Source organism: Balaenoptera ricei, chromosome 12, assembly GCF_028023285.1.
Source record: "Balaenoptera ricei isolate mBalRic1 chromosome 12, mBalRic1.hap2, whole genome shotgun sequence".
Classification (NCBI taxonomy): Eukaryota; Metazoa; Chordata; class Mammalia; order Artiodactyla; family Balaenopteridae; genus Balaenoptera; species Balaenoptera ricei.
In genome coordinates this window covers 13720083-13864261 of record NC_082650.1, presented here as the reverse complement: position 1 = coordinate 13864261, position 144179 = coordinate 13720083, and the positions used below count along the sequence as shown (strand labels likewise).

The following is a 144179-nucleotide window of genomic DNA, read 5'->3' as shown; positions in this document are numbered from 1 at the left end:
GAACATCCTTTAGATATATTTTTGCATAAATATAGCCCTATCAACCTTTGTTGCCCGCCTGCTATTATTTTCTTCTTAATAAAAGATTCCTTCGCAGCAACAGGCACATTGAAAATACCCCCCACCTCAGGTTGTGTAGCAGCTTGGGATGGTCATTGGACCCAGTACTGGGCATCTGGATATAAGCAGACTTGTGCTAGGTAGGATGGCCAGATAAAAGCAACCCAAATCAGGATGTCACATGCCTTTTATCCCTCACCTTTCTCCTTTCTTTCTGCCTGGAATACTGGTGTGATGCCTAGGGATGCGTCAGCTCACTTGCAAACCTGATGGAGGAGGTCACACCATAATAAAAGTGAAGCCCAATCCTTGATGGATGTCCTTGAACTAGCTCTTGACAGGGTATCCCCATACACCTCTTACCTGAGAAACATCAACCTTTTCTAATTTAATTTTGCTAAAAATTCCCCTACATAACTGTTTTTATTATTCTCCTTGAATGAGAGCTCAATAGAATACAAATATTTTTATAGAGTTTACCATTTAAAAATGTGTTCACTTACTACTCAATTATAAGACAAAGAACTCAAATAAAATATGGTCAAAAGATTTGAATAGATGAAAGAAAGAAGGAAGGAAGGAAGGAAGGAAGGAAGGAAGAAAGAAAGAAAGAAAGAAAGAAAGAAAGAAAGAAAGAAAGAAAGAAAGAAAAATGAGACATATGAATGGCTAGTAACCACATAAGAAGATGGAAGATATTCAATCTCATTAGGAAAATAGAAAATAAAATCACAATGAAATATATAAAAATCACTAATAAATTATCATCTATTAGCATGGCTATAATTAAAAAGACAAACAATAACATGTGTTGGCAAAGATGTGGAGAACTGGAACCCTCTTGCATTATTGATAGGAACTGAAATGGCATAGCCACTCTGTGAAACACTTTGGCAGTTTCTTATAAAGTTAACATAAATTACCCTCTGACCCAGCAATTCCAATCCTAAGAATCTCGCATTATCCATAACATCCCCAAAGTGGAAATTATCCAAATGTCCATCAGCTGGTGCATGAATAAACAAAATATATGCATCCATGAAATGAAGCAACGCAGCAACAAAAGGAAGAGAGGCACTGATACATGTCACAATACGGATGAACCCCTTGAACTGTATGCTAAGTGAAAGAAGCCAGATGCAATAGTTTATATAATGTATAAGTATGTTTATAGGAAATGTCTAGAAAAGGCAAATGTATAGAGACAAGATAAGTTGGTGGTTGCCGAGAGCTGGTGGTAGGAACTGGGATTAACTGCAAAAGGGCACGAGTGGACTTTTGGGGGTGGTGGAAATGTTTTAAAACTAGATTGTGGCGATGATCATACAACTATAAATGTACTACAATCATTAATCTATACAGTACACTTAACCTTAGGTGACTTTTAAGGCATATAAATTATACCTCAATAAATCTGTTTTTTAAAACATATCCCAATATTTTCACTAAAAGTTTATTATTTCAGTTAAATTTATTTGTTGTTATTGTTAAAACGATAAAGCCTACCGGTCTAGATAAAATAGGCTTAACACACTTTGAAAATTTGTCTTAAGCATAAAAAAACTATACGTGCAAAAGAAAAATCTCATATTGCAAAAGTGAATGATGCAGAATAGAATGAAAGAAAGAGCCCCCCAAATGTATATGGGACAAAACGTAAAAGAAGACTTCAGTTTAGGTGACTACCTTCTGGAAATCTGTAAAGATATTTTGAAACGTTCCCAAATGGACAGATGGGCTAAAACCTAGGTCCCAAAACAGAGCCATTTATTTAATTCTTTATTCTTTATTTAATTATTTAATCATTTTTCTTTATTTCCTTATTTAATTATTTAGCTGTGCATCAGGCAGTGTTCACCAATTTCCAACATTTGTACCCTATTAATTCACTGCTTTATGAGACATTAAAAATCTCCACTGTGCAAATGAGAAAACCGAGTCTCAGAGAGGCTCAGCCACTTCCCCAGAAGCTAGTAACCACAAAGCAGAGCCTCATGGCAAATCCAGCATAATTCCAGAGCCCAAACCCAAACTGTTAACCTTTACAGTGTACTATTTCATTCAGTCACCATGACAATCCTGGAATTCCAGTGCCCAGAAAAGCAAAAAGCCCTTAGAAAGTAACCTATATATATTTGTCAAATGGATTTGTCTTCATACATATGAAGGTAATTATACTGTGTTCTTACAATCTTGTAGGAATAGGCTAAAACCATTAACCGTAATTTTTTTTAAAAAGATATATGGTTCTTCCATTCTCAGTTATTAACACTAATGGGAGTATTTTATAGTGTGGGTCCTCCAGAAGTCATTCTGTTTTGTTGTTTTTAGCTAAAGCAACGTTCCAAAATTTAGGTCCTGACTAACTGGTACTCACTTATTTATTTAAATTTATTTATTTCTGGCTGCGTTGAGTCTTCGTGGCGGTGCCCGGGCTTCTCCTTGTGATGGTTTCTCTTGTTGCGCAGCACGGGCTCTAGGCACGTGGGCTTCAGTAGTTGTGGCATATGGGCTCAATAGTTGTGGCTTGTGGGCTTAGTTGCTCCACAGTATGTGGGATCTTCCCTGACCAGGGCTCGAACCCTTGTCCCCTGCATTGGCAGGCAGATTCTTAACTACCGCGCCACCAGGGAAGTCCCCTGTTGCTGGTTTCTTATTACCAAGGAATTGGTCTCTGGTTGTCAACTTTATTTTTCATGGCATAGAGAATTTCCCTAGAGGATCGTTAATATCTTAACTCCAACTGGGTTACTTCTGAACATGGCTGGTTATAACTCAAAATGAAGCCAGACTATGGAGTACAGAACCAACATAGGTGTAACCACAAGTCAAAATGTCAGGTGTCAAGGAACTCACATAGCATATGCTGTGTGTCTGACCCAGTTTATTGTTGTTGTTTGTTTGAGTTTTTCTGTTTTTGTTAGGGGATAAGAGGAAACTTTGATTAAAGCTCTTAAATTGTGAGCTAGTTCTGGATGACAAAAGAATATGGCAAAACAGGAGTAAATGTTCAGAAATGAGCTGGAAATATCTGCTTGGGGTATGTTGTAGAGGATGTTGAATGGCATGGTAGAGAATTCTGACTTATTTCTACATGTGTAATAAAGATATAAGTCAGAAGTTATTGTGTAAAACATAGTAATAATTATTGTTTATTTTTACATAGAGAAGTATTTTACTCCAGAGAACATGGAATCAAATTATTTAGAAAAATGAAATCTCAGAATTAATATTGAAGACATAACAATAAACACAGAGTTTTGATTTTCAAAAGATTTATCTATTACAAAATTAATTCGCCAACTTATTTCTACATACATATTCCACAGCCACACTGTTTTCCTCTATCCAGAGTTCATGGATAAAGTTTGGGTACCTACCACACGCATAGCTTAAGTTGTCATATGCAATGGAACATCTCAGAATTTCATTTTTATTGGACTTTTTGTGCAGAATTCACATGGAGTTGCATAAAAAATTCTGCCTCTGTGCATTTTCAATGTATTATTCTTGTCAGTTGAAGAATGTTTTTATTCTCCAGGTTTAGGTATGAATTCATTTTTCCAGAGTTCATTTATCTTGATTTCTCTATCTAGTCTCATCTAAGTAGAGTTCTCTGCATTGCCCTAACGATTGTAGGATATCATTCTCCAAGTGTATGAAGTGTGAGTCATTCTACTGCTAAGCTTTCTTCGGCTTTCTGGTAAATTCCCAGGCACACTTAGCACACCAATTAATTGTTCTGTGTTCCAATATCTTTTGTAATTTATGAAGACTGAACCAACTTTAGCATACTATTAAAATAATGACCATTACAAAATCATGATTGTAGTTATGATTTCTAATATCTATGACTATTATAGTCACATTGGCCTTTACCAGAACTCTGGCTCATTGCTAAGAGTTTCTTCCATCTGCCAAGAGCTTACTAATACATTAATATATTAACAAACTTAAAACAACTTATTAAGCACTTACTTTCTGCCAAGCCTTTGGCTAGAGCAAAGAGAATTCAAAAACAAATAAGATACAAACATTTACCTCAGAAAGGATAAAATATAGTAAGACAAAAGGTCTTTTCTTAAATAATTATGTGAGCTAAACAGAAATCACCATTTGATTTTTTTTCTTCTTTGCTATACACTTAGGAAATTATTCATTGTTTATTTTCCATGGAGAAATACTGTAAGAAAACAGAGGCCATTGTCTGAATTCATTAGTCTTGTTGATCTAGTAACATATATATAAAATAGAGTGAATTACAACTAGAATTTAGAATTTTAGAATTTCAAAATGACTTTTACATGAATTATCTCATTTGTTCTTTACAAACCCTATAAGTTAAAAAAAAAAAAGCAAACCCACAGGTCTTTTCCTACCTACTTTACTAGTGAGACAAAAGTACTCACAGGGGCCAATGTTACTTGTTTGAAGATATGCAAGTATAAGCCCCCAAGTCCTTTTATTTCTGATTGAGGTTTTTGTTCCAAGAGATTATATAGGAGTTGGTAGTTACACGTGACAGACCTTTAATAAATATATATTGAATGAATAATATACTTTTGATACTTAATGCCACGTGTGATTCAAATCCAATATGCTAACATGAGATCTGCCTAGTTGAAAGGTTTTTCATCCATGACTCATAAAAGTAAGTCAAATCAGGTGCAATAGTGTCAGGGTTTCAGTGGAAAAATCTTTAAATTGTACTGTAAATCCAGATTAAATTAATGTCTCATTAGAAAATCATATTAGATTCATCTCACAATAACAAAAATACATAAATATTTATGGAAAGTGCTCATAAAAGATATCATACAACAGAATCTTGCCATACCATTGTTTCTTCTTTTTCCTTTGTAGTTTATAATGAGAGGAACTTTCATATCATAATGCTAGGTTTTAGAAAATTGGAAATATATTTCCAGTATTTATACACTGTCCACAATGTATCAAATATCATCTGGCTCTATAGTCAATCTCCTAGGATTTTTATTTAGCATAGCTTCTGCATCTGTTAATTCCCAGTCGGTGACTCAGAATTCTTTCTCCTTCTACCAAATATCAATTACCAAGTCCTGTTTATTTCCCAGTCCTGTCAGCTCTTCTGTTAAACTGAAGAATCTGAGAAGCTGCGGAAGGAATTACAATTATTGCCTTAGAGGAACTGTGTTAAGATTAATGAAATTATAGACTATGAAGTACTTTAAACTTTCACAAGAAAGGTGCTACAATAAATTTAGTCTTATTCATCCCACTAAAGTGGCATCATTTTACACTTTGTCAGAAATTAGAATGTGGTATAAAATCTTCCCATGAAATCCAGCCAATTGCCCCTAAAAGAATGAGTGTCACATTCATTTCTTATGACTGGGACATATCCATATACTGAGTTTTAACAACTGAGAATCTTCACTTGGTCACAAAATGTAATAGCCTGTGTCATAATAGGGACTTTATAAGTATATGTGATGGATGGAGTATTATGTATTCAAAAACACTGTGCCCACGGCTAAGGTTGGTTATTGGGCAATGACCCATAATGCTCATCTCTACAACCAGGGGAAGTGTAAAGAACTGCAGTATGTAGATAAAGATCTAGATGACCACTTCTTCTGTCAGTCAACCCTGGACATTTAAGGGACACTCCTTGAGTATTGGAGAGTTCTAAATCTTCTTTTTTGGCAGAGAAACGTTTGTAGAGAATTTTCAAAAGTCTAATGATTCACTTCTATCTCTCAAAACACCCAAGACCCTCAGTTTATCCTTGTTTCTAGGCCTTGTAATCCCTAAAATGACCATCCACTTATAAAGTGGTAGTTTTCTCCATTTATTTAGAAAGAAAAATTCTCTGGGATAATTTACCAAAAGCTTCACATCCTCAAAAGGGCAACCTATTAATGACATATTTGGCAAAAACCAATTAATGCAAGAAAGGTGCATAATTTCAAATAAGCACATTACATCGATAATATAATAGTTTAAATGATGGGTCTCAAAAGATCACTTGAGTACACCAAAGGAGGACCAGTGAGACAGTCCCAAACCATATTAACTCTTCTGAGAACTGCTTTCTCTGTATCTCTGTCTAGAGATTGTCCTGCTCCAAACACCAATGCAAGGTAAAGAGTATCTTTAAAACAGGCTGATGTGATGAGATGCATGCTTTTACATTACTGCATTTGGTTGCCCCCAAAGTCTGCAACAAACCTAGGAGTTTCTACCATCACATCCTTTTTTCTCAATGTGAATTTCACATGAAACTTCCATCCAAACCCACTGGACATAGTTTAATTCATTTTCTCTCAAGATTCTTACTTCACCTTCAATTTTATTATTACCATCTCTTTCCCACTAGCATTTCTTTCCACTGCTCAGACTCCACTCTACATTCAAATGTTTAAATTCCATTTATTACATTAGTCTCAAAGAGGATTTCTCTGCTGGCTAGCATGTTTATAGTGGGTACTTTAGTCATTCCTTCTTCTATAGAGTCATAGTGCTTTGAACCTATATTTTTTTAGCTCTTAGGTTTCCATACTTTGATTATTTATTTACATATGTTTTCTTATTAGACTATGAGTTCCTTGGGTGCAGGAACTGGGTCTTAAATGTACCATGAAGCTGTGAATCAACATTTCTTTCTATATTTAAAAGTCCTTTGAGACAAAAGGTACTCAGTGCTAATCGGACAGTTTCTACCATAAGACTCTACTGCAGGGAAGAAAAGTATATCCAATTTGGATTCAGTTTATCATTGATATTGTTAGAAAGCTCTTGTATTATGAAACAACTGTTTGATGGCTTAATTATAGATATTTCACTTTCTATAATATAACTTTTCTAGGCTTTCCTCAAGATTTTCTAACAAAATTTCCATATCTGAAATAATGTCTTCCTTTATATATCTCCATTTAAATTTTTTCTTTGTACATTAATACAAAACACTTAATAGCTGGCCACAGTTACAAACTCAGAGTCTGTTAGAATTTTAATAATATTTTTGTTGTGATCGTCAGACTATTCTGCTTTTAGGTGACTAATTTCGTTTACTCTTTTTTGACTTTTCACAGTTGCAAGGAAAGTTCTTATCAAATTCATTATGTATCTGAAAATGCCTCTAATATTACCCAGTTTATTATTTAAAATATTTTTTTTACAACAAATAACTTTACATTTTGCTCTGCTACAGCAAATTGTGATTGTCATTCATGTGAAATTTGTGACGTATCTGCTTCCAGTTTCTGTTTCTTTCTCTGTCCCTGTCTCACTGTCTCTCTCTCTCTAGCTGTTCCAGACATAGGGCTAGCTTCTGCAACTCTTGATTTTACATCAGTAGCATGTCTTTATTTTAAATTTAAAAATATGTCTATACTTATTTTCTAACTAGAAAAATAATTTAATTATATTATAATTAAAATGTTAATAAGTATTCCCATTATATTACCAATTAAATAGATATCACTGTAACTTGTGCTGTCTGAATTAAAACCTCAAATAAACACATTACAATGTTATATCAACGCATAGAAAACATCACTGGAATGGAGTCAGTCTATTGCTCCTGACTGGATGGATGATGTGTTTATTTGTAATACTAGGAGAAATGCTTACCTCTTTCCTACACACACTTCCATGCAATAATATCTATGTGATGCAACAAGGAAAGTAAAATGTAATCCTACCAAAACAACACAGTTGTATTTAACAGAAAAACCCTTTACCCTCCTTCAGATTTTAAACTTAAAAGCAAATTAGTTAAAATTAAATAAAATGTAAAACTCAGTTCCTCTGTCACACTGGCCACATTTTCAAGTGTTCAATAGCCTCAGGTGGCAAGTGGCTCCCCAACTGAACAGTGCAGATCTAGATGGTACATTTCCCAAGACTGTGGATCAATTTAATATTACTATTGCCCGCAGTTCCCAGTGTATAAACAATTATGGATTAAATTTGATATCCTAATATCATATATGATATTGCCATATATGATTGCCGAATGCTATATATGATTAAGGATGAGGTAAATGCATGTTTACAAATGCTACAAGTCCATAAAGAAAACTTCACAAAAGAATTGAGACTTTACCTGGCATTAAATATTTAAAGGTAGAAGTGAACAGAGAAAGGGCATTCTAAGCAGCTGAGTAACAAGCCAAAACAAAGCACAGATGGGAGATTGTGCAGTGAAAGAATGAATGTAAGAAAAATCCAGAGAGTTAGACTGAAGTCAGAAGCAGAAAGTCTTCAGGGCCCAGAGTGGACTTTACCCAAGAAGTAATGTGGAGCCTCTGAAAACTGTAAACAGTAAAGTTATTATGAAAGACGTATTTTAAGAAGATTCATCTGGCAATGGAGTGGACAGTGTATGGATGAAGACAAATTAGAAGCGTATCACTGTAATTAAATTCTGGAGATAAGGATCTGAATTATGGCAGTTGGTAAAATCTACATGGAGCAGAATTTGGCAATAACTTACTCTTTTATTCTTCATACATTCTTGAATAGACCGTGCAATTACAAAGGAATTGGTAAGTATATGAACTAAGCAAAAATGATTGAGATAGGAGAACCAGTATCTAAATATATGCATCCTAGAAAGTAAACATTACCATTAACTACTAAAGAAGAATATGTAATTCTGCCAACCATTCAGTCTACAACATGTTTTATTCTTAATAATACCACATGAGACTAAACAAATAAAATATGGCAACTAATTTTCCTAATTAATGTATCTGATTTAAAAATTTTTAACTATACTTTCCTCTCTTCTATAACTATTTCCATAAATATTTAAAGATTCAAATGAAAGGATTGCATTCAATTAAAAAGTGAATTCAATTTAAAATATTGAAAAAATACAGACATGTAAGTTATTTTAAATCTGGTGAAATAAAATATTATATAGTATTATAAATGGAGAAACATAAAGCAATATACATATGTGTAAAAAAATAGTATATAATACATGTGTAAAAATTCTCTATGTATGGACTAATAGATAGGAAGCTGCACCCAAATGCCAACACCCTTTGTGTTTAAATATGTTGGAACCAGAAGGATTTTTTTTCATCTTTTTCTTTTTTTCCAAAATGTCTATAATGACAGTGGTTATATTTTGTAACCAAATGTAAATACATGCATTTAAAAAGAAAGTTCTAAATAATTTTTCTAAGTTCACATTGCTCCTGATTCATCTGGGATCAGTTTAAATCAACTTGTCTGCTAAATGCCGATTGTCTCACAGATCTAAGTGCTTAACATGGAATTCAAAAATTGAAGAACAAGGTTCTAATATATCAACTGAGGTTTTAAATGCCATTTATTTGTATTTAGATAATTAATTGGCAAATGAGACTAGCACAGAAAAGAATACACTGAATTACTTAGATGAAACAATAACATACATAAAAATTGTCAAAAGAATAACACAGGAAACTGGTTTCATTAAACCCATGCTTTATACGTTGAATGAAACACCACTTGTTCTGATGGTAATGAATGTTGTATTTACATCTCAATAGTTTGAAGTACAAATATCCAATGCATTGTACAGTTTTGAAGGACTCATTCATATTCTTTAAAGTACTTCCTTCGTAAGAGGTAAATTATGTAATAGTAGAACACATTTGTGTTTGCTACAAAAATTCAATGCAACAATTTAATAATCTTCAAAAGATATTTGTCTACTCGAGTGAATTAACTAAGCACCCAATGGAAATTGCTTTAGTTCTCCACAGCGATTCACCCATGTGGTGTGTTCTCTGTGCAGATTTCACAAATGCTTCTGGGAGATGCAGACTGCACTCTTGATGCACTGAATGAAGACTCTGTTTTACTGAGGGAAATTTACAGATGAAGACTCCATAAAAGTAATAAGCAAAGGAAAATAAAATACTGAAGTGCTTTGATTATATGCCTCTTTTAGTCACAGTTGTATATTTTCCTTGGGGAATAACTCTTGAAAGAATGTGAGGGCCAAATTGAAATTTAAAAGTATATGACTAAAAAACACACAAGCAAAGTCAAAAGGCAGATGACAGACTTCAAGAATTAATTAGTAATGTATGTTATAATAAAGGTCTATATCCCTAATACATAAATAACCCTTAAAATATGAGTAAAAGCATAAAAACAATGCAACGTTAATCGAAATCTTAGCAGGAATTTTTAATGGAAAATATCAATATGATTTTATATATATATATATTTCTTTCCTGTGAAAGTCCAGGAAATAGCCAAAACTGTCCTGAAAAAAAATAAAGTTGGAAAACTTGCACTGTCATAAATCAATATTTATAATAAATTAACAATATTAAAACAGGATAGTATTGGTGAAAAGCTATAGACTAATGGAACAAAATAGTCTAGAAAGAGACCCGCACATATACGAACACTTGATTTTTGTCAAAAGTGGAGTTACAAAACAATAGGGAAAGGATGGTGTTTTTCAATAAATAGTGCTGGTTTAAATGTAAATTGAATAAGAAAGAACCTTGACCTCTAGATCATAATTTACATAAAAATCAATTCCATATGTAAAAGAGAAAATAATAAATCTTCTGAAAAATATTATAAAATAATATATATATGATCCTGGGGTTTGCAGACATTTCTTAATTAAAACACAAAAACCATAAAATAAGAGATGGATAAATTAAGATTTATTAAAATTAAGTATTTCTGTTCACCAAGTGATAACATTAAGGAAGTGAAAAATTAATCTGTAGTCTGGGAATAGATATCTGCAATTCATATATTAACAAAGGACTGATTTATATATATAAGAACACTTATAAGTCAATAAGAAAGAAGTAGAAAATTCTATAGGACAATAAAATAGCTGGATGGACCAAAAATAAAAATAAAAAAAGGGAAATGTGCTCACACTTATTTGTGAGGAGGTAAATGAAAATTAAAATCAATTTAGAGTGGCTAAAACTATCAATAAAATGACTGATAATAGCAATTGTAAAATGCTGGAACCCTCATACCTGGCTGGTGGGAGTATAAATTTGTACAACTACTTTAAAAAAGTGCTTACTCCTATCTACCAAATCTGAATATATGCAGGAGTATATATCCTATGACCCAGCAAATCTACAGTCCACTCCTAGATAAATAACCACTAGAAATGCATATACACATTAAAAGATATGGACAAGAATGTTTGCACAGCCCCAAACTGAAAAAAAGACCAAATATCTATAAGCAGTAGAATGGATAAATAAATTGTAGTATGTTCATTCAATAGGAAACTATACAACAATGACAATGGAAAGAACTGTTGGTATTGAGACAACATAATGAATCTTACAATCCTAATATTGTTCAAAAGAAGCCAGGTACAAAAACAATACATACTGCATGGTTCCATTTATTAAAGCCCAAAATAAGCAAAAGTAATTATGGTATTAGAGGTCATGAGAGTCATCACTCCTGGGCTGGTAAGAAGCTGTAATTGGTATACGACAAAGAGACTTTTGAAATGCTGGAAATTTTAATTCCTGATCTAGGTGTTCATCGTGTGAGCTTATTCACTTTATAGTAAAGTCGTAAATCTATTATAACTTGTACATTTTTCTGATTGTCTCATGTCAATAAAATTTACTTTTAAAAGCAATTACTGTTCATTATTAACCACCTTCTTCAGTGCCCACATCCACACACTTTCTTTTCTTCATATATCTAATTCCAAAAATGGCACATCTAATCTCATTCAAATACCTACGCCCAACTGAAAATGCATCATCCTCTTCTCAAAGAAAGACACCAAAATCATGTCCAGTTTCTGAATTGTGCTCTGAGTTTAAGATCTCTGTGGGCTGTGAATTCCTCTTGGTGGGTTTCAAATTGGCTCCTCATGGTCCAGAAAATGATAAATGGTCCAGCGAAATGATGAATGTGATCATCCCAACAAGCTCACAATACACAGGAAAGGATAAACAATATCATTATCACCAAAAGACCTTCCGTTTGAAAAATAGAGGAGAAGGACCATGGAGAGGTGAAATGACTTCCTGCTCTGTATTAGAATGAAGTCCTAAGGGGACAGCCTGATCTTGAGGACCTTCCTGCCACACCTCAAGGAAGCAGGAGGAAGACTCCCTTTCTGGAAATACATTGCTTTGGCACCTCTCTTCCTGTTGGCATATTTTGAAGGGATGATGATTACCTTTGCTTAGGAGCATTTATGGTTCTCTTTTCAGACGCTGGCACTTTCTGGCAATAAACTCCCTTAAAATTCTAATTCACTGCTAAACCTTTATTCATCCCACAAATATTTACTATAAGTGTACTGTTTTCCACGCATGATTCTAGATGCTTGGGGTACATCAGGGTGCACAACAAACACAAATCCTTAGCCTCAAGGAAGTTGTGTTCTAGTGGGAATAGGCTGACAACAGAGAACACAATAATTAGTAAATATGTACTTCAGAAGGTATTTATTGCTGGTAATAAAGAAGTTGAGCATGGTCTGCTAGGGAAAGGAGGACCAGGACCAGAGGACAGAGAAATAGTGGGAGGAGGGATGGCAAAATTTTAATATTCATATGGTCAGGGGAGGCCACTTTGCAAAAGTATGATTTGAGCAAAGACGTGAGGGAGAGAGTCAGCCAAGCAGATACCTAAGGCAAGAGAATTCAAAGGGGTGGAAAACAAAGAAAATTCCCTCAGGGGTAGCTTGCCTGACAAGTCTAAGGAATATAAACTGAAAGGTTTTTTTTGTTTTTGTTTCTAATTCTCATTCAATGGACTATTAAAATTATTCCTTCTTTTCTGAATTTCAGACTTTACTTTGCAATTGTTTAGTATATGTCTTATTTTATGTCTCACATCCAACCCAGGTTTACTTCTGAAAACATCTGGTCTTCTATTACAATTGGAAAAGGATCTTTTTTTTTTTTTTTTTTGGACCATGTATTCTATTACATATAGCACAGTAGCTAACAAAATGGATTTTGGTGTCAAAAAGACCTGGCTTTGAATCTTGGCTCTCCCGTGTGCTAACTAGGTATCTTCTAGCCATTTACTTAATCCCTTTTAACCTTAGTTTTTCTATAGAATAGGAATTGTAATAGGATCTTACTTATAATCACGTTGTATTAAATGAAATAATCATGTAAAGATTTTAGCACATTATTTGTCACATAGGAAAGATTCAAAAAGGTTAACTATTAAGTATTACTATTATTAATCAAAAGAATTGCCTTTGGGAAGATGAAAATAATTGTTAAAAGGCCATAAATATTTTAAATATAGACTTCTTTATAATTCATAACTTCTGATGAGTTATTAAATTCCACAAGTAATTTTAGTGTCACTTATTTATAGTTTTAGATGTAAGAAAGAGAAATCCAGAGACATACTGGGCCATTCAGGAAACCAATTGTTGAGTCAAAAATATATATAAATACACTCGATATGAAGTATCATTAAAATGTACCTCTGTGTTTTAACTATAACAATAGTCAATAAATCTATCAAAAGTTTATAAGTAACATATGCCGGGCAATGAGCTTTATTTTACAAAAGGTCTGGATTAAGGATCCAACTTCTGTTCAATAACAAGAGCACTGTTGCACATTCTGCTGACAATGAAATATTATGCAATTAGCATAAAGGCTATTTGAGTGGAGGGAATGGTGAGCTGCATAATGAGAAGCTAATTACAGGGAGAGATCCTGGCTGCAGATATTTGTAGAATATTTCTTTTCTGACAAAATGCAGAATATTTCTGTGACATTTATGGGAATCAGCTGATTTCTAGGATGAACTGGGGCAGCAAAAGATTGTTATCCTAAATCAAGAGGAAGTACTCCCTATCCCCATTATTTCATACTTACATTTCATGTTCCTTCTTAATCAACCAAAATGTAAACGATTTTGCCACCTGTGTGTCCAAGTAGAGCTGAGAAGGATTGATATGAAGTTATTTTCCACCTGAAAGAGTAGGTAATTTGTGGACTCTTGATGAACTGTTTTCTGACTCTTAAAGTTTGTAATGAACAATTTCTTGCCCATGAGATGAAAAGGTAGAATCAGAAACTGAGTAACACAGCTTGTATTTTCTCCCCTGTATTCAATGACTCAATCTCTGCTCAGTGAGTAAAATATCTCAAAAGGTATGGCTACAACCATACTTCCTCCCCTGTCCTGACTCTACCCTGTCCAGCTCCCAAGAAGGTCACAGAGTCTAACCAAGAAAGTTAGACTAGAATAGACAGATCTTGAATACCAAAAAGAATAGGGAGCCCTCTGAAATGTTTATGTTACTTTTAGTAAGTCTAGATCCCAGTCAAGTAGGTTTAGAAGCTGATTGTGATGTGTAGGATTATAGCTGATTATTATACATTCCAAGCCAAAACTCAAGTGCCAAAGTCTAACACATAGTTTGGCAACAGACAGAAGACATGAAGTTCAGCCTGCCCCAGAATAACTCATGAAAAATATAAGTCTAAAATGTATTGTAATAACCATAATATAAATTCACTTTTATGCAGTACTTTACAGTATGCAAAGTGCCTTCACATATATGATTACTTTCCCCACTACCTTGTGAGTTATCTCAAGAGCAAGAGATTTTAATTCATTCATGCTGTAACCTTTAGGCCTCCCAAGTTCCATGGATGCCCTCTGGCAAGTTCCTGCGGTACCAACTGTAGACAGGAAGCCCCCTTCTTCCTAAGTGTGGGTCCCAGCTCTACAAAGCTCTCCAATTGACTTCTAAATTTAATAATCCCAGTCTTTTCTTTTTTATCCCAGCCATGGGGGTGAACCTACTTCCTGCAGTTACTGTCTCTGTGAATCCCTGGTCCTACTTATTTGAATTTTCAGTTCTCTAATACCTGATTGACAATTCTGCATATCAAATCCTATTGAATTAACTGGTGTGGTTTCTCTTTCTTGACTGAATCCTGGCTAATAGAGGAAAGAGGATTCAAAAAATGTCCAGAAGACAGGAATAGTGCATTGGCTGAGTTCATCACTTTGAAAGTTTACCTGTGCCCTTTACATACAGATCTTTGTACACAAATGATTTTTTTAAATTTTTTATTCTTTAAATATACTTTTCCATTGGGGTCTTGCTGTAAAGTTGCATCAACTCCCATATCCCACTCCTCCAACTAGTGAATGCATTAGGGCTTCTAATAATGATAATTAGGAATTTTCTGACATTGGCTGATTTTCTTGTAAATAGATGCCTTTGACTTCAATTTTTACTCCCTCGTTTTGTGAGTGACACTGCAGAGCTGATAGAAGAAAGAGAAATAAGTGAAGGAACTAAGACAAACATTTCCTTTAATGTATTTCCTTGATGAAAAGGAAAAGAAATACTTAAAATTGAGAGCCCAAGCCTGGTCATCAACGGCTCTGTGGGAGAAATGGTCAGGTGGATTGGTTTTCCACTTTTTAGGGTTTTATTAAGCACTCTGAAAAACTTAGGTCTCTTTGTGTTGAAATGGAACAATCGCATCCAATGTTGAGGCAGCTCTTTAAATAAAGTGTTTCAAACATTCTGAAAAAAAGGTTTCTAAGGAGTCAATTTCTGAAGCTAGCTGATTTAGTTTGTTTTGACCTAAAAACAAGCAACCACTATAGAGACTGAGATACCACAGCACACAGTTTTTAAGAACCCCGTTTTGTTGCTAAGTCAAATAATTCCCAACTGTTATCCATCAACAATCTCCTAGTCAAACCCATGACCAAATAGAAAGGCCTAGCATTGTCATTTTTATAGTCCTTCTTGCAATATTCCTTCCTTTACTATTACAACCAACTACTCTTTTTAGAAAGATTTTCCTTTTTACTGACATTTTAAAATAAAATCTTGAAATACCTTCAAATCACTACTTTCCTAAAAGAGAACAGACCTCTGGAAAACTTCTTCAAACCTCCAGGTCCAAGTCGAGCGCCATCTTTCTCTCGTTCAGTAAGTACTTATGATCACCCACTATGTGCCAGGCCCCGTGTCACTGTGCTAAACACTGGAAATAGAAAGACAACCTAGATCCAGAGCCTGCCCTCAAAGAGCTGTTTCTTAAGATGAATAAACGTCTATAACACAAGATTGGATATGATAACTAGCAAAAGAAGGAAACAGATGGAGAGCAATGAAAGTTCAGAAAAGGGCAAGATTAATCTCAATTGCAGAGGGTCAGAAATGGAAGAGATGAGATTTGGATTTGATTCAATGCTGATGAATTTCATCACACAGCTGGGTAGGTGGCATGTGAACTGTTAGCAGGACGGATTAGAACTAAATGAATTAAAACTTGAATAAGATATACCCACAAAATAGGAACCAAACTTAGGGACATGAACTTAGCTATAGCTTCTCATACTTACAGTATGGTCCAGCAGTAAGTCCATCAGAATTACCTGGGTGCTTCTAAAAATCAAGACGCCTAAGACCAATTCCCAACACTTCTGATTTATTAACTCGGGTGAGTGAGTGCAAAAATCTACTTAAACGATACTGCAAATGATCCATATGTATCATAAATTTGACAGTCTTGATCCAGGGTCCTGATGGTAGGTAACAGGTGGTAGTGCGGAGAAGCAGCTGGAGTTAGGGACATCAAATATGAGAAAATCAGATGTTCTGAAAGGCAGGTGGACAAACAGAGCACAGCACAGGGTCAGGAAACCCGGGAGCAGACGAGGTCCAGAGAGGCCTGCCGCAAGGAAGGCATTCTGTCCCCTCTATTTGGGATTTAATTCCTTTTTCTTTCTTTCTTTCTTTCTTTTTTTCTTTTTTTGTTGTCACATGGGATCCTAGCTCCCGGACCAGGGATTGAACCTGCACCTCCTGCAGTGGAAGCCCAGAGTCCTAACCACTGGACTGCCAGGGAAGTCCCTCTATCTGGGATTTAGAGCTAAGGACTCTGTTCTAGGTGAAAATATAGGGAGAAAGCCAATTGGAAAGAGCAAAGTAAAGCCCACAGTTTTAAAGTGTTCTAGGTAGTGTATCAAAAAAGGACTTGGGCACTGGACAGCACACCCAGGATTTAGTTACTAGAAATGGGGGACAAGATAAGAAAGGCAGAACCCTAGTTACCCAGAAGCCCATTTTCTTAAGTACGTTTTTTTGTTTTTGTATGAACTTCATTGTATTTTATGTTTTTTAAAAAAATTTATTTATTTATTCATTTTTTAATTTTTGGCTGTGTTGGGTCTTCGTTTCTGCGCAAGGGCTCTCTCCAGTTGCGGTGAGTGGGGGCCCCTCTTCATCGTGGTGCGCAGGCCTCTCACTATCGCGGCCTCTCTTGTTGCGGAGCACAGGCTCCAGATGCGCAGGCTCAGTAGTTGTGGCTCACGGGCCCAGTTGGTCTGCGGCATGTGGGATCCTCCCAGACCAGGGCTTGAACCTATGTCCCCTGCATCGGCAGGCAGACTCTCAACCACTGCACCACCAGGGAAGCCTGTTAAGTAAGTTTTTAGTTCTGGTTCATTATCAGAATTCCCTAAGGAGTTTTATAATAACATATATCCCTAAGCCCTACCTTGGATCTACAAAATCAGAATCTCTGAGTGTGGAGCCCAGAAATATAAATTTTTATAAAAGTTTTTCTAGGTAATTCTGATATTATTCAGGTTTGAGGAGCACTGAACAAGGACTCCTCGTCCTTCTCTTCTCTGACCACGAGCACCATAACAACCCTTGCCAACCAAAGGTCATGACTGAGCCTGTCACTGAGATCCAGGGGTAGATGCTGAGAAGAAAAAGGCCTGTGGACTGCCTGGCTGACACAATGACTCGCGGTCAGTAGATTTCCAGCACAGAAAGTCATCAAAGTTTGCTGTTGTTTTTTGTTTTATAACAGTATTTAAAATAGTTCTCTGGCATAAAGATACTTAAAATGGTAAACATTTCTTTGGCCTGTTCTCTTGCTCCATCTCAATAAATGAAGATCACATTCAGTTACTGCTGAGCCTTCTCCATGTTTGAGATTTTTTTTCATGGAGTGACAATTGACAAAGAGCGGTGTTGAATGATGTTAACTTAAACCAAACAGCGTTGGCAGCATTAAAATATTTGCTTGTTCCATAGCTCCACGTCACATTATGCTATATTAAAAACAAAATTTGCTTTTAATTTCAGTTTTAATTTTGTCTCTATCTGAAACACAAATGGCATTGATAAATCACACAGAAGCAAAGTTCGAGCTAGAAAGGCAGTAACCAAGCTCAGCTTCATAGCTAATGAAACCTCTCTTAATAAGAAAAGAGCAGTAGAATCACAAGACAATGTTTCAAAAATCAGGAAATTTATGCTAAATAGAGTCCAACTCCATGGGGCACAACACAGCTGAAATTGAGCCAGGCCACCTGATTCCTTCTTCCTTTGGTAAAGACCATGTCATATGAACCAGCTGCCATGGATATGGTTCAGAAATCTGTCCCTAAAAACAACTCTGGGCCATCTGTGCTTGTAGTTTTATTAATAGAATGTTCTCTAAATCATAAACCTTCATCCAGTAACTCACATCAAGACCTTCTCCAACATGAGATTTGAAGAACAGAACTCATTGGCCTTCTTGTGTTCCACTGGGAAGGCACCTGATTTGAAGGGAAGGGGTGTCAGGGGTGTGGTGGGAACCAAATAACATTGTGAACTCCTTAAGAACAGGAGTGTATCTTTTCACTTTCATTTTGCTAGAGTCAGGCACTGTGCTGACAAAAAAAATTGTATGTTGAATTGTATTGAAGCAACTTGTAAGTGCCAAGCACAGTGCAAGAAGTTTTACAAGGTTATCTCATGATGGAAAGAAAGGTTTTTATGATCCTAAAGAAAGACGAGGAAACTTAGGCTCATTGGTTTAGTAATTTACCCAAGCTGACACAGATAGTGAGTGGCAGATCCAAGATTTAGACACAGAGCGACTTGATTCCACACCTCTCTTTGGCAAATTTCATCATTTCACACCTTTTTTCTTTTTTTTGTTTTTTTTCATTCTGGTTTAGAACTTCAGCTTTGATTGTGATTTGTTTTTCTTGAGCAAACTTCTGATACAAGTTCTCTATGGCTCATGAGAGACAGGTGAATGACTAATGAAATGAGGCTGAAGTAGGAGGGAGATTTTTAGAAAATTTGTATTTAGGAGATAGAAAGACTTAAACTTGTAGAAACAACAACAGAGGATTTGAGACACAAGATAGAGTCAAACGAGGCAGGAAATATATGTTTGATAAACTTCAGAGAAATGGCAGAATACACTAAAGAAGAGAAATAAAAAGAATGCTTAATATATTTAGTTTTTTTTTTTTTTAAAAGAAAACCTTTGCTAAAGCCATCATTTTCTCTTAAGACCATGCAGTTAGTGGATGTCAGAAACATTACAAAGATACCTAAAGACATTGATGCGAAAGATAATAGCATCCTCACACTTAATGTGCTGGTGAGGAAAGAAATGTAAGTACATCAAGGCTGACCCTGTCCATATGTCCTTATCGTATTTGTCCACTGCAGCTCTGCTCTTAAGAACAGCATCAAATAAGAGACATGATTAATGAAGATGACAAAGATAATTTGAAGCACAATCTGAACACAAGTATATGGCATATGACACACACACACACACTCACACACACACAATACTGCCAAGAACAGAAAAGAGGAAGTTACTAAAATATGTTAAATTTTTTTGATATAGAAGTTGGAATACAAGTCAAGTGAACAAATTATCTAAGAAAAATGGTAATACAGTTTATTCAGTCATTTTATTTATGTGCCAGGTAGTGTTAAATGTTCGAGATAAATGATATTCAATATATGTTCAATCTTAGATAAGTAACAGTTTAGTGAAGAAAATAAAAATTTATTTAAAAATGCCTTATGTGAGGCAAAGAATTAGAAAAGACTTCTAAGAATGTGTGCATGATTATGTAAAATGGGAAATTAGACTAATGAGAATCTTGAAGTACATTTTGAATAGTAATTTTTTAAAAAGAGCAAGCAATCAGGAAAAAAGGGAGAAAATGCAGACTTTAAAAGATAATTTTATAACATAGGATGAGGGTGATCAAGCTGTTCCTGGGGCCAAATTTTTGCTGAGTAGCTAGCTATGCATTACAACAACACATCAATGGGAACTCTGGTTCCCCTGAAGAAAACCTTTTCCATGGCCCTCTAGAATCACAAGAGGAAACTTAAAACCCTGTTTAGTACTATTGTGGTCAGTACAAGGTTATTTTACGGTTTTGCCTTGTTTTATTTGTCAGTATTAAAATCAAGAACAGTCCTTGAGATACATGCTTCTAATTCCTCTTATTTGTGTAGAAATACTGAGTACAAGAGAAAGAACTTCCAAAAACAGCAAAAAGAAACCCTACAAAACGGTATTGTAAAGTAGTGGCAAATGGGAGAATAACGTGCTCAGATGTCAAAGACCTAATAAGTAGTAGAAAAAATTCTCACCTTTAAAGGAAAAATGAGACATTGTATCAGTGATTATGGGGGGCTGAAGGAAGGGGGAAATGCCTCAGAACCATCTGGGTAGTTTTACAAAACCACACCATAGGCATGCGTGTGCAAGCGCCATGAACCATGAATCAGATATCTGACTAGAGTGACACGTTCCCATGATTGTGCATCAGGGCCATGATGAGCCACTATTATTGATGGGAATATATCTTATCCCTCAAGTGTGCTAGGGATGATAAAGACATTTAAATGATCATAAAGAGAGTGCAAGTAATAGAAGAAATTAAGGCAAACAGAGATGCTTGTGGAATATGCTAACATAGTGGGAGAATTAGTCCTTATCTACCTAAGAGTAGGGTGTAAGAAAGATTAGTACACTAATAAGTACACTAGTACTTAACCTCTAAATGTGCTACATCGAAAAATCTCCTAGAGCCAATTTAAAAGGAGAGCAATAACAAGTCCCCAGAATAAATCTCATATAATCATTTGTGAAAATACAGCCTCCAAATTACAGAAATCATAAAGTTTTGGAATCAGTAAGAGAGATGATCAGAAAAAAGGTGAGAACAGAGAATTAGGAGAGGAAACAAATGTTGTTCTTATGAGACACTGGAATATGCAATCTATTTAGTGTCTGAAGGCATTTTATTTTATTTATTGCTGGAGAAAGTATTGTGTATATTACTTTATAGCAAAGTTCTACATGATTGAATTATATCATAGAAGTAGGCATTAATTATTACACACAAATGTTACTATTTCTCATTTGAGTTTGGTCATTTCCAGTCAGAAACTGCATAATGTCTGCTATCAGGACTAATCTTTATTCACTGATAGAAACAGTGAGCTAGAGGAATTTTTCATTCTAGCCTATTTATACTATGGGCTTATTCCTTTACCCTCTGAAATATTCAAGACTTGTATATTTCATTAGGTCCCATTTCTTCAAAGTGAAAACAAACATTCAAAACACCAAAATTGTTAACGGACAGCATACTCATCTTCGGTCTTTGTTTACTGAAATCACCTGCGTATATTTTTGTAATTGCCAACATATTTTTTTTTTTTCCCAACATTACATTTTTTTAAAAAATAATTATTTATTTAATTTATTTTTTTTGGCTGCGTCAGGTCTTAGTTGCGGCATGTGGGATCTTCATTGAGGCATGCGGGATCTTTCATTGCGGCATGGGCTCCTTGTTGTGGTGTGTGGGCTTCTCTCTAGTTGTGGTGTGCGGGTTTTTTCTCTACTCTAGTTGTGGCACACGGGTTCCAGGGCACATGGACTCTGTAGTTGCGGTGTGTGGCCTCTCTCGTTGAGGCGCACGAGCTCAGTAGTTGTGGTGCGAGGGCTTAGTTGCCCCATGGCATGTGGGATCTTAGTTCCCTGACCACGGATTGAACCCATGTCCCCTGCATTGGAAGGCAGATTCTTTACCACTGGACCACCAGGGAAGTCCCCTCCAACATTGGTTTTGATTTTATTTTCTCAACTACTGTTTTCTTTTGGCCCCTTGAAGAAATTATTTGGGAGAATGGGTGGCTTCATGATTAAATTTTTGCAGACCCTTTGATAACATATGATGATGGTAGAACCTAGCCTCCAGTTATCTTCTGAACCAACAGCCTTCCCAAATTTGCACAAACACAACTCTCAGTGACCTTTGGAATGCTGAAACTGCATGAATCATCATTGTAGGAAAATTGGACTAAGGCATCTGTGCAGTCCAGTGTTCAGAGGATGGATCCCATCTTGGTGCATACATAAACAGTGAAGTTATGTATAGATCCAGCTATTTTATCAAGTCAAGTACAATTTTCCTACGATTTAGTAGTTATGGTAAGCATATGACTTTATTTGAAACTCTATGTAGCTTACAAAGATCAAGAGGATGACTTATTCAAAATTGCCTGTATAAAAAAAACTAGTGTCCAAAATCTATTGTAGTTTTGCCACTCAATATGAAGGTTCATATGATATATTGCGCTTCACACAGAAGACTACTTCAAGATTGCTTTTCCATACTTGCTATTTTAGCCTCCATTACTAATAATGAATGAACTTTTCTAGATACCATCTGTCCATTTGCATGCGAAGACAGAGATTCCCTGAACTTTCATGAGAAATAACTGACTTAATTTGAATCATACTGAAGTTGGTAAAATAGGTTGGCTTTAAACAGATGAAGATGTTTTTCTGAAGAAAATATGAAAAAAATGACTCCAATACTGGAGTATATTTTATCCCATCTAAAGTAACAGTATAATATTATTTGTTTCTAAATAGTAGGGGAGTAATCTAGAAGTTTTCCCAAATTATTGATGTATCAACTGATAAAGGATGTAAGATGAATACCTTAAAACAGGGGTCCCCACCCCCTGGGCCGTGGGCTGGTAGTGGTCTGTGGCCTGTTAAGAACCGGGCCGCACAGCAGGAGGTGAGCGGCAGATGAGAGAGCGAAGCTTCATCTGCTGCCCCCCATCACTCCCCATCGCTTGCATTACCACCTGAACTATCCAGCCCCCTTCCCATGGAAAAATTGTCTTCCACGAAGCCGGTCCCTGGTGCCAAAAATGTTGGGACCGCTGCCTTAGAAGGTCAGTTCAGAAATTGTATGTAGTTCTCTCTACATATAAATCTCATCCCTCACAAGTCATCTCAGATATCACCTATGTGACGGCTTTGGAAATTTCAAAGCATCCTTAGCACTTCCAGGGAGCTCTGTCCTCTGTCTCTAAACCAAACTTGTTGCATTTAGTTTGTATTGATAGAATGGCATATTTAGGATCTATGTCGGCAGCAAACACTGGAACCCTAAAACCTAGAGGGTGAAAGTTGTATTGGATCTATCACTTTGCAGGTACTAGCATAGTACCTGGATATAGTAGGTGGTCAATATATTTTTAAAATAAAGTATATTAAATTTATGACTTAGCATTAGATACAATTGCTTACTTTTTTACATGACATCCACTAATGATGAAGTTGAAGTTTCAAAATCTTAAATTTAGAAAATTATTCTAATGGATCCTTTATTGAATACAATATGGAGAATTTTATGAGAGTATTTCATCAGTGTTCAAGTAGGGGAAAGGTCATGTGCCTGAGGAAAATGCCATTGAGAAGCTTCTTAAAAGCTTTGGATTTCTGAGTTGCTTTTCCCTTAGACTTCCCAGAATCCTTATGCCAATGAAATGTACACTCCACTAGTATCATCAGAGCTAATAGAACATTGTGCTGGAATTGATTTGTCAAGTACATTCTAAACTGCCCTAAGTTTCAGTTATGTTAGGGGAAAAAAATGACTTCACAGAACACTGTGGACTATGGAGTAAAATTCAGAAGATTACTTCGCTCAATGAAATGTGAATTTTATGATTGTCCCTTTCCCTGAGCTTACCCTTTTTATGACACGTTATATATCCCAATGTTGGTATTCATGAGACTGTCAGCTGGTAACTCTTGCGTGAGTTGTTTGCATCAAGTACAATGACAAAAGCGCTTTCATTGTCTTTTTGTTAAAAAGCTGATGCAAAGGCAATAAATCAAGCAAATCACTGCATTACCATCATCAGTCCAAATTGTTCATATGTGGATAGAATAAATTCTTTCATTATTCCAAATATTTTCCAAATATTTAATTCTGGATAGTAAAATAAAATTTGAATATTTTCAACCTCTTCTTTTTATTTTATTCTTATTCTTTCATTTTGACCAGGCTTAAGAAAGTAGAAAAGCAATTTTCTAATTTTACTTCAAATAGTCCCTGAGGACTCATTTCTCCAACAAAACCGTCCAAATCACTGTTAAACCTATAGCTAACAGAAACAAAGACAAAATTAGTGAGCAAAACAATAGCCAAACCTATAACACAATTTTTTTTATTCTTAGATACTTCCTTATTAAGTTCTGTTTGTGACGTATTGATCTAGAAATTAAATCTATTTAGAAAGAAGCTTGAGGTTTTACCTTGATAATTGGACTAATTAGATGTAAGGTAATACAATGGAAATTATTATAAACAGGGCCTCTGGAGACAATAAACATAACTTTGTAAGGATTTCCTACTTTGTAAGGGAGGTAAGGATGCCACAGTTGAGAGGAAAAAACTCCCCTCTCTGTTCTTTTTCTACCAGCAAATATAAATATATATATATATATATATATATATATATATATATATATATATATATATATATATATATATATATATATATACACAGTAAGAAATAATGGTGAATAAAAGGAAGGGCTAAATGAAGGAAAGATTACTTTAGCTTAATGGATTTGCATAATCTTCCTATAGGGTTAAAACTGTTAAGTAAGTTGCTTCTTAAGAAACCGGTTGGATAAACTTGTTTAATGTTAGACTTTCCTATGTAGTATTTTAACATATCTCAGAAACGCTGACTTTAAATCCGAATTCAACTGTGTTAATAAACATCATATTTATAAGTCACTACGTGGGAACCGTAAGTCATCACATCCCATTCAATTTCTCTTTTTTTCTTCCATTACCAAATGGAAGGACAGAACATATGCCAAGATAATCTAGGCCAAAAAGAAGTTCTCTCTAGGAAACAAAGCTGAAGAGGGGAAAAATAGAGTTTCCAAACAAGCATCTGATTAAATGAAAGCAGCCAGTGCAGACAGAAGTACAGAGGATAACATAATGGTTATTTTGATCCAGGGAGTATTGACCACAGGGAGAAAAAGGATTTACTCTTATCTGACAAAGTCTAAAGTTTTCTAGGTAACCACATACCCAGTTTTAGCAAAGTGACTTTCAGATCTCGCATAACTATATAATTTATCTTTTGGCTGAGTTAATCAAATAAACTAGGAGGTCTTTGAGGACCAGGTTGACCCTGACCTGGATGTATTCACTCTCCATAGCTCATTCAATGAGGAAACTATTTCCATCTTAGGCAGCCTTAAAAATAACAGAAGGAACATTTTCACAAGAACCTATACTTTAGGTAGGGGGAGAATAACCATTTTCAGATGGCTTTTCTCTCCAACACTTGATTACGCTCATTATGTTTTGACGTTAGACTTTCAAGCTGGCCAGCATTTATAGGGACAAGGAAAGGAGGGCTAAAGGGACTGGTCACAAACACCACTGATTAGGAGGGAAGAATAGTATATAAAAATATAGTGAGATCAACATATCTAGATTAAGGGATTAGGGATATCCAACTCTGATCTGGAGGATCACAAGAAAAATTGTCCTGAGTGTCAAAATGTACAGGGAAGCACCTCACTGGACTACAGCTAATGATGACATCTGGAAGAACCATGCCCTGAATAGTCTGACCCCAAAAAGGTGAATAACTTAAAAAACCAAGTTGTTCCTTTTTTAGTGTCATCTATGCATTATTAGTGATTTACCCTTAAATGACTCAGTTTAAGATGAATAGTGTTTGGATTCAATTATGTGAACTATAATGTATTCAACGACAATTATCCACCTATTTATCTTAGTTTGTGGTTAATCTCCTAAAACCTCACTTAGGCATGATCATAAATGTTTAATCATTCATAATAAATTATTTTTAATTTATTTTTAATTTTTTAAGATTTATTAAAGCTGTACAGGCACATATTTAGTCAAACAGTTCTATAAAGTTATTCAAGCACATATTTTAAGGAGTCAAACAGTTCTTCATGACTTACACCCCCCCAGAAAAAACCCTAAAACATAAAAACCCCATAACTTCCTTACACCCCTCACCTCCATCACATTCTCCAGGCAACGATTTTAATTCTTTCGGTTGCTTACCTCTGTATAACCTCCTTTGACTGCCACTCCCTGAGTTTTCAGTTTTAGGTATAATCTATGGATTTGTCACTATGGAAGCTGAGAACTTACTTCTTTTTCTCCACCACTACCTACCCCATAGGCATGATCCTTTTTTCTCCATTCTCCCAATATTGTATATCAACACTGTAATTGGTTAAATACTTAGTACCAAGCCATGTAGTATACTATGGTGACTTGTACATTTTTCTCCCAGGAGTCTTTTATTATTTGTTTCCTTGGTTTACTATGTACCTGTAATTAGCAATAATTCACCTTCCATTTTTTTCCCTATTGTGTAACCTGTCTCATTAAGTTGAAACCTATTAGATATATTCTATTAGATTCAGCTTTGAAAGGCAAGTTTCCTGAAGCTTCCTGACTTAGTCCCATGAGAACTGCTTGCCCTCTGGGTCTGTTGCACAAATCATCATCCTGAGAGCTTCTGGACCATAATCCTGGGGACTCCCTGAATGTCTCTTGTGCATTTCATGTCTCTTTTTCTTCTGCTTTAGATGTCTTCTCATCTTAGTGGAATGTATCTTTCAGTAGCTTCCAGATAAGGGATGCATGGACCTTGATTCATTGTTGTCTTGCTTCAAGTATTTCTAATGAGAAATTCAATTACGTTTTGCTTCTTGATCCTTCTAAGTGTTTTTCTTCTTGGAAGTAATTAGAATCTTCTTGTTCCAAATGTTCTGAAATTCCACAATGATATATGTATGTGGTTCTGTTTCATTTATTTTACAGTGCATCTCTGTGGACATTTTCATTATGGAAACTTAGGTCATTCAGCTCTAGGAAATTTTCTTGAACTATGTTTGAAAATTTCTTCCTTTTGTTTTTTCTATTCTCTCTTCCTAGTTTTGTTTTACAGTTATGATTAATCATCTAGTTTTCATATCCATTTGCTCCTAGTTTATATATCTGTCTTTTTATCTATTTTGTGGGATTTTACTTTATCTTTTAAAATAGTTTACTGTTTTCATTTCTGCTATTATATATTTAATTCCCATGGGCTCTTTCTCATTCTCTGACTACTCTTTGTATAGTATTCTGTTCTTATTTCATGGATATATTATCTATCTTTTTGTTTATTTCACCCTCTTCCATCATTTTTTTTCCCAACTGTCTTAGTTTATGGTTTGTTTTTATTGTTGAGGTTGGTTTTGGCTAGCTGATGTGGTTTTGTTATTGTTTATCTGTTCTTGTCTTTCATATAGGATGTCTTAAGATGTCTGATGAGTCTGGATTATCAGGTCATATATAAAAGTAGAATAAAAAGAGCTGATTGGGAGTTTTGCACAAGAATGAGACTTTCACTTGTGAACTTCACTCTGAGTTCTGTGCTGTGGTGGAGGGGAGTCTTGAGGGGAATCAGGACTCCCTGCAAGACAACTACCTCATGGAGACCATTATGGTTTCTACAGCCAAGGGGACACTAATGTTGTAAGGCAGGAGAGAAAAGGATGCTTCTACTGGCAAAGAAAGTCTTGGCAGAATTTAGGATTTGATTTTCTCAGTTTCATCAGAATCTGCTTGCATTTTATCACCCCCAATTTGTGGGATTCCAACCTTTTACAGTCAATGCCCTAATTTTAACTTAAGAGACCCAATGAGAATGGGGATTCATTTTGCATTATTCTTCAGCCAAGTGCAGGATTAGACCCTGTGTTTGCCTTTCAGAATTATCCGTCCTGCAGCTTTACGAAACAGGAATTTCTTTTAGGGCAGACATAGAAGTCCTGGCCTTTTACTAAGACCTTGATCCTGAACATAAATTTTCTTTCTCCAAATTGGTTCTTCTTAGAAACCACCAACAAAACACCGTACTTCTTATGTTCACTAAAAATTTCTATGGCAACAAGTACATGGTCGACCAAAACCTTATCTTCTATAAGCATTTGATCATAGATGACTCAAGGTGATAATTGAAGTAACTCTTACCCCTTAGTGCCACAACCTTGAAAGAGGGATGTAAACAGTTTTGGGGGAAGGTGAACTCAATTAATTAGATCCTCTTTCAAGTGGTATACTTTAAGGGATAATAGAGAAAGTGGGTGTATGGGAGATGACAGCAAAGATTGCAGGACTTTTGCTTCCTGGTTAAAATATTTATGACATTTATTTTTAAACCTCTTAAAAGCATTCACATTTATATGAGTTTATATGTGGGTCACGCAGTCTTTATATAACTAATAAGAATAATGCTTGAGTTAATATAAGAAGTGCATTTAAATTCTGAACAAATTTTGTCAAATTTTGATGAACTGCTGTATAGGTTACTCATTATTTCCAAAGACAATTTAAATTTCTTTTTACTAATGTTGCAACAACTTATTATTCTTCTGAAAATATTCTTTCTGCTTGATTTAAACTTTGAATTTTTTCACTTGTTTTATCATTTCATATGTCTTATCTGTCAAAATTCTAGGAAGGACAAATTAACCTATTGGTTTTTTTTCTGCTCTCCCTTGCCCACCACATTCTCCCATAATGTCTTCCAAAATAGTTTAAAAAAAAATAATAATAATTAATTTATTTATTTTTTGGCTGTGTTGGGTCTTTGTTGTTGTGCGCGGGCTTTCTCTAGTTGCGGCGAGCTGGGGCTACTCTTTGCTGCGGTGTGCAGGCTTCTCATTGTGGTGGCTTCTCTTGTTGCGGAGCTCGGGCTGTAGGTGCTCGGGCTCAGTATTTGTGGTTCGCAGGCTCTAGAGCGCAGGCTCAGTAGTTGTGGCTCATGGGCTTAGTTGCTTTGTGGCATGTGGGATCTTCACGGACCAGGGCTCGAACCCATGTCCCCTGCATTGGCAGGTGGATTCTTAACCACTGTGCCACCAGGGAAGTCCCAAAAATAGGTTTTGAAGACAGTAAAATTATTTAGTTAAACACATCTGTAATAAAGTCATTGAGATCTGTTTATGAGTTTGAATCAAATACTGAAGTTTTCTATTCTGGCTAAACTAATATTTGGTGAGATGGGAGATAAGATCTGCATTTATTAGAACCCTCAAATTGCTTAATATTAAATTTTTAATTTGTTATTAATTAATTAATTAGCTTTAATTAAGGTTGTTTAATTTTTTCTTCGGGGAGATAAAATGCAGAATTATCCACACCAGAACCATAATGGAATTCATTCAGTATCTATTACCACACTCCATGTTTCCACTTGACAGATCATTTAGAAACTATGATAGATTGCTTTTCTGTTGATAATTTGCTTTTTAATCCATCTGTACTAAAATTAAAATTCAATGAGTTTTTAAATTGTAGGTGACTATTAAACTATTAGTTCAGCTCTAGAGAGATTTTGTTTTGGTTTATTATTATGTATGGCTTCTGTTGGGATTATTATCCTTCATACTAAGGCCTTCACTGAACTTGTTTGCTGTTGTGTACTAAGGGCCTATAGACATGCCTGCACCAGATTCATCACTCAATACTTGTGAAAAAAGGAAGGGCAGAAGGTATTTCCCTTTTGTGCAGATTTTTCTCAGAATATGCTAAGCTCTTGCCAACCTAAGACTGTGTTTTCATAGAGAGTTTTTAAGTTTATCAATGTATTTCCAAATGCACTTTTTAAATATAAGTTTTACAGTAACTTTTTTTTGATAAGCCTGGGAAGAGAGCCAGGGGTGTGAACTGGATGGTTGTCATTCCTATTGTCAACCGGCTGGGACAGGAATTCACCCATCACCACTGGGGGGACAGAGCCAAACATGGGCGTCAGTTTGCAGGCACACTTTCCCCTGGTTTGTGCCTGGGTCATACCCCCTCCAGTATTCCTCTTTCAAAACTGGCCACCCCCCTCTGTTGTCAGAATCTTTAGCCCGGTCAATACCACTGCTTAGGCTGCAGTCCTAGTGATCTCTCCCTCCTTTTACCCTGGAAGACAATCTTTCTCTTGTGATATTTGCCTACATCTGAGCTCATCCATTGAGTGTTGCCTTTATTAGTGTAACTCAAATTTGTGCAGGGACCTCACTGCTCCCTCTAAGACCGCTTGCATTATAGTTTCTGTGGTGATTTATACCTAAGAATACCTACATTTTAAATATATTAATATATATTGCAACCAGGACTTTTATGCCTGGCACTGTGCTGGGTACTTCATATGTATTTTCTCATACCAAACCATGTGGGGTACAATGTACCTTAAAAGTAATAATTAATCCTATATTTATTGAAAGAGGAAGGTGTTCAGAATTTTTTATTAAGTGAAAAATTCAAGTTTAATTCAGTGTATGAAGTTGGATTTTTTTTCCCCAAATTTCTTGAGATATAACTGCCATATAAGATTGTGTAAGTATAAGGTATACAGAGGTATGAGTTGATACCTGTCTATATTGCAAAATGATTACCACAGTAAGGTTAGTTAACGCCTCTATCACCTCATATAATTACCTTTTTTTAAACCTACGCTCTTAACAACCTTGAAGTATAGAATATAGTATTGTTAACTATAGTCACCATGCTGTACATTATATCCCTGGGACTTATTCATCTTATACCTGGAAGTTTATGCCCTTTGATTAACATTACCCCATTGCTCCCCACACACATACACACACACATCCTGCCCACGGCCTCTGACAACCACCATTCTGCTATCTATTTCTATGAGTTCAGCTTTTTGTAGATTCCACACATAAGTGAGATCATGCAGTATTTATTTTTCTGTCTGACTTATTTCACTTAGCATAATGTTCTCAAGGTTGATCCATGTTATTACAAATGGTAGAATTTTCTTTTTATGGCTGAACAATATTCCGTTGCATCTATACTACATTTTCGTTATCTATTCATCCATCGATGGACACTTATATTGTTTCCATGTCTTGTCTATTGTGAATAATGCTGCAATGAATGGGAGAGTGCAGAAATTTCTTCAAGATAGTGATTTTATTTTTTTCAGAAATACGCCCAGTGTGAGATTGCTATATCGTAACGTAGTTCTATTTTCAATTTATTGAGTAATCTCCATAATGTTTTCCATAGCAGCTGCACCAATTTATATTCCCACCAACAGTGCACAAGGGCTCTCTTTTCTCCACATCCTCGCCAACACTTATCTTTTATCTTTTTTGATAATAACTGTTCTGACAGGCATAAGGTGATATCTCGTGGTTTGGGTTTTTATTTACCTGATGATTAATGATGTTGAGCATCTTTTCACGTACCTGTTGTCCATTTGTATGTCTTCTTTGGAAAAAATGTCTATTCAGGTCCTCTGCCCATTTTCTAATCAGATTATTTGTGGTTTTGGTTTTCTGTTGTTGTTTTGCTTTGTTTGCTATTGAGTCATACAAGTTCCTTATGTATTTTGGATATTAACCCCTTATCAGATATGTGGTTTGCAAGTCTTTTCTGTCATTCTATAGGTTTCCGTTTCATTTTATTGACTGCTTCTTTTTCTGCACAAGTTTTTAGTTTGATATTGGCCCACTTGGGTTTTTTTGCTCTTGTTGCTTGTGCTTTTGGTGTCATATCCAAAAAAACAAGGTCACCAACATCAATACCAAGGAGCTTCCCCCTTGTTTTCTTCTAGGAGTTTTACAGTTTCAGGTCTTAATTTAATTCTTTAACCCTGTTGAGTGAAATATCTTTGCAACAGGAAAGTAATGGCACCATGAAACAGGGAAGGCAGCAAAGGCCTGTGGTCTCTGTGCTGCTGCCTTTACTGGATGCTACTGGTCTTTGTTCCCTGACCCAGTGGGTCAATGAACATGAACATTGTTCTGGCACAGTGCTGCTAAAAAAAATTATGGAAAAATATAAATGTCCTGAATAACTTGTGCCAGTAACTCCTAAAACCCCTGAGGAGGTTCACCAACTCGTTGATAAATGCAAACCCCCTGTGGAGGCTTCCCGGGTGTTGCTTAGTGCTTAGTCATACCAACATGCTAAGGCTCAGGCATTTTGCTCCAGAGGCCTAGGGGCTTCTCCAAAGACCCTGTACATATGGCACTAGTGGAGGCAAACCTCCATCCTGGGGACATCAACCAGGACATCCAGGGAAGATGCGGCCAGTTATGAAGTGGCCTTACAGGGACATCCTGCACAAACTTTCTTGGTAACAACATGTAGGGTCAAGGAAATGGGAGAAAATCAGGAAGCAGAGACTGAGATAAACTTCCCACCTGGCTCCGCATTCCCAGTTGAGTTCTTGGCCATGTCTTGCTCTGCCTCCCAGAGTCTCTGGACCAAACATGAGTTTACCTGACTACCTATGGGGTTTTGGACTACATGCCTTCCCCCAGCAGCAGCACAATATATTTTCCTGGAGTGCCAACTTTTGACATCCTATTGGGCTCTTTTAGAAACCAAGGTCCTAACCAGACCCTACCTGGTACTGTTCTGTATCCAAGTTCCTAAAATGCCCTGGGTTAGACATGCCTCACGACAGAAGTTCAGCAGTCACTGATACCTCTTTGGTAAAATGGAAATGGTACCTTCAGGGGAGGGCGAAACCTGACCTCAAAGCCTTTTCCAAATTACTGAAGGATGTGGCTTGCAACATGCTCAGTCCCTTGCCTGAGAACCTTGTGGAACTGGTAGCAGTGCCCCCACTTCCTCCTCCTCTGGCTACGTGGGAAGCCCCTTGGGACCAACTGTCTGAGATGCACAGGGAGTTGCTGTCCTTCATCAGTAGCAGTGCCACCACTGTAAGGGATGCAGCTCACGGGAGGGTCACGGCATTTTACCCGGCCTCAGGCACGTCTCTATTGAGAAGGGTACTCCCAGCTCAGCCTAATTGGCGGAACTCATAGCTGTTCACCTATCCCTTAAGGAGGCCATAAAAAAGGGGTCTTTCGCAGACCCACGTTTTCATAGGCTCCTGGGATTTTGCTATCATCCTGTGGTTCCGTCTGGCCATTGCCTCCGTTTTTGGAAATGAATAATTAAAACACAGACCAAATACCAATGCAGATGATATCTAGGCTGTCCATCACTCTACTCTTCCAGGATATTTTTTAAAATGCTATTCTACTGGCATTCCATCTATCTGCATTACACAACAATAAAATTTGTGAATAGCTGAAAAAGAACCCCGAAGTCTTCTTTATTTGCATCACAGTTAAAATATGTAATTAGAACTCAGTGATCTGATACTACAATGAAGCTACATGGGAAATGACAAAATCCAGATGTGTGACTCCAAATGCTATCTTGGGGGTAAATAAGGCTGTCTTCAAGATTGTGGCGGAAATTATGAAGAATAAGTACAGCCCTGTTAATGACTATTTTACTCTCTTCATAGTGTTTGTATACAGCACGTTCTGAGTTAGTTCTAGAGATGCAAAGATGAATAAAACACAGCTTTTCTCTCACAGAACTAAAGACTACAGGAACGGGGGAGGAAATAAAGGAAGACCTGTTGCGTGTAGTGGATGAAGCTTCAATCTTCATTCATGTTGTTTTCCACCATATCTTCAGTGCCCAGCTCCCGACATAATCCATAGTAGACACTGAATAAATATTGGTTGAATGTATGAGGGGATACACAGAGAAGGAGCCTCCAAATTGGACTTGTGGGTCAGAGAGGACTTTTAAGAGAAGGTGATATTTAAGCTGAGTTTTAAAAGATAACTAGGAATAAACTTTTTCCAAGTAGGAAAAAAAATTCAGGCTGAGGGAATGATATGTTTTAACCACAACATGTACGAACTGGCAGAATACAATGAAGGAATTTTATGTTGCAATTACAGCAAAGAATACTAGTGTCAGAGTGAAAAAGAAATGATTGACGATGACTCTCTCCTTGACTAGTCCTTGACCTTGAGTTCTGTCCTTGGCCCAGTTAGCCAGGTTTTAGCAAGAATTCTGTTGAGTCAGTTTAGTGAAGACCCCCACCCTTGGTGTATCATCACCTTCCATATCTGATCCAATTTCTCATCTCCATCCTCAATATTTTCTCACCCTGGCCTGCCTTCAGCAAGATTCCAGTAGAGTCTGTTTAGCAAGAATCCCTGTAACAGACTTAGTTTCCTCAGTAATTTTCCATCCACTGACCCCGCCACCCTGCTGCTTGGCCATCAACCCCTTCTTGTCCTCGTATTTGGAGTTCAGCCCCGTCTCTCTCCCCAACTCCGATACCTTCATTGTTGTATTAAATAATGCCTTCCTTACCATCTTTATGAGTGTCATGAATAATTTATCTTTAACAAAGTTAAGGAAAAAAAAAAGGATTTCAGAACAAGTTTGACCTATTACAGTTTGGGGCCAATCTTATTGCTTGACTTTTGTCCTGAAAACAAAGGCAGATGACTGAAGAGTTTTTACACAAGTAACGTGATGGGGCCAATGTGGAGGTGGAAAAACAGCTATTGAGGATGAGAGGGAAGAGAAGGGATGAAGGCATCGAACAAGACAAAGGTAGAAAGAAAACAGGTAAGCATAAAAAACGAGTGACAAAGCAATCTCAAGAGGGAAACCTATAGGAAAGTAATTGCGTAAGTTAGTAACTTAAGAAAAACCAAACTATATCCAATTGTTCCCAGGCACCTCAGCAGACCAGTAATAGGGATTGCTAATATGGATTTACGAGGTACTAGAATTAAAACAAAAATAAAATGCGTTTGTTCTATTTCATTTGCATAAAAGTGGTTCTTTCCAATGTGTTTTCATGAATTTTTAAGCAGTCCCCGCGAGATGCAATACTTATCTATAAGACAAATTAAATAATCAACACGTGCCTTGTGAAAATGCCAGGTCATATTAACTAAAGTCTGCAAGGAAGGAATCACACAAGAACAACGAGTGTAGCTGCTTAAGAACAGAATTTATTCACTGTTATAAACCAGAATTTTACAAAATAGTTTTGAAATTTGGGATTGACAAACAAGAGTTCTAAAAGAATGCTTTAAAGTTACAATAATTAAATTCTAAACACAAAAATAGATATATCAGTGGCATTTAATAGATAATTCTAGACAATAAAATAGTTGGTAATTTACCCTTCTGTTTCAGCACTGATTGGCCGCTCCATGTGGCATGTGGGATCTTAGTTCCCTGACCAGGGATCAAACCAGCACCCTCTGCCTTGGAAGCGTGGAGTCTTTTTTTTTTTTTTTTTTTTATACTGAGAAACAAATGTTAACTTTAATAATAAAAAACACAACCACAGAGAAGCACTGTATTTTCCCTCTACTGCATTAGCAAATACAAAGAAGAGCAATGAAATGAATGGATTTACTTCAAACTACTGGTTCTTACACCCATGAACATGTATCAGAATTACTTGTGGAGGTTTTAAAAACTATTTAAGTCTGGGCCTCACTCAGTGGTTGCAACAGGGGTCAGGACCCAGGTATTTTTTATAAGCTCTTTAGATAGCTCTGATGAGTTTCCTGCTGGTTGAGTTTCTGATTTTAGGTTGACTGGGGTACTTTGGGTTTTTTGGGCCACTCTTTGGGGGTACGGGGAGTTTTTTTCGCAGATTTACTAGCAGTAGTGAAGAACTTGGCCTCTGGCTTTTTAGGAGTCTGTCTTGGGTCTTTTTTCCCCAGCGAAGAGGTTCTTTCTTTCTCCATCTCTTCTTTGATTCTTGCCTTCTTCCCTGGGCCTTTACCTGGGGTCTTGGGCTCCGCAGCTGCTGGGGTCTCCAAAGCTGGGGAGGCCTTTCTCTTCTTCCCATGAAGTGTGTTGGGACCAGGACTCTTCTTTGGAGACTTCTTTCCTGCAGCATCTTTTTGTGTCTTTACGCTTCTTGCAGCTGGAGTTTCCTTCACTGGTACCAGCAGTGGGATTTCATCTTCAGACTCGTCTTGAGCTTTAGGGGGGTGCGCTCACCCCACCAGTCTTCTTCTGGGGTCCAGGGCCCTGGGCTGGAGCACCACCAGTTTTGGGGGCCGGTGCATCTGTAGTCGGGGCTGGTGCAGCCTTTCCAGCCTGTTTCATAAGCTTCTTGTCTCCTTTCTTCTCCTGCTGTCTTTTAAGACGTTCTTTCTTCTTTTGGCTTTTCTTTGCTACCTTTTTCTTCTGACTTTGTGTGCATAGTCCCCTGGCTTCACCACGACTGCTGACAAAAGAAGAAAAGACAGGCAGGGAAACCGATCTCTCAGTCTTCACGTACAAGAGCTTCACGCTCTCCCACTTCTCCGGCAGTTTCTGTGAAAGCCTTTTTGTGACGGCAACAACGTTTTCGACGATGTGCTGAACTTGCATCCCAGGGTGACCGATGCGGATGGTACTGCAAGAACCACTTTTAGAGATGTTTAAGACAGTTCCCCCTACACAGTCACTGATCTCTCTGGACAAATTCTTGGCCTGAAGGTTTACAGGTACTGGAACTTTCTTTCTGTTGTAGAAATGTCTCCCGAGGTGTGAGGGTAAGAGCCGCCTGATTCTGGCATCCTTAATGAAGAAGTCGAAACTACCCAAGAGGTGGAGCTTAGCTTCATAGGCTTTATATTCCTTTTTTAAAGTTCAGAGGGGGATAATCTGAGAAATGGTTTTAACTCCATGCTTGTTCAAAAGCTTCTTATAAAAACGTTCTGGGGCTTCCCTGGTGGCGCAGTGGTTGAGAGTCTGCCTGCTAATGCAGGGGACGCGGGTTCGGGCCCTGGTCTGGGAGGATTCCACATGCCGCGGAGCAGCTGGGCCCGTGAGCCACAACTACTGAGCCTGCGCGTCTGGAGTCTGTGCTCCGCAACAAGAGAGGCCATGATAGTGAGAGGCCCCCGCTTGCCGCAACTAGAGAAAGCCCTAGCACAGAACCGAAGACCCAACATAGCAATCAATCAATCAATAAAAATAAATAAATTAAAAAAAACAAAACAAAACAAAACAAAAAACGTTCTGTCTGTTTGGGAGTTAAATTAGGTTCATCTCTGGTAAATAAACAGATATCTGCTAAATCTGATCGAATACCATGAGGCAAGGACAATCTGACCCTCAGTTCTTTACTTGGAATTTTCCATAATACCACCATTAAAAAGAAATTTTCATTCTCATTCAAAAGCAATCCATTTGCGTTTTTCCTGGATCTGTAATGTGCCAACAGAGCTTCTACTGCCTTTTTAATCTGCTCTTCGTCCAGCTGCTCCAGGCCGACCGGGGTCGCTGGAGTCGAAGCTGAAGTTTCGGCTGAGGTTGACAGTGGGGTAGAAGCCGAGGCCTCCATTTCGCGTTCACCTCGTGGAGACGCGCATCCGGATCCCCGGAAGCGTGGAGTCTTAACCGCTGAATGACCAGGGGAGTCCCTCTTGTTGCTTCTTTTACCATATTCTACATATTCACATCAAATATTACAAATCAAAAAAGAAAATTCCATTTTAATTACATTATATCTATATATTAATTGTGATAAATTGGCGTTTGAATATACTTGTGTGTCTCTCCAGATACTTAAGTTAGTGACCCTCAGAATAGTTTTGTAGTTTTCTTCAAATAGGTTCTATGAATTATATACAGATATAGATTGATTGATGTAGATTATAGACATAAATATATCCTCATATGTATTATATCTATCTACCTATTGAAGAATCATTTATTTGCATCTGTTTACATTTTACTTATGTTGATTAGATTTGTTTCCTTTGCTTAAAATATTCTTTAAAAATTTGACTTGTACCTCTATAAATTCTATTTTGCTGTTTTCTACATTTGTGATTTTTTTTTTTTTTTGCTTTTAATTTTGTGTCTTTTTTTTCTTTTTTAATCAACATCTATTATTTTCTGCTAGCACCTCTCCCCACTTATTCTAAAAACAGATTGCTCCCATACATATTTTATGGAAAATTCCTCCTTCACTCTAATTTTTAAATTCAAACAGAAGTTGTTACAGTGCTGCAGAATAACTCACACTTCAGACAATACTTGATTGACCCAGGGTTATTGAAGAAATATCTGTAAAAATTTCAATTCTTGGTTTACATTTCCCTGACAATGGGTCAATGAATTATATAACACTTCTCCAGAATTACATGCATATCAAGTAGAAGTTATTGTTTCTGAAGAACATGTAGGCTTGTTCAGTCAGTTACTGAGAGATATGTTACATTTCTCATTATAAATAAGGATTTTGCCAATTTTCCTTGTAATTTTGCCAGTGTTTGCCATATTACAAACTTGTACCACTAGATGCATTTTTATTTAAAACAATTATGTCTTCCTTGCAAATTGAGTCTTCTAGCATTATGATAGATTATGATATGACTTGCATTACCTCAAGTAATTTTTTGCCTTAAAATTTATTTTGGCTGATTTTAATAAAGCAATATCAGATTTTTATTTTACAGTAGAATGTGCCTTGGATTTTTTAACTTATTTTGAATACCTGAAGCTTTTGTATACACAATTTTGGACATGTGTTTCAGTGAATTTGTTTCAGATTGTTTCTAGTCTTTTCTTCCCCACTAGATGATACCTGCCTTGAATGAGGAACTGTGACTTACTGCACAAGGCCTTCAACAGATTTTCAAAAAAAATTATGATATACATTTCTTGTTAAATTACTACTATATTTTAAGTTTGAATACTTTCATTTATCAAAAAAGAAAAATTTGCTTTTATGAAATGAAAAACCGGTATCATGATATTATCAATTCATCACAATTTTCAAGACTTTGAAAAGATAAATCATTCATCATAGCATTAAAAAAATTTAAGGTTGGAACACAGAAACTGAAGTTTTAAAGTACAGTAGTGTGGTCTATATTAAAAGTCACAAACTAAAAGTAAGCTACTAAGAATATACAAATTAAGACCGTTGAAAAGAAAAGTAACAATTGAGACTTGTTTACACATAAAAGTTTACTTAATAGATGTTCGTTTTCATAATAAAACCATTCAACACTCACTAAAGGCTTGCTCCATAATTTTTATGGAAAATTACTCCTCAAAGTTTTGTAAAATTTGTTTAAGCTATTTTGATCAATTAGTTATTAAATGATGTACACAACTGAATATTATTTGAATATAAAATATAAAAATATGCATGCAAATTCTCTTAAAACGGCAATGGAAAATTTAGTTATTACCACTGGTTAATCGGACCAGGGAGATTTAACTTACAAGTCACAATTTCTTATCCAATGGCTCTATGGGGTTGGGGGAAAAGTAAAGGATACTGACAGGAGGTCAAATCAGAAGGCAGAGATCACTTCCTGTTCATCTCCATAGTCACAAATAGATCTGATGGGTCTCTGACTCTTCAAATACTTAATTTAATTACTTGAGTTTAAGTGATTCATGAGATGCATCAAGCAGTATTTCAACCAGCTCATGCACCATGAGATATAGATTAGTTGTTAAATAGCTCTGCAGAATATCTCTTCCTCTATGCCATGTCAAATTCTTAACCTTAGATTTGTCATTAGATTATCCTTCCTGCTTCTCTGATCATAAGGACAACTGTTAAACCTTTACTGAAAACTAAAAATAGCATAACTTTTAAAAAAAGAGAGAGATCAATAAGATGTGATATGAGGCTATAAATTTTTGAATGAAAGCAAGAAATATTCAAGTTTTAAAATGCTTATTTCTTTAGATAGATAGATATAACTCAATTTGGACCATCTATAATTTATAAATGATAGGTTATTCCATTTTAATTAATATTTAGTATTATCCAGTGCATTACAGTTCCCCAAATTTTCTGTCAGTGCACTCAGGATTCCTCTCCCATAAGCAGTATGGTGTAATAGAAAGCCCCTGGGTTTTGAAACCAAACTGCCAATGTTTGAATTCCTCCCACTTTTAAGCTTGGTGATGTTAAGCAGGTAGCTTAATCTTTTTTGAACCTAAGTAGGTCCATATAGAAATTGGCACTAACAATGGAACCTATTTCATAAAGTTGTTTTTCAAGATTAAAAAAGATAATGTCTCTGAAGTGCCTATGACACATGATAATACATTTAATCATTATTTCACCTTAGTTTTTAGAAGGGGTCAACAAAATGAGAAGAAATACCATGCTCAAGATTATGCTGCACATATTCATTTTTGGATTATCAATACCCTATTTGAAGCTGTGTAGTTATATACACTGATTTTATGTATATATAATATACCTATAATATATATAATCTTATTACTATCTTATTAAATATATATATTTAATCTTAGTACTTTCCATTTTTAAATTTTAGAAATATGATAAGAAAAATACATAAATATTAAACACAGTCTAAAGACTAGGCTTATAAAAATAGCTTAAAATTCCTTTAATTTTTTGGGAATTAAATTATACAATAATAATTATAGTTATAAATGAGCATGTGAACCTAGCAATGGTTTATGTGAGATTATTTTTCTAATCCAAGCTTTTCTTAGCAACCTTTATAAATCATGAAATATTCATTTGATTAACATCATTGTATGAGGGGAAAAAAATAGTTGACTGGTATTTGAGCACATAGATGAATGTAAAAGAAATCACTGCAGTAGTTTTATTCAAGCTTATCTGAGTTAAAAAATAGAATGAAAAAATATGGGAATTAGCCTGCAAGAAACTTGAATTATTTAGGCTAAAGAATACACGACTTAATAGTATAACTCAATATATACTTCAGTATATTATACTTCAGTATAATATATACTTCAGTATATTATATTATTATCCCTAGGTGAATTACCATATACCTAAGGAAGACAGGAAATAGGAAAGGCATTTCAATAGAAGTTTATGAAAGTATGGTAGATATTTTAGTTATTGCTACCAGTTAATCAATGGGAAGATTACTGAAATTGGTTCCTTGTAATAAAAAATAATAATAATTTATTGTTATATATATAAATGAGCCCAAGACAGCCTCTATGGATTGACACCTAGGTTTTTTTTTTTTACTGTAGAGTGAGACCTGTTAGTTCAGAAGCTCATGAGCACCAAACTCAAACTTTTATGCACCCACTTGTTTTTAAAACAGCACAAAAAAGCAGATTTTTCAGCCATTTAGAGCCTTCCTACTTTGTATATCCTGCAAAACCTCACCAGCCATCTGCTGGCCATTGATAAGATAGAGACTTGTGGTTATAAAACCCCAAGTTGCCGTGGCCTTTCTGACCCAGGGACTCCCCACGATGCTGCTGAGCCACATCACCTAGAAGCCTAAGTTCCTCCCCTGATCCCCCCACCTCCCCCAGGAGCTCCCTTGCCCTCCTCCCTGCTGGATGGTGGCCCCCTTTGTGAGCGTCTGGACAGCCTCCTGCTGTGAGGCACTTTCCGCTCTCATGCAATCTTCTCCAAGCACTGCCCAATAAAGTTTGTTATGTAGTCATATCTTTTTCCTTTGATTAGTACCCAAATCTCTTCAACCGTGGCACCATTATCAGTCTAAAGCTGTCAAAAGCTTACTTTCCAGGAATCTACTTTCTGCTTTTAGTGGCCTGCGTTTTAGGCTGGTGAAGAGTTTAAGGAGCCAGCCTCTGAAGAAGGAAGTGGTGGTGCTGCTTGGAGAAATGACTGCTGAGCATTTATAAGGAGACAGTACAAGTAATATGCGCCACCCTGGAAGCAGAGACCGCTGGTGTGGGACGGAAGTGGTCAGCACTGGTCTGTCCAACTGGGATATGCAATATGCTTTGTACTTGTCTATAACGTCTAGCTTAGACTCTCAGAGCAGATCAGAAAAGAAAGAAACTCTCAGCCTGGCTACCTCTTCTTATTTCCATTTCCTGCAGGAATGTCTTCATGGAGGTATAATAGAAAATTGTATTATCAGCTATTATCAAGTATTGATGTAAGAAAAATACACTATTTTTAAAATTCTGTATATTTGTATATATTTGTATTTGTATAACCACATAAGCAGTGTCAGTTTTGTTTTGCATTGCACTCAGATGAAGACAGCCATGATAAATTTAGTGCCATAAAAATAAGATAATTCTCCTAAGAAAGTCATATGATTCTCCTTATTAGCTGAGAGCTCATTGATAGTTGTTTATTTCTTTGTTCAGGTTTTATTTTATTTTATTTTTTTGGTCATATCTGCTTCCACCCAATGCAGGACTCTTGTTCTTGTATCAGAATTGCAATGATTTTGTGGTCTTATTGCATTTGTCTTTTCTTAACTGCATTAGAGCACTTTGCTCAGATCACCACTGTAGCACTGACCACATGCATTATAGTTAATTGCTAGCCTCCACTGGGCAGTGATTTTCTTGGGTACAGAGAACGCATCACATCCATTTCAGTATTCCCATCACACAAGTGATATCATCACATCGCATATGTGCCAGGCACACAGATAACACCAACACGTTTTTATTGATTTGCTTCAGTGAATTATTGTAAGCTACCTCAAATCCTTTTGGCGGCAGGCAAAGTAAAACATAAATAGTAATTTTAAGTCAGATATCAGAAAGAGTGTCAGTGCCTCTTGACACTGGAATAGAATAAATACTGGACTGTCATTCTTCTAGGAAAGGATAATTTTCTATGATATTTTTATAAATAAGAATTTCATAAAGGATATTAAACATTGTCAGTACAGATTCAGTCTCTCAACAAAACATGCTGAACATATAGTATGTGTAAATCACTATTGTAAGCCCTGGGGGAAAATGGTGAATATGGTAGAAGCTCAAGGAATAGTGAGGAAGAAAAATTTATCATATCAGGGTTCTATCAATTGGCCCCAGCTTTCCTGTACTTCTTAGGAGTATGATAACATAGAAGAATGGTAGTGAATATGAACATGTCCTTAGTCTGTCCTTTAACAGAATCTCTTTAAGCACCAAAAGGAAGCCTTGAAATAAGTGTCATCTAGGGAAATGTAGGCAAAGGTGGAATAGAAGCTCAATTCTATTACCTATAATGTTCCTTGAAAAGAAAAACTCATTTTGACAGTAATTAGCCCATGGCAAAAGGCAAAGTTAAGGGCTGGGTTGTGTAGAAAGCCTTTATTTGGGCACCATATTTGACTTGCTCCAGATAGTTGTAGAAAGGTAGTGGGAATTCAGAATTCCAGGGCTCTAGTCTGGAGTCCCTCTGCGCCTTCAGGACAGTCACCCTTTCCTGGTATTTTAGGTGAAGCTCTAGTTAGAGTGAAAGTGATGTAATAAATCCTAATATTTGCTAACCTCCTTCTTTCTCTACCTTACCAAATATTAAATGATTATTTTCCATCTATGCTTCCCTATGTAGGAAATATGGATTCGGTAATATTAAGCTAGTAAACAAATTTACACTGAAAATAGAACAAGTACAGTAATTTTAGTTAATTTAATGGCTACTATTATTCATAAAGTTAAATTTGATGCTGAAATAATATTCTTTCTTCTTTTAAAGCAATGGACAATAGATAGGGAATGCCATCTTGGAATGGTATTTAGATGGGAAGGGGTTTAAATAGGCTCACAAGATAGCCAGATTCCTGTGGTCTTTTCAGACATACTTTAATAGATTAAGACTCACATTGTTTTTAGGCTATTAAATTTAGTTTAAGGGACTTCCCTGGTGGTCCAGTGGCTAAGACTCCATACTTCCAATGCAGGGGGCCCAGGTTCCATCACTGGTCAGGGAATTAAATCCCACATGCCGTAACTAAGACCCGGTGCAGCCAAATAAATAAATAAATATTTTTTTTAAAATTTAGTTTAAAAATTAAGTGATTCTATTCCCAAATTTAAAATAAGTCCTTTTCTATGGAAGACAGCACTTTTTTTTTTTTAAACAGCATTTTGGTTACTATTGTCAAATCATAGGGATGAAGCAAACTGAAAACCCTACCCATTCTAATTCTCTGACTTATTTACTACCACCCAGTAGCTTCCCAGTGGACTTGAGTAAAATCCAAACTCCTAACTGTAGCCACAAAGCTTGCAGGGACTCAGCCTCAGCCCCTTGTCTTCCTGTCCTCTCCCTGTCCTGTTCTCTGGGCACTTCGGCCTTCTTGCCTACCAGGAGTATCCTGAGTTCAGGCCCAACTGAGGGCCTCTGTACTTGCTATTTACCCTGTCTCTCAAGCTTTTCTCCTAGATTTTGTATGGCTGTTTCCTTCTCATCACTCAAGTTTCAGCATCAACTTTGCCACCTCCAAAGAGACTTCCCTAACTCCCAATTAAAATGATAAATTCCCAACTTGGCCACTCTCTTTCCTATTGCCTTATTTTGTAGTCTTCATAGCACTTCTTAGTATTTGAAATTTTTATTGTATTCGTTTATTTATTTACTGTCTATTTCCTCTAGTATAACATAAGATCTAAGAGATCAGGAATCTTGTCTATTTTGTACATTGGTTGCTATCTAATAAATACTTGTTGAATGAATGAATGAATGAATATGATTTCATTCTGCTTTAAAATATCTCCAGAGAAGGATCACATTTTAACTGTCTAGTTGAACTAACTGTAAAGAGTGTCCTTCCCTTATAGCTATTCAAAAATACTTATCTTTTAGCTAGTACTGTTTTTTTCTTGTTCTGTTCTTCTTAGAAAAGATATCACATATTTGAATTTTTTTCCCAGACAAGTGATTTTAGTTCCTTTAGGCTTTTCTCTTGTGTCTTATGCATTAATATTCTACCAATGTGGACGTCTGGTTCTCCCCTGAAACCTATTCAAGTTTTCTACATTGCTGTGAATTTTTGAAGCTTGGAAAAGTAGCCATTATATGAATAATGTTCTGGTCAGTGTTGAATGCATGTGAATCATCATTTAATTCACAAAAGGAGTGGATTGATGGCTAACAGCAATTTGTTTCCTTTATCTTTCCCTAATGAAAATTAAAATCTTATTACTACCGTACCCATGCATGTAGAAAAATTAAAGTTATATTCTTTGCAGTAATAATTTCCTATTTTCATCATTTTTGAAAAGAAATAAAGATGGCTTAATGGTTCCAGACTTTTAAAATGTAGCTAAATAACCTTTAAAAATGTGAGTAATCATAAACAAATGTTTTCTTCAGATCCTAATTGGCAATTAATCCCTTTTTGTCCTTCCTTCTTTGTCATGCATTTCAATAATATTGCAATTTGTTGAGTGGCCTCTGATATCTGGGCTGCACAAATCCAATCAGTGGCATTTCACATTATAGAGTTGCTCATGATGTGCCAGATTCTACATCACCTTTGAAGCACAGTCTCTTTAAGAATCCAAAAAAGATCAGGTCCCACTTAACACATACGGTTAGAAAGTTATTTGTTCTGCATGTAGAAAGAATATCATCATGTAGTAATAAGATCTCGGATATTAGCCATATTCCTTCCGATTTTAAGTAGACTATTTAGAAAAAAATGTTTTTTGAGAATGCTAGCTCATTCATCCTGCTATTTTGCCAAAAATGAAAATCTGTCCTGCTTTTAATCATTTTATCAAAGTCTTTACTGTGTAACACTTTTTCAGTGACCAGAATCTGAAGATTTATGAATATAAAATGTATAAGGCACCTGGCCCTTTGCCACAAAGGAAAAAAATCTTTCAAGTATGCAAAAAAAATGACAGTCACTGAGGTATCTTAATATCTAAATAGTCTTTAATGACATCTTACTGGTTTCATTGCTTTTTCCCTCTTGTTTGCATGGAGAGTGTGTGTGCACAGGATTTCTGAGTAGAATCAAATGAGGAAAGAGAATGGTCTCCAAACCCAATCTCCCTGGTTCTATTTATTTGGACTACCACTGCCAGGTTTACCTTCCTTGTACACGGCCATCAACATCAATCTGTCTCTCATACTCTCTGTGGCTACCTAAACCATTTGGTTGGTTTCCAGATTCTTTCATAATTTGGTCTTGTTCTATTCAATTTAATTTTCCAGTAAACTCCCAAGACATTCTCCAGTGATGTGCTTTGTCCCAAAATTGTCATTCCTATGAACACACCTTACTTCTTCTTGCTCTCTTGTTCTCATTCATACTCTGCCCTCTCTTGCCTAGACAATGTTCCTTTTCCTCATCAACACAGTGTCCTTCCTTAAAATTGCAGGCCAAATTATATCTCTTCCCATGAAACCTTCCCTAACCTCCAGCCTTCTCCCTCCTGACAACCCAACACCCTCTACCCAGGTCATGTCTCCATTGGTCTTCCTTTTCTTGGAATCTCAGAATAGTTCAAAATTCAGCATTTAAATTCATGCACACTGTTTTTTATGTCATACATATTTCTCATATCACTCAAATTTGGCTCTAAGCTCCTAAAAAGCAAAACACCATGTCAAACTTTTTTACTCCCCCAAAGCACATAGCACAGTTATGGCTGTTGTCCTGGAGTGTGCAGGGGAGGAATCCCAAGCATGTCTCAGGTCCATCAGCACTATACATAGAATTGGTGGTAAATAAATGCATCTATTGATTCATTGATTTGTTACAGGTGAATTTTAAATGTTTATGTTCTAAGTGATGAAAAAAAGTGACAAACAATGGTAAGGACAGAAAGGAAGCAGTATTTGGATAGGACAAGGCAAAATACAGAGGGCCAAAGTAGCAATTTTTGGTGCTTAGTAATTTTTGCAAGTATTTGCAAGGCTAATGTGCTCTATTATCTGTTTAGAAACGTTTAGTGATTGATATAAATCAGTTCTGTAAGCCATTTATTAACCTGCAAACAAATGGTGCAGTTTACTTGGCCATCACAAACGAAATGCCAGGTGTCAGATCTCACCAGAGAGATTATGCTTTTCCCTCTAAATACAGCACAGTGCCTGGCACATTGTAATTGTCCAATAAATACTTGTTGACTGAATTAATCAACGAATGAATTTCTAAATATTTAAACCATGAGTACTGACATTGAATTTGTGCTATTTAAGTTTAATTTACACTTTTCAATCACGACCAAACGGAAATCCTTTCTTGACTCTCCCCTACACTGTGTTAGGTCTCTATCTTAGAATGTTAGGACTGCTATACCAAAATACCATAGACTAGATGGCTTTTAAACAAAGGAAGTTGATTTCTCACCGTTCTGGAGGTTGAGAAGTCCAAGATCAAGGCACTGGCAGATTCGGTGTCTGGTGAAGACCCACTTTCTGGTTCATAGATGGTCCTCTTCTTGTTGTGTCCTCACCTGGTGGGAGAGGTGAGGGAGCTCTCTGTTGCCCCTTTTATAAGGACATGAATGTCACTCATGAGGTCTCCACCCTCATGAACTAATTATCTCCTCAAACCTTATCTCCAAATATCAACCTTGGGAATTAGGTTAGGTTCCATATATTAATTTAGGGGGACCTGAATATTCAGTCTATAGTAGTCTCTCTGATATATCTACTCATGGTCAGGTATAGTGGGGATAGAGGGCTCTATAAAATCCATCACACTTGGTTATTAATGTTTAATTATCTGTCTTCCCCTCTAGACTGGGTGCTATAGGTGCTGTGAGATCAAGGACCATACCTGCCGTCTTCAAAGATGAATCCCCTGTGCAAAACAGAATCTGCCACCCTGTATAAAGCAAACACTTGAATGAATGAATGATTAACTTGCAATATCACTGGGGGTACGTTTTTCCAACCTCCTCTCTGTCCACTTTTTCCACAGCACTTTGTATTTTAAAGTCAAATATTTTGTGAAGGTTAATTTACATCAAGTTGATAATCATCCTGATAACCATCTAACCATCTAATCATCCTGATAACCATCTAACCAGAAATGTAGTCATTTCTATGACTACAGTGGTGGGATTATTTGTTCTATAATGAAAATGAGTTTCTGTACAAGACTTAGGAATCATACTTAAATCCATTAAGCACATCTGTTAAAATCTCTTGGCATTAAAAAAAAAAATGTTTAACTGGATTCATTTCCAACATTTTTATGAAATGTAGAACAATTGAGAACTAGAGATCTAATAACCCTCTCTACTATTTCTGCAGGTTTGGACCACTGCTTTATGTAGAGAGAGGTATATTAAAAAATCACTTTCTAAACAGCTTTAGGATGGACATTAAATTGAATAGAAGGAATACATTTTTTTTCTCTGAATCTACTAATTTCAGTGTAAAAGTGGAGAAAGAAATAAGCTATGAGATGAAAGCCTTATGTGAAGATAGGAACTAGTGGGTTCCCTCAGAGTCTGAAGTGGTCTTGCCGTTAGTGAAAATATTCATTCTGCTTCTCTATCCATTTGGGCACCGTGAAATATCTGTCACTAGAAATCCCTTGAAAATGTTTTGCTGATCAGTCCTCAGAGATCAAATTCCCATAGGCTACATTTAACTGGCAAAAAACCATCAGTGTATGCCTTTCCTTATATTTGATGTTCCTTTTTCTTACAGATGTTGAATCATAAGATTAGGACCTTGACTATGACTTCTATAATACACGGAAACCATTTCCAACTAAAATAAGATAGCAATATAGTAAAATATAACCAAAATTATGCTTCATAAATACTTTTACATTGCTAATGACCTAAACTCTTACTATGGAAGAAATTCTTCAGTTTGACTACATTTCCAAATACCTTCAATAATCAGTAAAACACTGCCAAACTCCCTTTCAGTTTCTACAGACTCATCGTCTCCAATAGTGTTCAAAAGAGAGAGAGAAAGAGCAAAAGAGCAGAGCTGTCTTCACAAACAAGTGCAAACTATTTTCAGCAGAATAAAGCTCCTGCTTTCTGGAAGTAAATATAAAATGGAAACTTAGTATTTTTCAGGTGAACACACTGCAGCAGACAATGACGCCATTTTGTTTCCTTCCCTTTTCTTTTGGTAGAAGGAAAGAGTCCTCAAATGTACAGTGAGCTAACTAATGCTGCTGTTTTATTCAATTAGATTTTGGAGTCAGGACAAAACACTGGAGATATAAAAATCTATGACTTTGTGCAATTCATAGAGATTTAAAGGGAAAGAAACATTGCCATTTTGGTTCTGAACTTGAGGTAATTTCAGAGGTAATCTAATTAAACACTCAGTATTACAGATGAGTTAATTTCAAGTCTGAGAGGCACAAGTAACTTACCCAAGGATAGTAATCAAGTTCATATTTTAAAAAGAGTTCAATTTTGTAGAAAGAAAAACATATGTGTAGATAATTTAATGAAAGAAACTTTGTGAATCATTTCTTTATTACTATGTTATTCCTAGTTTACTAGCAAATTTTAATAGTATTGGACTATATACAGATATGATTGAATACTAAAAAGAAAAAAAAAATCTACCAAGATATTCCAGTGTTATCACTCTGGGTTATAATTTTTTAGAGTAATTACAAAGATGTGTTTTTACTATAACAAATTATATTTTGGTGCCTATAAACTTTTGAAAAGATGTGAGAAGATACTACATATTCTATAGAAGTTATGCACCTTTACATATAAAAATACATATAAATAATATACCATTAAAATGATATCTATAGATGTATACATGTATTTTATATATATATATATATGCACATATGTCTGTATATGGTATATGGTATACTAGGCAGAGATGTTTTTACATTGTATTTTCATGTAACTGAAACTTATATTGCTGAAGATTTCCTTTCCTTTTCATAGACAGAAGTTTTATAACCTAACATGAGACATCTGTCACAGAGAAAGAGAGTTCCATAAATTTTAGCTTGGCTACTCACCTCCACCTTGAATTTAGGAAACACATTTTGATGATTCATATATATAGCATAAAGGTATCATTGACAATAAAATGACTTCAGGCTATGTAAACCCATAAATAAAGGGAAATCAAACCTTTCATACAAGTAATCCATGCAAGAAATCATTTTGTAAATTTGAAGACACCTATCCTATATTGGCATGATGGTTACAAGTCCCTAAAAAGAAAAAATACATAAGTTTGCACTTTACATTTTTTAACACATTCAGAGTTCCCCTTCCCTTCCTTCCAAGACACATGTTTTGGAGTTTTATGGTGCCCAGCATTAATTTTCTTCCAGTTCCTTGCTTTCTGAAACATGCCCAATAAGAAGCTATTAATCAGTTAGTGGAATCAATCATTTGTTTTCCTCAATTAACCATATTGACTAGAACAGCGATTCTCAGTCCTTAATGTGCATATAAATCACCTGGGGATTTTATTAAACTGTGGAATGAATCGGATTCAATAGGTCCGAGCGAAGACTGACATTTCTAACAAGCTTTCAGTTGCTTATGCAGCTGGGCAGTCGACACACGAGGCTTATCAAGGCTCCAGAATCCTTAGCCATAGGTATTTATTGCTGTTCACTCTCACACATAGGCATTCAACAAACATGTACTGAACATGAACTCTGAACCAGCCATTGTGCCCTCCAAAGAGTAAATTTAAGGGCAAGCAGGCTTTCAAATTTCTTTTTGCTTTATATTTGGCTTATTACATTTCCATTATGGGAAATAGGGTGCAAAATGCCCCAGGGAAAAATGTGAATGGGGAATACTGGCTAGACTTGCTTGAGAGTAATTAATTCCCTCACTTAGGTTAATTTTTTGCTAAGCACCATTTAAATCCTGGGGGCCACCATCCTCATAAGTTTTACTAAAGGGAATGTCTTATATTCTCCCCAATAACTGTAAAAATGCAACCTGGCAGTTCAGTTATGAGGATCAACCAAAGGTTCATTTTCTTCATCCCTTCAACTTTTTCAACTCTTTTCCTAAGTAGGAAAACCCCATGGAAAGAAGATAGTTTTTGAAATCAGGCACGTTTGGGTTTAGATACAACATATTCTGCTTACTTGTGTGATCCTAGGCAATTTACTTCAATTCTCTGAGCCTCTGTTTTCTTACCTGTAAACATGGGTTAATAAAAATGATCTTACATTCATTTAAAACATACTTCTTGAACACCTCCGATGTACTGGGCACTGTTCTAATTCTTGGGATGGGAGAATGAACAAATGAACATAGACTTCTTCCTCATGTGTCCACGGGGTGGAAATAATGCTTATAAATAGGATCTGACCACCAAAAATGGTAGTAATTAGCATTCCTTAGTAGCTTTCAACTCCTTGGTGTTTTCCAGTTAACTCCTAGGTAAGTACTGGGTTGGCCAAAAAGTTCGTTCGGGTCTTTGGTACCAGCTTCTGCAAAAACCCGAATGAACTTTTTGGCCAAACCAATAGAACTGCCATTTTCACGAACTTTCATAGTAGTTCTCACTTACTCATGCTTACTATAAGCCAGGCATGGTTCTAAGTGCTTTACGTATCTATCCACACTCATTTAACCCTATGAGGCAGGTTGTTATTTTCATTTTACAAGGATAAGAACAGCAATGCTTAGAAAGGAAATTAAAGAATTTACCAAGACCATGAGCTGGTAAATAGAGCTGGGATCTGAATTCACATAGTTTGGCTTCAGAGACAAGGTCTTAACCACAACACCTTGGAGTAATAAAGTTAGAACCATTCTAAATAAGTCCCCAAATTTTCACTTCATGTATTAAAACTGCCCATACCGAACTGTATGTTAGTTAGGTTTAGTATGCCCTCTGGTGGAAAACCAAAGAAGGAAAGACAAGGAATGTGAAGTGCAACAGGAAGAGACAGGAACAAGTTCACTGACATTCTGGGCTCTAGAAAAGTTCGCAAGCTCATAAAAATGGCTGGAAATCTACCAGGAAGAAGGCATAAGAATACTGAGCAAGACTAAATAGTCAACACGACGTAGCTGCCTCACACACTGGCTACACACGGCAGAGTCCCTACAGGGGCAGCTGTGCGAAGGAATCTTGTAAAATCTCAAAGAATGAATATCAGAATTACAGTTTTTACGAGAAATCATTTTAATTAAAACAAGTATTTGCCAGAACATCAAAAAAACATGATCATGTAGCTATTGTACACTGCCTTCTCAGGAAGGAATTGAGAGCAGGCAATGTGGTATTCCCCTCTGGAGTGCTAGAATTTTCAGGATTCATGAATTCCTGGGACGTGCCTTCCTAAGGCCCGAAGGGCTGATTCTGTGCTCCGTAACCTCACCTCCCAAGCAAAAGCTGGTGTAAAATAAAACATTATTTCTTTGCTTCTCAGACTATACACTCAAGTGGTTAAAGGCAGTAGATCTTAAATGTAAGCTGGCTGGTGGACCTTGAAGACTGCACAGCATTTTGTATGAAGTCACCAACACTGATACTTTTCCTGTGCTCAGGCAGCTGAGGAGGGGAGGGAAGTACTGCGCCCTCTTATGCTTCTCTTCACTCTTCCTCTCAGTCCCAGCAAGATAAGCACCTTTGTTCCATGGAGGCCAGGAGCCCCTCAGGAAGACTCTTACTGCTGGTAAGAAACAGTCACTGTCAACTACAGGCTCTTTGGCTGAGGGTTGCCCTCTCCGCTCCGTATTCGCGTCTCTCAGGGAGATGGCAGTGACATTACAGACGGCTGTGCATTCATCTTCGGAGAATCTAGGACTTGATGTGCACGTTAATTTATCTACGGAGAAAGAACATGACCTATTTTGCCCTGGGACTAGAAAATCGATCCTTCAGTTGACTGATGGACCGGCATTACTGTTTCTACTCTTTATCTTCCTACAATCCATCTTCCACTCATTTTAGTGCTTCTAGCGCATCCTCTGGAATGAGAAAACTCATCCTTAAAAGTATAAAGTATTTTTTAGAATTTTTACTTAAAATTAAAAAAAAATACTTTTACTTTAAAAAAAAATCGTACTAGTCCTTAAAAATAACTACGTAACTGTGTTCTGAAGTTCAGTCAACAATATACATGTTGTTTTGGGTTGTCACAATCTCTAATATCACTTCAGAGTTTCCTTTTCTGCCACCCTATTCTGAAGGCTTTAAAAAATAATTTTCTACGGACTTTTCCTAGCTCTTGGCATGAAATAGAAACGGATTTTTCTGTCATGTGAAGAAAATAGGTGATGAGCATTGCTTTTCTTCACAGTAGTAAAGGAACTTCGGAGGACATCAGTGTTTCCATGCTGAATTCACACAGTCATTTGCTTGTGTACCTCTCTCTCAGCACTTACTACTTTCCCAGAAACCATATAAGCTCCTTGACCAATCCATCTCTGAATCAATCACAGGACATAGTAGAAATTTTGCACATTTGAAAAAGGGAAAGAGGAGGGAACAAGAAAAGAGGTCATTCTTATCACCATCAAGATTATTTTCAATATTTCCTTTGTTCCGAGCCTCTTGTTAGAAGTCATTTTTCCTTCCATTCTATTATCATATTTTGTTTACTTCATATTTATTTCATTTTGCTTTCTATTACGGTTAATTTAGTATTTCTTTTTCTCTTTCTCTCTACCCCCTAGACTTTTTCAACTGGATTTCTTATCTGAGCCATAGAACACAGAAAATTATTTGAGTGATTATTTTCTTAATTTCTTCAAGGAAGGCTCTTAACTGGTACCATTCTATATGCCTAAAAGAAATGTTAATTTATTATATATAATAGATGCCTTAGGTCATTAAAGCTCAGTTCTTTCCTGCAACCCTGGCTGGGAAAGGCTACGCATTTGACATCACCCACAGTACTGCACTGTACTCCATTACAATAAGTGTTTTTTTAATAAACAAATAAATGAATGATTGTAAACTTCTAAGTGTGAGTCATTTGAAGTTTCATTCAGTTCATGCTTTAACAAAGTTATTTTCTAGTAAGGTTACTTTCTTTGCTCATCTGCTGAGGACGAAAAACCTTTTAAATTCTCAAGAGTTAAGAACATAGGTAATGGAAAATTTAACATGAGATTTTTCTAACCTTATCAAAATGATAGAATTATTTAGGAAGGGGCCTGTTTATTTAGACTATCATAAACATCCAGATAGTTCTAAGCATTCGTATTTTGGCCATAATAAAAAAATTACAACATATACATTTATTTACTATGTATCAGATACTGCATTAACACTTTACCTATATTTTCTCACTTAATTGTTATGTTAATAATATCAAGTAGGTGTTATTACCTTCTCTTTATAAATATGAAAACTGAAGCTCATAGAGGTTAAAAACTTGCTCAATGTTAAATAGTAAGTGGAAGAGTTAGGATTCCAAACCAGAAATGTCTGACGGTACAAAATGTCTGCTCTTTCCATTTTGGGACACTACTACCCCACGGATGATTTAGACAAATAAAAATTCAGGTTTATCTAATATATGACTATGTACCTGCTTCTGTTAATGGGTTGAGTTATCTTTTGAATATTGGCAACATGGAAAGAATTATATTAATGAAATGCAGTGGATGTTTAACCATAAGTGCTTTAAAAAAAGAAAGGGGATGGTTTCCTTCCCCTTCCCTTTCATCCTAATGACCCACCACTTCTTTTCACTAACTTTGTCTATTTTATAATCCTTTTGAAACCAAATGATAAAGTGTAGCTGGACATTCTCATCTATGTCCAATATATAAAATGATATTGGACCAAAAAATAAGCCCTCATAACCAAAACAAAAAAGGCATTAGCAAAACAGTATTTTACAAACCTCAAATTATAGGTTCTCTATGGCCCTCAAAGCTCAGGAAGAAAGCAAAGCCTTATTCCTGAGGAAAGGGAGTAGAGAAGAATTTGTAAAGGGTCACAGCAGTTTCCGCCACTAATGTGGAGGCAAAGCCCAAGTTCAGTTCCACCCATTGACTCCCAGAGATGTCAGCCTGAATCCACACAGTCAGTTCTTTCATTCATTTCTTCCACAGTTATTTAGTAAGCATTTTCTGGGTGATGGGGAGATAGGACCTGGCCTGCGCTGGTAAGAGCAGTTACCTGTTAGTTTGGGAGTGAGGATGGGCAGAGGTCAGATAAGGAGCAAGTTGCTGCAAAACCGTGAGTGTTGGGGGCTCGGAGAAAAAGCATCCAAGTCTATTTAGGTGACCTCTAGTCCTTCCTTTTCTAGCGAATACCTCTTATCTCTATACCTAGAATAAACTTATTTTTAGAAAGTATGGTAGATCTTGGTACTAGGGTACTAGAGTGTGACATGTTTAGGTTATGAGGCCAGAAAAGGTTCTTCCGTTATTGTTTGTTGTGTGATATTAGACCAAGGCTGTCCAATAGAAACATAATGCCAGCTGCATATGTAATTTAGCATTTTCTAGTTGCCACACTAAAAATAATGAAAAGAAACAGGTAAAATTAATTTTTGTAATATCTTATTTAACCAAGTATATCCACTATATCATTATTTCAACGAGTAGTCAATATAAAAAGTATACATGAGATTTTGCTTCTCTTCATTCCAACTCTTCAATATCTGGGGTGTATTTTACATTTACAGCACATCTCTGTTTGGATTTGAATGAGCCACACTTCAAGTGTTTGGCAGCCTCATGCTGCTACTGCATTGGACCGTGCAGATCTCAACTTTGAATATAAACATGGATAAAAATGTTGAAGATAAGCAAGGCTTCTGTTCTTAATACCCGAGACCAAAATGTAAATAGTTTATATTTACCTATCCTAGCTAAACACTATGTTGTGGGCTTTGTGTTATAATCTGACAGTACAAATTGAATGGAAAAGCAGTAATATTGTTTCATCCTTTTTTATATTAAATTTCAGATGAATGAACAAATTCAAAAGTATGGTGTTATAAGAGCACCATCTTGTGGCATTGTGCTGTTTATATTGTTGAAACAGAATTTGGGGAAAAGAGAACAATGCCAAGCAATCAGGATAAGATTATGATATTAAGAAATTAAATTTCTTAAATTTTAAGTAATAGTGGAGGAACGACCATTGTCCTCTCTCGTCTGCAATCTTTCGGGCAGACCCTCGAGTTGTATGAACCGGGCTTAACAAACTTCCCAGCTAGATAGAGGACATGGAAATGCTAAACTCTGGGAGTCAGATAACACTCCAGCATGAACCTTGGTAAAGGCAAGCAAGGCTTTAGTGCTAATATGTGAATACAGTATTTACTCCAGTGAAATATGACAAGGAGAACGCTCACAAAAGACCAATGCATATGAACACATTGAGATTTTAGCAGAAACCCTAGATTATAATCTCCACCATCATAAGCGATGACAGATCTACTACGGAGCTGCCAAACCTGAACTTTCTTCATTAAAGTCCTCAGTGAAGTAGCATTTGCCACTAAATGGTCACTTCAACGAATCAGAAATACCAGTTGGTCCCAGCACCGTGTTAGGGGGGCCAGGAGTGAATCTGAGAAGTCAGACTGCTCACTGGCTTGACCAGAGAAGCCACGTAAAGGAAGTCATTTTGGAGACTAGCTCCCAGTAGAGACCACGTGTGACCAGGTTCAGCTCAAGTGCCCTTCTGAATGTAGTCATGTGTTCTTGTCACAACTTGAACCACCTAAGGAATCTTTTGACATAAAATTTATTTAGATTCAATCCATAAGACATATAGGGTCTCCCTGGATGCCAGAATACAAACAAAGAAGTTTTAGGAAGCTTTAAGCCAGTACTATGATTTTCTGTAAAAAAAATGAATCATTAAAAAAAAAATACCATATGTATCACAGTCACCATGAAAATGGTAACATCTGTAAGTTACTCATTATACTCCTTCTGTAGCAGGCTTAAAATAGTCCATTTTGGTGATCATACTAGTCCCAAACCTATTTTGGTCTGGGAGTATGTGTTCTTTATTCAGGGACATTCTACACAGATGCAAGATGGCTTAGCCTCCTGTACTTAACGTTAGTGTTGATTCCAGGCCGAGAAATTATACATCTCAGAGTCCTGGGGAAGACTTGACCTTCTTAATATTAATTAGTGTAGCTAAGTGAAGGGTGTGAGGAAAGACTTCTGTTCATCTTTCTCTTGTCCGAGGCTCCTAGAAAGGTGTGCCCACTTTGTATGAGTTGTCTATTATTGCATAAGGAATCTTCCTCAAACTCTGGGGCTTAAAACAAAAAACAGTTATGACCTGGGGTGGGCGCAGGAGTTTGGGAGCAGCTTAGTTGGGTGACTCAGTTTGTACTCAGGATGTTGACAGGGACTGAAGTCTGAAGGCTGGGCTGGAGCCGGAGGACCTGCTTTCAAGAAGACTCACCGACTTGGCAATTGGGAGGAAGCCATTTGGCACTTTACAGAGACCTCAGTTCCCCACAGTGTGGGCCTTTCTATAAGCTGCTCACAATGGACTTTGTCCCAGTGGGTGATGAGAGAGAGAAAGGGAGGCAGAAATCACCATGTCTTTTATAACCTAGTCTTGGAAGTGACACGCCATCACTTCTGCTGTATTCTATTAGTCACGTAGACCAAACCTGAGGCAGCGTAGAAGGAGATTACACACAGTTGTAAATACCAAGAGGTTGGGATCATTGGGGGATATTTTAAAGGCTATTCTATTCAACATTTTGCTGGAGGTTTAAGACAGTAATAATATGGCAAGAAAAAGAAATAAAAGGCATATAGACTGTAATGGAAGAAATAAAACTGTCTTTACTTTCAAAGACACAGATCATCTACACAGAAAATCCGATAACTAATTGAGTTTGGCAAGGTTGTAAGCTACAAGTTCAATCAATTACATTTCAATATATTAACAATAAATAATCAAAAATTGAAATTAAAGACACCATTTACAATAGCATGAAAATATAAAACATTTAGGAATAAATCTGACACAAGATGTGCAAGACATGACGATTAAAAGACAAAACATCGCTAAGAGAAATTTTAAAAGATGTAAATAAATGGAAGAACTACTGTGTACACAGGTTGGAAAACTCAGTGTTGTCAAGATGACAATTCTCTCCTCCTAACCTAATCCAATAGATTAATAGGTTCATTGCAATCTCAATCAAAATCCCATTATGTATTTTTGTAGAAATTGACAAGTTAATTATAAAGTTTATGTAGAAATGCAAAGGACCTACGACAACTTAGAAAATATTTTTTTTTGAAATAAAAGAAAAAAGGACTGTCACTACTTCATTTTAAGACTTATAAAGCTAGTTATCAAGGCAGTGCAGTTTTGGAGTTCGAGAGACAAATAGGTAAATTAACCAGAATAGAGTCCTGAAATAGTCCCTCATGTTTATGTAAAATTGATTTTTGACCAAGATGAAAGGTCGTTTCAGTAAAGAAAGGATATGTCAACAAATGATGCTGGAACAAGCGGACACTCATTTCAGTCAATACCTCCCACTATGTTCCAAATGTAAACTGCAACTGGATCATAGACCTAAATGTTAAATTTAAAACTATAAAGCTTCTAGAAGAAAACATAGGAGAAACATATATATGCTCTTAGGTTAGGCAAATTTCTGAGATGTAACACCAAAAGCATGATGTATTAAAGACAAATAATTGATAGTTTATACTTGATCAAAAATAAAAACTCTTCCAAAGACAATAGGAAAATGAAAGACAAGACACACCCTGATAAAGCACTTGTACTCAGAGTATATACTCTCATATATCAATAACACACACTCCCACACACAAATCATTTGCTAGACACTTGACCAAAGAAAATGTATGATGGCAAATAACAATGCCAAACATCATAAGTCATTAGGGAGATGTAAATTAAAACCATGACATACTGCTACATACATATTAAAATGGCTAAAATTAAAGACAGACTATACCAAGTGCTGATGACCACGTGAAATAAATGGGATGCTCATACACTGCTGGTGAGAATGTAAAATGGTACAGCCACTTTGGAAACATTTTGTTATTTTCACTGACCATATAATCCAAAAATTCCACTACTAGATATTTACCAAGAGAAATGAAAGAAAACCACTTGCAAAGACTCATATACAAATGATTACAGCACCTTCATTTCTAATAGCAAAAAACTGCAAAAAATCCAAATGTCCAACTACCAGGGTGAACACACATATAAACAAACTGGTATATCCAATAGTATATTGCTTATTAAGAAACAGGGATGAACTACTGGTACACACAAAATGGATGAATCTCAAAGTAATGTTCTTTGAAAGTAGACAAATAACATAATTATTTCATTTATACAAAATTCTAGGAAAGGCAAACTAATCTACAGTGACAGATCAGTGATTGCCTGGGGACTAACAGGAGGGATTACAAATAAGCAGGAAAAACTTGGTGGATGATGGTAATATTCATTACCTTCGTTCCAGCGATAATGATGGCTTCATGCACGCATATGTCAAAACATCAAATTATACACTTTAATATTTTTGTCTGTCAATTTTACATCAACAAACCTTAAGCAAACCTGTGTTAATTTTATTGGAGGTTCTACTCCATTAGACAAAAGACACACCCACAAACCCATTTGAGATAAATCCTCTACCTTAGGTTTCTGCTGAGATCAAGGGCAAAGCCCTTAAGCTTCTGTGAGGCCCTACTGAGAGGATCTGTGTGGCCCACCTTTAAGTCTATGCCTCTGGTAGATCTGAATTAAAACTCTTTAATTCCTCCATATCCATAATTAAAACCAAAATATATTCAACTTCAGAATTAAGGAATAAAAAAAAAAAAGTCCTTATCCTGGGCTCTTATTAGCACAAATGCTCTGATTGCAGTCAAAGACAACATTTTATTCTACATACCGTTTTTAATCTTTCTAGTATAGTTTTATATATTTCTTTTGTGGCTGTTTAAGCCATACAGTTTAACTGGTTTAGTGATGAATGAATTAATACACCAGTATTCCTCAAAGAGTGTTTTATGGTCTTCCTGTATTGAACCATCCTGAGATGCTTATTTCAAGACCCAACTACACAACTACTAGGATACTAGTGGGGAGAAAACTGGAATAGAGCCTGAAACAGAGCCCAGTAATCTCACAAGGTCCTCAGATAAGGAGACAAAGATCCACTCAATGCCTTCACACATACCAGGCAGTGTCCTACAGCTTCTTACTTCAGCTGTTTCTAGGATTAAAATGTTTAAATAAAAGACTCACATTATTTATTAAGCTTGTAACACTTTTATTCATAACAGGAAAAAAATTTATGTACATGTATATACAAAAGAGACATTTATTTTCTTACTCTGGCACATAAAAAATACAGATATATTTACATATGTACAAAATATTAAAACATACAAACCTTACGAATAATGAAAAGCAAGATTTCACAAAAGATACTTTTTTGGGAAATACACACACTGAAAAAGAGGTTCAAGAAAGGTGACAAAACATTTAAATTAACAGACACCAGAAGATGATATTTCAATAGGTATTATTAATTTGGTAAAGCAAATAAAATGTCTCAAATGCTAATGGATGGTAAAGAAGATTTACATTTAAGATTGTCCAGGTAAAATTACATGGTCCTCCTTTACCATAAAATTGAGACAATTTTATTTCATCTCTGAATCACAATCATCAGAAAAACAGTTTTTCTTAAAATACTTAAATTTTCTGATTTATATTGAGAATTTTGAATTTTTTCACATTAAATTGTAAAATATTTTAAGAGTTTGTGTATCCTCTCTTCTCACTGGGGGAAAAAAATCCCATGTACTACACTGATTTCAACATAAAATTGAACATCACAGTACATTTATTTTTTTAAGTTAAAACCTAACATTTTCTAACTAACCTTCAAGATCACTTACAACTAACTGATTTATTAAGAGATCACAGTCGTCGTAAATTCTTCTTGCTTTTCTTAGTACCAGGCAAAGGACCCATTTTAAAACTGGCTTTTAGGGGCTTGCCATTTGAACAGTCTTCAGTGGTATGATAATTACACAGGCACCTTGTGCAATAATCAAATCCACAGCCTTCTCGTTTACAGGTTGCCCGTTGTAAATAACAATCGTATTTTGCAGGTGAATTACAGCGAATACAGGCTTTGAGGCTCTCGTTCTTTTTCAAAGTTCTGGCAACCTAGAAAGAAGAAAATCCATAAACAAATTTTAGTAAGGACTGAATGTAATTTAGGTAGTCAAAACAAGGGCACCTCTGTGCCTTCCCCAATACACGTATAAAGCACTAATGTCACAACTCCCGCCTTTAAGGAGCTTACTGTTCAACGGGTGAGAAACCACTGTCAACTGATCCAGTGGCTATTTCCTAATGCTACAAACATGCTCTTATTCATAAATGCTACTCACACATCAATGCAGAACTTAAATGTCACCTTTTCTGTGAATTCTTCCTGGAGTCACTCAGGAGATGGTTGCTCTTTCACCTCTAGTTCTACTTTTTTAAAAACACCTATTACATTATATGGCATTTATCTTTATATAGCTATGAAGGTTACCATGTTTCCATATCTATGCGGTGCCTGATAAAATTGACTTCTTGCTTAGCTCTCTTCCTCAGTTATTAAAGGCAGTAATTGTGAAACGCAGTACTTAACAGTTTTATAAAAAAACCTTCAAAATCAAGGTTTTTCCTTATTCTCTTAGTGTTTCCAAATTAGATCTCAACAACACTGAACTGTCATAAACAATGCCAAATGATATCTATTATTTTCGGCATAGAAAGACATCTCTGTGTACTTCCCTAATTTGATTAGTTGAGTTATAAATGGTTTTCTTACTCTAAATCCTTTTAACAATAAATGTCCCATATGTTTCTAATTTATTAATAAACAAAAAATTACCTCAGAGAATTCACTGTGTCGACTGTAAGTAGAACCTTTCTGATCACCTGGATCAGGTAACTTGGTTCGAGCGTCTTTTTTGGGGAGAGTCTGGGTGGCTGACTTTTGCACGGATACTAATGGGGTTCTGAATAAAACATACTCTCTGGTTGAAGCGTGTGGTGAAAACTTAATGTTCTTTTCCTAATTAAAAAAAAAAGGTTTTAATAGGATTAAAAAAATATTCTCCTATATTCTCAACAAGCAGGAATTTTTATTATGTTTGTACATGTTGTACATGTAAAAGGGACAAATGAGAATGTAAAGGATTTATTCCTGTATCCAAATTACCTGCATGTGCTTAAACACAGCCACCCACAACTATTCACACATTTAAAGCCTAACAACCAAGCTGTTGAGCAAAACTGTAAATCAGAAATTGTGAGAAAGCGCTTTACACTCTTAGTATGTAGCATCTAATACATGATTTATAAAGCACTACCACCAGAACAAAAGGTCATTCTCCCCACCCACCAGTAGATGGCAACAGTCACTGTTTAAGTGTCCCCTCAGTGCTAGGAATGGATTCAAAACAATCTTTTGGAGTAGAAAAGTTTCCATTAACACCAGCTTATACCTAAAGAAACTGAACTTGGAGAAGTTAAGCAATGCTTGTCTAAAGCTACACAGCTAGTAAGTAGCAGCACCAAAATTTGGACCTAAGTCTGCCAACTCCTAGGCCTGAAATTTTAATCATGTGTCGATCTTGATTCTCAGAAACATCTCCAAAGTTACTAAGTATTTGGTAAAGTAAATGAATTCCTTTCCTGCATTAAGAATCTTCAATATGTAGATAATTACTGTTTGTTAACAGCTAAACTACAAATGGCAACCAAGATTAGCTATATGGTCAACTCTCAATGAGATCTGAGTAGTTTTCCCTTTATCTTCGGACATTTCCTTTCATGGAGAACCCAAGAAATAAATGACTGGGGTGGGATCCCATCCCCTTTATCTTTGAATTATTTTAATGAGTTACGAATGTAAAGGATTTCCAGATCATCTGTTATCCTTGCTATTTCCCCCTACGATTTCAAAGGTAAAGAGCACTAGCTGTTATATTTTAAAATTAAAGCAACTGCAAAAGACTTACGGTAATTCTTTGTATTGCTTTATTGTACAATTGCAATGCCCCCTTATCATCTTCTAGAATCTTCTTCCAAGTTGTGCTCACTTTAGACACACTGGAAAAGTAAATGATTATAAAGGAAACAATTAAAGCACCACAAAGAGCTAAGATGACTATATTACAGAAACATTAACAGTGCAAAAAAGAAATTTCTATTAGCAGTGCTTCTTAAACTCGGCTATACATTAGAATTGCCTGAGGCATGCACTTAAGATTTAAGGATGGCCCATGCCTAGTCACTTGGGTTTAATTGATCTAAAATGGGGGCCAGGGCGCTGTATTTTTTTAAAAACTCACCATCAAGTAATTCTAAGTGGATCCAGGCTTAAGAACCACTACACTTCGTACTTCACTTTTTCACAATATCCACAAATATCAAATAAGACGCCCCATTGTATATATGGCACCATCTTGGTTATTTATTAATATTAGACAAATTTCAAACAACTTGAGGACATACTGCTATTAGTAGAAATCAATTTAAAAAATCCATTTTGCTAACAAAAATGTTGTGAGGTTGATTATCCCTCAAGAAGCTAGCCAATAATAAAAATCAATCCTTACTTATGTCTGTTTTGCTTCACCTATATTTCATGGACCAGTGTAAAGTAACACAAAGAGTACCTCTAAAAAATTTCTCAAAAAGCCAAAAATGAACCCAGTTGAGCTGGAAGCAATCTAATCCAATAGTCTGGATAATCATCTTAATTCTCAGTTACCTCATCCTAACAGGTTTTCTTTGGTGGAATGCGAAAGGGTGGTCAGTATAAGGTTTCTAAGAAATAGTTAATAATCAGACCCATTTGTGGGTTTCTGTATTTTCATCACTCTCAAATTTGAAAACGGCCTAAAAAGAACAGAAATTATTTCATACTTTCAAGTGTGACAAAAATCATAATGCCTATTGGACCTGTACACCAGACCTAGGCTCTTGTTTTATAGTTAAGACTAAAAGATGGAGCTTACGTATGAACAATTTCAGAACCAAAAGGAACAAAGATCCCAATCTCACAGAAATAGTTTTCTAATAGCATAAATATGAAATTTGAAATAACTGGATTAAATGCATACTTTAAAAATTATCTTTCTTTCCTCCTAGTGACACATAAGTAGTAAAATACCAGCAACCAGACAAAAGTCATCACTTCAATTAAAAACAGTGCAAGACTACCCTACTATGTCTTTGCATGAGCTGGTGGTACTGAGCCATCTAACAGAATGTTCATGGATTATATTAACAAACACAAAGCAACAATACTTACTTGATTAAGTCCATATCACTGAGCTGTGTCAAAATATTTGCTAAGAGATGTCTGAGTCCCCTTCGAAAGAGTTCACTGAGAATATCTACACAGTCTAGGCCCATTTTCCTGCCAATTATATTCTGTAGTCTAAAATTTCCACTGGATATAAATTCCTTCAGCTTCTCCCAATCTATTTTAGGATTTCGTTTACAATTTTTTTTTAATGTTGAACAAACCACTTTTTCAAAATGAAGAGCCGGCAGCAAGTTTTTGTTGGGATATTGGTCTGGGCTTTGCGTCCGTAGCAGGCAAGATTGTGGACTGTCACTGAAATTTTCCACCAGGGGAAGGCTACTGTCTTCATGTTCACTGAGGCCACTTTGCTGGGAAAATGAAGAGTAGCCACTGTCTTCATAAGGTCCACTGGTCTCTAGTTCTTCTATGTCGTTCGAACTATTAAGTGTTTGCTGTACATGTAGATTTTCCTTATTATGCAAGGGCTTGCTCTCAGTTTCAAGTTCTACAATCCTGGGGCTCACGATCGGTGACCCAATATCTGATAACCTTTCATAGTCTTTAATGAAGTCTTTATAAGAACCTTCCAAATTCGCAGTAGTGTAGGAACCTTGTCTTCTATTGTCATCAGGCTTTACCGGTTTAATTCCAGAATGAACATGGTTATAGTTAAAATCACACTTCATTTTGACAGAGACAGTGGAACTTTCTTCTTTACAACCTACAAAAAGAACATAACATATTTACTTCCTAATGGCAAAATTTCCACATATCCCTACTTCTAAATTTGGGATATAGAGACTTAATTACTTTGCATTCTCTCAGCACTGTGTACTGCCTATGTAGCTGTGAAATTATCCAAGTTTAATATGAGAAAACATTACTAAAACCTTATAAAAGTATACACATATATATTCTTGAGGGGGTACCTTCAGTACAGACTGCTTTTAAATCTGTATAACTCTACCATCTGACTTTTAGAGTCATATCTGGGTAGAAAGTAGTGACAAAAGGGACTATTTAATAAATATCTGTGCTTATGGAACAAATAAGGAAATGTGATACACCAAGAGTGCGGTCTGAGATAAGAAATATCCTTATAGAAATCAAATACTTCTAGAGAAATATGGTTAAGACAATGGAGGAGGGGAATGTCAAAATAGTTTTGATAAAAGTAGCAAAAAAATTTGTATATTTAAATGTTAGTTTAGCAATTATTATAAGCCTTACAATAATGAATCAAGAAATCTATAGGTAGCTTGGAGAAAGGACTGAAAAGGCAATAAATTTAATCATTTGAAAGTTAACCATACTACTGAGTTTTTGGGCCAGATAATTTTGCTGGGGGCTGTCCTGTGCACTGTAGGATGTTTAGCAACTTTTAGCCATTTGATGCCATTAGCAGCCACTACTCCCCAGTCAGGACAATAAAAAATGTCTCCAGTAACCACTTACTGGAGTGTGGGGAAGCCAGCAGAAGCCAAATTTCCCCCATTCCTTAGGTGAGAACCACTGCTTTAAAGGATGATTAGGATTTCTGTCAGGTAGTAGAGACTGGGAAGGAATGGGTTCAAGGAAACTGCTTAGCATTTTTGAAGGCAGAGTATATGGATGGTATGTGCTTCTAATGTACTCCCCCATCTACTATACCCCCTGCAAACCAACCACAGGTAGGTAAAAATTTACCCTATAAGTAAATGTAGGTACAGCATCTGTTCATATTAATTTTACTGTTTTTACTTAGAATCTCTAAGTACTAAAGGACACCTTGATAGCAAGTAACCTTGTAGGTAGAGACTCTCTTAATTAGGTTTAAACTAAGAGTTCAGGGGCATAAAAGTAAATAAACCCCCAATTAACCCTAACTCTAGAACAAATTATTCTGAGTGGTTCTCTTCTACTCAGAAGAGTAAAAAATTCCAAGAGATTTTTATTTTTGCCTCAAGTAAAGAATTAAGTATGATTTACTCAAGACTACATTTTATCTAAGAGGATAAAAAAGAAGCCACCAACAAAGACACACCTTTTACTTTGTTTAGTTGCCTAAAGGGAAGAAGCCTGAAACTGTATTTCAGAAACTCAAAATTCTTTTCAAAAGCATTCTTCCTCTGTTGTCTTTAGAACTTAGTTACTGCGAGACTATCCTATAGAACCCCTTTCATTCAACATTGTTCTTTGGATACGGACAGTTCTTTAAATTTAGAGCTAATAATGATTCAACTTCCTTATTAAGTGTTTAGAAGTTAATTTCCAGTGTGTTTCCAAACACTTGATTCTCACAACCTTTCGAGGTAGAATGGAGAGGCATTATTATTTACAGTTAAGAACACTGCAGCTTATCTAAGTAACTTGCCTAAGATTTGACAGGTAGTTAAGAGGGACAGATTATTCTTCTTCACTGTAAATTCACTGTTCCTTCCACTATCTCACCTGGGAAGTAAGATAAAGAGCATTAAAAAAAAAAAGCATAAAAGTATAAACTTATGGACTTTGGGTTATAATTTAATACTACGTTATTTACATTGTTGCTCAAATTGCTCCAGCTTTTGCCATTCTAAGTTCATGTTCATTTGACATTCCTTACTTTTTGGCACTAAACAAGATGCTCCAGGCTCATCTTGTATTTTTCCTGTTCCAGCCAGAAAATCTATTATTTCTCCAAGGAACTTTGGTTCCTTTCATTGGTTCCAAAATCTGGATGCTGGTTGTAGATTTAGAGTGTGAAGTTTATACTGCAAAATAAACTGAATACCATCTTTTATTTAAAAAAGGAAGCTGAAAGACTGTAAAAAGCTAATTCCATGTCTTTTAACTAGTTCAGTGCTTCCCCATGACCAAGCCAAATGCCCCTAAACAATCTGGGAAATATAACTGATCTGATATTATCCTGGAAGGAAAAAAAAGTATCACATGGTTCTGTGACCTCTTGACTCAGATAGGTGAGGGGTAAGTCTAGTTCTGCCACTTCATTCATTTATCTAATGCCTCTTTAGTGACAGGGTGTGGAGTAGAAAAGAAACTAGTCATGCAAGATCTTTTGGAGGTGAAATCCTGACATCTAAAAGCCTTGTGAAAAACCAGACAGAGGTGGACCCTGGAAGGACAAGTGTTGAGCTTTCAAGGAAGAGGAAGGCCTGCAGGGCTGTGACTTAGTGAGCTAGGGGAAGAACTGATTGAAAATGAAAGTTGGAGAGGTACAGAATGCTCTATAGGATTCTTAGGGTAGACTGGCTTTTATTTAGTGTGTAAAAAAGAGCCTTTGAGGGGTTCTAAGTAGAGACATTTGGTTTACATTAAAAAAAAAAAAAAAAAGATTGGCAACTGTGGAAAATGGATTGTAGGAAGATTCAAGTGAAAGCAGGGGGGCTAGTTGGAGGTGCCTATCACAGGAGTTCAGAGAGTTGGGTACCTGAAACTAGGATGGCCGCAGCGGAAATAAAGATAACTGGATAGATCTGAGATCTTTTTAGAAGGGTAAAGTCAACAGAGGTTGGGGATGTACTGTATTAGATGTGGATGATGAGGGAAAGGGGAGTAAAGAATACCCTGGGGTTTAAATCTTGAGCATCTCAGGTACAAAAAACAAACAAACAAAAAACTGAGCAAGCTTCCTCATTTATAAAATGCAGGTAAGAAAACCAACCAAACTGGATTAAATGTATGGAAGAGTCCCTGTCACTTATAGTTTAATAAATAGAACTTATTTTCACCATATTATTTTTGTAAGCCAAATCCCTTCATATTCTTTATACTGTAAATCACGAACATTTTAAAAGTAGCAAAATGCATTCTACACAGATCTATGCATTTCAGATTACTATATACTTTCCCTAGGAATCATACCCGACTTCAAATGAAAATCCTTGCTCAGCCTTTTGACTAGTTGTGACTAATGTGACCTAGAACATTGAATTAGTCTTTCAGTTTCTTTAAAATGGAAATACTAATGTCAACTCTACAGAGTTGATAACATTCTTAACACCTCTTAGTTACCCACAATCCAATCACGAGGAAGTGGTATGATAGTTAACTGCACAAAGTTTGACCTTCCATTTAACCTTCCAGTGTAGGTGTGACACGTCATATTACAACAGTTAAAAAGATTACAGTGCTTGGAATTAAAAATCTCTACTATCCCAATGCTAAATAGTTGAGTTCTACAATCTCCAATACCTATAAGACAACCAGCATGTGCCCAACACTAATGAGGCACGGCTATTCCTTAAAAATTTAAGAGAGCCCCAAGGCCTGCCGCCATCAACTGCAAACCAGCCATAATCCCTGAGAGAAAATTTTAGAAAAGCCTACTTTCAGAAGTAATGGAAGGCAATAATAGATTTTTAATTTCATTTCCTCAAATTTGTAAATATGGAAAAAAAAATCCAGGGACCAGCAAACACTCTCGTGAGGGGCAAGGCAGTAAAGACAACTGGAATTAAGCAACCAAAAAAATCCCTTCCTGGAGCCACCAAGCTTCAGAATTTCAGAGGGGCTCAAGATTCAGGGTTTTCTAGAAACAGACTTAACCTGTTAAAACATTTTTTGAGTTTTCTACATTCCTTCTCTAAAGAAAGGGGCACTTTTCAGTGATGACCAAATATACAATATCAAGGTGCTGATTTCTAAAATTCTTGGCCATTTCTGAGGTAAAACGAATGCATCTGGATCTCTTTTGGGAGAAGCAACAAAGAGGATAAAAAGTCAGCGTTTATCTGAGTGCCTCCCATCGCACCCAAGAGCTGGAATAAAAGACTGGCTCCTCAGGAGCGCGGGGGAAAAAGAGAACTGATGCTTCACTTCTCAAATCTGCTTCCCAAATTCTTCAAGACCGTCTCAGTTTGGACAAATTCAGGGTTCTGTATTAAAAAGTGCCTTTCTTCCTCCCTCCTTCTGACTCCAGGCCTTGAGACTGAGTCACTGAGTAAAGGGAAAAAAGGAGAAACTGAACATTTTTGGTTGGACGGCCCAGCAGAGCCTGGCCCGATGAGGGGGGCCCTGCATTTGGCGGGATTGGGGCGGCGGGGACCCTGGAAATCCCGAGGGGTCGGAGGGGTGGCCCTCAGGGCGCGGGCCGGCGGAGGAGGCGGGAGATAACAGCGAGCACGATCTCCCGCGCCCGCCAGGAAGGCTGAGGTGACGAAAACCGGGGGGAACTGACTTCCGACCCGGGGGTGCGGGGCACACGGGGAAACGGGGCACAGAAGCGGGGGTCGGGCCCCCGGCCGGACGCTGCGGGCCGCCGACTCGCGGGCCCTGTCAGAGCCGCAGCCCCGGGGTGGGGGAGGGGAAGGAGGGGCGTCTGGCGCCCGGGCCGGCGGGGTGGAGGTCGGTGGCCCCGCGCGAGGAGAGAGGGCCACCGGGGAGGCCGCGACCCGCACCTCCTCGGGAGCCGGCGCCCAGCTACGCGTGCACGGTGGGACCCGGGCCCGCCGTCCCGCCTCGGCACCTCTGCTTCCCCTCCCCGGACCCCTGCCTTCTCCATCCCGGAACCCGGGACCCGCCACCGCCGGCCGCCCGAGGCCCAGCGACGAGCCCCACGGCCGGACTCGGGAGCGCGTCGGGCCCGGGGCGCTGTCCCCCGTCTCCCCCGCCCCCCACTGGGCACCCCTCCTGGAAGGCGCACCCCGCTCGCACTCTCTCCTTTCACCCACCGTCCGAGGGGCGAGGGCGTCCGGCGGCTGTCAGGACGCTGTAGCTGCAGCGGCAGGAATCGGAGGGCGGCCGTGGGGAGCAGCTGCAGGGGCACCGGCTCATGCCAGGGCAAGTGGGGTCCGCCTCAGGTGAGGGAGCTGCACCCGCGACAGAGAAACGGGCCACCCGCTTCTCAGAGCTCTAGCTTCTAAAAGGCGCCAGCTGGTACTTTTAAAATCTTTGAATTTGGTGCCCAAATCCGCACGGCCCAATGGGGCGCGCCGCTCGCACGCGCGCTCCAATGGGAAGGCGGCGGGAGGGGGTGCCCTCACCCACGCCCAATTGGAGGCTGCCGAGGCGGGGCCGAGCCGCCAGGCCCAACCTCCTTCTTCCCCGGCGGCTCCGCGCGTCCGGAAAGATGCTGAGGCCGGGGGCGGGACCTCGGAGCGCAGGGAGGCCACTGCCGGGCCGCACGTGGAGGGAGCCTACCACGCATGCGCGCTCCCGCCACGCTTCCCTTCGCCGCTTGGGGAACGGGCCTCCTGCGGGTCCTAATTTCATCCTGAAGGCAGCTCCGGCTTCTGTCTGAAGATCTCCGATGGGTAGAAAGGGTGGCCGACTTTCTCCGGTCATCTCACAAGCTGGAGTTTGGTGAGTGGCGACTGTGGTCGTCCGGGAATGCAGACTTTCCGGAAGAGGAGCCCTCCCCCAGCCCTACTTAGCCCGCCTCTCTAGGATTTAGGCGCGCTCCTCTCTCCTCCTAGTTTCGCCCCACCCCCGGCTCGGCGCTTTCGCGCAGGCGCTTGTGGCGGGCGGTGGCTGTGGTGTTGGCGGGTTGGCGCTTGCGCGCTGGGGTCCCCCGCGTTTCTGTTTGGGGGGCGGAGAGCGTGGGGCCGCGGTGGGTGGGGCCGCGTCTCTCCCGGCACGTGGAGCTGGTCCCGCTGCCGTGGTGGTGGGAGACCTGGGCCCGTATCTCCCTGGAGCCTTCCGGAGGGAGTGAGGCTGGGACAGTCACTTCTTGTAAGCGTGTTTGTTTTTATTTTCAACCACTGTTCCCCAGCCACCACTGCTTTGTCACGGACGTTTAGCTTATTAAATTTATATCTACTGTACTCGCCGGGGTTTCGTTTCTTTTCAAGGGCCATGCGCACATAGTAGTCCTTGCTCTAGAATGAATGAATCAATCAATCATCCTGCCCTGGGAGTTCCCATTCCCACACCCTGGGACCGAAGGCTCCTGGCCATGATTTTCTAGTGATGGAGGAAACGGAGGAAGTATTAATTAAGTCTTCTATGACAAGTTGTACCGTATAATTTGTCATGTTGAACTTTTCACTCTTTGTGTGCTTTAAGTGGTGACATTGCAGTCCCCCGACTCAACTTTTGGTCACAACACAGTGAAGCTACAGGAGGTAAGCTCCCCAAAGTCGGAATCCCTGTCTTTTGCAGTTTTCCCTCTTACTTTTGCTTTTCTGCAGCCTCGGGGAGAGTTAATAGTTGGCTTGTGGTAAGCGCTCAAATTGTTGTCAAGTCCTACGTGAAGCAGGGCCGGGATCAGGATGAATCATGCAAGTGCTGAGTGGATCCTGTCTTTAGGTAAACATTTTTTTTTTCTTTTTTTATAATGGAGTATTTTGCATTTTTTAAAAAGGAATTCCTTTATTTTTATTTTATTTTATTTATTTATTTATTTATTATTTATTTATTTATTATTTTTGGCTGTGTTGGGTCTTCATTTCCGTGCGAGGGCTTTCTCTAGTTGCAGCGAGCGGGGGCCACCCTTCATCGAGGTGCGCGGGCCTCTCACTATCGCGGCCTCTCTTGTGGCGGCGCACAGGCTCCAGACGCGCAGGCTCAGTAGTTGTGGCTCACGGGCCTAGTTGCTCCGCGGCATGTGGGATCTTCCCAGACCAGGGCTCGAACCCGTGTCCCCTGCATTGGCAGGCAGATTCTCAACATAGTTCATGTTTTTTTGTGTTAATTTTTATTTTTCAGAATGTTGCATTAAATTAGTATTTTTCTGGGTTGCTGAAATTTTTGGCATCCGCTTAAATTTTTGCACCTGAGTCACGTCCTTCACCTGGCCCTGGTGCTAGGTCCTGGAGACATAGGGTTGAAAAGACAAAAAGTCCTGTTCTTCAGGGAGTTTACTTTCTAATGGGAAAGAAATTGGCAATTAACAATTTCACTGAATGAAAGAGGAATATAAAACAACATAAGGGGGTAGAGAATGGGCAGTAGTGGCAGGGTTAAGGACTTTGGGTGGTCAGGAAGGTTTCTGAGGCTTTGGACCAAGATCGGAATGCTGAGCTGGCAATGCAGAGATCTGCATAGTAAGCAGAGGAAAGAGACTGAAGGTGCATAGCCTGTTCCAGGGCTAGAAGGAAGTCTAGAGCCTACAGAGCAAAAGACTGTAGGAGGTGAGGTCAGATAGGTAGAAGCCAGATCCTGTAGGACTTGGTTAACTGTTGGAGGAACGTTAGCAAGGGAGTGATTTGTTGAATGAATATTAAAGCTATGGTAGCTTTTCTATCTACTAGGCACTTTGTAATATTAGCCTTTAATTCTCCCAGTAACCTTAGGGTTTTCATTTTCTGATTGTGCTTAAAAGTGTGAGTTCATTCCCACAGAACCACCAGTCTTGGGATAAGTCCATGTACTTTCCTCTTTGCTCTGTGTTATACTGAGGAGTAATAATATTTGTGGGAGGCCTGATTGCTTATAAGTACGTTTTCATATTACTTTCCCATTTGACCTCAGAGATCATCTTTATTCACCTCTTTTATTTTTAGATGCAAATATGTGAAATTTGAGGGGAGGAGGGTTCTCATTAAATTAATTACCTTTGAATCTTAACCACAGCTTAAAAGGTATACTGCAGCAGTTATTTTTAAAATTTATTTTCAGAAAAAGGCTAAGATATTGGAAAAATTAAAATTACTATCATAATATAAGGTAATATAAAGAGTGAAGCATGTTTTATTGCATGCTGGAATAGTTTGTTAGAGTCTTTTTCTTTAGGCTTATTAAGTTACTTAATACTGATTTTAACTGTTAGAGCTTTAATTATGTTGAAATATTATTCTTAACTGAGAGTTAACTTTTTCAGTAGGTTCATGAGCACCTGTTAGTTTCATTTTTAGTGAGAAATTTAGAAAGGGCTATTCTGAATTTTACTAGATGTCAACAGATGCATGTACCTCTTTTTTTCTACAAATCAGTATCAATCAGAATTGTTGAGTTTTTAGGTGCAAAATGAAGTGCAGAGAGAATTGCCCTTATTCTCACCAAATCCTTTTTGCAGATCTACAGCATGCAAGACATCCTGGAATGTCTGGAAATAATTGGGACGTGGTACCTGCCCCTTTGCTTCCTATCTGGGCCTGCCACCTAATAGATGTAGATGCTCAGTAAATAATCTGTGAATAAAAAGCATCATGAGTACAGGGGGGAGGAGATAAGGTGTACAGAATACAGCTGTGAACACTGGATGGGTCAAATACGTCTAGATACCGTGGGAATTTTTACAGAACAGCGGGGTCACTGCTGTATGCCGGGATAAGAGATTACTCTGTAGGACAGGGTTTCTCAGCCTCAGCACTACTGACATTTTGGGCCAGATAATTCTTCACTGTGGAGGCTGTGCTGCGCATTGTAGGGTGTGTAGCAGCAGCCTTAACCTCTAACTCCCCCCGCCCCCCGCCCCAAGTTGTGATAACTGTCTCCAAACATAGCGACATACCCCCTGGGGAGTGAGGGTGCCTCTAGATGTGAACCTTTGCTGTTGGGGATGTCTTTTTTTTTTTTTTTTTTTTTAATTAATTTATTTATTTATATATTTTTGGCTGTGATGGGTCTTCGTTTCTGTGCGAGGGCTTTCTCTAGTTGTGGCGAGCGGGGGCCACTCTTCATCGCGGTGCGCGGGCCTCTCACTATCGCGGCCTCTCGTTGCGGAGCACAGGCTCCAGACGCGCAGGCTCAGTAGTTGTGGCTCACAGGCCTATTTGCTCTGTGGCATGTGGGATCTTCCCAGACCAGGGCTCGAACCCGTGTCCCCTGCATTGGCAGGCGGATTCTCAACCACTGCGCCACCAGGGAAGCCCGGGGATGTCTTTTAAGGGAATGGGGAGGAGAGTGGCCCTCCCTGGCATAGGAACGAAACGGGGGCAAGCTTAAGTGCAGGAGGATTTATCAAGAAAAATTAATTTGATGTGACGTAAAGGGGTGGTGTGTAAAGTGGGCTAATATGAAAGGATGCTGGGTAGGGATATGGATGTGCTGTGTGCGTACTTCAGAGTTGGAGTTTTATTTGGGAGGCAGTGGGAACCTATTAAGTTGTTGAGTAGAAGAGTGACAAGATCAGAGCCTTGCATTTAAGGAAGATGAATCTGGCAGTTAGGTATGTGTGACCTGAATTAGAGTTAGGATGCAGGGGACTATTAAAGTAGTCCGGGAGAAGCGATTGTGGACCATAGTGGTGGTAACCGCATCAGTGAAGTTTAGGGTATTTAGGAGAGTAGGCGTTAGCAGTAAACTGCATATGAGGAAGAGGAATTGAAGATGACTACAATTTAAGTTTGAGAGAGGGAGAATGGTAGTGCCGTGAAAGAAACTGAGATCACACAACGAGAAACGGGTTATAGAGGAATATGACGTTTCATTTTAGACATAGTGATTATCTATTTTATACATCTTTAAAATTTCCATTCTGGCTGAATGAGTCTTGATTAACTGATGTTGTAGGCCGTTTTGAAATGAAGTTCAGTTTTGGTTCTTCCTGAACAATACACCAGATTTCTAGACAAATAATTTTAGATCTAACTGCCTTTTAGACATCTTTTTAGTGCCATGAAGTTAGGTGTTGAAGAGACAAGAATGAAGAAAAGTTTTGTCCATTAATGAAATGATGTGAAAGGGTTAATAATACATTCCATTTCCTGAGCACCCTTTCCCTTTTCCTTAAGCACAGAAACCTGAGATAGGAGTAACCCAGTGAGTTTATTGCCTTGCCATAAATGTTTTCATACTGTTGTGTAAAGTGCTGTGGAATACTAATGAAGAGCAGTTAATTCTGCATAGGTGCAAAGGTTCCCTTTGGGTTGGACTTGAAATCTGTGGAGGTAATTATGTGTTTTAGGCAGAGAGGGCAGGGAAAGCAAAGGCAGGTGGGAGCGACAATGGGTGCTTTATAATTCAGGTAGCTGTGTAGATGCAGTTTGTGCAAACAGCTACAAAGTTCTAAGGCCCTTAACATGTTAGACGGAGGGTTCTAGTAAGCTTCACGCCAAAATTCTGTTGCTCTACTCTTACCTTTTCCTGGGTTCCAGGAATTACATTTGATCATATAGGAATAACTAATTTAGATTAGTGAGTGAAGTGGAAGCCAATGTCAGTTCACAGACCAGAATTTGTCAATTACTCCACAGGTGTTCATAAGGCACATAGTGATACATATCTTAAAGTTATACTGTTAAAATGACCAAAGTATCATGATAATTTTTTTCTAACCAACTGTGATGTTCTAATGGGCAGGAAGTTTGAAAATTGATCGAAGGTTCTTTCCCACCTCCATTAGTACAGCTCTCACACTTTCCTTTCCTGTGGTGCAGAGAGGGAGGGAGTGGAGAGGGATGGGGACAGAATGAGTAGACTTGGCTCTCCCTTGTTCACAGAATGAAATACAACATTCGAGACCTTTCATTATCTCAGTGCAACTTTTCCAATTACTACCTGTTAGAGGAGGTAAAGAGAAATTGAATAACAGTATATTGTAATATTTAATAACCTGTAGCTATGTCCCTTTCATTCAAAAAGGAAACCAGAAGACCCAAGGGGAAAGTGGTAAATCTGGGAGACACAGGCTTGCATTGGGCCATGTGCTCAGTGACGATGACCGCTGAATGACTGCTGAATGAACGCGTCTTGCTGTATTCTTGAGTCGCTTAGGTCACTAAAAGGGGCATTCATCAGCTGTTCCTGGGAAGGCAGAACAGAATGGCCTTCATGAGCAGAACATTACAGGGGAGACGGATACTCTTCAAATTAAAATTCTCTGATGTATTTGATAACCTTTGGCCAGCTTAAATTCTTAACTGTCTTTAATGGTTTTTCTACACCTCCCTTTTAGAGCAATAAGGTGAGAAATTATCAATATAAAATTACTCTGAAATTTAGCACATGCTGGGGCTTTAAAGGAAATTTGGCCAATAAATGTTGACTTAAAGAGGAAACAATTGCCTGACAATAATGTAGTTTTGAATTTATGTAGTACATGTTTATAAAAATTAAGACTACTGTTGACTCAAACACGTATGAAAAAATGTGCAATTTTGAGTTAACTGAATGTCTCCTAATACTTTTTAACATTTCAATCATATAACCTTAATAGTGAAATCACTCTCTCTTGAAATCCTACCTTGTTGTAACTACCATAAATTTGACATTTATTCATTATCCACTAGGTAGAGCTCTTCGTAATTGTAGTCCTTAGTTTACCTCATGTTTTCAAAATATTCTCGAGCCAGCATTTCTAGCGTTTCTCACTTTTTTATGGGGTAACTGACATGTCCTGTTTCTTTTCCGTTTTTGTAGTTAAACAGCTTGAATTTATGATTGCTTTTTGCAGTGAAGCACACACCATGGGAGAACCATGGGGGGGCGTCTGTTTATCAAGCATACTACTTTATTTGCTGTTGCTCTCAACACCAAAAGGTCTTTTACCAGCTGTGCAGCCTCAAGCAGACATTCCTGTGCTCTCCTTCCCTCCCAGGCTCAATTCTCTGAAGTCAGCCTTATCAGAAAAGAGCTAATCATAACCAGGATTGCCAGGGAAAAAAGAACAACTTCTTTTACATCTTATGATAGAAAAAAGACTATACTGATTTAGCTTTAAGCTCACTTTCAACAAATTCTTATTTCACAAGGGTGAAGTCATTTTTTAGCAAATCTGATACATCTTAGCATATCAGAGCATTCAGGCTGGCTTACTTAAGTGTATATTTTAATGACAAAAATGCCAAGTCACAGGAAAGGGAAGGACTGTGCAAAACTAACCTAGTCTTAAGCTCTCAACTTCCAGTTTGCAGGAACTACTGTGACTTGAGGAACAAATGACGGGACCCAGAATAGTCTCGCCTTCTCAAATGAAAATTCATTGCAGTGTCATGAAAAAAAAGGGGCAGCGGTTGGCAGGGCTGTTCTACAATAAGGGAAATTTAAGCAATATAATCACAAATTCCCATCTGTGATTCTTAATTGGATCCTGGTTTGAGGAGGCCAGTTAAAACATTTCGGGGAGAACTGGGGAAAACTTGAAATGGGTGTTTGAAGATGTTAGGGCATTACTGTGAATTTTGTTAGGTGTGATGATAGTATATGATTAAGTAGAACAGTGTCATTTTTTTTTTTAAATACAAGCTGAAATATTTAAGGGTGAAGTGTAACATATTTACAACTTCTAACACCAAGCAAATAATGAAAACATAAGTTACTGAAACTAAGCAATGAGTATGGTTGTGCCAGTTACCGATGTATTGCCTTACTTTGTGATATTGGAGCTGGACCTATGAACATTTCTCCTTTGCCAGCTGGTACCATGTTAAGCTTTGTCAGTAGGGGAGGTGGACAGACAGTGGAGGAAGGGGCTTTTTTTCTTGTTTCTGTTTCTACGCACAGCTGCCAGGGGTGCTCTTAGACACTGATGGTTAATTTTATGTGTCAAGTTGGCTGGGCCACAGGGTGCCTAGGCTTCTAGTCAACATTACTCTCCAACGGGCTTGACTCTCCACCTGGAGGGAAGGGAAGCCCTTTCCAAGGGTATTCTTTCCTTGGGTACTCTCTCTCAGCCCTAGAGTAGTAATCTTTTATCTCCTAATAGCTAATCCCATCATTGGTTAAGAATTTTTTTATATCAAAATTATCCCTGTTCAAATTAAAGGTATGGTTTCTGTCTCTTGACTAGAACCTTGACTAATAACAGTAATTACTGTCATATTTCTACTGTTTTATGTTTGGAGTTTTCCTTAAGAGTTAAACCAAATTTCTGATCATTCATTAAATATTTTACATAAATCAAAGGACTCTTTTCCTTTCTTATAAGTAAGAGTTCAAAATGTACAACCAGAGTCATGATTATATTGTAATACATTTTACTAATAAATTGAGAGACAATGCATATAAATTACCTATGTATTAAAAACATGTTACTCCCAACTGTGTTAACTCATGTGTTTCAAGAGAATACTGGTATGTACACAATGTGACTTGCCATAATAGAATTTTCATAAGCTATACAAGTCTTTAATAACAAATCAACTTAAACTTTGTTGGAAATAATTTCTACTAAAGATTCATAATTAGCATAATCCTTCAATGACTGTACAAGTTCATCCAGCAGATACTCTCCTTGCATAAAAGTTTCAAGATCATGAAGTGACTTGTTTATTCTGTGATCTGTGACCCGGTTCTGTGGAAAATTGTATGTTCTTATTTTCTCTGACCTTCCTTTAGTGCCAATCTATATATTAAAAAAAAAAAAGATATGAAATACAGTTAAATTCAGGGCAACTAAACCTACAAATTTAACTTACCTGGAGATTAAGCTCTTGGTTTATAATTTACAACAATGTTAAGCAAGTTTTAAACATTCTGAATCCTCAAATAACATGGGAACTTGACAGAGAAAAAAGAATATAGGCTTTAAAGTCAGACAGATTAGTACTTGAATTTTGAATCCTCTCTCTGCCATTTAATACTTTATGACTTCAGGTAATTTATTTCAACTCTAAACTTTAGCTTTCCCCATTTGTAAAATACAGGCAATACCTACTGCACAGTGATGGTGCGTGCATACATACAGCCTGGCACACAGTTGATCATCAAATGCTAGCTAAACATATATAACCTCTGTGAATTAATCTGGTTATCGTCAGTGATGACAAAGTTATAATAAGGAGTTAATAGAAGGCGTCTGTAATTATAAAGTCAAATGCCAAACAGGAAGTAAGTTCAGTTTCCTTTGCAACTTTCTTCCATAATTTTCAAAGGATTCAAAATGAATGTGAATTCCATATATCTTTTTAAAATAACTTTGGTGAATGAGAAAGACACCTTTGAATATAAAAAAACGGGGCAGAGGTGTAAGATTGCTATAAAACAAGTATAGCCCTTGGTTGAGCTACTTGAATTGTACTCTAATTTCGACAAATACATTGAAATGATTTTAACACGTACAAAAACTTGTTTATCTAAAAATATTTTTATCCTTTAGAGGCATTTTTAAGAATTCAGTTTTACCTGAATCTTTCTAGCATTGTATCGTTTACTTGTTTCTTCTTCTACACGCAGGCTGTATAGTTTTGCACGTAACTTTTTCATAGCCATCTCTCTATTTTTCAGTTGAGATCTCTCTTGTTGGCATTCGGAAACAACACCTGAATAGTGTTATGAGAATTAAAGAGTTTTAATAGAAGAATCTTCTTCATTTATTATCAAGGAATACTCCTTTGCCTTCTCATTCTTTTTCTTCTTCCTTTATAAAGGGAAAAAATAGGACTCTAATATAAAAAAGGAAGACTGTAAACTTAACAAATAACTTTTACAGTTATTGGAAAACTGAAAATTTGAGTTATAGCTCAAAGTATTTCCATATTGAAGGCATACATACTAAACAATAAGCATTAGTCATTTAAAATGGATTATTTTCTGGTACCTTCAGCTAGGCACCATAATTTTTTTTACAGTAGTAACTACTCATTATAGAAACTGAATTATAAAAGTTAATCTTATTACCAGAGTTAGTCACTATTGATATTTTTGAGTATTTCCATTTTTTTTTTTCTATTCCTGTTTATATAATATGTATTACATAAGACATCATCTTCAAGTTTAACGTGAGGATTTCCTCATATTAAAAAAGAAGAAAATGAACCCAGCACTCCCATCAGCCACTCCCAGTCAACAGGAATTATGACTGAGGTCATTTACAGTAGGCGATTCTTGTATCCTTTCTAGACAACGGAGCTCTGTTAACCATATGCTCTTTATCACGTGTAAATCAACGGTAAAAACACATTTAATAATAGTGTATTGTACACTAATAGTATTTTGAAGGCTTAAGGAATATTGAGTTATAGCTCCATTGCCTTACTATCCAGAATTAAGACAGAACCCCTGGATGTCTGCAGATGGACTTAATGGAAAGAAGCCCCTGAAATTACCTGCAAAACTCTGCATATAAGCATGTTTTTCTGGGTAGCAGGTCCAAGCTTTCATTTTCTCAAAGGAATCCATCTCCTCCTCCCTCCAAAAAACGGTAAGAACTAGTGATTTAGACCATTTTTTGATAAAGAAGAACCCATGATATTACTTCATTGTGAGGATTTTTTTTAATTAATGATATAGTCACTAACATGGAAATTACCTGGGCTTAGATCCCTCCCTCCTTCTGGCTTTGTAATTATCCTGCAGAGTTTCAGCTAAGGATTCAAGATAAATCAAGTATTAAATAACAACTATATTCCTCTGATAACTGAGGATCTGTTTCAGTGGAAAATTAATCAAGTCACTCAGAATTCGATTTCTTTCTTCATTGTTTTATGTTGAAGAAATAAGTACATACCTGTTGGGAGATGAACTATCCGGACAGCACTGTCTGTGGTATTTACGTGCTGCCCCCCAGCTCCACTGGCTCGCTTAGTATCAATCCTCAAATCTTTAGGATTAATCACCAGATTAATCTATATGTAAGAGAAAAGTTGGGATTTAAAAATTACATGTATGATCTGTTCCAAGGGAAGATCTATTTATAAATATAAATACATGTCATGTATAGAATTTATATAAGGTTTAGAAGATTTAATTTTAAGAACAGAAAGTAGTTGGAAGGATACCATTTTTTAAACTTTTCTTATTGGAAAAGTGCATTATCAAAACATAATGTAAAACAAAAACAAACCCTCCCTAATCCTCAAAAAGTGGACTTCTCTGTAATTACCCTCTTCTTACCAAGAGCAGAACTCAGCTACTAATAGAAATGTGACTATAATAGCTAAAATGATTTGAGTGCAAAAAGACTTTAGCAGAGGGGAAAAAAAATGACACTAGCTTAAGAACTATAGGAAGGTTTTATTTTTAATTTTAAATAAAGGAGGACTTAAACATATTTAGAGGCAGAGGAGAGACAAACGGAAATGTCAAAGGCCAAGAAGTCAAGGGTATAGACTCAATTCATAGATACACTGGGATCTGACATCAGGACAATGCTCTGTCCTGCGAGTCACCATCCAAAGCACTGTATTTAAAAAGCTCTTTCAGGAACCATTACAGCCCAGTCTGTGCGCTGTCCACAACCGCAGGAGCAGGAATCCTATCGTTCACAGGCCCTCCATGTCTCCCTGTGTGGCTCCCTCTTACCGCTGCTGGAAGAATGAAATGAGACGACATACGGCCTCAGTCTTCAGTCTCCACCTCTGTCTGAAAACTCCTTACATCTCCAAGATGCTTAAGCCAAAGTGACTATATCTAGGTGTGGCTCCTGCCATCTATCCCACTTCACTCTCTCCCTGAACTGTTCTGTTCCTCATCTAGGCTTCACACAAAACTTAGACCTGAAGAAAGGAACTCCATTAACCCTATTAGAAACCCTCAAACTTCCTTCTCAAATCATTCATACTCCATTCTGAAAAACAAGTTATATATTTCCTATCACTTTTCAGCAGAAGGGATATAAGCAAAATAGAACTTCCCAACTAAGCTACCTTAAAAATATTATACAGTCTGAGAATTTATCTGTGAAAATAAAGTATACTCATTATGAACACTAGCAATATATTTCCATTTTAATATGATTGGGTTATAAAGTAGCAATTCTGTTAAGTAATAGTTATCCTTTGTCAAAACAGGATTCTCGCTCTTAATGTTCTAGGAACAAGTCACACAAAGCAGAAGTCTTTATAAAGGTAATCACTCTTGAACTCTATTTAATATTGTTTCTCCTGTACATGGTCTCAAAATATCTACTTGAAGCTTAGTGGTGGAGAAAAAAATAATAAATAGGCAATGTAAGATTAGATCACTTATATATCCTTAATCCTTACCATCTACTGTTAAAATCATCCTTTTTGGATTGTGAGAATGTATTTGTAAAAACAACTCAAAATACATGATGCAAACGAGACACTCAATTCAGTAAAGTGAGTGTTACTCTGGGGGCAAGGCACTGTGCTGGTCCCAGGATTCCAAGGAGAGGGGCCTGTGGTGCCTCACCTCAGTGGGTTGGGGTAAGATCGCCACAGTCATGGTGCTGGTGTGGATGCGGCCTTGCTTCTCTGTCTTGGGCACTCTCTGTACTCTGTGCACACCTCCTTCAAATTTCATGTGCTTATAGGCTTCTGAACCCCCAATGCTGGCAGATGCATGTCTAAGGCCACCTTGAAAACATTGGGAAAAGGGAATTATTTTATTTTTCCTACCATTTATAAACAACTGACCATCACTTCTACCATCTTGAAATATATTTAAAAGCGCTACAAAATAATATAAGCATACTGATTATAAAACATACTGAAAACCTTTAACAAGTCTATGATATTCACTTAATATCTTTATTTCATATAATTATTAAACATAAAGCATTTATGGTGTTAACTGTTCAGTAACACCTCTAAAGGACCACTTTTAAAAGACTATTAGTCATTCAGTGGTTAGTACTGAATGACTAACCTTTTATAGGCCATATCAAAATTGGTATATTTGCATTCAAAATTATTAAGTAAATGATAAGCATAAAACTACTTAAGCATCCTTACAAATAAATTATAAAGCCTAGTCAGATCTTTCCAACCCTCTCCTAAAATATATGTAGATAGATAAATTAAGTCTATACTTTTTGCAAAACAGTTTACTGACCTATTTCACTTGGGAAATATTCCAGGGTTTCAAAATGCCATCTTCTAAATGCAGCATACTTCTGATACATATCAAATATCTCTGCAGTGAACAACATCGCCTCCTGACCGCCAACTCCTGCAGTTACCTCCAGGATCAAATCATTTTCATCCGTTTCTTCTGAGGGAACCAAAAGTAAGATAATCTGCAAATACAAAAATATCACCCCTCCTTTAATTAAGATTTAAAACTTAAAAAAAACCTCAGTGATTAGATGTAGGATTTTAAATATTTAATTTACTTAAAGTTTCCCTAAGCAAATAATTTAATATTGCTGATTACTGTTCAATTATCTTGCCAATTAGAACCATATAATGCATAATTTCCAAAAATATTAATGTTATAACTACATTATAAATGCTATATATGGCTCAGCTAAAACTTACAGGTGTTTTTATTTCTTTTTGGTGTTCATGTATACATATCTGTTCTCTACTCAGTTAATAATTAAGTGCTTGCTGTGAGTAGTACACTATATTGTGCACAGCATACAAAAGAAGATTCTAGCTCTATCCCTGGAAATTTATAGCCTAGTATGGCAGGAAAAAAACACTCAAATTGCATTTGTATTTTTTCTAAGCCTCTTTAACATGGAATAGAAACTTGCAATTTTGGAACTGGAGAGGCCTTTAGAGAAGATCTGGTCCAATTACCTCGTTTTACAAGTAAAAGAAAATGAGATTAACAGAAGTGAGAAGACTCGCGTTAGTTACTGCCCCAGCAGACACAAGAACTCAGATCCTTGTGCCTAAATCAGTCTTCACTACAATTCTGTGTTTCACACTTCAGTATGTACTAATTAAGGAGATATAGAAAAAAGACTTCTTAGATGAGGTGAATTAAAAAAAAGCTGCCAACATTTATTGGTTCTTTAACATTGACAGGCGCTCTGCTAAGCACTCTACGTACTTTAATTCTTTTTTTTTTTTTTTTTTTTTTTTCGTACTTTAATTCTTAAAACATCCTGGGCAGCTTCTATTAACAGCTCCACCTTAAGAAGTGAAAACAAAGTTTAACGAAGTTTCACTCTAGTTGCCCAATATCCTACAACTGGAAAGTGGAAGAGCTAGAATTTGAACCCGAGTCTACCTGAGTTCTGAAGTATCACCTTGTGTTGATCAGGAGCTATACTTGCTTTCCTACTTTTCCATCTCTCTAGCCTGTGCCAATAGAATGTGACCACTCAAATCTTGAACTAACATGATAGAATTTACATCTGTTAATTACTAGCCAATGAACAGAAACCATTAATACGTATGTCCTTCTACGTCACAAAAAATTTAGAAAATGGGTAGAAGGCAAGCTACATGAAACTTTTCACTCTATAGTGGAAGTTTTCTCCTAGACTGGTGGTGGGGACATTAATTTTTGGTAATTTTCTACACCTGGATAAAGAGAATCTCTAAATGAAGCACCTCCTTTCCAGGATCCTTCCTCACCTTATCATGTTCTTTCACTTATATTTCCAGAGGTAACTGCTGTAAACCTTTAAGCTGTGCTTTACAGAAGTAATGAAGGGTGGATCTAATTTCATGATCCTTCGTCTAACTCCATATGTTCTGCAGTTCTCCTAGATATAAAGCCAAAGCAATGCAATTCCATTTTAAAAATCCCAAGGGCCTTTTCTAAGCTGGCACTGTAATAGTGTCAGAGACACAAAGGTAAAGAAATATTCCTGCTTCCTCCTGCCATCGCTCCATAACCTCTTCTTCTCATCGTCCATCCCCATCCTCACCCCTCTTAAAAAAACAAAAGAAGGAAAATATACTACCAACATTTCTCTGCCTTTCTGGCAAATCCTATTAATGTGACAGTCATCCTTCTTTCAGAGTTCTATCAATATAATCCTTTTAGTATGATAAAAAATAGGGCCATGGGGAGTATGCTTTTTCCTTCTTTAAAAACCAGTTTATAATCATAAATACTAGCAAGCTGCTTAGTTCTCAACTTGCTTTTATAAACTTCTAATAAAATACATTAGAAGTAATAGCATGCACGGATGCTTTATTCCTTGCACAAATACCATACCTGATGCTTCAGTTGAGCTATTTCTTTTTGACATGAAGTTATTTCACTCTCTGCAAGTTTCCTTAAGTCTTCATTTTCATCTAAGAAAAAAAGGCAGCAGGTTAAGTTTTCCTTAATTAGTATTAAATTGCTAACAGAATTCAAGGTAATAGTTTTATTGTTAATTGTAGCTTAAGGGAAAAATAACAATTACCCTGTCCTTTTAATAACTGTTATTAATTTAAAGCATTTTATGCATTAGTTTTCAAAAGCATGTAGTTTAAAAAAAAATTTTTTTTTAAAAAGTTTTTCCTGATGACCAAAGTATATGTTCAAAATAAAAAGAATCTCTATAGAAAAATATAAAGAAGCTACAAAACTTTTCTATAATTCTGCCTCCCCAAAATATTCATATTAACAAATATACTTTTAGTTTTCCAGTTCAGACTCTACAATAACAAATGAATACACTGAGCTAGTTAGAAAGACCGGAAGGGGAACAGAAGGTACCACCAGTTAGACCAAAACTGAGTTAAAAAGTAGGAAGTTATTTATTGTCTTATTAGTAAATGCTTCATTAATATAAAAGTGTCCACCTAAATAAACATTTAGACCCGGCCTAATATTGACAGAATATTTACATGAAGCAGTCTTCTCTCTCAGGCTTTACCTAATTCTTATTTCATCTTGCAGTTTTCATTTTTACCTTACAAAATATACCTCCTCATTCCTCTATCCTGTGGACAACATGCAGCCTATAGAAAGGAGAGAGGGGGAAATTTTCTTGGCTATTACAATTTGCTGTCTCTGTTGGAAGAACAAACTCTATCAGCTGGAATGCTTATTCATTTATTAACAGCCAATTATGCTGGGAGCTGGGGATAATATGTTAAGACCTGCCCTCAAGGCAGGATTTTAGATCATTTTACTTTCTTTATATTATTCTAGGGGAGAAAAACTCACAAAAAATAACCTAAAACATTATGTGATTAAATACTAAAATAACAGCATGCTGAAGGATTTTTTGTTTGTTTTGGGGATGGGTAGAAAAAGGAAAGAATTAAGGAGAGAGAATGATAACAGCAAAACTGAGATAGGCGAATATAGGGTGTGTTGGTGGAATGGCAGGGAATTATTTTGGCAAGAATTTGGTGAAATGTAAAATGTGCTTAATTAGAAAAAGGAAAAATGAATTCTAGCCCTAGTTCAACCACCAAGGTTCTCTTAGGGCAACACACCCAACTTCTGAGTCTCAGTAATCTCAAGAATAAAATGAAAGATCTGAGCTGGATGATCTCTAAGGGGCCTTTCAGCTCTGAAATGCAGTGTTCTGGTAAGGCTAAGGAGATTGTAGAAGTAATCTAATTTAAATACTACATTTTATTTAATCCAGTATACCCAAAACACTACCAATTTCAACATGTAATCAATATAAAAATACTATATATTTTTTAATATTAAGGCTTTGTGGCTGCTACTTGGACTTTAAGCTTGGCTTAAGGAATGAAACCGATTTAATTTTTCCTAAAGGATACTATGGCTCAACTAGACAATTGCATTAGTCTCCTATTTTCCATGGCATCTTCAGTCCTATTCCAGGCTGCTTCTAAACTGCCACCAATCAAGATTCCTAAGCAAGAAAGCTATTCCTGTCATTCACTCCCAATCTGAAAGCGTCTGCTGGTTGGCTTCTGCCAACAGGATGAAATCAAACTTTGTAGGTTAGTACTTGAGCTCCCTTACAAAATGGTTCCAACCTCCCGCTCCCCATAACCTCCCCTTCCTTGGTTAACATAGAGTTCAGTGATTGAGAGCATGAGATTTGGGGTCAGTCCTATCCAAGCTCCATTCCTTACAAGCGGTGTCACCCAAGCTGAGTTATTTTATCTTTATGTCTCAGGTTCCCCTTCTGTTGAATGAGGCTAATAGAACCTACTTCATAATTTATTACGTGAATTGTATGAGTTATTAGATAAAGGAAGCTAAGCAAAGCCTGGAGTATGGCCAAGGATCAATAAAGGTTAAATTATTATTAAATCATCTAAGGGTGGGTCTTCATCCCTGTACAAGTCTTTCCCAACAAGTTCTCCTTGCTCTCCTAAGTCTTTATTGATATATATTTTTACTTATCATCTGTATTGTAATTAATTTTCTTGCCCCCAATAGATTGTGACCCTCTCTCGAGCCTTTCCAAAGTGTGGGCCACAGACCAGCAACTAGGCATCCCCAGAAGCTTGTGTAAATGCAGAAACATAGGCCCCATCCAGATTCGCATGGACATGAATCACTTGGGAAATCTGTTAAAACCGCATGTTTCTAGGTCTCAGATTCCGAGCCTGGGTTTACTTAGCACGAACCTCTCCTGTCACTTTTGCGGGTGGTCCCTGTACCACACTTAGAAACACTGCTCTCGAGCCCATAACAGGAATAGTGCCTTATTTGTCTTTGGCGAGCTAATCTCCTGCTATTAAATACGCAAACAATAAAGGTCAACTTAAGTTTTGTAAAAGGGCGCAGAGCACTGTCAAGGGAGCCCAAGGAGAGGATGGGACCAGCACTCACATAATGATGCCTTGACCTCTGATGCAATCAAAAAGGGCTGCAACCGAGTAAAGACTTCAGACTCGGAGAGAGTGTGGACATCTGAGCAGCGGCTTAGTGGCAAGGGCAAATGAAGAGTCAAGAATCTGCTCTGAATTCCGCTCCCCTAGGCCCGGCCCTTACCATGTAGCAGGTGCCCGGTCTCCTGCAGCTCCTGCTCCTTCTCGTTCAGAAGCTTGGCCACCGCCACCAGCTCAGGCCGCCTGACCGGCAACTGGACTTCAGACCGTACCTGGCGCTCGAGGAAGGTCCGTAGGGGTCCGCCGCGGGCGAATAGCTCCTCCAGTGGAAGGCTACCGCAGCTTACGTGTCGGCGGGCCGAGCCAGCAGCCTGCCGGGCCCAAAAGCCCCGAAACGCACTCCGAAGAAACCTGGACCGCATAGCTACAGCCGGATGTCCGAAGCGGACAAGAGCCGGAAGTTCCGAACAGAGCAAATCTCGCGACACCGCGCAGCTTGGCAATAGGGGCGAGACCTAGCCAAGCCCCGCCCAGCGCACGCGCCGGTTTAAAAGGGCCTCCCGGAAGCCTGGTTGGGAACTTCCGGTCAAGTATTATTAAATGCCGTATTATGCGCGGAGGCCGGAAGTTGAGGGGCAGAGCCGAAAGCGATAGGGGCGGGTCCGAGAGACCTCGGGCACCTCCTCTAAAGGCTAGGTCAGACACGCCTCCTTGAACGAGCGGGGGCGGAGTGTTAGACCGGAAGGAGAAAGCAATAGGTTGTCATTACGTTTTCTGACGTCGAAGATTTGTCTCCCAGGCCCTGAGTGAGAATTTAAAGTACAGCAATGGAGGGCAGTGTAGTGTCCGCTACAGGGGCTGAGGTCACAGCACGGATGTCCCCTCTCGTGCTAGCCTGGACTGTCGTCTCCAAGAGCGAATTGTAGGATGGTTATCACTGTGTACGTGTGTTTACTCTTCCAATTTTCCTGCTCATGTTTCTCTTTTCGACGGTGGTTAAGGTTCGTATTAACAAAGACGTGACAAGTGGACTCGAAGGCGACCACGGAGTGATTTAGCAGTCCGCTTTCCTGCCCTTTATCTGCCACTTAATTTACCTGCTTTTAAACGGCTTCCTTCCACACCGAGTCTCATGCCCATTCTCACTTACTCCTTGTTACTGAGCTACTTTTTAAGGTGGTTGAGCCGTTCCGTGTTGCAACTAATCACAGCCCAGCAAAGCCTTCAGAGCCCCGCCTCCGGTAGCCCCACCCGCCAAAGCCACCAACCTCCACCCCCAAACTTGAGAGTGGATTAGTGCCAGGAATACTGACGTTTACTCGTATAATGCTTTTGCATTTTTCAAAAGACCTTTCCATAGCCCACCAGAGGAAAGTATATGAGGGAATAATACAATCTAGACAGGCCCGAGGATGCAAGGGCTGAACGTTCAATTTGGGAACTCCCACTACCTAACTGGTTTGCGCAGGATTTACTAAGTGGTGGTGTAACTGTACAGAGACCTAATATACTCAAAATCTTCCGATTTATTTTTTTAAAAAAATGGTAAAGTACGGGAGCCCTTGACAAGGTTAAGTCATCCTTAAGTCATCTAATCAGGATTGTTGAGGTTAAGTATAAAATTCTTATAAAATGAGCTTGCATTGCCTCTGTTCGTTTCTTTGCTCTCTGCATACAAATGCAAAGTGAAGTAGAGTGAGCTGACTCTCCAAATAATATAGAACAAAAATAGGTTTTGCTACTTAGAAGCTTCAACTAACTCAAATCTTCTTTCACTTTGAATGTGTATTAAAGCCACACTACTTTATAAAATTGTTTTGCTTTAAAATAGTGATCCAAACCCAACTTAAAAAATTCTAATCCGAGTATAGAACAGGACTGATTAGGTTGTCTGTATCTCTTTTAGGAATAGTTATTTTCCATGTCTAAACTCAACTCTGAATATTAGTTTAAGCATAGAAATTGTGGGAGCTACTTGAACTCAACATAAATCTCTCAGCTGAATTCTCAAAACGAGTTATTTCAAGAATATACTTTATTATTTATAAAAGGTGCAAAAATGTAATAAGTGATAACCTTATAGAACAATGTAAAGAAACCTGCCAGAAATTATTTTCCCTCAGATGTGTAAGCAATTTAAGCAACATAATTAAGTGCACCTTTACTCCTATAGTGTTACACCAATGAGGAAACAGTAACTTTTCTAAGGATACATTGGTGAATTCTTTATTCAAAACATTTTAAAAAAGTCAGTGTAATGCATGTGCATTTTACAATAATATCCATAGGTTTCCACAATATAGTCAAATGAAAACAGCTTTAGTTTTACTTTGAAAACTCAAAGAAATATACACTGTTCAAGGTTTCTGAATTTTTTTCCATTATGGTCATGCTCAAATTCTATTACATGTTGAAAATTCTAGCATTTTCAGGAAGTCTGTTATTGTACATAGGTAAAATAATAAAATAGATTCAAGGAAGGGGGCATAAAAACCCAAAACAACTTAAGTTGGTGGAAAAATAATCTGGATTATCTATTCAATTTATAAGTACCTACAGTTATTCTGGCATTGCAAAATAACCAAACATGGCGTCTCAAGTTATATTCATGCATTCAGAATTTCTTTATGGTCCACTAATAAATATTGGTGAAGTCCAAGGTACGGATATAGATTATTAAGTACAATGAACATGGTAGAAAAAATTACACACGTTCAATATAAATTTTACAGAACCGAACACATTGATATACTTTTTAATATTTAGCAAACATCCTAAAATCATATACAAGATACACTGTATTTATGACAAATAGTTTAAAGCAAGGGGAAAAAATCAAGCCTTTTACATTATTCCAGTATTCAGTGTTCGTTGTTCAGTGGAAGGCAATATAGAAAAGTACTCAGCAAAATGATCATCGATTTAGATTACCTTTTATGACAGTAAAACTAAAATCTTCACTATCCAAGGGATGCAGAGGATTAAGGTAATTATACAGGTAGTTCAAGGGAAAAAGTTAACTTTCACCTCCTTTAAGTGAATATTGAAGCTAACACTATTTTGGAGTTTTACTTTCCCTTATCAATTTCCAGTTCATTTTATTTGCTTCATAGTATTGGTTAGCAGTCATTTAATGGAACCTAGTAGCAATGCTGAGGAATCTGCTCAGAATACTTTTATCTCAGTGTGAATGTCCAGTAGATTTACGTCCAATATACCCTCTTAAAAAATGTATCACTTTACAGTGGAAAAACCTAACAGACACTACCTCAGCCAGGTGATGAAGTTCAACATCAACAATAATAAGTCGTAATGATGGTATGTACCTTTGATATGGTGTGATATGAATGGCACTTCTGCCGTCTTTCTTCCAAAAACTGGTAACACCTGTCTAATCGTGGGAAAAAGATCAGACGAATTCCAGTTGAGGGCCGTCTTACAAAATACTAGACCTGTACTCCTCAATACTACCAAGGTTATCAAAAACAAGAAAAGTCTGAGAAAATGTCACAGCTAAGAGGATACATGATGACTAAATGTAATGTGGTATCTTGAATCCTGGAACAGAAAAAAGACATTAGTTAAAAGCTAAGGGAATCTAAAAAGTGTAGACTTCATAAAGCATTGATATTGTTTCATTAATTGTGACAAATGTTTCATGGGTGTGTCATATATGGGTTCTATCTATACTATCCTTGCAATTTTCTGTAAATCTAAAACTATTCTAAAATAAAAGGTTTAATGAAAAAGTTTATGGACATACAACTGCCTTTTATTCTTTTATTTTCATATTTTCATGATAAAATTATTTAAAAAATCATACTACCTTAATAGTAAAAAGAATGCTTTCTATTCCGTGCCAGTATCAATGTTTTCTACAGGCCAATCTCTTTTAATTTAGTTTTACCTCTAACCACCACATATTTATTTGGCAAATTAACTGATATTTATGTTCTTCCTATCCTTGGGAATGTTTTATTTCCTGTGGAAATAAAATTTTCAAATGATTTCTCTTATTTAAACTTTGATTTAAACCTACAATATTATACACACATACGTATGCATATGCACATCTATATATATCTTTGTGTGTGTGTCATTGAAAGGAACATATTTCTTGTTTGTAGCTTCAGTGTGATGTTGGTGAGCTGAGAACAGTGATTTTGAATCACATTATTGAACAAAGCAATAACATATTCATATATTCCTCTGTCTTAAAATAAGCTTGGTTGTATTTTTTAATGAATAATTAAATCAGATTTTTAAAGTACAGTTTGAAAAAAATCGGGGGAAAGTGCATTAAAATGGCATTTAATACGTACATTCTTGAAAATGGGAATTATTATTGAGCTGGAGAACTTTGATAAAATAATAATATTATATGTAACACTTTACTCTTTCCATGTTTATTTCATTCCCATGGCCATCCTGTAAATTATTATATTCCTCATTTGAAGATAAAGAAACTGGCTCAGAGAGGATAAGTGATTTGCCCAAAGTCACATGAGACAGAAACGTAACTTGAAACCAAATTTATAATTAAAGCCTGGTATCTGGAAACAAAACATCGCTCTGTGCACTGTTGTGTGTTGCAAGGATACTACTAAGAGTGCTGCAGGGAAGATCTGAAGTTTTTGGTATCAGTTTCATTGGTAAATATCTGAAGTTGCAGCAAGTAAGGAGTAACTAAACTTTTTGCAGATTGAATATTGTTTTCTCAGGAGAACAAACATTTTATATCGGTCAGAAATTTTTAAAAAACTGAAAAGAGCATGCAAATATAAGTGTCTGAAAACTATGAAAATTAAGGTCATAAACTGTCAACATAAATACACGGGCAAAAAAAATTCTGGAAATATCTTTACCACTTTTCAAAATAATTTGCCAATGTATCTAATGCAAAGTTTTCAAAACTCAAGTTTGACAGGGTTCTATCTATAGATATTTTGGATCTAAGAAATTTTAGGTGGCTTATTTTCCTATTTTCTGATTGTATTTTAAATTTCTTCCTTGTATATTTCTTCCTCAACACATCTGGTATATTGCATTTTTTTTGCAAATGTAGTTTGTTACAATTACAATATGACATTTTTTTCAATGTAAGTTAAAAGTGTATAGAAAAAAATGGCTAAATTCAAAAAATAAGAATCAGGTATTATTTTAAATCAGCTTAATGGGGTGAAAGTGTATTTTTTTGCCCCTAATAAATAAATACTATTTACCTATTTCTATAGTCTTTTTGCAAAACTGAGCTATCAGGTAAACATATGATACACATTTCATTCCACAAGTAAGAATCTAGGCAGCATTAAAGGATACGAATAAACACCCCATGCACCATGACCAAATATCAGAACTGGTCATCCTATGTACATATTTTAAAATTAAAAAAAAATGACCACATTATGGTCTTGATTTTTGCACTCCATAGTGTTGATATCAAAATTGTGTTTTGCTATTGTTCTCTTGCCAGTGCACCTGCTGTGCTTAGAGCTGCCCTATAACACTGTCGGGACATCTGTATTACCTTTAGGTAACATAATAATAGTTATCCAGAGTAAAGAAGCATCATGCATTCATTATTAGTGTGATCTATGTTCAAGATCCATCTCTGAAGAAATCTCTCCAATTTATATAAATATATGTATACATATTCATATATAATCTATATCCTCTACTTGTCTTTCCATTATAGACACATCTGAAGTTAGGCATTATTTAAAGAGCATTAACCTCTTTCTGTGTGCATTAGCAGATTCTAACAGTATACAAAGATATCTTGGCAATGTAAAATACAAAGTGTACCTTCTAAAGTGCTAATTTTTCCCCAGGGAGGAATTTACTCACTAGGAAAAATCAAACTCTACCAAAACAAATATTGTGCTCTTGGAATGGTAGCGTAGACACCAGTTGAGGGCTTTTTTTGTTTATTATAGCTCTGTAATTAAAACTGAAGGAATTATACCATACTTTCAAAACTGGTAGAGTTGCAAATACACAGACATACTCTTACATGGAAACTTTAAACATTTTGAAATTAAAAGAGAAACACTGCCCTCCCCTGAAAATAGGAATTTAGCACGGAAATCTCACATAGCATGGTTACCAACATCTGATGTGTAAATCTACTCTAGAATCATTCTCAACACAACTTCCTAATCAGATTTCAAAAGGACATACTAGCTTCAAAATCTGTATTCTACAAATGCCCAGAGTTAGAGATTAGGACTCTTTATAAGGGCCCTTATCTTTTACATTTGGTAAAATATTAAAGGTATTGTCAAACAGACAATTCATCTAATAGTCCAAAGTATCTTATAAAGATAACTTATGACTAGCAAGTCACCATCATATATAGTAACAACAAGAATATAAAGTCTACATTTAAAAAGATTGATGCATGCAGTGTGTCATAGTATATTACATATTTTCTAGTCATGTGCCTCAAACACAGCAACGAGTACGATATTACAACATATATGTGTATACAGCATAGTAGCATAACAAACTCAATTCTAATCAAGAAAAAAATTAGATAATTTAGGAACAATAAACTTCACAATAGAAGTGATGATTCTTTTAGCTTTTTCTTCACTCGTTAGGAAAAAAATATGACTTTTTGTAAACATCTTCATAGCTATCTTTTTTCACCATTTTACTGAAAACTATTGTTCAAATAGTAAATATCTAATTGACACGGATAAAGCATGTCTTAACACACTAACACTTTCAGACAGAAACACGCATTTGTTAAAAGAAATGATCATTATAAATATTTTCTATCTTGTATTTTAATTACATTTTCATAAATAATGTATTTAAAAGTGCTGAATATAGTAGGATAGTCAGCAACGCCAGTGTAAACAGAACGTTTTGTTTTCTACTCTGCAAACTTTTTTTTTTAAATCCCATTTTGTCAAACACTGCAACAGTTAAAATATTTGCATAGGGAATAGATAATAGCCCTTTTAATCATATCTCCTGAATTCTGTATAAGTTAGAAAATCAAATTCACTTAAAAAAGCAATTCTTGAAATGTTTTAACTTTATGGAAAAAGAAAATTACGATGTCAACCTTTCAAGTAAAATAAATGTTAAAAAGAAAACCCCAAACTTGTTTTTTTAAAAAAACTTTAATAAATTAAAAAAATGAGAGGTAGTTAAAAAAATGACAAAGGAAACTTATAATTTTAATATCCTTAATATAAGGCCAGTATTCTCAGTGGATATAAATATTTTTAAAACTTTCATTTTAGGTTACTCAGTATTTATTAAGTTTAAGATTAAAAAAATAGCCTCCAGGGGATATTAATATTCAAATGTAACACCTTGATATAAATATGACACTGACTTTTGTGTGTGTGTGCGAGATAGGATACTGTTTTCTTGAATGTCAAAAGTACGTGCCAATGTCAGGCAAATATTTTTTGTCTTAAAGATTTAGTAGTACATATAAAAAATAATACGGCAGCTAAAAGATTTGAGCACTGTACTGCCTTTCAATTATGGACTAGAATGGTTTGGTTTTAACATTTTTTAAATAAGTCATTTTTAAGATACTATGTGAAAACAGTTAAGGTCTGAAGTAGAGAATTATCTTCTAGAGAACCCCTATAAAACTTTTCTTGCTTAAAAACAGCTTTTCTTGGATTTCACTTTCAAGGAAAATATGCCACAGCACAGATGCTATTCATCAAAAGTTTTATGATGCTACATATAGGCGTTCCTTTATTAAATCCTTTCTTTATATTCCAAAACTAAGTTATCAAGCTTATTATTATTATTTTTTTTTTTGGCTAAAGTACATACTTTACACAACCATTTTAGAACTGGAGAGCCAGTCTTTAATAAATTAATTACAGTATTGGACATCTGATACATAGATTCATTTTCCCTATTACAGTTAAAAACAATATCACTCTTTGATTTGTCTTTGAGATAGAATATCTTCAAATTATTTTGTGCTTTTTTTTTCTCTTTTCTTCATATATATATATATATGAAGTAAACTCTTCCGTAATAAAAATGCCACAGTTTTGGCAGTGAACAACCAGAGGGATTCCCCATTAGGATTTTCCAACAAACAGAGATAAATAGCTCTTTTTTCATGTACAGAAATATTGGCTTCAAAATTAGTGTACTGAGCACAGTATATAGCATGTTGAATATCATAGTTACAATTTAAAAATTGGCTTTTTCTGTCTTAGATTATATTTAAAAATGCAAACCACAGCCAACTTTTTGGCAATTATTTCTATAAGACCATATTGCACAGAAGTCCTTAAATACAGATATAAGTTATGCCATTGGCTAAAATATTAACAACTACATGGCAAATGAAGCAGTTTTACTTTGCACATGCAGTCTCTGGATACACTAGGAGACTGTTCATAGGACCTACAAATACAGTTTGCTTGCAAGTAGAATGCGTGTTGAACAAAACAAACTTAATTTGGCAATTCATTGTTTCATGTGGTATTTTCTCCAAACTTAACCATGGATAGCCTTGATAAAAAATGGAGACAAAGACCATATGGTTGTATTTTCACAGTAGCCTGAGGAATGCTAAACTGTAGTTCTCCAGGAACTCAGTTTCAGGTGTTATTTAACTACTTTTATTTCTCATCCCAGCCCTCCAAAATGATTTTTTAAAAATAAAAATTAAGATTCAGAAGTAGAGCTGGCAGTACTTTCAACAAATGACTTATAAATCTGAGAGTTCAAAAACCTTGGGAAAGAATCTCTGTGCATTAAGGTATATATCTGAAGTTGGGCATCTTCGTACATGTGAGGATTAGGATCCAACAGATTTCTATTGATCACCTCTCTAACTCGAGAATCGAGACTGACCTAAAAAGAAATAAGAGCAGATACATTAAATAATATTTTTTCAAAAGATCTCAACCAAGTAACTATAGGTTCATGACATTTCAGAGGAACCTCAAAGAGTAAACCTAAAATCTTGAGGTTATGTTTTCAAAGGTTACATGATAACCCTGCATACATTTCTCCTTGAAAAGTTGAATTAAACAAACAAAAACCAACTTTTAAACCAGAATTTTAGTTCAGATATCTTGGCTTACTTGGATGTATCTCTTCTATGCATTCACTCAGGAGTTTTTTGACAATTTCTATTCATTGTTGCGGTGCTAGAGAATTCCCTGGCCAGAATACAAATTGACGTCCTCCTATTATGAGACTGCTGGGCTAACTCTCTTGATGGAACAAGGTAAAGATCTGGCAGAGAGTAGTTCTCCGTCAAAACTTAACATGTATATCAAGTGCTGATTCCCAATAGTTTCATATCCCAACAAGTCCTCCCATGTCAGAAGGAGGACACCAGGAATGTGGAAGGGCTGAGTAGAGCAGAACGACAGCACACATTCTTCAGGTCTTCTATCTACCTGGCAGGGCATAGGACACTCTGTAGTCCTTACCTAGGAATACATCCAAAGGTCTCTGTACTAAAGATTAAGCAGAATATTTACTTGAAATTCAATCTTTGAAAGGAGAAATGTAAGTAGGAATTCAGAGTACCCACTAATCATACAGTGTTATTTGAAAAGTGTAAAGAAATTAAATTCTGCAAGTGATTCAATTTTGTTTTTTGTTTTGTTTTGGTTTTTTCCTCCCTAAATGCTAATCTGGTTGGAACTGGTAGAGCATGTTGGAATGGAAAGGGGGGGAAATTAAATACCAATAAATGCACACTCCGGGAAGAGAACTAAGATCTGCCCTGAAATGACATGTTAGCAAAACCCTCTAAGAGGCAAACCACCTCTGAGTCTTGACTGGTGTCCATAGTTCTCACTGTTGAACAAAGACTAGGGCGTTGTGATCCACAGTTATTTGTCTCATGATGTACTCAGGTCTATACAAACCTTTCATATTTATAGCTAAATGTTTTGTCACAAGCATTTTGCAAAAGCCTTTTTGGTTTTGGCTTCTTTTCCCACCCACTGTTTGGACTAAGCCCGGGATCTGAAACAGTCCCAATGACGGAAGCCACTCATATTCCATTTGGTGTCCCCAGATGCCTGAGCTCAACAGCCCATGTGGCTTTGGGTTCCTTGATACACACCAGGGATGTCTGCTAGGGAAGGATGTGTCGGGAAATGGTGATGCAGACTAAATTTCTGTGGTTTAGCTAGACTAACTTATATATAGAAAAAATTAAACGTTTCTTGGCTGAACTATATATTCTTCTCTCTAAATTCTAAAGAAAAAAAGAAAAGATGTTCTGGAAATGGATCGTTTACGTTTTATTCTCTGTGTTACTGCCATATGAGGTCATCGTCAAGTACCAAGTAATAAAAAGTACAGAATTTTTATCTAAGCTTTTTATTTAAAAATATCATTTGTTTTTCTACTCAAAAGGAAAATATTGACATTGGAGTTTAAACTGATAGATCTTATTCTGAAATGTGGTGTTATGGTCAAGTGAATCTTAACAAACACATTCTATTATTTTTGTAAATGGTGCTCTTACTTTCAAACTTGGGAACTTTTTGTTTCATTGGAGAAAGAAACATTAGATTAGTGATAAAGAAAGAGGTCGTTTATTTCTTAAATAATAGCATAATGAAATGTATGCTATTTAACATATATGTTCCCTAACACATATTTTGAACATATTTAACATGTGATAAACTGATAACAGTTTATCAGTAGCTGGAATAATATTAGTTATCTGAAGACAGAGAAATAAAATAATTTGAATTACTAAATGTGTTGAGTCTTCATTGTATAATTTAAAAAATTTTTTTGGCAAATTAAAAACAGTAGTGAAATGCAGTACAGAAAGTAGTACCATTCAACATTTAGTAATCTGTAACAAAAACACATTTGCTATTTCCATTTAAAAAATAAAATATTTTCCTAAATATCTGGTTGTTTGTTTGAAAAGGTTGTCTGTCAGTCAAAAGAAGTGTAGAGAGGTCAAACAACGAGGATAAACCCCATGAGCATAACAATCTATAGTTTCATCTTGTAGCATCTTTGTGCTTCGATTGTGGAACATCTATGGTACAAGTTAGTGGGGGTGGATCCCAGCATGGGCCTGAGCCATTGTCACCCTAGGATTCACCCATGATTGGATGGCTTGTAAGGCCAATGCATAGGACTGAGGAGTTTCCTGTAAAGAACTCGTCCTGGGGCTTCCCTGGTGGCGCAGTGGTTGAGAGTCTGCCTGCCAATGCAGAGGACACGGGTTCGAGCCCTGGTCTGGGAAGATCCCACATGCCGCGGAGCAACTAGGCCCGTGAGCCACAATTGCTGAGCCTGCGCGTCTGGAGCCCGTGCTCCGCAACAAGAGAGGCCGCGATGGTGAGAGGCCCGCGCACCGCGATGAAGAGTGGCCCCCGCTTGCCGCCAACTAGAGAAAGCCCTCGCACAGAAACGAAGACCCAGCACAGCCATAAATAATAAAATTAATAAATTAATTAAAAAAAAAAAAAAAAAAAGAACTCATCCTAAGGGAAGAGAAAGTTGAGTAGCACAAGAGCTATCCTTGGGCAATGGAAATTCTTTTCTTAGTCCTCACAGACTCCCATTTAGGTGGGGTGAAGGGAGGGACGCGGTGCAGCAATAACAGTTAAAACACGATCTACTACTGTGGGACGGGGCACAAGACAGCACTGATAGACTTGGCGGCATTTAACTGGCCGTTTTAGCAGTGCTGGAAATGTTGGCAGTGTTGAGAGGTGGTAACTGAAGCTTTAAAAAGGCGTAAGTGACTTTGTGACAGGACTCAATGAACTTGGAAGCATCCATTCCCACAGGGAGTAGGAGACAGGGAAGAAGAAAAGCACGTGGCTTGCAAACATAAAAATACGCACCAGCGACTCCACAAACTAATTGGGGGGAAAATGAAATGAAAGCTAAAGGTTCAACAAGAGTATGGGGGGTAGAGTGGGGAGGACGAAAACAGAAATCTTTCTAGTGTGGTTGGGAAAACCTGGGTCAAATTGAATTATATACTATGCTTGATAGATTACCTAGCAATGGAGCCAATTCATGTAAAATAGGTCACTATTGCCAAAAGGGAGCACACCAAGTTTTGACCCTGTCTTCCTCTTCTAGCCATCAAGATGCAATGGAAATTTTGACTCTTTGGACATTTTTTCGGTGGAATTGTACTGAAGATGATGAATTACCACTAAAAGTCTTTTACTCTCATAAAGACCCTCCTAAGTCAATTAATTCCTTGGACAATTTTTTTTACACATAATGATTTAATTTTTCTCCCATTTTTTTTCCACTTTATTTTTAATTTTACTGAAGCTGCTTTATTTAGGATTATTTTCTAAGTAAAATTCTGATTAATTTTTTTCTTTTTCCCTTATAAGTCCATGTTCAATTTTACCAGTTATAGTTTCTGCCATTGGAAATGTTCTTTATAATTTTAACTAAATTAGGTCTTCTCATGTAAAATTTTACAGATCTGAAGGCTATCTGATTTTCCTATCTGTTTTGATACACTTTTACCACGTGTTTTTAGTCATATTATTTTGTGTTGGTTATTTCTACTGAAAATAATTATAAATTACAAATAAGATTGATTATTGGAATGTATTTCTTGGACCAAAGATCACTAGTAGGATAAAGTGGAGTAACCATATTCCTGATGGCGTACAAACGATGGGAAAGTTTATCTTGTTTCTGAAGGAGAGTTCAGACATGTGGTTAAGGTTACTAGTTCTTATCCTGTCTCAAGTTCTAAGTTTGGGTTCATAGAAATCCATAGTAGTATCATGAATAGAATACAATGGAATAACTCATCAGCATACTGTAGTTGGAAGAGCATCACACTTGGAATCAGAAGATCTTAGGGTTGTGTTCTCTCTCTACCAGATATAATTCTAATATCCTTGTTTTACCTCTTTGAAAATCAATTTCCTTTTCTGTAAAATGGTGCCATCTGTCCTAGAGGCTAAAGGATTCTTGTGAGACTTATATTGTAATAATATATGTAAGACCATTTTGTCAACAACAAGGTTTAAGACCAGTGTAAAGTAATAAGAGTAATGATAATAATAATTGAGCATATGTATAATGACACCTCAAACCCAATGTCTTTAGACTTTGTATCAACTTGAATTTTACCTTCTCAGAGTGACCTTACCTGACTAACCCTATTCTAACTACATCATTTGACCTCCACCCTCATCATAATGTTTATCACGATTTTTAGTTACTTGTTTTTGACATGATTTGTTTGTCTTCCTAAAATGAAAGCTCCATAAGGTAAAGGCCAATGTTCACCATCATATCCCTAACATCTAGCCCAGTACCTGGCTCATAGGAAGTACTCAATAAATATTTTTTGAATGATAATATGCACGCACAAAGAAATGAATCTAGGAAAGTACAATCATGAGTCCTGTTTAGAAAAACTGATTTAAATTATTGAAAGTGCTAAATTCACATGATTTTGCACGAAGAAACATCTGTCTATGTGCACACATAGGACCCACATGTCTTTCACATAAGCATTATGTTTAGATAATTCTGGTGTTTAAATAGGTTTTTTGCTTTTTTCTCCCAGATAGCAACTGGAAGTGTAGGGTGAAATCAGAAGAAGCAAACAGTTCCTACTACTATAAAAATTGTCATTCAGCAGAGCCTGAAAGTCATAGATGTAGTGGGTTTTTGAGCTTTCTCCATGCCCGCATTCTACAGAACAAGGTATCTGAGGCTACAGAGCACTTAAGTGAGTGGCTTAGTGTTAAACAGATGGTTAAGTGGTGGGGCTGGATTACAGCCCTGGTTAAGGACAATGCTGTCACTAGATATCTGAACACACATAGTTTTCTTCAATTCCAATAAGTCTTACAGTTGTTTCAGCATTTATAGATATTTCTTTATTCAACAGCTCAATGCTGTTTAACTTGGCCATAACTTTTAAGCAGACTTTTTATTAAAGTTCTTTATTTTGCTGGGTTTGTCTTTTCAATACTTAATATAAGCTGCCACTGGCATCTGCGATGCATAGCAAGGCTACCATTAGTCTTAAATTCCTCTTTATTACGTCCATTTGTTTTCCCTTTGAGGACAAAAAAGAAAATTCACTTTTGAAAGAAATGTTATTTTTGTTTGTTTTTAGATTTTTTTTTTTTTTTAATTTAAAATTTGGTCATTTCCCCTCTTGAAATGTATGCTATACCAAGAGTGGAAGTTATATTGCCTCCTGATTGTAAACATCTATTTTATAATATAATGTCCAAATTATTAAAAATGCATATAACATGATCTTGAAACAACGAAATGTAACGTTCAGCACTCTGGCTTCATGAAGGAAATATGCTATGTATATATAATTTTAAGAATGTAGACCTCCTCAACATTTAACAAAGGGGAACATGATGACCCAATCTAATCAAGGTAAAATGAAAGTCTAGTGAAGAAAACTGAGGTTCTGGTTAAGAACAAAGTCCTGACAATTTTCAGTTATTCAGTTATTACCATTTTACAAGTGATTCAAATGTTCATATTCTTTAAAAATATTCTAAGTAGAAACAGGTTGGCTCCAAAGTGGGAAGTAGATTCCCAACTCCGATTGCCTTGCAGTGGTTGCTCTGAGGACCATGTTAAGACAGACTCTGAGGTTGAATCTGGGTACAGCAGTGAGGAAGACCATGACTAATGGCCATGACATTTGGTGGGGAGAATGCAGTAGTACCACAAGGGCCTTACAGCTGCCATTCTGGATTTGGTTTACTATCCTCTGTGCCCCTTTGAATTTTGATTTTTATAAAGAAATCAACTGAATACCGAGGCCCAGAAAAAGTGAACTAATTTATCCCAGGCCACACAATTAAGTTGGAGCTGAGCACGGAGTAGAATCCTGTCCACCTGAGTGTTAGTTCAGTGTTCTTCCTACTACATAGTCAGGGCTCTCTGGATGGGATATGTGTTCTCTCCAGTGGTGGAAAACAAAACATGAAGGGTGATAACACAGTATCATTAAACGGTTAGCAGAGTATTGTTGATTAGAAATGGACAAGTTTTTGCATAGAAGGTCAGTGAGATATCATATTTTGGAAAGGGCCCTGGGATAGCTAGAAAGTGAGTGCCATTTTGGGAGTATATCAGTGAGTCAAGTCATTTGACTTGGTTCAAAAGTAAATATATCTATACGTGGGCTTAAAATATAACTTTTTAACAATTATCTTTTATAATTGCCTACTTTGGGTTTATTCAATTTTGCTGCTAAATAAAGTGTAATTACTATGTTGACAGGAGACCAATCAGTTGGCTAAACAAAGGTACTTCATACAGTCCAATAACTTAGATTCTATGCTGAGAGTTATTTATATATCAGCAAACAAGTAACCAAATGATAAAAATTTGAATTTCACCTCTGTCTCTGGTATTTAGAGAATATTAAAGGAGAGAATAAATATGGCTATTACACTAAATATTAGTCTATTTAATTTAGGAAAGGTCAGTTCTTATTCAGGAAATAATATTTTAATGACTTTTTGGTGAAACTCATGTTCAATGTAAAGAAATTTGGTTAAAACAAAACTCCATTACTTTTGCAAAATAATGAAAATCCAATAATTTATATTTCAGTAATCAATAACTATGATATCTCTAAACTGTGGCCCAGAGAAGAAGTAATTTTGTGAAAATTAAGTATTTTACAAAGCTCCATCAATGAGTGACATCTGAAAATCAAGAGGTGTGAGAACAATGCGGAAGTGTTTCCCATAAAAACTTAAAATTAGAAAATGGAGACTGTAAAATAAAGGAATTGTATGTACTTAATATAGAGAGTACTTTTTCTACTAACATTATTTTAAAATGGGACAGTCATCATTTTGAGAGGATACATAGTTCAAAAGAATGGACTAGATAATTTAAACAATAATCATTTTCAAATGATACATGTTACATATTTGGGGGAGAGAAATGGGATAGATAATCTTCCCAAAGACTGTAATTATGTGTACTTATGGACAAGAGAAGCACATCTTGGGGCACATTTGGAGTATTTGATATATTTGCCATGTATTGCAATATTAAATAAAAATGAAGGTGAACTTAATATACTAATAAAATTCAAGTAGAACTGGTTAGATGCTGAGGTTCTAGAGAGACCAGAAACCTGAAGAATGTATTTTTAGGATGTAGAATTTTAATGGCGTTAGAAATGCAAAGTGGCATCAGTCATAAATGTATTGAGGCTATAGAAAAATTTCTCCCCACCTTGTTTCTATGAATACTTTTTCTATGTTAATGCAGGAAATAAAAAAATAAGAATCTTTTGTGTATCCAATTCAAGGTTTCTCATTTTGCAGAGACAATGCTATTGGAGTACTCTGGAATATCAATGGCACGAACGGATACATCTATAAAAAATTACTTAGGTATACCTGATTAGAAGTGAAATAGCTTATATAGCATCCCAAGCACAGAGCTGATAGACCAGACCCAAACTCATCTTACAGATTTAAAGGTAAGGGCCGCACCAAGTGCTGGAGGAGACAGATGCTTGTCTCTAGGGTATGTAATAAACGTCCGCGTGCAGGAGAGGGGTGTGGAAGATAAAGTCCGGGGGCAGACAGCACCAGGTCAGAACACTTAAATGCACAGGTAAAATCACAGTGGATTAAGAGAGACAGAAAAGACAACAAGAGGGTGGCGTGCAGAAGAGAAGGCATTCTAGGAAATTCTAAGTTCAAATTCTGAAAAGCCCCGCTGGAACTCAGTCACTCGGCACTTCAGAGGCCAGGCGCACTCTTAGCCCCTCCCTCACCAAATGCTTGTTAACTCTGGTAGCGGGACCGTTTCTCTGGAGCAAACTGATTTTTAGAAAGCTAATGGAACGGTGTCAATCCGGTTGCTTGAAAGGTTCCTTGTTTATCAGGTACATTCTGGCAATGGGAAAAATAGCTTGCACTTATAATAACAGGAAAACCAGAACAAGTAAAATGATTGCCATTACACATCTCTCCCCCAAGAATATTAATGGGTCCTAAAGGGTCATCCTTTAGTTCTGTAAAAACTCTATCGTAAGCATCAACATGGCAGGGTTTCTTTTGTTTTGTTTTTGTTTTTTCCCCCTATACCAGAGGTTTTCAAATTAGTATGTATGTGGAAAGCTTGTTAAAGGTATGGATTCCTGGGCTCTATTTCCCAAAATTCAGATTCAGAAGTCCTGGGTCAGCCTCGAGAATTTGCTTTTCAAACAAATGCTCCAGGTGATTCCCATAGAGGTGATCTGGGGATCGCACTTTGAGAAACACTGCCCCAAAGTAAGTTGTTCTTTTCCACTTTAAGTCACGGCAAATTGTATTACCAGGCTTCCTAATGGCAGTTCTGAAAAGCAAGTAGACTATCACATGATTCAGCGAGAGATAAATGGTCAAAGCATACTGGGGAGACCTAACCTTGAAACATGTGTTCAGGTAGATTCTCAGAATGGAATATAGATTATCTACCCAGACAAGCCTTCTAGCTTGTCCACACCCCATGCATTTATTACTCAATTTGGACAGAAGCCCTCTTAGGTTCATCCTTGGTCTAAGAAGCTCACATCAATATTTTCCAGATTTTTACCTCTTTTGGTGAGAGTATAGAAATGTAATCTTCGTATATACTTCTGGCCTTTTCTTCAATTACTTTTTTATTCTGCTCTTTCTTTAAGTCTTCACAGGCAAGCCAGAAAAGTAGGTTCTCTTCACTGTATTCTGTTCGGAGGAACTCTCTGAAGAGGTTTCTCCCCGCCGGGGCCTTCATCATCTTGTCAAAATTTTGAGACCAGGACAAGACTTCATCTGAAGTGGGGTTTTGGCTGCAGAGACAGAATGGGGCCGTTATCAAAAGCAACTTTGGTGCCGGGATGGTGAGCAGCAGATAGAAATGCCATTCAATTGCTGCCATCTAGTGGTCATTGAGACTCAGTCCAGCCTGACCGGCAAACATCTGCCAGGACTGGGCTAGTTATTTCTGGGTCTTGACAAAAATTCGTGTAGGTACAAGCTATGTGTTAGGGAGCCAAGCATTCAAATAGCAAGGGGCTACACACGCTATGCACGTGGTCATCATAGACTCCTAATGAAGCTTGGGCATTTTTGAACCCAAACAATCTACTGCAAGTCTATGCATTACTTTGAAAGGCAAACTGAACTTTTTTCTTTGCATCTGATGTAGATTTTAATTTCCAAGCCATAAGATACAGTTTCTCTTTTCATCTCTGGTCGCTGTCTTTTCATTTTTCACTCAGTCAAAAATAAGAATACATTGTGTGCACTTTTCACATATTTTCCTAAACTTTAATAATTATTCTGGTAACTATTACGAGTGAATTGTTACCTATGAATGGAGTTACCACAATTAAAAAGCACAGGACATTTATAATGACATCAGGGACTTTTTAGATATCTATATTCAGGTTTTCAGCGACTACTTTCCTGTAGAAACCACCAGTTATTACTTCCTTTGCTTACACATCAAAGAAGTAAAGGAGAGAAGCTTGGAGATTCTTACGGTTAAATTGGTCCTGATTTTGCTTTGCCATTCATTCATCTGTTTAATAATTTTCCAACCTAAAATGCACTTGGTCAAAAAATACTTATATTTTATTTTTTCTTACCTTTTTGACCAAATATTTTATATAGATTTGCTATTATTCCAAGATGTTTGAACTTCCTCATTTGTTTAAAAAAAGGTGTAAAAGACAGAAAAATTACTATGAAGCATCAAAATTAAAACCTTCTCATAAGAAGTAGAAAAAGAAAGCACCTATCATTATACAAATAATCTGCTTGTCTTTTAATTCTATTCTGTGGATACTGCATTTCAACTTCTCAGTTTGGAGAAGATACTTAATTAGAGTCCCTTCCAATGGAAATGGGACCGAGGAACAGCTGGGTGCCCTTTCTCACTGACTTAGGTAGTTCCATATCTTTTTTGTGTGTGTTTTAGACTCTTCTATAAAGAGAACAACTTAAAAATATTCTTAGAAAAGGGAAGTAGAGAACTAGGGCAGTTTGGGGGGGGGGGGAGGTTAATTCATGTATCAATCATTGTTTTTTGAAAGGGAAGGATAAACTCAAGCAATGTTTTAGCTGATAGTTTAACAGAGCTAATAAAAAAAAAGGGATAAAAAGCAGTTGCAATCACAAAATAAGATCTCCCAGACTAAGTATGCATTCATTTCACAAAACCATTTTGAGGAGTTACCGGGAAGCAAGAGATTACGTTTAAGCATTGGATAGATGTACACAGTACGTACATGCAAGACACAATTACAACGTGAATCACACTCACCATTCCTCTAGGACCTGGATACTCTCCATTTTTGTGGTATGTGTGGGTCTTCCTGCATTTTCCCCTCTTTCTTCATTCCTAACAGTGAGGCTGTAATGTAGTATAACACTTTATTTTGTCGAGGGAAAACCAATTATTTAAAGAAAAGAAAAAAATTCCAGGAAAATATTTCTTGGAAGAATTTTATTTTCAACTATGTGAGAGTATTTAGAGTACAAAAAGAGCAATACCATTTTAAAATGTTGGGTAAGCCCATGTCAACTAAAGGAAAGAGAATCATTATTTAATAAAATAAAGTAAATCATAACCTCAAAAAATGGATACTGTTATACATTCTGACTTCATCCTTGCATAATTCAAATTACTGAAAATCTCCAAGATAACTTACATGGTTATATGCTTTACTATTTGATATATATCATTACATTACTCTTTAGTGTAATGCCATTTTGATTTTTGGTTAGTTCTATTCATAGTTTGTTTTCCATTGATTTTCCCCCATCGATTGCTAAAAAGATAAAGTGGGGCTTCCCTGGTGGCGCAGTGGTTGAGAATCTGCCTGCTAATGCAGGGGACACGGGTTCGAGCCCTGGTCTGGGAAGATCCCACATGCCACGGAGTAGCTGGGCCCGTGAGCCACAACTACTGAGCCTGCGCGTCTGGAGCCTGTGCCCCGCAACGGGAGGGGCCGCGATAGTGAAAGGCCCGCGCACCGCGATGAAGAGCGGTCCCCGCACCGCGATGAAGAGTGGCCCCCGCTTGCCGCAACTGGAGAAAGCCCTCGCACGAACCGAAGACCCAACACAGCCAAAAAAAATAATAAATAAATAAATAAATAAAGTAGTTATAAAATTAAAAAAAAAAAAAAAAAAAAAAAAAAAAAAAAAAAAGATAAAGTGTATCAGAGTCTACAACAGAATTCGCTAAGTTCACATCACCCTTCTCTGCAGACCAGGTTTTCTGTCATCATTCCTCCATCCACTCAAGTTCGAGCGACAGGATTTATATTTGATTTTTTCTTTGCCCTTTCATCCCTTTAAGTAAACCTCCAACATCTCAAGAGGGAAAAGCCAGTCACTCTGAGGGTTTGGGGTTTGGATATTAGAGCACTGAGTGGGAGGCGTCTCTGTGTCTCTGGGACATAAATTTGGGAATTCTACAGGATTACAGGAGCTAGGATAATCCTATGGGCTTTAGTAACCCAGAAGAAGAATAAGAATTGTCTGATTCAGGTAAACTGTAGCTGAGCAGCTTCGTGGGGTGAAACACTCAGGGTTCTAGGTGCAGACAACGTGATGAGGAGGTTGTGGGAAGATATTAAGAAGCAGGGTGGGAAGGATAACTCAGTGGCCTTGGAAAAGCCAAGCTACTGAATTAGCAAATTGATCCCTCTGTCTAGAAGCCGAGAAGCTTCATGAGAGCCTGTCAGAGAGCAAAAGAAGTTAGATGATGTCTCTTTCAGTTGTTCATTCATTATTTATTCAACAAAGGGAAATGGAAACTATTATTTTCTAGTACCTATTATGTGCCAGGCGCTGTTCTTTTACTTTAATTTTAGTATCCCCATTTTACAGATGAGCAAAGTGAGGCACAGAGCTGTCTGGTAGGTTGGCCCAAAGGCAGGCACTAAATATGCGGTATGATTGGAATTTGAACCCAATTCTCTTGAACCACCCTGTAATTGTTATTATGAACCATGCTCTCTGATAGGCACTGAGGCAATAGAGTACTTATGTGAATGCAGAAAAGCAGCTTGTGGCTAAGTGCCACACACATGGTTGTGGCTTAGTGTGCGAAAGCTTCCAACAATTAGCTATTATTGATCTGGAACATCCGGTAAGGGAAGCGGAGAGATGTCTCATTCATTCATTCATTCTCAGGTGCAAGGGTGAGGATGGAGAGAATGTAGCAAACACGGGAAGGCAAAGGGGTCAATCTACAACTGAAAGTGGGACCAGATGGAAAATTTAGTTGCGACATTGGACCACCTGGAGAAAAGAGAACTCAATAGGAAGTGGAAAGGATTCTTCAGTCAGAAACAGGACACATCAATGAAAAAAATAAAATGTCAGAGGGAAGTAAATTAAGTTCTCCTCTACCAGTTTCTAGGGAACGTGGCAGATTTACTGGTGTAGAAAAGGAGAAACCTCTCACAGAGGTGGTATGGCCCAAGGAATTCTGGGAAGCAGAAACTATAGTTTGATTGTTACTCAAATGCCCAGAAGACTGACGATTACTCTGCAAGGTAGTCAGCAATTCCAGACCCCTCTCAGCCTTCAGTGTACGGAGCCGCGAGGAAGCAGCGAGGGGGGATTCAGAGAGCGGCACAGCTGGTTGAGTCTCTGCCTGCCCAGCTGTGACCGTGTCTGCAGGTTAGGAATGTGTTGGAGGGGAACATCATTAACTTCTCAAAGTGTCTTTGAGTAAAGGTGCCTCTCTGGAATCTGACGGATTTCCGGTAATTATGGGAGAGTGGGTGGGAGGAGATAGGAAGACACCATTGACAATATTCTGTGACATTTCCTGGGAGAAACTAATGATGCCAAATGTATAAAATATGCAACTTGGGGGGTAAATCCTAGAAAGATCACATTTATATAGGAAATTAGTATTCATTCTGCCAAGCTTCACCGAGCTCATACATGTGTGTGCACACATACTGAGGGACTATAACAAGACTGGAAAATGAGCTTGCTTTGCTGATTAAAGAATAAACTCCTTGAGAATTTGTTTCAGTTACATTTCCACACAGTATCCTACGGAGCGTGCCACACCAATGCAGGAATCCTTATTTGAAAAAAACTTTGAAACACAACATCTTTGAAAAAATGTGTTCTCCATTGTGTCTTTGCTGTGGAGCAACAAATCTGGAATCTACATACATGATTCACAAGTCTCTGAAGATGAATTCTGGCTCTTGTATCTGTTTCTGTGATATTTACAAACATCCCAAATGCCACCATATTAGAGTGATCATTATGAAATATTGGGTTGTGTTTATATCTTTGATTTCTACAGATGGTAAAATATGGACACACATTTGTACTAAAACTACTTATAACAGACATTCAGTAAGTACCTAACTGTTCAGTTTCCTCCATTTCTTGATCTAATATTGGACACAACATTGCCCTGTAGAAAGAAACTGACCTTTAGCAATCGATGTGTCCTTTTTTAATCAATTGTCCTTTAGGACTGTTCTTTAAAAATCGGTTTCAAAGTTTCAATTATCAAGAACCATTAAAATAATGCCATTTTAAGATGAAGAGAAATGGAGACAATGATAGGAGACTTGGTACTAGACTGTTTGTCATCTATGTCTTAGGCATGACTAATGTCTGTCCCCAATTTTACTTGGTCTTGCTGTAAGTAATACAGTGGGTTCGTTTAAGGTAATAAAATACAGGACATATTTGATATATATATATGTGCTGGAGAAAAGCTCTAAAAGGAAAACATCAAGCTTAATGTGAGGGGTCACGTAGAGACGTGTTCTTTTTCACTTTTACAATGCTTGTAATATTTTGAACTAACATTTCCACTTTTTAAACAGCTAAAGCCATGAAGAGAACAGAATGCATATACAATGCTCACTGTGGCAGTCTTGGTCAAAGCTGAAATATTTTATGGGAGAAAATGCCAATAGCCTATGCTAAGAATATTAAAATAAGTATATAAAATCTTATTAGAGATTGTCTCGAATAGTGACGTTGAGAAGAGAGAAATACATTTGGTATACTTCAGAAAATAAGGAACTATGCCCTCTTTGTGTGTGGGTGGATTTTTTGTTTGTTTACAGGGGAGTTTGGGTAGTGGGGTAGGGAAAACATTACCTACTGCCCTTTAACGAGCTTACCTACTGGTTCATCATCATGGCTATGTGTGGGGACTCTTTTGGAAGACAGTCTACTTTCAGAAAACAATTGGTTCTTAGGGAGAATCCTTGAAATGGTTGCAAATAAGATGAAAACTTTGCCGTAGCTATGGTAACTCTGGGGTAGAGGCTGATCACAAAACCACATATCTTTACACAAACACTCAGCTGAGGAATTAATAAGATGCTTAAATTTAATACAGTATGACATCAAGGCTCAAGAAAGAACCACTGTCATTGGTAAAGGCAATTCATTATTTTAATATTCTCACATTGTACTATCAGCTTTTCCTTTACATTTAACAATTCTACCTCAAATTTCCCAGTGCAAAAATGGAATCAACTTCCTTCAGGTTCTGAAAAAAATTGCTAAGTTATTCTTTAAATGTGTCATTTTTCTCAGTCAAAATACCATGGTAAAATAATACTACAGCTTTATTTAGGCATCAACAACGATTTACAAACATGTATGAGACACCCGATTTATGCAGCGGTGTCTGGGTTGGAAAGTCAAGCTGAACAAGACAGAGGCTCTGAAACTGAGGAGCTCTGACAGTTAAATAGGCATCACAGAGCATTGCAATCAGAGTTGAAATAAATGTGTTTGCCAGATGGAGACCTAGACAAGGAGAATTCCAAGCAGAGGGGGTAAAATCATGTGTAGAGTTGTAAAAATGCATGGTATCAATGCAGAGCAAAATGGACAAATCAGATGTTTCAGGATGGAAGCAATAAATTAGAATAGTCAGGGAGGTGTGGTTATGTAATGGGCCAAGAAAACAATGAGGTGGACTCCAGATCTCGAATATATCTCCTTTACGACGATTTTGGTTTTCCAAGCTTTATTTTCCCCATTCATAATGGGGACAAAGGTAGTGACCTACTACACAAGGTTGAAAGCAAAGACTAAACACTTGTGACAAAAAAGGCAAATTATTACACATGCTTAATTCAGTGGAGGGGCAAATTGGTGGCATATTAAAATGACAATTCCAAGTTTATCAAAGAGTTTTTTATTTCAACTAGAGGGAGTAAAAACTTACACCATGCTGTTATTATAAAACACTTCCGCATACAACACCTTACCATTTCTTCCTCACAACAGTCCTGTAAGGTAAGCAGGGGCTTTGTTGTTAATCATTCCCATCTGATTTAAGAAAAAGCAGTCACCGAGGTTGACTTACTCAATACCCACAACTAAAGCATATCAGGCCCAGCAATGGAACTCACACCTTCCGACTTCTTATTTCAGGCTCATTTTCACTGTGCAATGCTTCTTCTCTTGATATAGAAGAATTACTTGTGGTATTTTACCTTTTCAGGTATTTAGAGAAATGGATTGCTCTTAAATGTCTGGAAAGGGTAAACCTCTTATCACAAACCCATGTCTTGAGGGCACAGCCCCTTCTAACAACATTACCCCACAGCTGCCAGTCTGCAGGAGGTATTGCCCAGAGGACTGAATATACAGCAGATATTGGTGAGGAGCAACTTCTTGATTGCCTGGAACTTGAGATTGCCAGGGAAAAAGGAACTGTTACAGAAGGTTTGACAACAAAGCCTGACAAGGGGAAGAAGATGTGGTGCCACTCATGACTCCAGAACAGATGTTGTTACTGCAAAGAGCACCCCTCCCCTGGGACGTACAACTCGCTCCCACCGGCAAAGACAACTTTGGGGAGAAGGGAAAGGAGAGGTGCACTGATGCATTGCTTAGAAAGGACTGTAAAAAGGAAGAAAAAAGGCAGAAGGGGGGACAGTAGCCATATACGATCTACCATTTCAGACATATAAAAACTCAGTTATAATCAAACCTATGTCTTGAACCTTATCTCTTTCATTTCTACATTTTGGTAGAACAACTTGGTTTTGACTGGGGTGTGTAAGGATGGGAATGGTGGTTAGAAATGTGTCTGGAAATGTTATTCAACACTTGTCTCAATAAACATTGCCCCTAGAAGTACTCCTCCTATTTTTCATAATCATGTATCATATATTATAAAACAAGTGTTTCATTTCGTTTAAGCTTTTATTTCATAGATTTAAAGCCTAGCAGAAGTAAAATAACCTATTAAAAATCTGTCCACTAGAGGGCTGTGTTGCCCTTATAAATATAATATTTTAGTCAACTCAATAAAACTGAAAAAGTTTCTAAGTTTACCCTTATTTGGAAAAAAAATCTATTCTTATATGTATGGGGTTTTGATAATTACATCTTTCTAAGGACTTTGAAAAGAGTCATCAAATTTTCTGTGAGTGAAATATACTCAAAAGGGATAAATTTAATCTTGACAGGTGTACATAATTACACCCAGTTTTCCTTTTTGCTATTTAGGAAATGTTCTGGATATTTCCCACCCTAGGTCATTTAATTTAGGAATATTTTAGTCTTAAAAAAGGGTCAGGCATAATCCTATTAACATCGTAGTTATCCTTTCCAATAATAAGCTGTTTGAACTCTAATTATGTCTCTTGCTGGGGTAATATAGATCTTGGGTGATACATTCTTAGAACAAATTAATTAGAAAAGGTTTTTAGCTACCAACAGGCAGGAAATTTTTTTGTTATTTCAAATGTTTTCAAAGAGCCACTGTGAAAGTGGATTCTCCAAACGATTTCAGTCCCAGTTTGGGTTGTATGTAAACGTTAATTGCTTCTTTTGCTGCAGGGAAACTGAAAACAAAATCACTTTGTCTTTTCATACTCACCCTCTTTGCTACCAATTTCCCTCTATACATGCTTTTGTTGGAAAAGATGGGTTTCCAAAACTCCCTTTTTCTATTGGTATTAAATTTTTATTTCACACTCTAAGCCACGTATTTTAGGTTCATGGACATTCATTTGGTTTAGAATGCCAACTGCATTTAACAAGTTATTACCTGGTTAAAATCTGGATCTACTACGTCAGCTGATGTTCAGTTAAATAACCAAAGCCTCCTATTTGGCATATATAGAATTTCTTTTTTTTCCCCTTAACATTAAGAGAATTATAGGATTGAATATTTAGATGTACTTTCTATAACATACACCAATCAATAGAATCCTCTACTTCAGTTCTCAGGTTGACTGAAATCCTATTTTAAGCTCTTCCTTCAACCCACTGTAATTTTCCCTGTAAGTCATAATTAAGTTAGTGGATGCTTTTGTGGGAAAGCAAATATCTTGGATGCGAAAAAGCCAAATGGACTTTTATTTAGTTAGTAGACACTGTTATTAAAATGGCATGTAATCATCCAGATCTTTAAATGCATCAGTTAAGTTGGAGCTCAAGCTTCTAGCTTTAGTTAAGTTGTGTCTCTATTCTAAAAAGGACAATGAAAAGGTTAAAACCCTAGCAGTTGACTCAGAAAAACATCTGCTTGCTGGCAGGGTCACTTACCCATCCACCCATTCATTCGTCCCCGGGGATTTTCCAGTTACTGTGTGTGTGAGTATGTTTAGGATGAGGTGGGAGCATCCTTGAGAACAACTATGATTGAAGGCAACAATCCTGATCTGTGGGGAGACTTAACCCCAGGATATGATGAACTCACATCACTCTGTGTAGCAATGAATGTGTGGTCCATGCTCCGGGAATGCCGAGTTATACCTGTGCTGGTTCATGTGAGAGTTGGGGAGAAAGGGCCAGGGATACCGAATGCAGAAAACAGGTTCTGTTACATTAACTGACAACATGGAAATAGAACATGCTAAGCATACAGTGGCCAAAGTCTGGTAATTTCCTTTCAGCCTGAGACTTGCAAATAATATCTATCAATAAAGGATTATTCAGGGGTTCCTGAAAGAAACTGAAGCCTAAAGTAACTGTTGTGAATCCCATCTTACAGATGAAGAAACTAAAGCTCAGAGAGCTTGAGCAGCTTGCCAAACATTTCACAGTTATGTGTTATGAAACTGAGATGGATCCAGGTCTAATTCCAGTGTGGTTTTCTTCCCTCCCCAGTGCTGCCTCTGGAAAGTAGGCTTTATATGAGGAAGGCATGTTATTAGAATTTGTGTGAAATCTTTAAATATGGCAAGACCACATCTATTTACAATGAAACATATGAAGTTATTATTCAACTATTACTTATGAAATTGGTCAATTAAAAGGGTTTTGTGCTTTTAAATAACTATGTTTCTGTATACAGAAAAGTAGCAATGGCAGAAATTTGCTTTCTACTTAGGAGCACATGCTCCCAGGCACGAAATGTACATTAATATATAGTATATTGATATCTGAAACAAAGATATGAATTTTATAGCATTGAAAATTATAATATTTATAAAACCCAATGAAGCAGAATTATTATACAATCAACTTCATATTTGCTAGGAGTGGATTTTATTGTCTTATCTGACAAGTAATTAGTAATTCTTGAGTGATGTCCTAAAACATCAGGCAGATTTTAATAGGTCTACCAGGCCTAGACCTAAATAAGTTAGGCTTAAAAGGACTAATAAAGAGTTCCAGTGAGAGAGATGAAAATAATTAATATTAATTTCAATCAGATGTAGCACAACTATGACATTTTATAGATAGGTTAGGGGTAGCAAAATGTCATAACCTCAGTTTTTGTATTATTATTGATTTGCAGAGGCTGGGATGGGTGGGCAGTTCTTAAACTTTGTCCAGATAGCTAATATATTTGGCCAGGATTTAGAAGGGCTGGATTTCACATTGCTTTAGAAATTGAATAATTTGATTAAGTCAGAAAGGGAACGCTGGCTTCCCCCAACTTGAATCTTCATCCCCAAAGATCAGGGTGTCTCAGTGCCTTTGAAAAGGGCTGCACTCAGCAGCTTTTCTCTCCAAATTCTTCTTCCTCGTGCACCTTAAGGAGATGCTTGATTCTCACAGAGTTCACTGATAACTTCCTGGTAGGCCAGATGACAAGAAGTTTTATGATTCTTATCCCATCAGACCTCCTTGGTGTGTTTGCAACATCCTTCATTCCCTTCTGTGTGAAACTCTTTACTGTCTGGGCTTCTGTGCCCGCCCAGTGGTGTGTTTTATATGTTACCTCCCAGACTGTCTAGTCTCTGCATTCCGTGTTTGCAGAGCTGCACTGCTTTCTCTTTAAAGGCTTTTTAAAATTTTTTTATTTTTATTGGAGTATAATTGCTTTACAACATTGTGTTAGTTTCTGCTGTACAGCAAAGTGAATCAGCTGTATGTATACATATATCCCCTCTTCTTTGGATTTCCTTGCCATTTAGGTCCCCGCAGAGCACTGAGTTCCCTGGGCTATACAGTAGGTTCTCATTAGTTATCTATTTTATACTTAGTATCAATAGTGTATATATGTCAATCCCCATCTCCCAATTCATCCCACTCCCCGCTTCCCCCTTGGTATCCATCCATACGTTTGTTCTCTATGTCTGTGTCTCTATTTCTGCTTTGCAAATAAGATCATCTATACCATTTTCTTAGAATCCACATATATGCGTTAATATACGATATTTGTTTTTCTCCTCCTGACTTACTTCACTCTGTATGACAGTCTCTAGGTCCATCCACATCTCTACAAATGACCCAATTTCATTCCTTTTTATGGCTGACTAATATTCCATTGTATATATGTACGACATCTTCTTTAGCCATTCCTCTGTTGATGGACATTTAGGTTGCTTCCATGTCCTGGCTATTGTAAATAGAGCTGCAATGAACATTGGGGTGCATGTGTCTTTTTGAATTATAGTTTTCTCTGGATATATGTCCAGTAGTGGGTTTAAGGATTTATATTTGAGGTTTCAGCCTGTAGCTCACTGCTCTTCATGCTGGGCCATCCTCTTTATCTCCTGTATATTGTATGCTGATGACTCCCTGATTGTTATATCTAATCAAGACATGCCCTGCAAGCTTCAAAATCATTTCCACAGCTAATCCTTGGGTACCACACACGGAGCGAGCCCAACCCACCATCCTATCCTGGCCTAAACCACCTCCTGTTCCAGCGTTCTCTCATCTGATGGGCTTACCATCAACCCGGCCCCTCAAGCAAAGCAATGGCGTTATCCTTCCCTTCTCCTTTACGTCTACTGCAAATTCTTGACAGTACTTCCTTTTTCTTGAAACTGGAATCTCTCCATTCCTTTTAATCACCTTTAATTTTGAGCCCCTTGCATCTTTCACCGAGACTATTACAGAAGTCTTCTAACATGCTTCCTGTTTCTGTCCTGTCCTTCCACACACTTTCCATGGTCTCCACAGGGATATACTTAAAACATAAAATGGACTTTGTCCCCTTCTTACTTAATCAAGTTCAGTCACTTACCATAACCAAAAAAGGTGTAAAGTCTTAACTTCTTAATATGCCATAAAAGGCATTTTATTACTTGTCATTGTCTCTCTAGTCTTCTATTTTGTCCTTCTTGACTTTATATCCCAGTAGTACTAACTAGATTTTAGCACTCCCTCCTGGAATCCTGGCCTTTCTCTACTACTAACTGCTAGTACTACTAGTACTAGTACTGCTACTAACACACACACACACACACACACACACACACACACACACACACACAGGGGAATGAAGAACATGGTGCATAAGAAGAAATCTGGTGGTTCCCTAACACGCATTAGCTGTCACATCATTATGTTAATGATAGGAGAATATACCTGTAATTTTTGAAAAACAAAATCTGTAATACAAATTTCCATATTTTATAAAGTAGACTCAATTGGAAAATCCAAATTCCATCAACCATTCAACACCTTATTATTCATTAAACACCTACTATGTGCCAAATATTATGTTATAAGCCAAAATATACTTTTAGTTATTTTAAAACTTTAGTATACGTTTAGGAAAAGGCCCAGTGCCAACTGACTGATATGAATGGCTGTGAATTCTACTATAAAATCCATATAACATAATTTTACTGAAGGCCTTCACCTAGAAAACAAAAACACATGTCAAACAGAGGGAGAGTCACTAGTATGAAAATCAGCACAGTGAGTTGGGCACCAGACCGGCCCCCCATGTGTGCAGGCTTGTCCAGGGCAGAGGGAAGCGTGGTCATGGGGATGACCAGCGCACCAGCCCACTGCCAAGGTCATTGAGAAGCTCCACCACATCCTGCCCTTTGAGACCCAGATGGCCCTCACCCACCCCATCACGACATACAGTGAGTCAGCCGAGATTGAGAGATCCTCCCCGGATCTGACCCTGAAATGACTTGAAGCCAACTGGGGTATGTGGGCCCGTGGACAGCACTCAAGTCTCAGTGCCAAGTGCTGTCCTTGGACGCACTGCCCAGCCTCTTCACCTACAGTCTGTTTCCTCCTGTCACTTTAGAATTCTGGGCTTCTTCACAGAGCGAGGGTCCTCTCACCATCCATCCTCTCCCCTCCTGAGGACCCATCTTTGTTTTCTTTGGAACGCCCTTTCCACGTCAGAACTCTCCTACATCTCGACCTGGTAAGGCCCACGTCCTCTCCCCGCCCCACCTGGCACTCCGTCTCTCCGAGGCGGCTCCTCTCCACTCACCACAGGGCCAGGCGGGGGGTGGCGTTCCCCTTCCACATCCTCTGAGGCTTCTACTCGCTGACTTTCCCCTTCTCCACTCCCCCCTCCCCCTCCCTCAGCTCTGCAATCCCTCACCAGGCTCCTCACACTTGGACTCTTCCCTCTCCTTCTGACCTTCCACCTCACGGGAATCATGACAGAGGTGACCCCACAGGTGTCCTCGAGACAGCCAGCAGGACACGTCCTTGGTTCCTCCCCGACCTCGCTTCCACTGGCTGTGAGCTGCCTGACCTTCGTGGCTGGCTCTTGCTTTCTTCTAGCTGGAATTAATTTAATCTTCTTTCTCCATTCTGTTTTGGTTCTTTCTACTCTCTTAAATAAAATTGGGTATAATATTTTCATCTAGTATTTTGTTTTCTTCACATCCATTTTTTGATGGTCTAAGCACTGCAATGTGACCCTCAGAAAAAATGTACATTTACAGTAAACACAGAGTCAAAAAGGAAGGGATAAAGAAGATGTGGTTCATATATACAATGGAATATTACTCAGCCATAAAAAAGAACGGAATAATGCCATTTGCAGCAACATGAATGGACCTAGAGATTATCATACTAAGTGAAGTAAGTCAGAGAAAGACAAGTATTATATGATATTACTCATTTGTGGAACCTAATTTTAAAATAAATGATATAAATGAACTTATTTACAAAACAGAAACATACAGATTTTGAAAACAAACTTATGGTTACCAAAGGGGAAACGTAGGGGGGAGGGATAAATTAGGAGCTTGGGATGAACATACAAACGCTACTATATATAAAACAGATAACCAACAAGGACTTACTGTAGAGCACAGAGAACTCTACTCAGTATTCTGTAATAATCTAAATGGGAAAATAATCTGAAAAAGAATGAATATATGTATATGTATAATTGAATCACTATGCTGTACACTTGAAACTAACACAACATTGTAAATCAACTCTACTCCAATAAAATTAAAAAAAGAAGAATGGTGTGCCTTCCTTGGTAAAGGGTCGAGGCATTCTATTGGCAGAGGCAGCTTGAATCCTAAACTTTTCTGGAGGGTGACCTGGGGAGTAAACCAAATGTTCATGTCCATGTTCAGTTGCTTATTGAGCATTTGTTCCCTGTCAATGTAGAGGCAGGAAGAATCTGGTGAAAGCTAATGACATCAACAGTACCAGACAATAATTAGCGTTCAATCAGCTGTAAAGGAGTGAATAAACAAGTGCATGACATAGAGATGGTCCATTGTGCCAACGTCCAATTTTTGGTTTTGTGTATATGGCCTGGGAAACCTGGGTTCATTTTGGTACATGTCTTCTGATTGTGTGCGTTTAAAAGATTGTGTAAGTTATAGAAACTACTGAAAAATTTTACCTATGACATGGTGAGATAGAGTTTTCAAAACTAGAGTTCTTTGTAAGTGATATTTTTGATGGTCTGGTTACACGTCCTTTGGAAATCCTATGCAGATAAGTTGTGCTCCCATGTGAGATGAATCAGGTCTCTGAGGGTGACAGCTAGAGAAAAGACTGCTTCTTCACTGGTGCCTTAGATGAAATGATTCAGCTTGCATGTGTGAGCAGATTTATTTCCAGGGGGTGGTTTCTTTACCATGGAGCAGACGCGGATTTTGTTTTTCCTTTCAAAAAATATCCTTTGGCTTTTAAAGCATGCGTTTTAGTGTTTCCACTGGCAAAGAGCTAAAGTGTGACAGTGTCAGAGGATAAAATAGGACATTATTTTTGCACTGTTTTGAATTATAGAGGCTGTGGTACTTGTTCAAAATGGAGGGAGGGGCAACCAAAAGTATGTTTATGAAGTGCTTAAAGTTTACTTAGTCAGATCTGTTCCGTGGTCTGGAAACTAATGTGTCAAAAGGGAGACAATTTTAGCTTTCACAGGGCTATTTAATGTACTAATGTTCTGACCAATTTCTCCCGAGAAGAATGGAGACCATCCGATGCAGTGGACCAAATCTTGTAGGCAATACATAGTAGTGCATGGGATCATGAATTCCATTTGAAAAGTGTTACTTAATATAATTCTTGAAGAGTTTGCCAAGTAAAAACTTTGGAAACGGTTCATATCCAGCCTGGAAATGAAAAGTTTGGAAGTGTTCTCTTAAAATGGACAAAACAATGGACTGGGATGTTAAGAGACTTGCATTTTAGTCCCACTTCTGTCGTTAATGAGCTTAGTGACAGTAGGCAAGTCTTCAGTTGCCTTATATGTAAAATGAGACACAGAGTCTTCTGAACATTAGTTTTTAAGTGAGGACATTTTTTTCTTCCAAACAAAAGCTTATACACTAATCTAGTAAGTAAAGTAGCGAAAGAGAGAACCATTCCCTTGGAAACTGCAGGTGGGGAGCCTGAGGCTGCCCCACCCCGGTGATCCCCTCACCACCATGCAGCAGCTTGAGAAGCCAATGGAACGTTTTGGAGGCATGGTATCTGAAGTCTGTTGAGTTCTCATTTTTTATAAGTAAACATAGCAATCTGTTTTGCTTGCCAGGATACCCCTGGGAGCAACGAGGAATTAAAGCAGAAGTGGATTAGCAGCTAGAGATTTCCTTGAAAAAATACTCTGGGTTATTTTAGTTTAACCTCTGATGTTAGGAGAGGAGGGTTCATGGGACAATTTGGAAATTAGGTTTAAGCTCGCAATGGATTTTGGAAGCTCTCCCTTTCTACCTCCTTTTTGTGGCACCTTGTTTTGTGAGCACAACGCAATTTCTGGTTTCCGACACACTTTCACAGGCGTCTGAACCACCTCATGGATTCACACTGTCGGCAGTTTTGCGAGGATCCCACATCTTTAAAAGCTTTCTTTCTCATAAAGAAAAGGGAAGAGGGCTAACGACCTGAAGAGGCAGGTCATTCTCTTTGAATCCTGATATAAGGGGAACATTGTTTTGACAATTCTGAATCTCTAGACACGTGATCTTGACAAAGCTCTCCTGTTGGGAACAGCTTTGTCCCACGTGTAGAAGGGCTTGCAAGTTTACAGACTGTCTGCTTGATGGCCGAGACTCGGGCATCCATGACTTATTTGTGTAACACAGGTTAAACGGTCTAAACCTCATTCCTTTGCTTTCTCTTCTTGAAATGGAGGGCTCTGGGGAGAAAAGGGAGATAGATGGATTTGGGGAAGGAAGTGGTGCCTTGACAGGGCAGTAATGTAAAGTGAAGTAATCCTAACTTTTGAGATTTTTGAAGGAAACTGTGGAACTATTCAGCAGTTATATATTTGCTCTGTATCACCACCCAAAATAAAGCATAGTGGTAATTTTATAAAGGCAGGAATAAATTTAAACACGAGAGAGGAGCTGATGATGAAATATGAATGAGAAATGCAAATTTGAGGAAAATACTAAGTTGTTTTAAAAACCCATAACGTGAGGCTTGAGTGAGATATTTATATTTATTACTAGATATAGAAATTTATTTTCTTAGCACTCTATTTCCTTAAAAGGAGGTAAAATCAGCTACATGACAACTATTCCTATTTACGAATGACAGTTATTTCATACTTTTATTTCTAACTTTTTTGTCCCTAAATTACATTTTTTTTAGTGTTTCTTTTTGTTATACTCCTTTCCCCTAGCCTGGAAAATTTGAAGAACACTGATTTCTTTCTTTTTTTTTTTCCACTCTAATAAGACTTTACAAATTTTTTTCCCTAAACTCAAAATGCAAAAATTATGATACTCTAAAAATGTATGTGTAAAGGACATCTCCATTTATACTGAGATAACAGAGTTACAAATAAAATGCAATTTAACTTTCATTCTTTTTTTTTTTAAATAGTTGCTTACATTAGAAATTACCTTACCTATCATTTATCATATAAAGAAGACATACATTTACAGACTCTGCATTTTATGGCCTGGACTTGAGTGTCCATGACTCATTATTAGCAAACATAGTTCTTAACGATACTCTCTCATCTAGAACTAATAGAACATGCATCCAAGGCACCACGTGTTTAGGGTCCAAATACCGGTCACCCTAGATGTGTGGAGAGTTAATGCAGCTTCCAAAAGCTGTTTTGTTCTCCATCCACAGTCTGTGTTCTGTGATAATCTGATGCTCACGAGCTCACGTTGACTATTTTGTTATTTAATGTGCACTTTAAGAATTAATAAAAGCAAGTCTTGCTAAATATCTGTAGGACAGATAAAAGCAAATCTCACTACACATCTGTTTGACAGCAAATATTGCACAAAAAAACTTCAGTGTTTGCTGTTTTAATCCTGAAGTAATTCAGAAATAAGTTTTTGCAGGCAAACAAAATCATATACTAATTACTGGAACATGGCGTAGAGCAAGTGAGAAATAGAAATATAATCCTCAACATGATGTAACAATATATTTGCGATGTTTCATATGAACTTTAAAATAAAATAGCTTTCCTTTCCAAGATAATTTTTTGTATTGTATCTACAAGCTGATCTTTTTAAAAAAATATACATGATTTGAAGCCAGATCTTTTTAAAAGAGATTTTATTTTCCCAATGTGAAGTGTTCCATAGCCCAGTAACTAACTCTTATTAAATGCATACTGTGGGTCAGGCACTGTTCTCAGCTTGTATGTGTTTTACTTCATTTAATGTTTAAAGCAATCTTATGAAGCAGGGATTCTTATTACTGTCATTTGATAGATGAGGAATCTGAAGACACTAAGCAACTTGCTGAAGGTCAAACAAATAGTGAAAGATGAAGAGTTTGAACCCAGGCAGTCTGACTTCAGAACCACCACATTAAGTCACTACTTCACGGATTAAGACCAGAGCTAGCTGATCTCTTGAGGAATGAGACAGAAAAATATTACACAGTTGCATTGAAATAGTTCTCTCCTTTAGGACTCTGTTGCCTCCATCTGAAATGCTGAATTTGAGGCTTAAGAATGAAAGAAAAAGGAATCGTACATGACTTTCCCCAAAAAAGAATAATCATCTGGGAAGCAATTTTGATATTTATAAAAACTACTTTAAACGTTCCAGATTGCTACAATATCGGATGGTTTTTCTGGAAATGAAGTTTCCTAGAGAGCTCAGAGCTTGTTCAACACCAAGGCTGCCACTGGAGCATTACATATTTCATCTTCTCTTTTGGCCACTGTGATAGAACATAATGCCACCATATCATAACACCAACCATCATAATATGGACATTGAGAAACTGTAGAGATCATGCGTGAGAAGATGACTCAAGCATCTGGGCCTTTCTTTAGGGTTTTGAAACAGGTCATGGAGATCCAGGAGACCACTGCTAACCCAAAAGATCCACCTGTGAATTGGGTCTTATAGTACCCTGAAACGTGTGGTTCTCTGGAAATTCCATTAAGTCTAGCATCCCCCCGTTCCCCTCCGAGGAATCTCATCTTTGTAAATCTCAGGACTCTGGGTCTCACTGATTTTCTTATTTGAAGACTTTGGGAATTTGGAACTAAAGTAGGTTTTCTAAGGTGCCTGAACCATGGACATTTAGTACGAGATGGGACCTTGAAAACCAACTTGTCTGACTCTTCATCACTTTGCCAGTGAGATAACCAAAAAACAGAGATTACAACTTTGTCTGATGTCTCAGAGCCTGTCAGTGACAAAACCGCAATAGAAAGCAGGTTCTCTGGCTCTAAGTTCAGAGTTTTTAATGAACTGACTTGACCTTCATACCCATCATAGCCCCTGGCCTTTTAGATCTGTGGACACGAGTCTGCGGCACTTCTTTTTCTGTCCTTTTCAGGAGTCTATGGCTGAAGTTGCCACCCAACTCTGTGACAGAACAATCAACACCCCATGGAATAGCAGAGAACTAAAACACTACCCTGAATACTACATACAATACTACTAGAGATTATCTTAGTGTTCTTGCACCTTCTGTAACATGGGAGAATGTTGTTTACTGTTCAGTAAATATATAGCCGTAATCTTACTTTTACCCATACCTTTAAGAAGCACGGATGGAGAAAACCATGATATAAAACAATTTTTCATTCTTTACCTTACTACCAATTTCAGTGTAGATTCTGAGAAAATATTATATTTTGCTTATGGAAATGTGTGCATTAAACCAACGATCGTTTCCAGTAATTCCTACTTGTAAAGGAAGAAAAAAAGACAGATTGAGAAGTCTCTATGGTCCCAAGAGCTGACGTGCACGTTCACACCAGTTATGACCCAGCTCAGGTGTGGTGTCACACAGATAAGAAGACATACCAGGAGCAGCTGCAGCAACAGCACCAACAAAAGCAACACGTGTTGTTGGGCCTCTGGTTTCCGGGTGCTTGAGACACAGCAGGTGTTGCTTCATTCTGTGGCTGCTGCCTTTTTCGCATTTCAGCTACTGCAGTGCCCAACTGGCTGAAAGAAGAGAGAAAACATAAGGTCTGAAAAAATTATGATAAGGGTTAAGTCGCCTATGCTGAAGGAAGCATACGTTAATTGAGGGGTCAGGAAAAGATAGTTTAACAAAAGGTAAACATGAATAAGCTTTAGCAGTCAAGTTGAAAATTCCCCAGAAATTTTTCAAGGCGAATATTCTAAAAACTTTGGGAACAAACTTCTACCATTATCTGCTACATACAATCTTGGTAAGTGTGGCCACGTAATCAGAATCAGTTGGCAAGGTAAATATGATAAGGTTTGAAAATGTATTTTTAACTTCCTTCTGTACTCAAGGATGATTACACCTGCTTGCCTTTATGAACACCTTTAAATGGTTACGGGGGTATGAATAACTCATTTCTCTGCTATTATTTGAGCTTTACAAATCATTGCTGCAAGGTTTCTAACTCTATAACATGGTGAAGAACAGTTTGTTTTTGGTCCTCTCTCATCTCCTTTTAAAACATACAATCTCCTTTTTGGTACTCTGGCTCACCGTCCAGGGGTTCTCCTGATAATATGGGCAAAATGCCTTACTCTGTGTTAGGTGTCCCTGTAGCAAAGGCATCACCTCCTTGTCCTGCACTGCTCAAAATTTATTTTCATTTAGTAGATAACCGTGGAAAGACTAAAAAGTTATCAAATCCAGGAGAATCATTTTGGTGGAATTTATATATCATGGTAGATAAGAAAAATACTGAGGTGCAGGCTGCCCTACCTGTGACTTTACAAATGCAGCCAAGTGAGTTGCTACGGATTTATAAGACCAACACTGATCTAGGAGTTAGTCGATGATAAAAAAATAAAATTTTATTTAGTAGACTAATATAAAATTTAGCATGAACTTTTAGAAAAAGGAATGAATTCTACTGAATAATATTTTCACAAATATGCAATGTATGTAAATCACACATATATATTGTCATATGTGTGACTGAGAACAATACTTGTTAAAAACATAAAGTACTTTGGGCTTTTTTGGCATTGTGAGCTCATGCTTTAAAAAATACATTTTCAGTTCTGAATACAATGATAGATACTTTAAAAAATACTGTATTCTTAAAAATAAGATAAACATCTCTTCAGACCAGAAACAGATGAGAAAACCACAATGGTAGATAAATGGGGGTAAAGTCACAGTAATTTTGTAATTCAGGTATGGGAACAGAAAGGTGCAAAGGTTCCAAACTCTAGTGGGGTAAAAAATGCTCCACCATGAGTAGTGGGAGATCAGAGTTCAGACCGGAGTTTTACCTGAATAAAATCAGCACCTGGGTTTCTGCCACTCATAAAAAGTTGCTAAAAAAACTATCTGTACCATCAATGGTACCTAGCTGCAGGAGAGAGAGGATGCATAGAGAGCCAATGAAACCTGACCTAAGCCAAGCAGCCCACAGGTTCTGTGACTGGGCCAAGGATGTCTCCAAAGCCATTCCTTGATGGGAGGAAATCCTGAGATGCCAATGAAAGAGGTACTTTGGGACTGAAGGTCTTGGGGGGCTAGTGGAGACAACTGAGAAGCATTATAAAGAGTGAGAGTGAGAAATACACCTCTTACTCAGTGTGTTGCCTGAAAGCAAAAAATCCAATTAACACTAAAATCAGAAAGCCAACTCAACAATCATGAAATGAATATACTCCTGAGCAAATGCAAATAACAGAATCATCCAAAATTAGTGTAATAAATATATGTTTAATATAAACAATGTGATAAAGGAAAAAACTGTTCATATAGGAGAACAAGAAATTATAAGAACAAATATAGGCAAAAATGAAACAAGAATAGACAGAATGAAAAATGGAAAATATAGAAACAAAACACATAGCCATTAAAAAGATTCAGATGGAATAATATCTTCCCAAATCCACCCCCAAGAGAATAAGTGTCAAGGACTGTACCCAGAATCCAGTGAAAAGAGATAAAAAGATGAAACATAAAAAAGGGAATTGAGACAAGCATAGCAGTAACATTGAAAGACTCCCCTATGTGTCCAACAAGATTTTCATCATCAGGAGAGTATTAACAGAGAATATTAATGGGAAGTATTTTCAAGGAATCTGGCTGGAAACTTTCCAGAATTGGAAGGAAAAAACAAACAAAAGCCTTACATTGAAAGAGCATACCACATGCTCAGCAGGATTTATAAAATAAAAGTAAATCCACACATATATGCATAAAAATAGAACCACAGAACTCCAAAATAAAGATATAAGCTGAATTACCCACAGAGGAGTAACAAGCACTGACAGCAGAATAGCACAGCAGTCAGACAAGAAAAAGAAATAGAAGTTATCCAGACTGGAAGGGAAGAGGTAAAATTATCATTATATGCAGATGACATGATACTATATATAGAAAACCCTAAAGACTCCACACAAAAACTACTAGAACTAACAAATGAATTCAGCAAGGTATCAGGATACAAGATTAACACACAGAAATCTGTTGCATTTCTTTACACTAACAATGAAATATCAGAAAGGGAAAGTAAAAAACAATCCCTTTTAAAATCACATCAAAAAAAAAAAAAAAAAATACTTAGGAATAAATCTGACCAAATAGGTGAAAAACTTATATGCTGAGAACTATAAAACATTGATAAAGGAAATTGAAGATGATTTAAAGAAATGGAAAACTATCCCATGATCTTGGATTGGAAGAATTAATATTGTTAAAATGGTCATACTACCCAAAGCAATCTACAGATTTAATGTGATCCCTATCAAATTGCCCATGACATTTTCCACAGAACTAAAACAAATAATCCTAAAATTTATAAGGAATCACAAAAGACCTAGAATTGCCAAAGCGGTCCTGAGGAAAAAGAACAAAGCTGGAGGCATAACCCTCCCAGACTTCAGACAATACTACAAAGCTACAGTAATCAAAACAGTATGGCACTGGCACAAAAACAGACATATGGATCAATGGGACAGAATAGAGAGCCCAGAAACAAAGCCACACACCTAAGGTCAATTAATTCTCAACAAAGAAGGCAAGAATATAATGGAGAAAAGACAGTCTCTTCACCAAGTGGTGGTGGGAAAGCTGGAAAGATGCATGTAAATCAATGAAGTTAGAACACTCTCACACTATACACAAAAATAAACTCGAAATGGCTTAAAGACTTAAGTAGAAGACAGGACACCATAAAACTCCTGGAAGAGAACATAGGCAAAACATTCTCTGACATAAATCATAGCGATGTTTTCTTAGGTCGGTCTCCCAAGGCAATAGAAATAAACACAAAAATGAACAAATGGAACCTAATCAAACTTATAAGCTTTTGCACAGCAAAGGAAACCATAAACAAAACGAAAAGACAACCTACAGAATGGGAGAAAATATTTGCAAATGATGCGACCAACAAGAGCTTAACTTCCAAAATATACAAACAGCTCATACAACTAAACAACAAAAAAACAAACAACACAATCGAAAAATGGGCAGAAGACCTAAATAAGCAGTTCTCTAAAGAAGACATACAGATGGCCAATAGGCACATGAAATGATGTTCATTATTGCTAATTATCTAATTTGCATTAGAAAAATGCAAATCAAAGCTACAGTGAGGTATCACCTCACACCAGTCAGAATGACCATCATTAAAAAGTCCACAAACAATATATGCTGGAGAGGGTGTGCAGAGAAGGGAACCCTTCTACACTGCTGGTAGGAATGTAATTGGTACAGCCACTATGGAGAACAGTATGGAGGTTCCTTAAAAAACTAAAAATAGAGTTACCATATGATCCAGCAATCCCACTCCTGGGCATATATCTGGACAAAACTCTAATTTGAAAAGATACATGCACCCCAATATTCATAGCAGCACTATTTACAATAGCTAAGACATGGAATCAACCTAAATGTCCATCAACAGATGAATGGATAAAGATGTGGTATATATGTACAATGGAATACTACTCAGCCATAAAAACGAATGTAACAACACCATTTTCAGCAACATGGATGAACCTAGAGATTATCATACTAAGTGAAGTAAGTCAGACAGAGAAAGACAAAAATCATATGATATCACTTATATGTGGTATTTAAAATATGATACAAATGGACTTGTTTACAAAACAGAAAGAGACTCACAGACGTAGAAAACAAACTTACGGTTACCAAAGGGGAAAGGGGGGGTGATACATTAGGAGTTTGGAATTAGCAGGTACAAACTATATATAAAATAGATAAACAACTAGGTCCTACTGTATAGCACAGGGAACTATATTCAATATCTCGTAATAACCTATAATGAAAAAGAGTATGAAAAAGAATATATGTACATGTATAACTGAATCACTGTATAACTGAATGTATATGTATAACTGAATCACTGTATAACTGAATCATTCTGTACAATAGAATCTAACACACTACTGTAAATCAACTATACTTCAATTTTAAAATGTTTTTAAAAATAAATGTAATCTGATTATTGGGGGAAAAAATATATAGAAGAAAGCACTAATAGATTCAGAGAAGGAAAAGGATTTCTTACAAAACCAAGCCAAAAGGGAAAAGATGATTTTTGATACAGCTAATTTATCAAAAACCTTTGAACAAATAAAGGAACATAAAGTAAAAAAATGAGAACCAGACTGGAAAATACAGAGGACTAATATCTATAGCATATACATAACACATCACAGTTTAAAAATACAAACAACTTAATAGAAAAATAGGCAAAGGAAATGTGCAGGCAGTCTACAGAAGAGGAAAATACAAATACCCCAGATTAGATGAATAGATGGTCAAAACTAGTGACTAGGGAAATTCAAATAAAAAAATTATTTCATATCCAAATTTCCGACAGGTAAAAAGTCACACAATACCAATTTGGGGAGAAAACTTGGGTAATGAAAAGCTCTCATACAATCATTTTGAAGAGTTAACACTGACTATGTAACAATGTAGTTAACGATATACGTAACTTATAACAAATTCCACTTTCATGTTTATACTTTGAAAGTGTATAAGGTAATAAAAATACTGTAATTAGTGTCTTCATATGCATATGAAGACACTAATTACAGTATTTTTATTACCTTAAATTAGAAACAATCTATATTTTCATCTTTTCAGGAATGAATACAAAATGGTGATGACACTGTATGGTGATACATAAAACAGCACTTAAAATGAATAATTTAAATCTATATGAAACAATTTGGGAAGACTGTAAAAAAATGTTGAATGGAAAAAATAGCTGCAAAATATTAGATACAGTCTGTATCATTAACAAAATTTTCATAAGTATACAAAATATAAATCGTATTTTTTTTCTGGGTAATATATACAGCAAAGTGATAAAAACTCATGAACAAGATCCATGACTTTGGTTGATACTGGGGAATTATGATGGGAATGTGATTGGAGGAGACAGGATTTTAACTTTATCTGATAATTTTTTTAAAAATCTGAGGCAAAACAAAACACTAATATTTGTTCAATTGGGGTATTGGATGCAGGAGTATTTTTTAATCATCTTTTGTACTTATATATATATTTTTCTACACACAAACACACACACACATGCACACACACATGCAATATAGCTTTATACGAGACAGTGATCAGAGAGGGCTTTCCTTCTGTTGTGAATTAATTGTATCTTCCAAGAAATGAAGAGAAAATTCTGATCTCACTTCCAGTTGTGTACAGTTTTACCCCATGTTGCTTCTTCCCTTTTTTCAGGATCGGATGCAATGATCAAAACCATCTTTATGCAACAAAAGCAAGAATCAGCATGCAGAACTACATCAAACTAAAAAGCTTCTGCACATCAAAAGAAAAAAATAGACAAAATGAAAAGTCAGTCTACAGAATGGGGGAAATATTTGCAAACCATATATCGAATAAGAGGTTAATTTCCAAAATACACAAAGAACTCATACCACTGAATAACAAAAAGACAAACAATCTGGTTAAAAAATTAGCAGAGGAACTGAAGAGACATTTTTCCAAAGAAGACACATAAATGTCCACCAAACAGATGGAAAGATGCTCAACATCACTGATCATCAGGGAAATGCAAATCTAAACCATAATGAGATATCACCTCACACTTGTTAGAATGGCTGTCATCAAAAAAAGACGAGAGATAACGTGTTGTCCAAAAATGTGGAGAAAAGGGAACGACTGTGCAGTATTGGTAGGAATGTAAATTGGTTCAGCCACTATAGAAAACAGTATGGAGGTTCTTCAAAAAATTAAAAATATAACTACCATATGATCCAGCAATCTCATCTCTAAGTATATGTCCAAAGGAAATTAAAACATGATATCAAAAAGATATTTCGTAGTGTATATATGTCAATGCCACTCTCTCATTTCGTTGCTTTGTGACCACTTAGAGGTGTGGGATAGGGAGGGTGGGAGGGAGACACAAGAGGGAGGGAATATGGGGATAAATGTATGCATATAGCTGATTCACTTTGTTATACAGCAGAAACTAACACCACATTGTAAAGCAATTATACTCCAATAAAGATGTTAAAAAAAAAAGAAAAAGATATTTGCACTCCCATGTTTATTGAAGCATTATTCACGAAAGCCAGGATATGGAAACAACCTAGCTGTCCATCAACGGAAGTATGGATAAAGAAGATGTCTCACATACAAACACACACACACACACACACACACACACACACACACACACACTGGAATATTATTCAGCCATGAGAAAGAAGGACAGCTTGCCATTTTTGACAACATGGATGAACCTTGAGGGCATTATGTTAAATGTGATAAGGCAGACAGAGAAAGACAAATACTGTATGATATCACTTATATGTAGAATCCAAAAAAGCTGAATTCATAAAAACAGAGAGTAGAATCATAGTTACCAGAAACTGGGGTGTGGCTGAATTGGGGGGATGTTGGTCAAAGGGTACAAACTTGAAGTAAGAGGATGAATAAGTTCTGGAGAGCTAATGCATGGCATTGTGATTATAGTTAACACTACTGTATTGCATATCTTGAAGTTGCTAAGAGACTTGATCTTAAATATTCTTACCACAAAAAAAAGAAATGATAATTATGTGATGGGACAGAGGTGTCAGCTAACACTACGGAGGTAATCATATTGCAATATATAAATGTATCTGATCAACACATTGTACACCTTAAATTTACAATGTTATACGTCAATTATATCTCAATTTAAAAAAAATCTTTACAGTTTGAGCAGTGAGCCAAATAAAACAAGATGAAATTTAAAAGGATAAATATAAGGATATGAACTTAGATTTTAAAAAACTGCAGAAGACTAGGATGGGAGAAACATGGCTTAATAGGAGCATATCTAGGTGATTTACTGGACAATAAATTCACTACTAATCAACAGTATGATGTAAACAAAATAGTTAATGGAAATTTAGAATGCATTAATAAAAACATGTTTTCTAAAACAAACTGGTGATAGGTCTTCTCTGGGCTGGTTAAATTATTATGTTCAATTTTGGCCCCCATAATTTAAGAAGAAAAATGAAATTTGCTCAGAAAACTAGAAGGAGAGTTAAAAAAAAAAACTAAAAAGAAAATCTCATAAGAATACTACTCTTAGAACAGAAGTGTTTAAAGGAGATTCATATAATCAGAATCATAATTATCTAGCATTTGAAGTGATACCAAGTAGAAGAGAATGTCAATCTGCTTTGTAAGATCCCAAATGTTAGAAGATGGATTGATAAACAGAAGCAACTGAGAGAGTTTTGCTTTCACAAATAGAAAGTCTGTCCGATACTCAGGTAAGATCTTAATTTACCTGTGAGGTTAGTATCAAGTCAAGCTTTCTTGAGCATTCAAGCCAAGGCTGGACATTCTGAAAGAGGTTGATCTACAGGGGTCTTAAATTTACATGGATGGTTAGACTGAGAAAACTGTTCTTAGTTCTGAAGTTACTGTTCTTAAAATGGGCTGCCCAAGCTGAGAACTCTCTTCAAAATACAGTTGGGAGGGAGATGAGGAACCCCTGTTTTGTTTTCAATTTGTACTCTTGTTGATGATATTGTCAATCCTTGAGTATTTCCTGGTATTCTTCTTCATCTTTTTTGTTTACATATTGTTTCCCAAGTGGATTGTAAAACTCTAATGGGGAAGGAGATAAAAAATATATTTCTCATATATTGGTTTTCCTGGAATTTAGCAATGTTTTCTGTCAGTAGATGCTCATGATATTGTACATCAACTATACCTCAATACAAAATATTAGATGCACAATAAATTTTGAGTATTGATGATGGTGAGTATGAATGATTTCTCTGATTATTAAAAATATCTATTTTCCCAAGGCAGAAATTTGGGAAGTTTTGGAAGTTGCCTAAGGCAGAAATATGGAAGATTTGCATACAAATTCTTATAGCTCTAAGACACATTATTAAGTTTCAACAGTGCTCCATGTCTTTTCCCAAAGCATCTTTCACAGAGGATGGGAGTAAACTCATATTCAGGAAGTCTAGAGAATTGAAGCCTGAATGGCCCACTGTAATGTGAACATTTACATTTTATCTTAGATGAAACATTCATACTTTATCTTAGAAACCCACAGAAAATTTGCTTGGTATTTTGATATATTCATGCATAAACATAAGACTAATTATTTTACATATCCTAACTTTAGAAGAAAAAGGATATTCCTACATCTTTCTTAATGGTCAAGATGCTGCTCCTGTGAGATTACCAATTTTGGAAAATTAGGCTGAATTGCAAAAGAACTGACTCTGCACTCAATATTAGTGATTTATCATCTCACTCTTGGTGTAACAATATTTCTAGAACTCAAACTTAGAAATACACCAATGACAATATCCTCCATCCCCACCGCCAAGCTGCACTACAATATGGTGATTAAACAACTTCTGGAGTTGGGCTGTGTCCAGATCTTGCCTCTATCATCAACTGGATGTCCTTTGGTTAGTTATTTAATCTCTTTGTGTCTCAGTGTCCTTATCTGCAGATAATTATTGATTATAATAGGACACATCAGTACACCATTACTAAGTGGACTGAACATGTAAAATACTTGGAAAAAATCCTTGTACATACAGTAAGTACTTAATAGTGACAGCTCTCTCAAGGTAATGCTGGAGAGCATTGTTCATGATGTCGCCCAAAAGTTGGTGTGGTACAATGTTTTCAGGCTACAGATGTTGAAGATTTCCACTCTTTCTTCCTGCTGAGAGCTCATTTCACTTCTTATAGTGTGGGTTGTACAGTTTTTGTGTCCATTGGTTAGGCTCTTCCTAGCTCAGGGATCTACACAAAGGCTTATTCAATGAAGAAAGAAGACTAATGGTTTGGATTTTCATTTCACCACTAACACTGCAATTTTTATCACATGTAAATGAACTGAGTCTCAAGTGACTCACAGTATCCACGATCAACTCCTACCCCACAATCACACTTCATTATAATTGTAGCCATTTTGTCATGTTTAGTGAAAGCATTCAGTTTTGTCATATAGTTGTTGATTCAGTGTTTAGCCCCCAAAAGGTATTTGCTAAATAAGCCAAATTTGTGAGGCCCTTTTTAGCACTGGGATGGACAAGGAAGCAATTCGCCACGTACCGATATTTATTCTTAGTTGTGATGCATTTTCCCTGTGAAGGAAAACAACCCACTCCTCAATTTAAAATTTCTGATAACTACCTTGCTTCAGCTAAGCCAGCATATATCTATGTAACGGAGCAAGCATTCAGTGTCACTTCCTGTCTCATGACTTGTTCATCTAAAAAGAGTGGCATCCAAACCAGTTTTCCTTTTTTTTTTTGTTGGGGGGGGGGGGAGAGGGATAGTTTTTAGTGTGCTTTTTTCAAAAACCACCATTTTATGAGTACATTAAACTATGAAAAATTCAAGAAGTAAACTCTTCGTGCATTAAGAGAAAATAATTACTAAAAATAGGACTCGGTCCGCTCCTTTGGTAGTTAGAATCTGGTTCCATCAGTGAATACGTGCATGCAGCTCCTTTTCCTTGGTTATACATGAAGCTTGCTAAAAATGCCACATTATGTTGAGTCAGCGATTCTCCATGTTCATGATATTTTCATACATATTTATAAACACATAAATATGTATCATAACGTATAAATATATAAAAAGACTAAGAAATCGTTCCTCCTGTGCTTTCCTCTCTCATTAAAGTACAGAATCAGAGCCATGTCAGTCCTCTTCCTGTTTCGGCTCATGAGCATCTATCGGACATGCTGAAAAGCATTATTTGACAGGGCTGTTTGAAAAGGGCACCTTGTGCAGCTCAGCTGCTAATTTTTGCCCCCAGAAGATTCAGCCATTTCCATTCCACAGAACATCACAGTTTCTACTCTTGTGATTCTGCACTTCTATCAGCTTCCTATTTTCTTCTTTTGACCATGCTTTTTAGAGTGTAGTGGCTTTGCAGTAAGAGAGATCTGGACTGGAGTCACAAAGGGCTGCCTTGTACTGGCTACACGGCTTTAAGTTACCTAACGTCTGCCTCAGTTTGTCAAATGGGGAGCGATACTTACCTCACTCGGTAGTTGTAAGGATAGAAAACATATCTATTGCTATTATAGCTACTAACTTTAGCAGCGTGCCAGGGGAACAGCACTCAATAATCTGTAATCACAATCACAATCATCGTTCCTATTATTATCACCTCTAGACAAACTCCTGTCTTCGTATTTATTTACAAAAAAATACCTGATGATTTTCTTCAAAATTGTATGATGCGTTTTTAAATATAACGGCAAAGATGATAGATTTACTTGGCAATTGCCAAGGTTCTCATATGAAGAGTTAAAATTTGGGCCCTTGCCATTCAAAGTGTGGGCTGTAGACCAGAAGCCTCACATTCCCTGGGAGGTTGTTAGGAATGAGGATGTCAAGTCCCACCTCAGATGTACTGGATCTGATTTTGCATTTTAACAATACAAAACAATACGGACTTACAAGTGATGGATATACACATTAAAGCCGGTTCAGGCCACGCTAAGTCGTGAACTTGAGGCATCGTGATCAGTGTGTAGAGGAGGTATATTCATGAGAGTTGGAAAGACACCGTGTATTCTAGGGAAGCACCCGGTGGAAGGAAAGACCGCAGAAGGCTTGTTGAACTGCTCCGCTGTCAGGCTCATTCACTTGTCGTCCTCTCTCTGTCTCCTTTCTTCCCACTTGGAAAGAAATAGGTGTACCCGCTCAGCGTCACACAGTACTGCGTGCCTTCCACTTTGAGCTGCGATTGTGTACAAGCCTGTTTATATTAGAACCGGACTCTGACATCGTAAAGAGTCTCACCTGTTTTGGTATCCCCAGCAGCTGGTGGAGATGCTTCCTTGCGGCAATCTTTGCAGACCCTTCCAGCCTGTGGGAAGGTGCCCGGCACTGCTTGACCTTCTCTGACCTGTAATTCCATATTGTTTTATAGCTTTGCCATTTGTGAGTTTTTCCTACAAGACTGTGAGCTCTTTGAGGGCAGAGTCTGGGCCATTTACCTTGGTACTTTTGATACACATGAAATAATACTTATGTGTTTCAATTAAGATTCCACTAAGAACTGATATTCTGTGAGCTGGAGCAGGTCATAGAAACAACCCTCTACTTTGCTCTGAGGGAAAGTGTTAATTTAATGAGGAGAAATTTCTCTCATAAAGTTTATCCCCCTTTTGTTTCTTCTTAAAATGTTGGTACCTACTCATGTTTGTGTATTTTGGAATCTAATATAAGCCAGTATTTAATTCCATACATAAATGTAAAATTTAGCTATTTTGATGCTAATATCATCAAAATGATAGGTGGTAAAAAGCACCATATTTTCCAGGAATTTCACCACATACATAAGCTTGAGAACCAGTGAGGTCAGTCAATACTTGTTAAATGAGTGAAACAGAGAAAGAGAAGGCTTTTCTAGCAGGAGTGAGTAGATAGATGCTCCAACAGAGGCCAGAGTCGCACAGTTAAAATGAAGGGGAAGGTTATTCAATCACTTGGTAATTTCAGAAAGTCTAGAAGACCAATACAGATAAAGTAGCACTTTAAAAAATCCCATTCTTACCTGATTCATTCAGGCTTTGCTTTAGTTTAGAACAGCAGCATTAGCTTAAGGTAAATGTTTCAGAAATGGGACCAAAACTACACTACAGTAAGAGCAATTTTGTCATAAACACTGCCTGGTGACAATGAGACTCCTTAGCATAGTCTATTACTGTCATTGTGCCATTCTAGAAAATACCAGTGATTAATATGGAGTCATAATGTGTTTACTTAGGAAAGTACTGATAGCACTTTCTTCTCTGTGACATACTCATTTTGAGATTCATCAAACTGCTTTGCAGAGAGCAGACATGCTCATTATTTCAATTCACATAAAGAAGATAAGCAAGTTAACATAAGGAAAGAAAAAAAAAAAGACTTAAAATGTGAATAGAAAAAGAATTCAGTAGAGAAAACAAAATCACAACGTTTGGAAAAAGGGTGTGCCAGAGACTGTTTCTCCTAATAGTAATTATTCATGTAATTATTTAAGATAGTTACACAAGCAGGGATAATTGCTATGGAAATTCAACATAGAGCACTGTTTATATAAACACGTTAAATGGGAATAAAGAGAATAATGCCATGTGGAAGCATCCCCAAAAGGATCTAAAACATACAAAATATATCCCATTTATGTTTGTGTTTAATGTCGTATCCCTGTATGTTATTCAAATCTTTTTCTACAACTAAGCCGGTGTGGGTTATCTCTGATTCTCTGTTGCATTTCATAACACGTCTATATGGAACTACAGCTCTACTATGCCAACTCCTCAGACATATGCAGCATATGAGGTAGTATATTATCTATTCTTTCCAAAGCTACATTCTGTATATTTTGTCTTATACTCATAGACATCTTTAAAAGAACACGTAAAGAGACAATCAGGTAACCAGTAAACTGTTTAAAAGCCCATGTTCTACTCAAGGTGAAAATTTGTCAAAGAGGGTTATGGTCATCTTTCCCTTCAGCACATTATATCTATTTAATCAAAATAATTACTTCCCTTCACTTTGCCTTTAATGTAATTTCAGCAAACTGGTGCCTGTTATAAAGTTCATACCAGTTCAGCCTTTTTTTTTTTTTTTTTTAAAATAAACACACCAATCTCCAGGAAGTGCACCAGTGATGGAATCAATTCAATCAGCTCTCTTCATTCACACAGCAAAACATTTTTACTCATTCCAGGAAGAGTGGGCAGCAGCTATTAGAAAGGCTGAGTACAATGATGAAGGAATAAAGGCTCTCCCCAGGAGCCCCTGACACGGCCATTCCCAGCTGCCCACCAAGTACCCTCCGAAATACAGAAAAGAGATAAGAAATAACAGGTTTTATTTTTTGGGGGGGGGCGGTGGGGAATCATAATTATTCTCCATCCTCATAAATTCGTGGAAGAATGTTGGTAATGAAAGAAACTCTGTTGGTTTAATTTTTAACAAAGAATAACTCTAGGGGGAGAAGTGGACATTGGCAGTAATATCCAGGACATAATCAGGTCAAATGGGCATGATAAATATCGACTTCAAAGTTCAGGGTTATTGTGAAGATATTAAATACTCTCTCTATACACAGATATATACATATATGTGTATATATATGGTGCTGTATATATATACACTTATATACATTATAAGGTATATGTATACATATGTAACATGTATTCACATATGTACATTGATATATATATACTTATATATAGGGGAAGAGAGAGAGAGAGAAAGAAACTAAGCACAATGATAGACACAATAGTAGGTAGTCAAGTATCATTAGCTAGCCAGATTGCCATCATAATTCCTACTTCATCTATGACACTTTCCCAGCTCACTAATCCTCTGGTTTAGAAGAGTGACTCTCACACTTGATGGTAAAGGACCAGGGTGTTTTTTTGTTTGTTCTTCATTTTTAAATTTCCAATCAGCCTTGGAGCAATACTTTGGTCAAATATAATAAAAATAAATAATAAATTGAAAAAAAAAAGCAATGTGCAAACCCCAATTAGTTTTTACTATTAGATTTAATAGACATAAAATTACTCTGTCAAATTGCTGTGAACATTTCTAGATGCTTCCTCTCCATTTCGTTACTTACTTTGTTGTGTGTTGTGAAGCAATAAGAAATGTTTTGCAAATCAGCGCATGGGTCGCATGTGGCCACACATTGGGTAGTGATGTTCTATCACTTACTGTCTGTACCAAATGTCAAAACTAGCTTTGTTGGGAGAGGATATTGGGCAAATGATGGCTATCCACAGATGAGGATTGCTCTGTTGGCCCATTTTCATGTGTATTCTGTGTACTGATTGATTGATGACAGAATGTACTGAAAGGAGTTCTTATCTTTACTTATTGTTGCTAAGTATGATACCCTGACCTAATATAAGACGGGAACGAAACTTGGATATACCTTAAGAGGTGTGCTAGAATTCAGATGTATTTTGCGACTATTAAGATAAGTGTTTCATGTCATTCTTGAAATATACAAAGAAGGCATTTTTTTCAGCATTAAAAAAACTTTTGAGGAGGAAATGAACTCTGCTATCCTCAAGAAAAGAGCTGCCTCTATGTATAAGACAAATTTACATAATTCCTTACATTTCCAAAACTGATAGCGTTTTCTGTGGCTTACTGTGTAACAATTTACTCCTGGCTGTTCATTCACACACAGCCAGCACAGCCAAAAGTCAGCAGTGTTCTGTTGCTCCCAAGTCAGTGTTTCTGAGTTTTAACACATAGACAAAATTAATTCAACAGGAGTAGCATTTCTCCTAATAATACATCCCTTTCATTGTGTTTGGCTCTATGCCTTTTTTTTCAACTAGTAACGTAAAATATGTTAAGAACACTGCTCATTTTCAACAGCTTCTTCACAATAAAACTCCCCGTTAAAGCAGAACAGATGTCAGAAATATTTGAAGTTCTCTAGTAACAATATTGAAATGACTGTGGAGTAGAATGAAAAAAAAAAATGTCTCCTTAATTCTGTAATTGGCAGGAAAAAGGCTGCCTTCCTAGTTGCCAGGTATATAGATGTTATAAACAGGATGCAGTTTATTAGAAATTCCCCCTTAGGCTTAGTTAATTGGATGTTGTCAGCAATCTTTAGTCTCATCATTAATTGCACTGGTAGTATTTTAAAAAGGATTTTTGTACATACAGCCATCCATGGTTTGTATCAAAGATAGATTGTTCATTGACTGATAGATTGCCTTTCGTATGGAAACCTCAGGTTAGGAAAGGAACTAAAATCTATTCTTTGAGATTTACTTTTGAAATACACTATTAAGAAAAAAAGCTTCGTGAGGCAGAGATCATCATCTGCTCCCCTGTTAGTGCAATTCAGCATGAAACCATGAGCAGCCCTCCCTGGATGCTGATCAGAAGAGAGAGCAAAATTGGGCTGATTATTTCAACTAGATGAATTTACAAAATGATGAGTAAGTAACAACATAAATAAATTCACACATTTTATACTGTGCTGTATTTACAAAGATTTACATAAATCAAATTAGGTAACTTAGCTTTAAATAAACTGAAAATAATTTGACTTGTTATTTTTGTAAAAGTTCATTCTTATTTGGCATTCACAGGTAAACCAAGTCAAAATTGATCCCATTTACAGAGAAAAAAATTGAAATTTAATATAGAATAAAAGTGAAAAGAATTCTTTTAAATAGGATTAGAAGAAATGAATCACCATTTGGCGAGAGATAAAATGAATTAAATCTTCAAACTACATATCAGAATCTACTCTAAATATATTCCAGACATAAATGCAAAAATTGAAAATATACAAGTATTACAAGAAAACATAGGTGAATTCCTTTATAACATGGAAGAAGGGAAAGTCTTACAAACCATGATCAAATTTTAGAAAAAATAAAAGACTTTGCGAAGCAAAAAAACAAAACAAAACAAAAAGACCACCATCATAAGCATAATCAATGGACAAATGACAAAGTGGGAGAAAATATTTTAATCTATAGCTTAAAGGATTAGTTTCCAGATAAATAAAAAGCTCTTTTAAAAAGAAGAAAATGAAGGAGTGGCAGGACATATTTAAAGTGATGAAAGGGAAAAACCTACAACCAAGTTTACTCTAGCCAGCAGGGATCTCATTCAGATTCGATGGAGAAATTAAAACCTTTACAGACAAGCAAACGCTAAGAGAATTCAGCACCACCAAACCAGCTTTACAGCAAATGCTAAAGGAACTTCTCTAGGCAGGAAACACAAGAGAAGGAAAAGACCTACAATAACAAACCCAAAACAATTACGAAAATGGTAATAGGAACATATATATTGATAATTACCTTAAATGTGAATAGATTAAATGCTCCAACCAAAGACACAGACTGGATTAATGGATACAAAAACAAGATCTGTATATATGCTGTCTACAAGAGACCCACTTCAGACCTAGGGACACATACAGACTGAAAGTGAGGGGATGGAAAAAGATATTCCATGCAAATGGAAATCAAAAGAAAGCTGGAGTAGCAATTCTCATATCAGACAAAATAGACTTTAAAAATAAAGATTATTATAAGAGACAAAGAAGGACACTACATAATGATCAAGGGATCAATCCAAGAAGAAGATATAACAACTGTAAATATTTATGCGCCCAACATAGGAGCATCTCAATACATAAGGCAAATGCTAACAGCCATAAAAGGGGAAATCGACAGTAACATAATCATAGTAGGGGACTTTAACACCCCACTTTCACCAATGGACAGATCATCCAAAAGGAAATTAAGGAAACACAAGCTTTAAATGATACATTAAACAAGATGGACTGAATTGATATTTATAGGACATTCCATCCAAAAACAACAGAATACACTTTCTTCTCAAGTGCTCATGGAACATTCTCCAGGATAGATCATACCTTGGGTCACAAATCAAGCCTTGGTAAATTTAAGAAAATTGAAATTGAATCAAGTATCTTTTCCAACCACAATGCTATGAGACTAGATATCAATTACAAGAAAAAATATGTAAAAAATACAAACACATGGAGGCTAAACAATACACTACTAAATAACCAAGAGTTCACTGAAAAAATCAAAGAGGAAATAAAAAAATACCTAGAAACAAATGCTAATGAAAACACAACGGCCCAAAACCTATGGGATGCAGCAAAAGCAGTTCTAAGAGGGAAGTTTATAGCAATACAATCCTACCTCAAGAAACAAGAAACATCTCAGATAAACAACGTAACCTTACACCTAAAGCAATAAGAGAAAGAAGAACAAAAAAACCCCAAAGTTAGCAGAAGGAAAGAAATCATAAAGATCAGATCAGAAATAAGTGAAAAAGAAACGAAGGAAACAATAGCAAAGATCAATAAAACTAAAAGTTGGTTCTTTGAGAAGTAAACAAAATTGATAAACCATTAGCTAGACTCATCAAAAAAAAAGGGAGAAGACTTAAATCAATAGAATTAGAAATGAAAAAGAGAAGTAACAACTGACACTGCAGAAATACAAAGGATCATGAGAGATTACTACAAGCAACTCTATGCCAATAAAATGGACAACCTGGAAGAAATGGACACATTCTTAGGAAAGCACAAACTTCTGAGACTGAACCAGGAAGAAATAGAAAATATAAACAGACCAGTCACAAGCACTGAAATTGAGACTCTGATTAAAACTCTTCCAACAAACAAAAGCCCAGGACCAGATGGCTTCACAGGCGAATTCTATCAAACATTTAGAGAAGAGCTAACATTTATTCTTCTCAAACTCTTCCAAAGTATAGCAGAGGGAGGAACACTCCCAAACTCACTCTACGAGGCCACCATCACCCTGATACCAAAACCAGACAAAGATGTCACAAAGAAAGAAAACTACAAGCCAATATCACTGATGAACATAGATGCAAAAATCCTCAACAAAATACTAGCAAACAGAATCCAACAGCACATTAAAAGGATCATACACCATGATCAAGTGGGGTTTATCCCAGGAATGCAAGGATTCTTCAATATATGCAAATCAATCAATGTGATACACCATATTAACAAATTGAAGGAGAAAAACCATATGATCATCTCAATAGATGCAGAAAAAGCTTTCAACAAAATTCAACACCCATTTATGATAAAAACCCTCCAGAAGGAAGGCATAGAGGGAACTTACCTCAACATAATAAAGGTCATATATGACAAGCCAACAGCCAACATTGTGCACAATGGTGAAAAACGGAAACCATTTCGTCTAAGATCAGGAACAAGACAAGGTTGTCCACTCTCACCACTATTATTCAACATAGTTTTGGAAATTTTAGCCACAGCAATCAGAGAAGAAAAAGAAATAAAAGGATTCCAAATCAGAAAAGAAGAAGTAAAGCTGTCACTGTCTGCAGATGACATGATACTATACATAGAGAATCCTAAAGATGCTACCAGAAAACTACTAGAGCTAATGAATGAATTTGATAAAGTAGTAGGATACAAAACTAATGCACAGAAATCTCTTGCATTCCCACATACTAATGATGAAAAATCTGAAAGAGAAATTAAGGAAACACTCCCATTTACCATTGCAACAAAAAGAATAAAATACCTAGGAATAAACCTACCTAAGGAGACAAAAGACCTGTATGCAGAAAACTATAAGACACTGATGAAAAAAATTAAAGATGATACAAACAGATGGAGAGATATACCATGTTCTTGGATTGGAAGAATCAACATTGTGAAAATGACTATACTCCCCAAAGCAATCTACAGATTCAATGCAATCCCTATCAAACTACCAATGGCATTTTTGACAGAACTAGAACAAAAAATTTCACAGTTTGTATGGAAACACAAAAGACTCTGGATAGCCAAAGCAATCTTGAGAAAGAGAAACGGAGCTGGAGGAATCAGGCTCCTAGACTTCAGACTATACTACAAAGCTACAGTAATCAAGAGAGTATGGTACTGGTGCAAAAACACAAATATAGATCAATGGAACAGGATAGAAAGCCCAGAGATAAACCCACACACCTATAGTCACCTTATCTTTGATAAAGGTGGCAAGAATATACAATGGAGAAAAGACAGTCTCTTCAATAAGTGGTTCTGGGAAAACTGGACAGCTACATGTAAAAGAATGAAATTAGAACACTCCCTAACATCATACACAAAAATAAACTCAAAATGGATTAAAGACATAAATGTAAGGCCAGACACTATAAAACTTAGAGGAAAACACCGGCAGAACACTCTATGACATAAATAACAGCAAGATCCTTTTTGACCCACTTCCTAGAGAAATGGAGATAAAAACAAAAGTAAACAAATGGGACCTAATGAAACTTAAAAGCTTTTGCATAGCAAAGGAAACCATAAACTAGACAAAAAGACAACCCTCAGAATGGGAGAAAATATTGGCAAACGAAGCAACTGACAAAGGATTAATCTCCAAAATTTACAAGCAGCTCATGCAGCTCAATATCAGAAAACAAACAACCCAATCCAAAAATGGGCAGAAGACCTAAATAGACATTTCTCCAAAGAAGATATACAGATTGCCAACAAACACATGAAAGGATGCTCAACATCACTAATCATTAGAGAAATGCAAATCAACACATCACACCAGTCAGAATGGCCATCCTCAACAAATCTACAAACAATAAATGCTGGAGAGGGTGTGGAGAAAAGGGAACCCTCTTGCACTGTTGGTGGGAGTGTAAATTGATACAGCCACTATGGAGAACAGTATGGAGGTTCCTTAAAAAACTAAAAATACAACTACCATATGACCCAGCAATCTCACTACTGGGTGTATACCCTGAGAAAACCATAATTCAAAAAGAGTCATGTACCACAATGTTCATTGCAGCACTATTTACAATAGCCAGGACATGGAAGCAACCTAAGTGTCGTCCACCGACAGATGAATGGATAAAGAAGATGTGGCACATAT

General features: G+C 36.9%; 4 protein-coding genes and 1 long non-coding RNA gene across 10 annotated transcripts; 1 reads left to right on the top strand and 4 right to left on the bottom strand.

Annotated features, from left to right (window-relative positions):
* Positions 1 to 35371: 35371 nt before the first annotated feature.
* On the bottom strand, positions 35372 to 37447 carry LOC132376220 (ribosomal L1 domain-containing protein 1-like). The gene is given in 4 exon segments (XM_059941881.1): positions 35372 to 35692; positions 35694 to 36080; positions 36082 to 36794; positions 37096 to 37447. Coding segments are annotated over 4 exon segments (1494 nt in total). The 5' UTR covers positions 37424 to 37447; the 3' UTR covers positions 35372 to 35626.
* A 22879-nt stretch (positions 37448 to 60326) lies between these two features.
* On the bottom strand, positions 60327 to 70450 carry FBXO5 (F-box protein 5). 3 transcript variants are annotated; one of them, XM_059940969.1, is made up of 5 exons: positions 69713 to 70445; positions 64065 to 64782; positions 62767 to 62857; positions 61635 to 61817; positions 60327 to 60913 (listed from the first exon to the last, which is right to left on the bottom strand). In XM_059940969.1, the coding sequence occupies exons 1-5, from the start codon at positions 69813 to 69815 to the stop codon at positions 60662 to 60664; spliced, it is 1347 nt and encodes a 448-aa protein (XP_059796952.1). In that variant the 5' UTR covers positions 69816 to 70445; the 3' UTR covers positions 60327 to 60661. The 3 variants fall into 3 exon arrangements, with proteins under 3 accessions (XP_059796952.1, XP_059796953.1, XP_059796954.1); XM_059940970.1 differs by having other exon boundaries at positions 70182 to 70444; XM_059940971.1 differs by lacking the exon at positions 61635 to 61817 and having other exon boundaries at positions 69713 to 70450.
* Positions 70133 to 130020, top strand: LOC132375828 (uncharacterized). Of its 3 annotated transcripts, none has more exons than XR_009506123.1 (3): positions 70133 to 70343; positions 71171 to 71288; positions 129937 to 130020. It is a non-coding gene; the product is annotated as an uncharacterized LOC132375828 (long non-coding RNA). The 3 variants fall into 3 exon arrangements; XR_009506124.1 differs by lacking the exon at positions 129937 to 130020 and adding an exon at positions 99287 to 99361; XR_009506125.1 differs by lacking the exon at positions 129937 to 130020 and adding an exon at positions 75507 to 75873.
* Positions 77823 to 87653, bottom strand: MTRF1L (mitochondrial translation release factor 1 like). Of its 2 annotated transcripts, XM_059941879.1 has the most exons (7): positions 87369 to 87653; positions 84666 to 84745; positions 82599 to 82782; positions 81957 to 82120; positions 80311 to 80428; positions 78987 to 79123; positions 77823 to 78207 (listed from the first exon to the last, which is right to left on the bottom strand). In XM_059941879.1, exons 1-7 carry the CDS (start codon positions 87625 to 87627, stop codon positions 78007 to 78009), a joined length of 1143 nt encoding a protein of 380 aa, XP_059797862.1. In that variant the 5' UTR covers positions 87628 to 87653; the 3' UTR covers positions 77823 to 78006. The 2 variants fall into 2 exon arrangements, with proteins under 2 accessions (XP_059797862.1, XP_059797863.1); XM_059941880.1 differs by lacking the exon at positions 77823 to 78207 and having other exon boundaries at positions 79036 to 79221.
* On the bottom strand, positions 95867 to 124198 carry RGS17 (regulator of G protein signaling 17). The gene is made up of 4 exons (XM_059940972.1): positions 124062 to 124198; positions 106484 to 106573; positions 104771 to 105005; positions 95867 to 96055 (listed from the first exon to the last, which is right to left on the bottom strand). The coding sequence occupies exons 1-4, from the start codon at positions 124178 to 124180 to the stop codon at positions 95867 to 95869; spliced, it is 633 nt and encodes a 210-aa protein (XP_059796955.1). The 5' UTR covers positions 124181 to 124198.
* Positions 130021 to 144179: the final 14159 nt, after the last annotated feature.

What these genes read in the sequence shown, in the direction of transcription:
- RGS17 (XM_059940972.1), bottom strand. Translation starts at nt 124,180, where the DNA reads ATGCGAAAAAGGCAGCAGCCACAGAATGAAGCAACACCTGCTGTGTCT. An exon ending in TGTTGCTGCAGCTGCTCCTG is followed by an intron (nt 106,574 to 124,061) that starts GTATGTCTTCTT and finishes ACTACATTACAG; the next exon opens with CCTCACTGTTAGGAATGAAG. An exon ending in ATCCAGGTCCTAGAGGAATG is followed by an intron (nt 105,006 to 106,483) that starts GTGAGTGTGATT and finishes CTGTCTCTGCAG; the next exon opens with CCAAAACCCCACTTCAGATG.
- FBXO5 (XM_059940969.1), bottom strand. Translation starts at nt 69,815, where the DNA reads ATGAGCCGGTGCCCCTGCAGCTGCTCCCCACGGCCGCCCTCCGATTCC. An exon ending in ACGCCCTCGCCCCTCGGACG is followed by an intron (nt 64,783 to 69,712) that starts GTGGGTGAAAGG and finishes TTCTTTTTGTAG; the next exon opens with GTTGTAAAGAAGAAAGTTCC. An exon ending in AAGCAATACAAAGAATTACC is followed by an intron (nt 61,818 to 62,766) that starts GTAAGTCTTTTG and finishes TTTTTTAATTAG; the next exon opens with GAAAAGAACATTAAGTTTTC.
- MTRF1L (XM_059941879.1), bottom strand. Translation starts at nt 87,627, where the DNA reads ATGCGGTCCAGGTTTCTTCGGAGTGCGTTTCGGGGCTTTTGGGCCCGG. An exon ending in GACCGGGCACCTGCTACATG is followed by an intron (nt 84,746 to 87,368) that starts GTAAGGGCCGGG and finishes TTTTTTTCTTAG; the next exon opens with ATGAAAATGAAGACTTAAGG. An exon ending in TCTTACCCCAACCCACTGAG is followed by an intron (nt 80,429 to 81,956) that starts GTGAGGCACCAC and finishes TCTTACATATAG; the next exon opens with ATTAATCTGGTGATTAATCC.